The sequence below is a fragment of the Girardinichthys multiradiatus genome, chromosome 13 (assembly GCF_021462225.1).
Source record: "Girardinichthys multiradiatus isolate DD_20200921_A chromosome 13, DD_fGirMul_XY1, whole genome shotgun sequence".
Classification (NCBI taxonomy): domain Eukaryota; kingdom Metazoa; phylum Chordata; class Actinopteri; order Cyprinodontiformes; family Goodeidae; genus Girardinichthys; species Girardinichthys multiradiatus.
This window is the reverse complement of record NC_061806.1, coordinates 30398006-30542184: the sequence shown is the minus strand read 5'-3', so window position 1 is coordinate 30542184 and position 144179 is coordinate 30398006. Positions and strand designations below refer to the sequence as shown.

Below are 144179 nucleotides of genomic sequence, written 5' to 3'. Positions count from 1 at the left end.
AAGAAATCAGTGCGATTAGAATAAATCCTGATGTGGTGATTAAAAATAAACTAAGAAATCTGTTCAGTGATGCGAGGCGTCCAAACTGACCTGCAGGTTCACCCATTCTACCCAGAGGAACCAGTGACTTCATCTGAAACACAGAAAATACAGTTTCACAAACTGCCAAGTTTTAAACATGTTTTACTGCAATTTAAATGTAACTAAATATGAACAAATTAAACCTGAAAACAGACCCTACAGAGGTCAGATGTGTGATAAGTCTTTAACATGTAGATATATATAATGTTTCTAATAACATGAAATTCATATCAGAAGTCCACAGAAACTCAGATAATCCATTTATCCAAATAAATCAACACTTTTTTGAATTAATTATGTGCAATAAAGTGTAATAACACAGGGAATAAGTGCTGTTACACATGTAGAAAACAAGGTCCAACAATGCAGAAAGCAGCTGACCTCCGTCAGTATTTAGAAAGCAGCCCGGCCCGTATCACTGCCAGGTATTATCAGCTGGTTTAGTCCTAAATGATGACCTTTAAAGAGGTTCCTCATTACCAAGATATCACACACCAAAAACATTGCACGATGGGTAAAAGCAAAGAGCTTTCTCAGGATCTATTACTGACTGCACTGGTTACAGAACTTCTGAATGTTCCGGTTAGAAGTGGAGAGAACATCTTTTTACCATAAACTGGACAGAGCCAGACGGAGGAGTCAGACGAATTATCTGGAGTTATCCAAGAGTCAAGGATCACTCGCAGAGATCTTCAGGAAGACCTGGACTTACAGGTTTCAGATGAAAACAAGAAGTAACACACTCAACCACAAAGACTCCACTGCTGAAGAAAAAGTATGAGCACGTTTTTGACAGCAGGAACCTTCTCCAGGAACCAGGGTTCTGTTCAGGGTCATTATTTACCCCTCTGTGTTCCTACTGAATACATTAGAATAAAAGCTAATGAATTTACCCCAGAAAATGGTCCTGGTACTCCTGGAAGCCACTTCTTTGATTCACCAGGAGCTTTTGGATGGAGTTTTATAGAAGAAGAGACAAAACGTTTTGAACCAGTTGAATTGTTACAGCTTTTAAATTCAGTCAGATCCGTTTAAATTCATCAGCAGCTCATATTTTCTGTTTGTTATAGATGTTAAATCATTTATGCTATGGGTTGAAGGTGGGAACATGGTGATATGGGCCTGTTTCTCAGCTCATGGCACTGCAGGACTTCATGCAATTAAAGGAGGGATAAATGGAGACATTCTTGATACAAACCTGATGACAAGGTTTGATTTTTCTGGAAACAATGATCCCAAACCTGTTGGTTGGATCCACAGAAAGAAGATAAAGCTGCTGGAACGGCCCAGTCAATCATCTGAGATGAATCCAAATTTAACTTGGAACGGGAGATCAGAACGACTGCAAGGAGTCTCTAAAACCAAACCGTTTGAAGCAAACTGCTTTCAAGATTCAGACATTCAGGCTTTGAAGAAAGAACAAAAAACAACCTGAGCAACATGAGACCAGTTTCTCCTTACAGGAAACGCCTTGAAGCTGTCATTACCTACAGAGGATGTACTACTAATACATTTCAGTGAGTCCGATATTTATCCCCAACGTGATTCCGTTTTATTAAACATCATTTCATTTACGGACTAATTTCAGCTGATTTCTTTATATGTGTGAATTATTTGGGTCGTTGCTGATATCTGGTGTGAACTTCATGTCAATAAGATCGGAAATATATAATATTTATGGAGTAAACGTTGACATGTTTCATTTGAATCATTTCTGCAGTAAATACAAAATAAAACCATAAATAGCGTTTAGGTAGAACATCTCATGATGAATTTCTTTCTTAATATTTTAGAATTATTATTAAATCATTTATTGACTGTAAAGATATTTGCTAAATGATTAATAATATTTTTTCTCCTGTTTGGTAAAGTTCTACCGTGTCTAGAGGTGTCTGAGATCTACCTTGACCAGAACCTTCTCTGGTACTTTATCCGTCATCGGGGTGGATATGAACCCAGGCAGCACGCAGTTACAGCGAATCCCAAACCTGGACCCAGATAAAAACAGCTCAGTGTGTTCCTGTGTTCTGATCCTATTGTTTCTGCAGCATCGGTTTCCTCTGACCTGCTGAGCTCCTTCGCAGCGGTTCTGGTTAAACCTTCAACCCCAGCTTTAGATGCAGCGTAATTCCCCTGGCCGAGGTTTCCCACCTGCAAACATCAGGAAATCCGGTCTTAAATTGAAACTTGAAGATCAGAGGTCAGATTTTATGTCTAGTTTTGACTTGTTTTATTGTTTTGGTTTTTTTTTTTTGGTTTCCAGACACACGTCCTGCTGGTGTCTCACCTTTCCTACGATGCTGCCCAGAGTAATGATGGATCCTTTAGGAGCTCCACAGGCCACCAGAGCCTGAGCCACAGCCTGAGTGACCAGGAAAGAGCCCTGGATAGAAAAGAGACAAAAATCTATTTCTCCTGATCACTTGAATTCAGTATAAATAAACTAATCAATAAATATTAAAAGTCTTTGCAGAAGTTTTATCTCATTTTTATTTTGTTTAAATGAAAATTACAGATATCTGGATCACTGCGGGCAAACATCCACAGAAAACAAACTTTCCTTCACTGTCTTGTTTTTAAAATCATCCAAACATGTTTATGTGTTCCAGCTTCTTTACTGTTTAGGATCTGCTACCTTCAGGTTGACCTGGATGACTCTGTCGAACTGGTCCTCCTCCATGTTGAGCAGGAAGTCGTCCTGCGTGATGCCTGCAGTGTTCACACACACTGAGGGAGGCTGAAAGTAATGAGTCTGCAGAGGGAGAGATGGATGACTGAAGGAAAGAGAGGAAAACGTGGAAACATTCCCTGCAGGATCCCAGGACCCGGCACTACGAAGCAGGATCAACATATCCAGGTTTTCTTTGAGAGATCTGGCTTAATTAACCCCGACTCTGAGGACTGGGACTTGAGTGGTCCTACGAAGCTCATAATCAGGTCAGCGAGTCAATCCAGGGTCAGTGACTCTAGTTTGGGCTATAAAACATTTCCATGGAGGACATTTTCTCTGCCCAGTCTCTTTTTCTTATTGTTGATTCATGAACTCTGACCTTATCTGAGGCAGGTGAGGCCTCCAGAACTTTAGATGTTATTCTGGGTTTCCTTTGTGACCTCCTGCATGTGTTTTCAATGCATTCCTGGGGTAATTTTGGTAGGCCAGCGTCACCCAGGAAGGTTTACCACAGTTCCATGTTTTCTGCATTTGCAGATTTTTAAAAATTGCTTTGAACGCCTTTCTAGACCGATAGATGACTTAGTTTTTCATTTGTTCTTCAATTTCTTCAGATGGAAGCATGATGTGATGCTTCTTGCCTACTTCATGTTGTCAGACAGGTTTATGTAAATCTGAAAAGAAGAAGCAGGCCTGGATGTGTCCTGGAAAATCAAAGTCGGACTCAGCTTTCCAAAGCAAAGGTAATTCATAATCTATTAAGGGCAGCAGTTAATATTCACATAGTTATTATTTTCCTTAATAAATGAAATCATTGTTTGAAACCTGCTTTTTGTATTTACTCAGATTATCTTTGTTAAAATTTGCTTGATGTACTGAAAGATTTAAGTGCAACAAAAAAGGAAACCCATAAGAAATCTTTTAGAGGGCAAAACAAACAGCAATGTTCATACGGATCAGCTGAGACAAAGATTTTCTGCTGAACGTAAGAAATAACGGTTTAACTCAGTGAGAAGAAACGTTCAGGCTCTGCCATCCTGTTCATTTTATCAGGTTATTGATTGCTTGAGAGGCGGTGCTTTCATGGTCTGCTCTGGAGCAGGTTAGGTTTTCAGCAGAAGTTACCACGGTAACAGACCCAAGAAGTGAAGCGGCTTAATGATACAGAGAATCTCAAACTGAATGTGAAGAAGTAGAAGAAATAAGCCACTGATCCCACTTCATACTGCAGCTGTTCCTTTCACCTGAATACTGGTCAAAAGCTTCGTCACGCTGTCCTTCGACGACACGTCCACCACAGCCGCCATGTGATTCTGACCTCTGAGGTCACTCTGGAGACTTCCCATCGTCTCATTGGCTGAATCCTCGCTGAGGTCGGCGACCACCACTGAGGCGCCTTCAGAGGCCAAGCGTTGAGACACGGCGCGTCCGATCCCGCTGCCTCCACCTGGGAACAGAGGAGCAGAAAGTCAGGGAGGAAAGTGAGACAAACAGAAGGATATAAAACAGAATCATTCACATTTATGTCATTTTTCTACACTGTTGTACTTCAGGGTTAGACCTGCTTTTATATCTGAATCTGTTTGCAGCATCAGATTCAACTGGTTTTTCTTTTTCAGACACACAATAAACTGAGTTATAATTCAAGCGCCCTTTGAAATATTAAAGTATTCTAATCCAGATAATTTTCACAGGAGATCCAACAAGAGTCTAAGAGACAAACTAAATGTCTGCATTTTCTGCAAACTAGAAGAGAAACGTAAAGATGCAAAGGACACAAAATGATGCTTAATTTACTTCAGCGCTGATAAATTTACTTTATCAATTAGACAACTCTGATTTATTTGTACAAAAACAAGCAATCAGTGCTTAAATGCATTAAAATATCTACAGGTTTCCAATCTCAAATTGTAAAGAACAGCTTAAAGTTTATCTACTTCAAAAGAACATCTATGGACAAGTACAGCCAATGCGATGCAACTTTTGAATAATAAAATAATAATCAAATGAAATCGTTACCTGTTAAATAAAACCACAGAAGGTGTCTAATGGGTTTCTAGTGAGGAGGAAATGTCTGACTTCTCCAAACTTTCATCGGGTGAGTTCAAAGCTCACGTTTCGTTTTAGCTAATGATAAAATGCAAAAATAAGCGCAACATTTAAAAAATAAACGTAAAATAACCCTGTATATGTTTAACTATCCAGTATAAGGGCTGAATTGTTGTGTATACTAACCAGTGACCAGGGTCAACCTTGATATGAGCCTTACGGTGGCCGCCATGACAGTTTTCTGTTGCTGTAATCTTCTGTTTGTCCGCTAGAGGGCAACCACTGCTTCTCTATCAGGTTTTGATTACTTTATTGAATATTTGATTATTGATTATTTATTTTGCATTTTAGTAAAAGTTGTTATAATAGTAAGCAACTACACTGCTCAAAAAAATAAAGGGAACACTCAAATAACACATCCTAGATCTGAATGAATTAAATATTCTCAGTGTTCAACTCACCGACTACTTATCATCTTCAGTGCCCTCAGTGTAACTAAACTCATGGTTTTAAGTTGTATTTGTTATTCCTTTATTGCTATTCTTTTTGTTTAACCTTATTAAAAAAATATTTTCACATTTTGAGGAAGTTGGTTGCATAGCTGAGGAGAACTACACTGCTCAAAAAATAAAGGTAACACTCAAATAACACATCCTAGATCTGAATGAATGAACTATTGTCATTGAATACTTTGTTCTGTACAAAGTTGAATGTGCTGACAACAGAATCAGACAAAAATCATCAATGGAAATCAAATTTATTAACCAACGGAGGCCTGGAGTCATACACAAAATGAAAGTGGAAAAACACACTACAGGCTGATCCAACTTTGATGTAATGTCCTTAAAACAAGTCAAAATGAGGCTCAGTATTGTGTGTGACCTCCATGTGTCTGTATGACCTCCCTACAACACCTGGACATGTTCCTGATGAGACGGTGGATGATCTCCTGAGGGATCTCCTCCCAGACCTGGACTAAAGCATCCACCAACTCCTGGACAGTCTGTGGTGCAACGTGACGTTGGTGGATGGAGCGAGACATGATGTCCCAGATGTGCTCAATCAGATTCAGGTCTGGGGAACGGGCGGGCCAGTCCATAGCTTTAATGTCTTCATCTTGCAGGAACTGCTGACACACTCCAGCCACATGAGGTCTAGCATTGTCCTGCATTAGGAGGAACCCAGGGCCAACCACACCAGCATATGGTCTCACAAGGGGTCTGAGGATCTCATCTCGGTACCTAATGACAGTCAGGCTACCTCTGGCGAGCACATGGAGGGACATACGGCCCTCCAAAGAAATGCCACCCCATACCATTACTGACCCACTGCCAAACCGGTCATGTTGAAGGATGTTGCAGGCAGCAGATATCTCTCCACGGTGTCTCCAGACTCTGTCACATCTGTCACATGTGCTCAGTTTGAACCTGCTTTCATCTGTGAAGAACACAGGGCGCCAGTGGCGAATTTACCAATCCTAGTGTTCTCTGGCAAATGCCAAGCGTCCTGCACGGTGTTGGGCTGTGAGCACAACCCCCATTTGTGGACGTCAGGCCCTCATACCATCCTCATGGAGTCGGTTTCTAACCGTTTGTGCAGCCACATGCACATTTGTGGCCTGCTGGAGGTCATGTTGCAGGGCTCTGGTAGTGCTCCTCCTGTTCCTCCTTGCACAAAGGCGGAGGTGGTGGTCCTGCTGCTGGGTTGTTGCCCTCCAACGGCCTCCTCCACGTCTCCTGGTGTACTGGCCTGTCTCCTCGTAGCGCCTCCAGGCTCTGGACACTACGCTGACAGACACAGCAAACCTTCTTGCCACAGCTCACATTGATGTGCCATCCTGGATGAGCTACACTACCTGAGCCACTTGTGTGGGTTGTAGAGTCCGTCTCATGCTACCACGAGTGTGAAAGCACCACCAACATTCAAAAGTGACCAAAACATCAGCCAGAAAGCATCAGTACTGAGAAGTGGTCTGTGGTCCCCACCTGCAGAACCACTCCTTTATTGAGTGTCTTGCTAATCGTCAAAGATTTCCCCCTGTTGTCTTTTCCATTTGAACAACATCATGTGAAATTGATTGTCAATCAGTGTTGCTTCCTAAGTGGACAGTTTGATTTCACAGAAGTTTGATTCACTTGGAGTTATATTGTGTTTAAGTGTTCCCTTTATTTTTGTCAGCAGTGTATTTTAAACACAAGCAGGAATTCATTTTCACATCCAGAAGGTTGTCTAAAATCTCTCTTATTGATGCTTATGCTGTGTTTAGATTCGCTAATTAAAACTATTTTAACGGTATCCGTGCTGCTCCTCTTTGTCCTTGCAAATAAAAAACTCAAGTTCCAGAACTCAACAAAGAATGTAAATGAAAGCACACTGCAATTTAAATGTAAAGATTAATTAATTAGTAATGGTTGAGTCATATTTTCCCATTTGTCTGCTAGATGGTGTGAAAGCTGCCTGAATATGATTTAATCTAAAACATGTTAACCTTATTTATCAGACACAAAAAAAGAGCTGAATCACATCTTAGAATAAAATACAAAAGTAAAACTTCATGTTTTTACTGAATTTGAATTTATTTTCTGTTAAAAAAAAACATCCAGACAGTGAAAGGATTATTTATGTTCAGATGAAACTAATACAGGCATTCATCTAGTTTTCTATCTTGCAACAGCAATCAAAATAAAAATCAGACCATAAAGGAAAACCAAACTTGTTCTAACTTGGGACACTACTTCAATCTGAAACCAAATAAAACCAAAATGCACTCAATTTTTGTTACTGCCAACATAAATCTTCACATTAAAACCTTCCATCTTCCAGTAAACAAGATCAAACTTTTAGACCCAAGACATTTTTTTCAAAGACCAAAACTGTTTCTCTCTTAATAACAAACCTTTTAAAGATCAAATCAATGTTTGTATCTGAAATGTTTTATAAGTGAAGGAACAAAAAAAGGATCCAGAAGTTATTTGGGGACAGGTGAGTGGACAAGACACGTCCTCACAATTTATTAGCAGATTGGTCACGAAGAATTAAAAAAAAAACTTAAAAAAAGCAACATGTTTACAGGGAAGTTGTAATACATGGAGAAAACAAACACGCAGCCAACATGGGAACAGAAATACTGAAACTATGACACGTTTCTGTACAGCGATTAACAGGAGGACACAGAGATGCAGTGAGGCTCCTCTGGATTACATGCGGTCTGTTTTCTACTGAACCAACGTGCTTCTGGGAGCAGAGCCGTGCAGCATCTGCATCAAAACTAGGAGGAACTTCACAAGGATGCATTTGTGGCGCTGGATCTCACACACACACACACACACGATACATTCATTCAAACTAACTCGACTCCCCTATGACTCAAAACAAAACGTCTGTACAGCCAGTTCAATCGTTTCCCAGAATGAGGGAATAAATAAGCTCCATAAAAGGCTTCTTTATAAAAGAAAATATATATTTATACAACTGTACATGTGATCTATACAGCATAAAGACAGGGAGCATGGTAAGAAGGGAAAAAATCCAGAACACACACAGATTCTGGCTCTAGCACCCTTATCCCTCCAATATATGCATCAATCTTTATTAGCAGGAGACGGAGCTTCCAGTCGCTCCACCCGAAAACAGCAGGACGCTCCAATCGTCCGCCTCTTCCTCACATTCATCTGCTGCGATGTGTTCAGGGCTGCTGGGTCGAACCGGGCGCAGGGAGAGCCCACCTCTCTCTGGACCAGGTGTGCCGTCTCATCCGATCTGTCCTCCACAACATTTCAGTCCGTTCAGGGGAGGAGAACACCAGGGCTCCTTCACGAGACCCTTTTTATTTGGGAGCAGTCCGAGTGACTCTGATTCAGCCAGATTCTGAGTCGCTTGTGTCGGAGGACGATGAAGAGGAGGACGATGAAGAGGAGTCTGAGGAGGAGCTGCTGGCGCTGAGACGTGACGGCTGGGCGTGGACGTCTGATGCAGGTTTATCATCTGGAGGAAAAACATTCATATCAAATTAAACTCTTGGAGAGGAATTTGATTTGGTGAAAGTCAGTTCTAAGGTCGTCCGGTTCTTAAATGTTCCTATTGTTACCCAACACACGGCACCGGTTCAGAACCAGAACGGAAGACTTACTTTTGGTCTTAGACGGCTTCTTCCCAGAGTTGAGCTGACCGCTGACGTCCATCAGCCGTCTCTCCAGCTCCATCTGTTTCTCCATCGCCAGCTCCTCCCGGGTCTTACCAGCGCTGTTCTTTTTACTCGCTGCTGAGAAACATGAATCACAGGAACATATTAGAGTCCCAATAATGAAAAAACTATAGATGATTTTGTCCAGGATCAGTAGGAGGCTACCTGCGTTTTACTAATTAAAATGGAGACATAAAACATCTGATGAGAAACCAGGACCATGTCAGGAGCTCTACTCACCATACGGCTTACGAGGCTTCTTCCTCAGACACGTCATGACGTATCTCTCCAGCTCCCTCAGAGTCGAGGGTTTCAGCGTCTCGAAGTCGATCTCGATCTCCTCGGGGTTCGTGTCTCTCAGCGACGGCTCTCTGGACTGGATGATGTAAACGACGCGGCCCAGCTTCTCGCCTGGCAGCTTGTTGATGTCCAGGCTCAGCTGGCGCTTCTCATCGTACGACATGGGCACCGTGTCCTCCTCTTCATCAGAGTCAAAATGACTGACTAGAGGGTCGTGCATCGGCTGGGTCACATTAATCATCATGTTGCCCTTTTTGGATCTGATGGAACAGAAGGACAGATGGAGGTTTGTAAAAACAATGACGAGGCATTCAGTTTATTCTCTGTCCAGTAGGTGGCAGTACTCACTTGCTCTTGTTGTTTCTCTTGCTTTGTGTCTTCTTAGCTGGTATGACAGGACAGCTGATCCCCTTGTTGCTCTTTGTTTTTGAAGACTTGGATAATTTGGGGGTCTTGGGCGGCTTCACAGCGAGGATCTCCTCCTCTATCCGCCGATGTTTCTCCATTTTCTTCTTCTTTTTCTTGTCTTTCTTTTCTTTCTTCTTCTTGGGTTTGACGATGGGACCCTGGGAGAGAGCCGTGAGCTGCTCATGTACAGCTTTCAGCTAAAAAAAAAAAAGGAAACAATAATTCATCAGCACCTGGACTGAGTTAAAGCTTGAAACAATTTACAAATTTATAATTTAAAATCTGGAGAGATTTAACTAAGACCTAAACTTTAATTTAAAACGAACCTGCTCCTGCAGCTCTGCCAGCCGGTTCGCCCTCTCCTCCTCAGAGTCGGAGCTCAGGCTGCTGTCGCTCTCTTCGCTGTCGCTGCTGAACTCGCTCTCAGATGACGAAGAAGAGGAGGAAGAGGAAGACGATGAGGAGGTGGGAGGTGCTGGAGGCTCATCGGGCATCTTAGCAAAGCAGAACTCAAACACATCCTGGAAGACAGAATAAAAATGGTTCGTTTTCTCTCCATCTTTTCCAGACAAACATTTTTTGCTCCGGGCTTTCAGCACCGTTTGGACTTCTAGCTCTCAGTGTTTAAATGAGGGAATTATGTCTTATTACAATGAGCCTTTTCGGCTCTGAGTGGATCACGTTCTGTTTTTGCTGCAAAACAAATCTACCTACAGGTAAAAGCAGATGTTAACATCTGTTAAACAAAGAGTTTCAATGAATGAACTTCCTGATGAAGTCTGATTACCTGGAGTTTTCTGGCCATTGCGACCACATCATGATCAGGAGGGTTGTACTTGTAGCAGTTGGAGAACATCAGTCGGACATCAGCAGAGAACTGCTGGGCGTCTCGGTACTCTCTGCTGTCCATCTTCCTCTGCAGAAATACAGACGGGTTTAAGTTGACTTCCTGTTTCAACCATTGATGAAAGAATTTAAAACAGCTGTTGATTGCTGCAGCCAGCTGTGGGGGGTTCCTTCTGTACCTTGATGGTGCTCAGGTCCATGGGCTGCTTGATGATGTCGTGGTAGTCATGGAGACCCAGTGACGTGGCATCGACGGGCTTGTAGAACGGCCAGGCGTACGCTGCGTGCTTCTTGGACAGCAGTTCTTTCAGGACGCCGCTGCAGTAGCGCAGCTGTGGGGTCAGCTTGCTGCGACGCACCGGCGTTGGCAGGATGGAGTCTGGCAGGTCTTTCTTTGGAGGTTTGATGGGCCGTCCGCTCACTCCTCTCCTGCTCCCTCCCGTTCCTTTGTTTCCCATCATCATTCCTCCGTGACCCATGTCCATACTCATCACCATGCCCTGACCAAGGCCGAGTCCTTGGTTCATTACCAGACCAGAGCTGTGGTCCATCCCTAGAGAGGTCAGCATCAGGGGGGAGTCCAGGCCGCCTCCCATCCCCAGGCCGATCCCACTGACGCCCATGGTGCTCATGATGGGCATGGCCATCGTGGTTGGAGTGGTCGTGTCTGCTTTCCTCTTCACACCTTTTTTCTGTGGTGGAAGAGAAGATCGCGACAGTGTGGGTCAGAGCTTCACCCTCGGACTCGAGTCGGTTTAGTGAAGCTTGTGACTACACACAGTAAACACACAAAGATAAAGCAAGCGTTACCTTTGCAGTGGGCTGTGTGTGGGGCATGCTCGTGATAGTGGGGATGCTGTGTTCAGGAGGAAAGGTAAGGCTCTTGGATAAAATAGTCTGAGGGGGGGTGGACAGAATGGAGTCTGGTGTTTCTGGAGTGGGAGGAGAGTAGACAGACTGGGAGACAGCTGGAACTTGATGGGCTGTTGTCACTCCTCCTGGAACTGGAAGATAAAGGAAACCAGGTCATTAGAGCTCATGCAGACCTTTAAAACCAGTATTTATTTAGGTATGCAGGCCATCCTCACCTGGATTGTTTCTGCCCTTTTTGGAAGGTTTGGCAGATTTGTTTCGTGGTGGTGGAGGCGCCAGCTCGATCTCATCTTGGGGCATCTGAGCCACTTTCTGCAGGAAAGCTTTCTCCAGAGACTGGGCCATCAGCACGATGTCGTCTGTTGGCTGCAAAACAGGGAAAAAACGTCAAATGTGCCACGATGTAGAAAAACTGTGCAAAGCCAGTTGATACGGTTTCTAAAATGTCAGAACAGCCAAAATTGTTATTAAGTAATAAAAAATATTAACAACAGAGTATTCAGACATTTTATTTCTGCATCATGGTCAGCACTTAGAGAACATTTGTCTGCATGGTTCTCATTTGTTTTATGAATGCAAGTCCTGTGAAGTACTTGTATAGTAATAATTGTAAGTTTATAGTACCTGCCTTTCTATGTGTGTGTTTTTCAAGTTCAATCCAGAAATTGGGTGGATGTGATGAATAACTAGACATAAATAAATCTGTGCTAAATAACAGTATTTCTAACTTTAATTTAGGGTTTCATTGCTTTAACTGGATAAGTGTTTTATCTGAGAAATCTTTCTCCACATGTTCTTGTAGCTCCATATTTCAAACATGAAACATCACAGGAGACTTGCTGACCTTGTTGTAAATGTAGCAGTTTGTAAACATGGTGTTGAAGTCCTGCATGCACTCGCTGGCGCTGCGGTAGTAATTATTCTCCAGCCTCTTCTTGATGCTGCCCATGTCCATTGGATTCTTTATGATCTTGTGATAATCCTGAGAATGACAGAAAAATAAACATTTTTAAATTAAAGCTTGCAAGTTTAAAAACTATATAGATTTGGGGACTTTTTGTTGCATATAGCAGTGAAATTACAGTTGTACTCACAGGCAGGCTGAGCTTGACTGCATCCACGGGTTCATGAAAAGGCCAGGCGAAGTGGTGCCTCCATAAAGACTTCAGTACGACTTTCTGCAGGAACTGAAGTTGGTTTGTCACCCTCCCCTGTCTGCTGGGGTCTTTCACCAGGGGCTGTGGGGGTCCTGAAGGGGTCAACTGGCTGATCGGGGGCATCCCAGGACTCTCAAAGCCTTCGTAGAGCTGTGATGGTTTTCGGATACGTTTCCCAGCTGCACCACTACTGTGATCCATCGTCACTCCAGTAAAACCAGGGTCAAGCCCAGAATGAATGCTGGAAAGAGGAACCAAGAGCCGGTGAAAAATAAAAATACCAGAAGCAAAAACAGAATCTCCAAACCAACCTTTAAATACTGTAATCTTGAGACATTATCAAACCACAGTATTAAATGTTCTCCCTTATAGTATCCTGTGTGCTTTAAATCCTACACAGAAGTTCTGGTTGCTCCACTCCACCCTCAGATCAGACCACCACCCCTTTACAGAACATGAAGTAGCCATCCATCAGTCTGATGGGGAACAGAAAAGTGCTAAATCAACCAAGCAGCACTAAGCTAGCAGTCATGAAGGCCACTTCCTCATCTACACCCAGTTCCTCATCAATACAAACTCCACCCCCTCACTTCTGTAAAGGAGTGGGTGTGGTTATTTCTCTACAGCAGTTAGGATTTCACAGCAATATATGCTAACAAGTTACTTTGAGTGTTTATTGCCCGGTTTAGCAGTGAGCCAAGAAGTTGCTTCTAATAAATGTGATGTGAAAGTTCACCCCGTTACCTGATGAACCTCCTTCAAGCCTCAAATGGTTGTTTAAAACATAACTTAGAAATGTGAGAACATCTGCAGAATCAGCACATAAAGCTTGCTACACTTACATTATCACTTCTACTGTATCCAGCACATCAAAACTGAAATTAAAAGCTGACCTCTGCAGTCAGAAATCATGGATAGTATAGCTTTTCCTCTTCACCTTGATTGAACCATATTTTCAGATGTCACTTCTTTTCTAATGACTGTAACCTGTATTAATCTACTTTGCATTCGACTCCTGTGCAGTCGACACTCGAACCCCATTAGCTTTGGTCATCTGCTGACTCATAAGTGCATTGTTATTTTACCATATGGAAAACATAACATATTTTCCTTCAAGGAGGCGTTTGTTTACATCCTGAGCAAAACCGGGGCGTAATTAAGATTCACCGGGGCACATCAGTTCTTGTTTGTCTCTTAAAAAAAGAAACTATACAGGAGCTTCCAAAAACATCTTTATCCATTTAGGGAAATATGGAGATCTCAAATAAACTTCTGGAAACTCATTTGACAGTTCGTGTACTTTATTAATAAAAAGGCAAAAGAATCATTTACACAAAAAGAAACGTTACTGAAAAAATGTTCAGATTAAAAATGTTAAGCTGTTCAAAAACACTGAAAACTGTATTAAAAACAAAAATGATGGGGTTACAGAATAAAATGACAGTTTAAATAAGAACGGAGCTACTTAATATGAGACACTGAGCTCTGTAACCAGGCAACGGACAGAAACACGAACCAGCCACAAGACCCAGGACCTATTTTGATCATTCTCACCACGCCTGGTATACTAAGGTTGAACAATTACACCACAGTTGGCATTATTTAGGTCAAGCAGTACACTCCGGCACCATCATCACAACAATGCGACCACATGGCTACCACAACAAACCGGTAAACCCTACAGATTGTTTAGATGTAGCAGCGCATCAAATGACAAATACAGTGCGAATCGGTTTAGCTACGGATTAACCAGGCAGCATATGATACGTCAAATAAAGACGTATTCGGCAGCTCTCTTGCTTTAGAACATCATACATATGGCCCTTATTATAAGCGTATTTGACCTCCCTCGGCTGTCTGTGAAGCTAATGCTAGCTATGCTAACACCAGCTGCTGAGCTGCGGGAGAGAGCGGCCAACGGCAGAGAAGACACGAAGATGGCGCCGTTGTAGTCGCAGCTTTTTTTAACAAAAAAAAAATATATATTCCAGTATAGTTTAATGTTTTAATATTCGTTTGAAAGAATTAACCAACTCTTTCCGGTGCTTTGTCCAGTGTCCGACTCTCACCCCCGAGCGTTTAACAGTACACACGGGAAGCCAGTAAAGATATAAAAAGGGAGGAAAAAAATCTGTTAACATGTTCCTTTTGGTAGCAAGATGAGAGTCAGTTCTACCGATAGATACCTGTCAAAGTGCGGGTTAACAGCCATAGCCATCAGGATGGATCCGGATTCTGTTTTGGGGAACACTCAAAAGCAGGATCCGTCTCGGCTCGTCAGTTTCCTTCACTGCCCGCCACGACGAAATCCCTGCGAACCGCTTCGTTGAAATGGCGACAATGTGACTACACCCGGTGCTTTATAGACCAACCATTTACCTCATTGGATAAACCTTCTCTTTGTTTCTCCGCCCACTTACTCCTTATTCGCTGCTCACGATGTCTGTCAGAATAGCCACATCCTCTGGCTGTTGGAGATCAGCAGAGACGTTTAAGGCCAACCTGTTCGCATGTTCGGCCTGCCCTTCAAATGTATTGCCCAACACGATTGGTCAAGCCCTTACTGTTTTGTGGATGTGTCGTCTGTGACTGGCCCGCGAACACTATTTTTCACAAAAAAAAGACAGCAACGGAGCCCTCCCTGTTCTTTATCATGTTGTATTACGTCAACGTGATCATAACGACGACGGGGATTGGTTAAAACGGCCGTAACGCGGGCTTGTAGTCTGAACACTTAACAATCCTATTGGTTCGTCGGCACAGTCACGAGTACCGCCTGAATAGAGCCTCTCCCTCATGAACTCATCAGTTTCTTCTAGAACATGTAGGCGAGCGCCATCTTTGAGAAGTGGAACAATAAGTATTTTATGATAGTACGTACTAGACATGCGGTTAATCATAAAGAAATATACACAAAACAACTCGTTTTTTGTTTAACAACAGGATCAGTTCAGATATTCATTAAGCGGGATCGCATAAGTCAAGACTTTTGAAAATGCCATAAAACAAGGCCTCCATGTGGCCTAGATACATCACAAGCACTGGTGCAATGACAACTTAACCTCAGTTGGGATTCAGCTGATGATATTGCTTTTGGGCAAAGCAAATCATTATTTAAACTACAACAATTCTACCCTGACAAGGTCAGAACAGCAACAATCCACATGGTGACAACCGTTTTTCAGACTGGCCCCAGCCTAAAGTAAATCCAACTAACCAGAACTAAAACATTTAAACAACTAGCTCAGTCTAAATGTGTCAATAGAAGCAGAAACCTTGTATCTGAACTCAGATTTTCTGTGCCCAGCAATACTGAAATTTACAAATAGGGCAAAAAATAGCTTCGAACTTGGGGGAAAAAACGCGGTTCTACCACGGAAAAATAAATCTCTATTCAAACATCTACACAGCTTAAATAAAAACTAATTTAAAGCACAAGACATTACCTAACCATTCGCGCCCATCCCCCATACCAAGGTTACAGAGTCCCTACAATGTCACTTAAATAACCGACAGAAAGATCCCTTTCAATTAATCCAGTAATAAACATTACTACAGCTTTGATACTTTGTCAGGATTAAAAACAAAACTAGCAGTCCCGGAAATGAAAGTTATATAATCAAAAATTTCAAAAAGTATATTCAAAAGTCTTTAGTTAAAAGCAAACACATATGTGGACTGGTAAATCCCAAAAAAGAGCGAAACCTTGCTTCCAACAATCTTCTTTGTCTTCCACTTGGATACTTTTTAACCAGCACATTTCCCCTCAAACATGTCCGCCTTCTTCCCTGAATCCCCGGGCAGGGTGGGGGAGGGGAGTCATGTGATGAAACGATCCAAAGCCTCACACTTTATCAAACCTGAACACGTGGCATTTCATCAAAACCGCAAAAACGTATCCACGGCCCGGTCTGCTCCACCAGAGCAATACTTCTACATCCATATCCCGCGGTATTTCGATAGTATTTTTATCAGATTTAAAAGGTAAAGTTGGCAAAACATCCGAACAATGAACGTACTTTTCCGTTGGACTTGGCTCGCTCTGATTGGTCAGGTTTGATCATGTGACAACTACTATTTTTATTTTTTCTGTTTTTCAGCTTTTGTTTCTCTCTAAATAAAATAATACACCATCCAGTGTATTCAAGCTATTTAGACAGTATAGCCAATATTTATAGACTGTATAAAAGTGTTAGGAATTATTTTTCCAGATTAATACTGCTGTTAAACTGTCTTTTGTAATATGCAACACTACGCATGCGTTTATTCAGAAGAGGAAAACTGCAAGGGAATAATGACGAATGACAGTGAGGTGGGATTCACCTTCAGGGCATTTGGGTCTATTTCACATTTAAAAAAGAATTGTGCAAATGTATTTATGTTTTAGTTCAATTAGTTAAGAACCTGATGCTTTTAATAAAATATTCCTGCCTATATTTCATTTTCTTTATGCAACATGCTTCACGAATGGGATTGCATTCTTCAGTAATTGCTCTCAAAGGGTTGTCTATAACTAAAAGAGATAATTACACCTTATGTGAATAAATGCTTCAGTAACGCAAAGGGGAAAAAAAACAGATAAGAACAAATCACACATCGATCTACAGATTAATTATACCTAAACGTGCTCTTGTTTCAGTATCATTTTATGTGATTTGGCTAATTACACATGTATTTGCACAGTTTTGGGGAATAACAGGAAAATCTGAAACATTGCCCCCATCCATCCTTCCATCCATCTATCCATCCATCCATCCATCCACCCGTTCATGTTTTTCGCTTTTCATGGTCAGGTCTCAGAGGGCAACAGGTCCAACAGGACGTTTTTAGTATATATCCTTTGCAACACTCTCCAAGGGGTATTCTTAGATGTTCCCAGGCCTGAAGGAAATTGTAGTACCTCCAGTGGTTTTTGGTGAAAACTCCCTGAAAAATCTCCAGACGGAAGCATCCAAGAGGTACCCTAATTACATTTCTATGCCCCATTAAGCAGCTCATTAAAATTGGCAGCTAAATTACTTATTTATCCCGCTCACATTGTTTACAGAAATGTGTGAAGAATAAAAAAAATACATTCTTACAAAAATAAATAATAATCTTAAAAAATCCATTGTTAATTATTAGTGAGACCATTGGGGGTGTTTTATGATGTACAGTTAAGCCCAAAATAATTCATAGTCCTGGAAGATTTAGATTTAAAATCTTTTGTATTCATTTAAGAAGTTTGTTTCTGATTGAAAATGACAAAAAGATATTTCAAAAGATGATCGATAAAAAGTAAAACAAGGTCAGTTTTGGGAAAAAAATGGGATTTCAAAATTATTTACACCCTTCTCAGTCATCAATGGAAAAATCTTTATCAGCATTACAACCATTAAACCCTTCTTCTTCTGCTCACCAGTTTTTTACATGTTTCCGGGTATTTTGACCTTTTTTTTTTGTTGTTGTTGGAATTCCCCCTTTTGCCATCACCCTAATGTTTTGCTCCTTCAACAGATTCTCTATTAGATTTAATCCAGGACTCTGGATCGGCAACTTTAATCTAACTACCAGTCAGAAGAAACATGTTGACAAAATTGAAATTCTTTATTGAAGTACTCAGGCCACCGATAGTAATATTTCTGAGCTTAACTGTAGTTATCATATCAAGGTTTTGTCTTCATTCCACATGTGTGTGGCCAAATTGAAGGCCAGGAGTATCAGTGAACTGTATTATGTCTTTAAGGTAAGTGTATTCTCTCCATACTCCAGGTCACGGAAAGGAAACTGTTTAGTTTTATTGTTGATTGCTGACTAAAGTACAGTCAGTTTGCTCCAGGCTTGTTATTCTAGGATATCTGGGTGGCTTATTCTGAAAGTGAAACAGGTTATGCCTAAAAACGAAAGAACTTCACTTCTAGAAGTGATGTCAGTTGTTCCTGAGAAAATAACAATAGATTTTGTATGTTACACAGAAGAATTAATGAAGTAAAGCTTTGAATATGGCTGCACGGTGGTGTAGTTGGTAGCACTTGCAGCAAGAAGGTCCTGGGTTCGATTCCCATCCAGGGGTCTTTCTGCATGGAGTTTGCATGCTCTCCCCATGCATGTGTGGGTACTCTGGCTTCCTCCCAAAGACATGCCTGTTAGGTTAATTGGTCTCTCTAAATTGCCCTTAGGTGTATGAATGAGTGTGTGCTTGGTTGTTTGTGTGTTGCCCTGCGATGGACTGGCGACCTGTCCAGGGTGTACCCTGCCTCTTGCCCATAGACTGCTGGAGAGAGGCACCACCTTCCCCACAACGCACTATGGAATAAGTGATAGAAAAACTTTGAATATCTCAAATGTTAGAGTTTTTCTACAAGGAAGGACTGCATACATGTACGTGTATCACAGTTCTACACAAGATAATTCATTCTGAAAAGGCTTTGTGTACTTTCCTAATTTAAAGTTTTATCTCACAAGCAGATTACTTCTAAATCCATTTTTTACTGTGATTCTGACTTGTAAGAATAGATTTTTTCTAATAAATCATAGGTATTATAAATGCAATATATGTTAAGAGTTTGGTTCAGTTAAAACAAAATGTTTGCCTCAAAGTTCCTGTATTTTACGGAGAGCGTGTGTAACAGCAACCGGCAGCTTGTTGGCATACTAAGAAGCAGCCATGCAGGCAGATGAAGCAGATGAAGGGAGGAGCTGCAGGATTACATCAGAAACTGCCTCCTCTGACTCATCAGTTTTACTCTCTCTCTGCTGCTTTCTTCTCTACACCACCAACTCTCTCTCCCTCTCTGTGTTTTTCTCACCGTCTGGATGCATCATCACCAGATCACATGATGACAATCAGTCCAGGAAAGGTTGGCAGGGAAACTTTCTCCTTCACAAAGCCTGAGTCATATGTTTACATATCACAGTAAAATAACTCATTAATGAATCCAGCATCATAGACTCTGTAATGCTGTTTACTTTATATTGCCTTTTGTCACAATCAGACTACAAGGAAATAGATACATAGTTAATCTATGTGATTGTGGTTATCTAATATAGGGATTCTTCAGTGTTTTCAGTTTCTTTCATTACGGTTGTGCAAGTCTTCCCTATAGCAACAACAGCTCCTTTGATAGCGCTGTAAGCAGCAGCGTATGGACAAAGAAGGACTGTGTATCTGAGGTCTCCCATTCATCACTGTGTTTGGTTGTTTCTTCAGGGTCATTCTGTCTGAAAACTGTCTCTTCAGCCCATACTTTACACCACCTGAACTTAAAGCCAGCAGTGCTACTATGCTACTTAATGAACTATTTTAACTTTTATTTTTTCATGTTGCAAACAAATCAACAAAGACTTTTCTCTGGTTACAGTCCCAACATGTATTTCTGTCAGACCTTCTGTGTCTGGACAAAAGGGAGTTCTGGATGATGTCCTTTCATCATTTGCAATAATTCAAATTATAACAATACCTGATGCCAGTTATAATGAAAAACACAGGGTATATTTTAATTTTCTTTCCTTTAAACAATAGCAATTGAACAGGTTCATCAAAATAAAATGAAAACGTTTTCCTCCAAAGGTTGTGGATAACACTGCTGCAGCACATGTAGGTAACTTTCACACAAAGGCTGCTGCTGCTTAATTATGCAGAAATGCTCAATGAGTTGTAAAAGTGTGAACATCAGTGAGGACACTTCATTGAACTGGAACTAAAAGATGGAACTGAAACTAAGAGTTGTTTGATTTCCATCTAAATAAGAATACACTTTCTCTCTTAGAAAGTTACTGGGGCAGAGTTAAAGAAAGTGAAGTGACCAGAGTTTTATAAATGTGAGGTTTATTTAAAAATATAGCAGGAGTTATTTTAAATTTGTTTTTGACACCATCTGTGAGCTTCACAAAGCTGACCAGTAAAAACTGAGTGCTGTCACAGATAGAATCAAGAAGATGATCCCTGGCGAGAAATGTGATTAAGATTTACATGCTTTCTAATCCTATAATAGTAAGTCTGTCCTGGAGCATATGTCTCTGACGGCTGTATCTATCTATGGTGTTGTTTACTATTTGGGATACTTTTTGGATTTTATTTGATAAATTAATGTAAAGTAGCACAGAATCATGAAGCAGACAGAAAATGATGCACGATTTTTTTCAGTTTTTGCAAATATAAATTTGCAAATAAAAGTTTGTATACCTGCCTTTACTTTGATGCCCCTTAATAAAATCAAGAGCAAGAAATTATCTTCAGATGTCATCATATCGGTAAATGATCTCTGTGCAAATGCAAGTGTTCTGTGAAGGCCTCAGATGTTTGTTAGAAAACATTTGTTCATCCTCAGCAAGTGAGACATCATTGGAAATAACTGTAGAACCTGATCTGTGTTTGGACTGTTTTGATCCTGTGGAGCTTCCTAAGTTATCAGAAATATTCGCTTCATCTAAACCTTCAACTTGTATATTAGACCCAATCCCAACTAAATTATTTAAGGAAGTGTTCCCTCTGATTACCAGCCCCATTTTAAATATGATTAATTTCTCCTTAGTAAATGGATATGTACCACAAGCTTTTAAGGTAGCTGTAATCAAACCTTTACTTAAAAAACCTTCACTTGATCAGGATGATCTTTCGTTTTTATCTAAAATTCTTGAGAAAATAGCTACTATTCAAATGTGTGAGCATTTACACAGCAATGACCTGTTTGAAGAGTTTCAGTCAGGCTTCAGAGCTCATCGTAGCACTGAAACAGCTCTGCTGAAAGTCACTAATGATATATTCAGATAATGGACTTGTGTCTGTTCTGGTCCTGTTAGATCTCAGTGCTGCATTTGATACAGTCGACCATAATATTCTCTTAGAAAGGCTGGAATATGCTGTAGGGATCAGGGGAACAGCGCTAGGCTGGTTTAAATCTTATCTGTCTGACAGATTCCAGTTTGTTCATGTAAATGATAAATCATCTTTAAACTCCAGGGTTAATTGTGGAGTACCACAGGGTTCAGTATTTGGGGCAATTCTCTTTACTATATATATGCTTCCAATAGGTAAAATTATCAGCCCTCATGACAATACATTTCCACTGTTATGCTGATGATACTCAGCTATATTTATCTATTTATTTAGACTAAAAGGCATGTCTTGAAGGCATAACATCTTGGAAGACTTTATATTTTCTGCTTCTAAGTATAAAAACTAGTCCATGCATTTGTTTCTTCAAGGCTGGACTATTGTAATTCTTTACTATCAGGATGTCCACAAAATGCAGTTAAAAGCCTTCAGCTGATTCAAAATGCTGCAGCAAGAGTTCTGATGAAAATTAAAAAGAGAGATCATATTTCTCCTATTTTAGCTTCCCTTCATTGGCTCCCTGTTAAATCCAGAATAGAATTTAAAATTCTCCTCCTCACATATAAAGCCCTTAATGATCTAGCTCCATCATACATCAGAGATCTGATTGTTCCATATATTCCTAACAGAGCACTTTGTTCTCAGACTGCAGGTTTACTGGTGGTTCCTAGAGTCTCTAGAAGTAGAATGGGAGGCAGATCCTTTAGTAGACACCCTGTCTACTTTTAAGGCTAGGCTTAAAACTTTCCTTTTTGATAAAGCTTATAGTTAGAGTGGCCTAGTTTATCAGGGAGGGAGCCTTCCTCCCTCCCTGTTGGTTGGAGTAAGGGGGAGTCAGGTTTAGCCTAAACCGGCTGAGTTATGGTTGAGGTCCAAACACACCCTCCATTTCTGCTGTCTGACAGAGAGAGGTATCCCAATCCTTGTGGTTTTTAGTATAACAATGGCCATCAGTGGGACCCTTTGTGGGGTTCCTTGAGACGACATTGTTGTAAATAAGCGCCGTTTAACTAAATAATCTGAACTGAAACTATCTGTGTTGTTATGCTGCTATAGGCTTAGGCTGTGTGAGTGAGCGGCCATCTGCCACGAGGGGGTTGAGAAAACAGAGCAGAGACACAAAAAGAACAAAGAAGCACTGATCCAGGAGTACTTTCTAAGGGAAGGAAAAGTAAATGTTAATGGATGTAGCTCCTTTAGTCATTTCACCTAGAAAGAAAGAACAGATAAACTCTAAGCCAGTTTTCAAGGTTAGAGTCTGAAAGAGAGCACATAGAGTTAGTCACAGTAAAAGCTCAGTCAATTGCAACGTCTAGGAGAGAGAAAGGGTTAAACACTGAAAGACAGGGCCATGTGGATCATCGGTAGAGGGTGACCATTAAGTTGTTGCCAGCAGAAGCTCGGACGATGCCCCTCTCCAGAAAGGTAGAATGGGAGGCAGATCCTTTAGTTATCAGGCTCCTCTCCTGTGGAACCAGCTCCCAGTTTTAGTCCGTGAGGCAGACACCCTGTCTACTTTTAAGGCTAGGCTTAAAACTTTCCTTTTTGATAAAGCTTATAGTTAGAGTGGCTTAGGTTATCCTGAGCTATCTCTATAGTTATGCTGCTGGAGGACATAATGACCATTTTCTTTTTCACTCTGTTACATTCCCAAACTACTCTCCAATTTAGTGTTATTTACTGTTATTTCAGCTTTTAGCTTTGTTTTTTTTCCCTCTTCCTAGAAGCTCCACCTGGGCTGGTTCTGTGTTTAGCTGTGACACCTTCTTGGAGGGTGACATCTGCCAAGCTGCTGCTGCCAACAGCTTAATCCTCACCTTCTACAGATGATACACTTGGCCCTGTCTTTAAGTGTTTAACCCTGTCTCTCTCCTAGACATAGCAAATGATTGAGCTTCTATTGTGACTAACTCTATGTGCTTTCTTTCATCCTCTAGACTTGGAAAATGGCTTTTTAAGTTCATCTGCTTAGCTGTCTTTCTCTCCTAGATGAAGACACTAAAGGAGCTACAACCAATAATGTTTTACTTTTCTTTCCCATAGAAAGGACTCCTGAATCAGTGCTTCTGTGTTCTTTTGTGTCTTTGCTCTGTTCTCTCAAACCCCCAGTCGGTCGTGGCAGATGGCCGCTCACATCAAGCCTGGTTCTGGTTCTGCTGGAGGTTTCTTCCTGTTAAAAGGGAGTTTTTCCTCTCCACTGTCACTACATGCATGCTCAGTATGAGGGATTGCTACAAAGACAATGCAAGTTACTCTCCACTGTCTCTACATGCTCATCCAGGAGGAGTGAATGCTACAAGTCTCTGACTCGATGCAATCTGCTGGGTTTCCTTAGATAGAGAAACGTTTTAACCAATTTGAATAATAAACTGATTTTGACTGAAAGTTAGGATCAATTGGGATGTATGTACCTGACCTGGAATCTGTATGATTCGATTGAATTGACTTCTTAAAGTGCCTTGAGACAACATTTGTTACAAATTGGCGCTATGTAAATATACTGAATTGAGCAAAATAACGACCAAGGAAAACAGCAGACAGGTCAGGGAGAAAGCTGTGGAGACATTTAAAGCAGGTTAGGTTTTAAAACAATGTCCCGAGTTTTTATTATCTCACAGAGAACTGTTCAATCCATCATATGAAAATAGATTATGAACCATAACCCATCAAGACTTCCACATAAACTGAGAAGCACAGAAGGAGAGCATTAATCAGAGAAGCAACCAAAAAATCCATGGTAACTTAGGAGGAGCTGCAGTGAACCACAGCTCAGGGTTAAAACCTGTTGTACAACTATTAGTTGTACACTCCACAATTCTGGCCTTTATGGAAGAGCATTATAAAAAAAGCCACTTTTCAAAGAAAGCTAAAGGACGTTTAAAGCTACCATATAATTATACAAGCCATATGGGGGGCACTGCAAACATGTTGAAGAAGGGGACCTGGTCATATGACAACAAAATGTTACCTTTATGACTGCATGTAAAATGCTACGTGAGGGAGAAAACTAACACTGTCCTTCAGTCTAATTACACCCTCAGTGAAACATGGTGGTGGCAGAATTATGCTGTGGGGATGCTTTTCTTCAGCAAGAACAGGGAGGCTGGTCAAACTTCATGGAAAGATTGATGGAGCAAAATACAGGAAAATCCTGGAACAAAACCTATAAGAGGCTGGAAAAGGTTTGAGACTGGGGAGGAGGTCCACCTTCCAGCAGGAACATGACCGTAAACACACAGCCAGGACTACAGTGGAGGGGTTTAGATTAGGGTCGCAACCTTTATATCTTTGCCTTCTGTTCTACTAAATATAACTCATTTTGTGCCGCTAATGTTACACGACATTTTGAAAAAGGACAACTTGTAATTTTTTATTAAAAAATGTGTTTTCACTTTTAAAGCAACACGATTTTATTTGTATTTTTAGGTTTTAAAATAAACATAAACAAAATAAGTTTGCAAAAAGAGGATGAAAACATTTTCTTCTATGTGATTTTGATATCTGTGGAAAAGCAAACAGTTTTCAACCCAATAGGAAAAAAACAATGTAATTGGCATATATATATATATACAGGCTGTTGTTTAAATTAAATGCAATTATTCCATTAAAAAAGAAAAAATGCAAAAAAATTCATTTGTTCTTATATATACAGTACAGACCAAAGGTTTGGACACACCTTCTCATTCAAAGAGTTTTCTTTATTTTCATGATTATGAATATTGTAGCTTCACACTGAAGGCATCAAAACTATGAATTAACACATGTGGAATTATACACTGAACAAAAAAGTGTGAAACAACTGAAAATATGTCTTATATTCCAGGTTCTTCAAAGTAGCCACCTTTTGCTTTGATTACTGCTCCGCACACTCTTGGTATTCTGTTGATGAGCTTCAAGAGGTAGTCTCCTGAAATGGTTTTCCAACAGTCTTGAAGGAGTTCCCAGAGATGCTTAGCACTTGTTGGCCCTTTTGCCTTCACTCTGCGGTCCAGCTCACCCCAAACCATCTCGATTGGGTTCAGGTCCGGTGACTGTGGAGGCCAGGTCATCTGGCGCAGCACCCCATCACTCTCCTTCTTGGTCAAATAGCCCTAACACAGCCTGGAGGTGTGTTTGGGGTCATTGTCCTGTTGAAAAATAAATTATGGTCCAACTAAACGCAAACCGGATGGAATAGCACGCCGTTGCAAGATGCTGTGGTAGCCATGCTGGTTCAGTATGCCTTCAATTTTGAATAAATCCCCAACAGTGTCACCAGCAAAGCACTCCCACACCATCACACCTCCTCCTCCATGCTTCACGGTGGGAACCAGGCATGTAGAGTCCATCCGTTCACCTCTTCTGCGCCGCACAAAGACACGGTGGTTGGAACCAAAGATCTCAAACTTGGACTCATCAGACCAAAGCACAGATTTCCACTGGTCTAATGTCCATTCCTTGTGTTCTTTAGACCAAACAAGTCTCTTCTGCTTGTTGCCTGTCCTCAGCAGTGGTTTCTTAGCAGCTATTTTACAATGAAGGCCTGATTCACACAGTCTCCTCTTAACAGTTGTTCTAGAGATGTGTCTGCTGCTAGAACTCTGTGTGGCATTGACTTGTTCTCTAATCTGAGCTGCTGTTAACCTGCGATTTCTGAGGCTGGTGACTCGGATGAATTTATAGTCCGCAGCAGAGGTGACTCTTGGTCTTCCTTTCCTGGGGCGGTCCTCATGTGAGCCAGTTTCTTTGTAGCACTTGATGGTTTTTGCGACTGCACTTGGAGACACTTTCAAAGTTTTCCCAATTGTTCGGACTGACTGACCTTAATTTCTTAAAGTAATGATGGCCACTAGTTTTTCTTTACTTAGCTGCTTTTTTCTTGCCATAATACAAATTCTAACAGTCTATTCAGTAGGACTATCAGCTGTGTACTGTATCCACCTCCTGCACAACACAACTGATGGTCCCAATCCCATTTATAAGGCATGAAATCCCACTTATTAAACCTGACAGGGCACACCTGTGAAGTGAAAACCATTTCAGGTGACTACCTCTTGAAGCTCATCAACAGAATGTCAAGAGTGTGTGTAGCAATAATCAAAGCAAAAGGTAGCTACTTTGAAGAACCTAGAATATAAGACATATTTTCAGTTGTTTCACACTTTTTTGTTCAGTATATAATTCCACATGTGTTAATTCATAGTTTTGATGCCTTCAGTGTGAAGCTACAATATTCATAATCATGAAAATAAAGAAAACTCTTTGAATGAGAAGGTGTGTCCAAACCTTTGGTCTGTACTGTATGTTTAAAAACTTTAGTTATCAATTTTAGCCAAAGTGTGGAAGGTCCATAGAGCGACCCCTGGTTTAGATCAAAGCATATATATGTGCTAGAATGGCCCAATCACAGTCCAGACCTAAATCCAATTAAGAATCTGTGGCAAGACAAAAACTGTCAATTAGATGCTTTCCATCCAATCTGGCTGAGATTAACTATTTTGCAAAGAAGAATGGCCGAAAACCACAATCTTTAGATGCATAAAGTTGGTAGAAACATACCCCAAAAGACTTGCAGGTGCAATTACAGCCAACGTTGTTTCTAAAAATATAAATGCATAGCTAGATTTTCTTATTTTTATCTTTAAAAATGTCTGAAATCAAATTTATTTTATTTTTTTGCATTTATCATTTTTTATCAAATTTACCATTTTCTTTGAACGCCTAATTGTACCACTTTGTGTTGTTCTAACAAATAAAATCCAGATAAAATACAATGAAGTTAGAGGTTATAAGCTGAAAAATCATGGAAAATTTCAAACAAGAAGGAAAACGTACTGATCAATGCATAAATGTATGTAAAACATTATTAATGCAGATTCAAGTGTAACAAACTTTGTTTCATCTTCCAGTAAAATTTGAAAAATGAAACATAAATACAGTTAATTTACTTTCTGTTACCTTTTATTTGCTTTCATTTTTTGTATCAGTCTGTGATGCTGATCATGTACATTATCTGCTACTTCACTTGAACATTTACCTAAATGCACTTCATGTCTTCAAATCTAAAATCAATACACCTCTTAGATTTTATTATTATCATCATCGTTTATTTAGTCAGGTGATTGAGGAGTTTTCTATTATATAACGAATTCAGACAAAGATATAGTCAACAGTTACAATTGTATATGGTTTATTTTGGAGAACTCATGATTCGGTTCCTGAATATATCTGAGAAGATATTCGATCATCTTCCAGCTTTGGCTTCACATTGTCCATTTGAGCTTTTAAGGTTTAACTTGATCTGCATTAGCACTAATCAAACAAATCTGAAAATCACATAATGTGCGTAAAATATCTTTTTGTCTTGACTCTACCTCTACCTTGCAAAACAAGCTACCGATTTGATTAGTATAAGTCAGTGTAAAACATATTTTTAAACTTAATTCTGGAATTAAACTATTTTCTAGATGATTTTGTGGCCTGTCTTTACTCATGATACTTATGTATAACGATTAAAGGTTTTATTTTGTCTCATTTTGATTAATGACAATGCTAAGGAAAAAACATTTACTAGAAGGATATACTCCGAGTGTAGCACTAAGTTAGATGAGCAATCCATGGCGCCATCTATTGACCACATTGGGTCAATGCGTTTCAATGCGTTGACAAACGTTGTGTTACACCGCCATCTTGTGGCGTCTGATGCAAATGACAGAACAATGCAGCAAACTAATCTTGCTGTGAAAATCTGTAGCACATCTAAGTAAATAAATAATGGCCTACAGTTTGAGAATAACTATTTTCACTCTTCCTATCTACCGATCTCTGGTGAGTCAGATTATCTGTTGTGAGATAAAGATAAAGGGTTTCACCAGTTAAGTTGAAAATGATTATCGCCAGTTATCATTGAGTGACCCTAAACTGAATTACGTTTATAGAACCTAATTGCTGCATTTTTCAAATACAAAGCAGGTTTGTTTTAATTGTACCATTCATTAACAATGTAATTCAATGTGTCTATTTAATGTGAACATTATATTAGAAGATGAGAGATATAAATTTGGCATTAAAATGTATGCATTACAATGCAGGAAAAACATAGGAACGTATAGATTTAAAGCAGTTGACTAAAATAATCTTATGTCATTATGGGAAAGCTGCAGTCCTATCTCAGGGTGTACAGTTTGTTCAGTTCCCCGTTCGCTTTTGTTTCTTTAATTTTCAGGTGTAACTTGTTTCCTGGTTTATTTTGACAGTAGATTACTTTTTATGTTTTCATTTTTTACTTCCTGTTACAGTGTTCAACTCACCGACCACTTATCATCTTCAGTGCCCTCAGTGTAACTAAACTCATGGTTTTAAGTTGTATTTGTTATTCCTTTATTGCTATTCTTTCTGTTTAACCTTATTAAAAAATTATTTTCACATGTGCGAATTTGAGTTTTGCTCAAAAAATAAAGGGAACATTCAAATAACACATCCTAGATCTGAATGAATGAAATATTCTCATTGAATACTTTGTTCTGTACAAAGTTGAATGTGCTGACAACAAAATCAGACAAAAATCATCAATGGAAATCAAATTTATTAACCAATTGAGGCCTGGATTTGGAGTCACACACAAAATTAAAGTGGAAAAACACACTAGAGGCTGATCCAACTTTGATGTAATGTCCTTAAAACAAGTCAAAATGAGGTTCAGTATTGTGTGTGGCCTCCACGTGTCTGTATGACCTCCCTACAACGCCTGGACATCCTCCTGATGAGACGGTGGATGGTCTCCTGAGGGATCTCCTCCCAGACCTGGACTAAAGCATCCGCCAACTCCTGGACAGTCTGTGGTGCAACGTGACGTTGGTGGATGGAGCGAGACATGATGTCCCAGATGTGCTCAATCAGATTCAGGTCTGGGGAACGGGCGGGCCAGTCCATAGCTTTAATGTCTTCATCTTGCAGGAACTGCTGACACACTCCAGCCACATGAGGTCTAGCCTGGTCCTGCATTAGGAGGAACCCAGGGCCAACCGCACCAGCATATGGTCTCACAAGGGGTCTGAGGATCTCATCTCGGTACCTAATGGCAGTCAGGCTACCTCTGGCGAGCGCATGGAAAGAAATACCACCCCACACCATTACTGACCCATTGCCAAACCGGTCATGCTAAAGGATGTTGCAGGCAGCAGATCGCTCTCCACGGTGTCTCCAGACTCTGTCACGTCTGTTACATGTACTCAGTGTGAACCTGGTTTCATCTGTGAAGAGCACCAGTGGCGACTTTGCCAATCCTGGTGTTCTCTGGCAAATGCCAAGCGTCCTGCACGGTGTTGGGCTGTGACCACAACCCCCATTTGTGGACGTCGGGCCCTCATACCATCCTCATGGAGTCGGTTTCTAATCATTTCTGCAGACACATGCACATTTGTGGCCTGCTGGAGGTCATTTTGCAGGGCTCTGGCAGTGCTCCTCCTGTTCCTCCTTGCACAAAGGCGGAGGTAGTGGTCCTGCTGCTGGGTTGTTGCCCTCCTACGGCCTCCTCCACGTCTCCTGATGTACTGGCCTGTCTCCTGGTAGCGCCTCCAGGCTCTGGACACTACGCTGACAGACACAGCAAACCTTCTTGCCACAGCTCGAATTGATGTGCCATCCTGGATGAGCTGCACTACCTGAGCCACTTGTATGGGTTGTAGAGTCCGTCTCATGCTACCACGAGTGTGAAAGCACCACCAACATTCAAAATGACCAAAACATCAGCCAGAAAGCATAGGTACTGAGATGTGGTCTGTGGTCCCCACCTGCAGAACCACTCCTTTATTGTGAGTGTCTTGCTAATTGCCAAAGATTTCCCCCTGTTGTCTATTCCATTTGTACAACATCATGTGAAATTAATTGTCAATCAGTGGACAGTTTGATTTCACAGAAGTTTGATTTACTTGGAGTTATATTGTGTTGTTTAAGTCTTCCCTTTATTTTTTTGAGCAGTGTATAACCAAAATGCTACCTGTCTGTTTAGTTCTGGTCTTGGTAAACCTGAGATTAAGAAGATTCAAACTTGAAATGTAACAGTGCAGTGATTCCAGGACTGTTGGGATATGGCCCCTTTGCCTGATGTTGCTCAGGATTTAGGAAGCAGCGTTTTAAGTGAACTGCAGCTGCTAGGTGGATTTTTATGTTATTCTTTTCTTTTGTTACTCACTCTTGTAAATATGTTATTATAATAACATGATTTGCTAAAACCAAGGATTCTCTCATCCAAATAATATGCATGTTACATTAATCAGCCTCTCCAACCACAAATGAAAATGGATGAAAATAAAAGTATGCACCAGTTTTCCATGTCCTGTTTTCACAGGACGTGAATACCCATAAGCTAAAAGTGCTCTGTGATGAAAAAGTATTTGCACCTTCACCAATTGTTTCAGTTTTTTTTTTTTTTTTTTTTGTCTCACTTAAATATTTTTTTATGTCAAACCACTTACACAAAAATAACTCACATTATTATAAGATGCAGTTTTCAATTAATATATTTCATTTACAGTTACAAACTGATCAAATAAACCTGGTTCCATGTAAAAAAGTATTTGCTCCACTTATTAAATCAAGAAATAACTGTGATTAACCACATTTTTTGGCATGCTGTGTTCATCTCACATTGACCAAAAATCTCTTGATGATCTCTAAAACCTCTCCTGTGACTTACTGACTTTTTTGCACTCTGTGAAATTTGGAGTAAAGCTAATGTAGCTTTGTAGGGACTGTGGTGGTCTGTGGCTGCTTTGCTACTTCAGCAAGTGGACGACTTATTGTAATAGATGGAACCATAAATTCTGCTCTTCATCTAAAATCCTGAAGGAGAAAATCAGTTTTTGAACCTGACCACAAACAGACTTGGTTTAAGCAGCAGGACAATAATCTAAATCATATCAGCAAGTCCACCTCTAAGTAGCAGAACAATACAACCACAATTCCCATCAAGTTCGGGTGCTGTGTAAAACAAATCCTGTTCGACCCACAGTGTGAGCATTTGTTTCACACCTGCCTAAGATTTTTGCACAGTAGTGTATATGCAACTGAATCCACCACAAGAACAGAATATAAAATGTTCAAACACATTTTTGTTTTTCTTTTTGCAAATGTTCCCTCATTTTGAATTTGATGCTTGCAACATGTTCCAACAAAGCTGGAACAGGAGCATGTTTACCACTGTGTTACATCACCTCTCCTTTTAACAACACTCAATAAGGGTTTGGGAACTGAGGACTAATGGCTGGAGATTTCTTTGTTGCCAGTAGTTCGTTTACTTTGATCTGATCTGTTGATGAGTTTGTAAACTTTGTCCGATGGTTCAGTGTCTTTTCATACAGAGAAAACTCAAAGCAAACCAAAACCTGTCACTACAAACCAGGTAAGAATGTTCAGTCTGTTTATCGGTCAGACGTGTCCGGCCGGGAGAACCAGATGTAAATACAGGAAGCAGATACTGTGCTCTGAGCTAATAGAAAACATAGAGAATTTAATAATATTATTACTGTACTTCTCGGTACTGCTTCAGGCTAAATTATCTGAGAAGTACACTGAATGGAGGGAGGGGGGACATTCGTCTTACATAAGAGCAAGTAATGTTATGTCAGAGAGATAACCGATCCGAGCGTCCCAGGCCTGCATAGTAGATACCCGCACTTTAAGTACGACAACCAGTGACCTTTCTAAAACAGGAATGTCTCTAAAATGGTGTAGCCATTCTTTTGCTGATGGAATATCTGGGGAAAATCATGAGTATATTATGATCTTTTTAGCGGCAGTTAATCCTGCAAATATAACTTTCTGCTGTGCCATGCTGGTGTTGCCACTAAGACTAGAATCATCATTGAACAGGAGTAGGGGTGGATGCAAAGGAATGGAGGATCCTAAAATACATTCCAGGCATTCATGCACCATGGAGCAGAGGCCAGACACAGAGGGACATTCTCAAAAAATATGAAGATATGAAGATATGTGCTGTACTGAATTATTTTGAAAATATGTCTTAAAAGTTACATATGGCTTTATGCATTACAAAAAAGACAGATGGCCTTGGTGTATTAGTTTGTTTGCTCTAATTCATCACACACGGCCTTCCTGCAGCAGGATGGGTTCCAAGATGGCTACCATGTGGGAGTTTCTCTGCTGAGGTCTTACAAAAATAAATCCTAAACTGGTTCAAAATATGAAACATGTCCTCCACTTTGACTGATCCTGTTTTACAAGAAACCCTGAGATATATAAATGAAGGAGAATGCAGAAGACCAGAGCAAGTTCGCTTGAAGTTTCATAAGGAAATGTTTTCATGTCACACGACTGTTCCTGCATTTGAGTGAGTTTATTCCTATGCCAGTAACTCCCAGCAAGTCTCCAACCGGGAAAAAGTCTGTGTATGAAACAGAGAGCAGTTTTTCACAGCAATACATCTCCACTCTCTCTACACAAAAAAAAAAAAACAATGGATTGACTCTGTTGAGAAGTTGGTCAGAGAGAACTCAAAGAAAATAGATGAAAAACAGTGGACTTTGCATGCAGCAAGATTAAGGACAAGAAGATCAAGTGTGTGAGGATTTGTTTGAAGGAGGAGAGCCAGCGAGGTGGAAACTTACACAAGAAATAGAACCTGAAAGTATAAGGAGTTCCTGAGGAAGCCAATGAAAATATAAGGGAAACATGGTGGAGTTGTGTTTCCCCTCCAGATAGTCAGGCAGCTGCTGATGCTGTGGACCTCGCTCTCTGTTTGGGCCAGCAGATGCAGAACACTTCTTAACTAAAATCTGTCATAAGAGCGTCGCACTGAGTTCATACCAGGAAGCCTTTTGGAAACCTGCAAGAAACCATCCAAATTTATACAGAAACAAATTCAGCTTTGCTGAAGACCTGCTGAAGAGCTGCTGAAGATCTGCTGAAGAGCTGTCACAGCAGGTAAGGGAGGCCGTGACCAGCGGTCATGAAGGCCCAGGCTGAGGGTAAGGCTGCAACCTTCATTGGAGCATGCGGCTTCATCGATGGACAGCAACTCATTTGAAACTGTAAAATCCAATAAAAAATACTTTATTAATCCCAAAGAGAAATTAAATGTTGTTGTAGCTCATTATGAAGGTTTCTTCAAAGAGCCGTTGTAGATGCTGATGGCTGTGGGCAAGAAGGATCTTCTGTAGCGGTCTGTCTTACAGCAGATCTGAAGAAGCCTCTGACACTCAGTTGCTGTACAACAGTCTCATGAAGAGGATGCTTAAAGTTCTCCATAACATTCTTCATTTTATGAAGAATCCTTCTTTGTACAATGATCTCCAGAGGTTCCAGAGGAGTCCCCAAAACAGGACCAGCCTTTTTTATCAGCTTGTTGAGCTTTTTAAGTCCCTGGCTCAGATGCTGCTTCCCCAACAGATGATGGCAGAAGAGATCACACTCTCCACAACAGACTTATAGAAGATATGCAGCATCTTGCTGGAAACCACTGAAGGACCTAAGTTTCCTCAAGACGTACAGTTAGTTAGTGTTAATCCAGGTTCCACAGACTCAAGTCTAGATTTAACAAGCATTCCTCAGTTATACATTTAAAAATTTCCAGGTTAAAATATTTATTTGTTTGTTGTTACTTTCTGAAAAAGGTTCAATTTATTAATGTGTATTAGAGCCATATTTTATTTTCACTTTTTTTGTTGGAGTATTAATTTCTATAGTTTCATTAAATGCCAGAAGTCTAAGAAATATTATCCAATATAAGGCTGTATTTATTGCTGATGCCTGCCCACAGCCATCAGCATCTACAACGGCTCTTTGAAGAAACCTTCATAATATGAGCTATAACAACATTTAATTTCCCTTTGGGATTAATAAAGTATTTTTGAATTGAATTGAATTTCTGTTTCAAAAGCAGCTAAATATTAACTTTTGTTTTTGTCAGGAATCTCAGTCGATCCCAGAGGATGTTAACTTTTGGAGAACTCAGGAGGGCAATGATTTATTGTTTTTGGACAGTTCAGAGCATTCTGTAGGTGTTTTAATGTTAAAAAATACTTGACATTTTGCTCACACATATATATAAAGTTAATTTTATTTGTCATGTAATCAGGTCTAATAAAACTACATATTATTGTTGATTTCTATGGCTATAACTCACATAGAAGAAACTATTTGCTGATATTAAGTGTTAATTAATTATCCAGACTCTTATATTTTAATTGGAGGAGACTTTACTATCACCATAAATCCTATGATGCATAGATGGCCACCTACCTGCAGCACTAGAAACACATTCCTTAAACTTTTCATAGATTTGATTTAAAAGAGATGTTGGGGGGTAAATTTCTAGATTTGATCTTTCACCTGGAGCAAAAAGAACATTTCAAGACTGTTAGACTATTGGTTGGTTTCTAAAAAATATTAAAAAGGATATAGTTACAGTTAACATTCTTCTTCGTCTATTTTTTATGTCTGAACAGAGAATATTATTGGAAGTTAAATACCTCTTTACTGAAATTCAATCGGCAAAGTATTAAAGTAAATTTGGTTGTAACCTGGTTAAACTTAGAAAACCTGAGGAACATTTCTTTTTACTCATAGCTTTTTCCAGAATCTCTAACAGAAAATCATAAAAAAGAGCGAAATAATCTACAAGAAGAAAGTTTGGATAACATGAGGAAGACAAAAGTAGAAGGTCTAGGAAACAGTGGTTGGAGAAAGGAGAGCAGAATCCCTCTGAGTTTCTTAAGTTAGAAAAATATTGTGCAAAACTGAATACGACTGATGGCCTGAAAATTATATTTCATTTCTCGTACTCGTCGTCTTCCGCTTATCCGGAACCGGGTCGCGGGGGCAGCAGACTCAGCAGAGACACCCAGACGTCCTTCTCCCCAGACACCTCCTCCAACTCCTCCGGGGGCTGGAAGAGCTGGTCTCTCCAGCGTGTCCTGGGCCGTCCCCTGGGCCTCCTCCCGGTGGGACGTGCCTGGAACACCTCCCGAGGAAGGCGTCCAGGAGGCACCTCAACTGGCTCCTCTCGATGTGGAGGAGCAGCAGCTCTACTCCGAGCCCCTCCCGGATGGCCGAGCTCCTCACCCTATCTCCAAGGGAGTGCCCGGCCACCCTACGGAGGAAGCTCATTTCAGCCGCTTGTATCTGGGATCTCGTTCTTTCGGTCATGACCCAAAGTTCATGGCCATAGGTAAGGGTAGGAACGTAGACTTCGCTTTTCAGCTCAGCTCTCTCTTTACCACAACAGACCGGCACAGCGCCCCCATTACTGTGGCAGCTGCACCGATCCATCTGTCGATCTCCCGTTCCATTCTTCCCTCACTCGTGAACAAGACCCCGAGATACTTGAGCTCCTCCACTTGAGGCAGGAACTCCCCTCCAACCTGAAGAGGACAAGCCACCCATTTCCGGTCAAGAACCAAGGCCTCAGACTTGGAGGAGCTTATCTTCATCCCAGCCGCTTCACACTCAGCTGCGAACCGCCACAGCGCATGCTGTAGGTCTTGGCTAGAGGGGGCCAGCAGGACCACGTCATCTGCAAAAAGAAGAGACGAAATCCACTGGTCCCCAAACCAGATCCCCTCCGGCCAGGACAAAAACCACACTGCTTCTACGGAAGCCGAGGTTCGACTATCGGCCGGACTCTCCTCTCCAATACCCTGGCGTAGGCCTTACCAGGGCATTGTAGTTGGAACACACCCTCCGGTCCCCTTCTGATGAAGGGGGACCACCACCCTCCTGAGGCGCCGGACGGTCTGCCAGAATCGCTTCGAGGCCAACCGGTAGTCCTTCTCCATGGCCTCACCGAACTCCTCCCAGGCCCGAGTTTTTGCCTCTGCCACAGCCCGGGCCGCAGCACGCTTGGCCTCACGGTACCCGTCAGCCGCCTCAGGAGTCCCACAAGCCAACAACAGCCGATAGGACTCCTTCTTCAGCTTGACAGCATCCCTTACTGCCGGTGTCCACCACCGGGTTCTGGGATTGCCGCCGCGACAGGCACCGCAGACTTTAAGGCCGCAGCTACGGGCAACAGCATCGACAATAGATGCGGAGAACATGGTCCACTCGGACTCTATGTCTCCAACATCCCCCGGAATCTGGTCGAAGCTCTCCCGGAGGTGGGAGTTGAATACATCCCTGGTCGAGGGCTCCACCAGACGTTCCCAGCAGACCCTCACTATGCGCTTGGGCCTGCCGAGTCTGTCCGGCTTTCTCCTCCTCCAGCGGATCCAACTCACCACCAGGTGGTGATCAGTGGACAGCTCAGCCCCTCTCTTCACCCGAGCGTCCAAAACATGCGGCCAAAGGTCTGATGATACGACAACAAAGTCGATCATCGACCTCCTGCCTAGGGTGTCCTGGTGCCAAGTGCACTGATGGACACGCTTTTGTTTGAACGTGGTGTTCATTATGAACAATCCGGGACTAGAACAGGAGTCCAATAACAAAGCACCACTCAGATTCAGATTGCGGAGGCCATTCCTCCCGATCACGCCTCTCCAGGTGTCACTGTCGTTTCCCACGTGGGAGTTGAAGTCCCCCAGCAGAATAATGGAGTCCCTGGGAGAGGCACTATCCAGCACCCCTGACAGGGACGCCAAGAAGGCTGGGTACTCTGCACTACCACTCGGCCCATAGGACCTATCATCAACCCGAAGGAGCAGAGATGCGACCCTCTCATTCCAGAGCCCACGCTGTGCGTGGATTTGAGCCCGACTATTTCTAGTCGATATCTCTCGACCTCCCGCACAAGCTCAGGCTCCTTCCCCCCCAGCAAGGTGACATTCCACGTCCCTAGAGCCAGCCTAAGCATCCGGGGATCGGGTCGCTGAGGTCTCCACCTTTGTCCGCCACCCAATCCTCTTTGCACCGGTCCCTCACGGTTCCCCCTGCAGGTGGTGGGCCTACTGGGGGATGGCCTCGCGTCTCTCGTTTGGGCTTGGCCCGGCCGGGTCCCGCAAGGAGCAACCCGGCCACCAGGCGCTCTCCGGCAAGTCCCGACCCCAGGCCTGGCTCCAGGGTGGGACCCCGGCTCCGCCGTACCGGGCGACATCACGTGCCTCGATATATTAGTCCTCATTTTCTTCATTTCTGTTAAACCTATTTTAAAAACCTTTATACGTCAAAACTCTGTAAAAGTGATGCTCTGGCTTTTCTAAACTCTACAAAACGTTCCCAAACCTGAGCAGGAAGGAGGATTTATGTGATGCTTTGTTAACATTTAAAGAAACTAGACTATAAATCCCAGCTGAAAAATATTAAATCATATGGCTTCCTTTTAATTACAGCTGTTTAATGAATTCATATCAGTTTGTACCCTGGAGTATGACTCAGGATTGATTTTTCTAATTCCCAAACCTGAATAAAGGTAGCTTTTAATTGACAACTGTCCTATTTGTTTAATGAATAATGATCACTAAATGTTAACCCTTGTCTTTGCACAGAGGATCAAACTTTCGAAGAATAAGAGTAATGTGGCTTTTTACATATGTACAGTAACTGGTCTTGGATCTGTTGGATTACTCATGCCTAATGGCAGATAATGGAAAAATACTGTTTCTAGATTTTTAAAGCCTTTCACACAACTGATCATTAGTTTTACACCATTCACTTAAAAGGCTTGGCTTTAGACTTTTTTTGCTATTAGAATATTATATAATAACTTAAACATGGTTCATCAGCCAGATTTGATGCTGATGATCCACCAGACAAGGCTGTCTAGTTTCACCATGTTTTCTTTTGTTGCTCAGCTGCTTTGTTCCCCTTTAAAATCAAGCAACTTACAAGAATTTCTATCAACAGGGCATAATAATGTTTTTTAAAAGGGATCTCACTGATTTCTTCTGCTTATCCTTTGTTAGAATCATTCTCTGAAGCTTCTTAATCTTAATCTTAAAAGTGTGAATTATTATGATTATTAATAGTGTAATACTGATTCTATGTCAAATATCCCTGTGGAAAACTCAGTTACTTATTTAGGCATTAATATTGAACATAATAAATCAGCAATGTTTCAATAACTTCAATCCCATGAGAGAAACAATTTTAAAAGATTAAATGTATGTCTTCTATGCAATCTGTCATTAAAAGAAAGAATTTCCTTTTTGAATGTCAACCTAGTGTTTATGAAACTAGACATAACAATCTGTAAGACTTCTTTCTGAAAGATGCTGTCGTGATGAATGATTTCTGTAAACGTGGACTGAATTATGTTGATTTTTCCACAATAAATGACACTATCAACATCATTTAGATAAAGACTTATAGATTCCTACCTCCTTGTGGAATTTTATTTGACATTATGTATTTTTCTTGGTAGGTGGCCTTGATATTCTCTGGTTCTGCAATTACTAAATTAACAAAAGTCACGTAAAATCATCATCTTTTCATAAACAGATGTTACTGGGTAATTTATGAACATAACTTTAGCTGACATAAACATTTCTTATGGGTTAACAGCTATATTCTTTATAACAAATCTATTTAGTTCAGAGTTTGTCTGATAACAGTCTCACAGTGAGCCAACTATTTAACCAAGAACGACATATTTTTGTTTACCTATGCAGTATTTTCACACAGCTATAAATTTCCGGTTTCTCCTGAAGAATTCAGTTGTCTTTGTTGCTATTCGGAACCAGTTTCTTCAAGATTGGACCTGTTCACCCGTTTCTCAATCATACTGGTCTGCCTTTATGGAAAACATCAGCTGGGAAAAAGTCTGGCCATTACCATAACAGTGCTATTTAACCAACAAAGTAAAGGAAGTTCCTTTAAAATACTTCATAGGTTTTGTCCAACCAACCACTACCTTCAGCGACCAAAAGGTGATGTAAAATTTAAAGTTTTGTGAAACCGATTGGTAAACAGTTGTTCATTTATTCTGGTACTGATCATTCTTTAAAACATCTCTGGAGTAAACGTTCACATTTTCAGAGTTCTGCAAGCATCAGCCAAATTTCACTGACTTACTTTTGTATATAAAGTATTATGTTTTTTCAACAATGGACAGCAAGACTAAAAAAAACCTTAAAAACATGTAATCTTTTTAAACATTTTAATTGACTTCTTTAATCTCATGTGTTAGAATGATTTGAAACCCGGAGTCATTTAGTGTTTATAGTATACTGTATCTTTTTCATTTATTTTCCATGGTTCTGTGTTTTTCTTAACTTGGTGTGAGTCATGCTCTGTTTTGTTGAAGCACCCTGAGTTGTTTAGTCCATTTAAAACAAACTCTGGTTAGTGTCCCTCCTTGGTGCAGTTTGCGTAGATGTGAACACAGCAATGGCACCAGGGTGCGGACCAAAACAACCGTACAGAGACTGTTTGGAGGTGGTCTTGGTACTGTTCCAAATGAACTCTGGAGCGGTTCGTTTATGGCAGAGATCAACCTTTGGATGCAGCCCTGCTACAAACACACCTTAATTAAAAGGCTGAATTACCTCCTTGGCATGTCAGCAAGTTTTGCAGAGGTCTGGTTATTAACCATTTATTTGATCCAGGTTTGTTGGAGCAGGGATGCATTTCTATTTAGAGTTTAAAAAGCCCAGGGGCCTCAAAGTCACTTGCTGTTTGAACCCGAGTTTGGGCCCTTCTTGCTGAGAAAAGGCCGTCCAGCCCATGATTCAACCACTATAAAGTAGTTAAGGAAGAACTAACACATTGTGATAAACCAAGTTGGCCAGATTGTCCCAGGACTGCTATTATTTGTTATAAGTTATTTGTAAGATGTTTGAAGCCACTTTATTGCTAGCAGTGTTCTTGGTTAGAATTGGCAGTAAGGCCACAATCTTGTTGTTGAAAAATGCTTAATTTTGGAGCTGCGTGTGGTGTAGCAGTAGAGGCTATAGGTGTTAACGCAGTCGTCTTGGGTTCAATTCCTGACCTTGAGACCTTTGCTGCATGTCTTTTCCCCTTCACTTTCTGACCATTTCCTGTCTGATATCTGTCAATAAAGACCACTAGTCCTAATAAAAATCATTTCATTTTATGTCGCCACAGTACCCATGATAGGCCTCACATTTAGTTTGAAAACTGGAAAATAGATTTATCAGAAAAAATAAGTTTGTATCATTTTTGTGCATTCCATCGTTTTACTTCCTGCAAAACATGATTCTCTCCTTTCTCTTTTTCTGAAACAGAGATGGCTTCTTTCTTGACCTTTTAGTCACAAGTCTTCACCTCAACTTCCCAGGTCAGTAGAGATGTACAGTCTAGAGGGTGACACGAGAGTGGATTTTCTCTCCTGTCCCATCCCACTCCCACAGAAAAATGTCTTGTCCCATCCCACTCCTGGTAAATTGACTCCCACTCCCATCCCGCTCCCATTTAGAACGACTCCCACTCCTGTTTCACTCCCATTTTTGTTTTCATTTAGTCTTTTGGCAATTTCTTTGTTTGAAGGACCAGTTAGGTCCCTGTTTTTAGTTGTAGTAAAGGCCAGTTAAAGTAAAAAGAATAATAATGAAGAAATAATAAAATATCAAACAAGGAAACAGACCATGCCTATCTTAGCTGAAAAAACAAAATGTACATAGTTGTATTTTACTCATTTATTAAGTGATTGTTTCCTTTGAACAGTGACATTACTTTTATGTTTCAAGTTGCTGAAACGAAAGAAAAATGCACCTAGCAAGAGAACTGTACTTGTTGAACAAAAGTGCAAAAGGGCATTACCTTCATAATTTAGAAACTGTACCTCAATGGTTCACAACCCTGGTCCTCAGGGACCCCTTCCCTGCAAGTTTTAGATGTGTGTCTGCTTCAGAACACCTGATTCAAATTCTGACATGACCTCCTATACAGGCATCAAGAATGGAGGGTCAAACTGGACAAAATTAATACAATAAAATCATCATTAAATAAATAAATGTTGTGAATGTCCCATAAGTGAAGTAAATGTAACATGAAAGAAATGTAACATTAAATGTGCCATTAAATTAAAGGTACCATTTATTTATTTAACACATCATTAGAAACAATAAATGTACCTTTATATCATGAAATGGACTATTATGCAATTAAATGTGCCACTGAATAATTAAGTATAATTTTAAAGACGACATGACGTAATTAGTGGTACACTTAATATTTAATGATGTATTAAATAAATTGTACATTTAATGGTACATTCAATTTTTTTCTATTTCACAACATATTTATTTAATATCTTCCCTTGATGAAGCCTTTCTATACGGAGCCCGCGAGGGGACAAGGGGGGATTTTTTCTCTTTTGCGTTCCCACGCAATACTTTTTGCGTTCTCATGCAATAGTCTTTGCGTTATCTCACAATACTTTGTGGGATAGTTTCCAAACCAGATAACTGCAAAAATGAAACCAACACTACACCCGTTTTGAGATTTATTGAGTTTTATTTTGAAATATTTCAAAATATTATTTTTAAATAAAATGATCTTCAATCAGACTTAAAGACAGTTTTTATCCACAAGCTGTCAAACTACTGAACTCTGGACAATAATACTGCATGAAACCACATCTGTGACACTTTATTTCCTTATTGCTGCTGCATGATGTGTACTTTGTTTTGTACGCCATTAGTGTTTTTGTTTTTATAGTGATTTGAACGGTTATTCTTATCCTAAGCATTTAATCGCATTGTTGACTGTATGTTAACCTGCATATGACAAATAATCCATATCAATGACATATCAGTGCTGTTTGTTTTATGAGCAGTTTGTCAAATGTGCTGCTGTTCCAAAATGCCGAACGCAAAAAAATAAATAAAATCCCTCATGTCCCTTCTCGGGCTCCGTACCTTTCCCTTCTACTGTGGCAAAGGCTCTTAAATCTTTAGCGCACATGGAGCAGTTTTGTCGGTCAGATGAGACTTGACACATGATGGTATTTTTGGTTTGACAAATGAAGAGATGCAGAGTTGATTTAATCCAGAATCTGTCTTAAAAGTGTCCCTTAATCACTGGTGAACTTAATTACAACTAAACCCGTTTTACAAGCAGCAGACTGTGTGTTAAAACCGCTACATTCAACTCTCCTGAAGTTCGGTAATATTTGCGACTTTCCTGTCAACTCTATGAGTTTAATAGATACGTCTTTACTTCTGACTTTACGTTACAAATCCAATTTTACCACGTCCAGTTCTCCACCTGCGTTTGTTCCCTCCATTCTGAATCGAGCAGAAGCACTGTTGGCTTGTGGGTCGTGTAGTTCGTTTGACTCGCATTATAGTTTAGGCTTCTTGGAAAAAAACTACACAATGGCGGCGTCGATCCAAGTTTTTTTTTTTTTTAAGTTTATAACAAAGTCTCAGTTTTACATTTCCAAAGACAATTGATCCTAGTTTATTTTCCCTCCTATTGGTTAGCTCCCGTTCATTTTTAACCTGTACCGTCCCAATCACGTGATCTTTACTGATGCTGTCTCCCGTCCCGCGGGATTCCCATGGAAATCCCGTGACCCGTGGGACTCCCGAAAAAATGTCAGCCCCTCCAGAATGAGGTGGTTCTGCCCCGAGGTTCCTTCCCGGAAAACCTCTAGAGGGAGCCATCCAGATCAGATGCCTGAAACACCTCAGCGGGCTCCAACCTGAGGTGATCTTCACCCTGTCTTAACCTGAGCACAACCAAAATCATAAACATGTGTTTTTGCTAAAACATAAGATAATAAAGCTCGTTCCAGGTAAATAAAATATACATAATATTGTAGGAATAATTTAGCTTGTCATCCCAAAGTCTGAAAACAGTTTGTGAAACACATTTGATTAAATGCCCAAATTGTTTGCCATCTTCTGGTGTTGGAGACGTTTCTCAGAGATTTTGGTCCATGTTGACCTGATAGTCTCACCTGCTGCTGCAGCAAATTTGTTTAATGCAAATCTGTTCCACTGCATCCCAAAGGTGTTGTATTAGATTGAGATCTGGAAACTGTGAAGGACATTAGAGCACAGTGAATCATTGTCATGTTCAGGGAACCAGTCTGAGATGATCTAAACATTGTGACATGGTGCATTGTCCTGAAGGAAACATAAGATGGGTCATAATGGACATCGGCAAAGTCTGTATAAAGTTATGTACAAACAAGCAACATTTTTATGGGATCTTTGGGGTAATGCAAAGTTTTTTCCTATTATTTTTAATGGTTTATCATATTTTCATTTAGGGCAGGTAGAAGTAAGATACACTCTAAGATACATTCAGTTAACCAAACGTGTGTATTATTGCAACAGTGGGAGAAAATTAGACTATTTGGAAAAACCTACAATTTCAAAACACAAAAAACTCAACAGAACAGCCTTAAAATTGTCAACTGTCAAATTAAGGTCTTCCTTCTTTAAAGTCATAGCTGTCTTTTTGTGTTGGATTTGAGATTTTTGAGTTACAGCAGCCAGAATCTGAGAATCACATCAATTCCCTTAGAATCCAGTTTGTTTAACACAAAAACTGCAATAAAAACAAGATTCACACTAGTTCTGATTGCATCTTTTCAGTTATCATTTGATCCCACTTGGGGGCACTCGAGATCTATCATTCAGATTTTTAGCTGAAGGAAAAAAACTGCACTCAGCTGCTGATTTGCAATGTTTAGTAGCAATTTACAGGAAATCATGTGGCTAGATTCTTGTAAAAATGCCAGACATAACCGTTTGGATTGCTGTTAGTCTTGATTATCCATCTGCGTGTTTGCCTCAATCCTCCACCCCCTATTATCTTAATTATAGAGACATTCTTGGTCTCTGAACTGTGTGAATCTGTCTATTTATAAACCGGTGTAGTGATCCGGCAGTGAGAGACAGCTTTTATCTGCTTTAGTCTCATAATCCTGCCTGTTTTTATTCACCATAAGGACAACAACCTTCTGTATTTTAAACCCTCTGCGGAAATATTCAAATCTGATAAAGAGCTGCCTTTCAGGTTACAGAAGCACAAATTTACATGTTGACTGAGAGTTCAGAAAGACTGGACATTTATTTGTATATCATTGTTTATTCACATGGTGCAGATGAGGAGAATTTTATCAAGAAACATACAATCCACTGAGGCCTTACATAAACTGTGTCGAATGCAGAACAGAGAAATTCAACACAGCTTTGATGCAATGTTTCAGTTTCAGTGGGTTTGGGTGTGCAGAATGTGGCCTTGTGGTTTCACATATTGATGACACCTATGGGCTCTTGGATGATTTGGGTTTCCTATTCTCCTACACAAACCCTGTGATCTTCATAAGATTGAGAACACAGTTACATATCAGCACAACCAGAACCCACTTCTAGAGGAGATCCACGGCTCAATATCCGTGTTGGTTCTCTCACTAGGTGTCAGTCAAGAGCAGCGTTTTCAGCCTGCTCTGAACCTGCTGAGAATCCCCTAACTTTCATCTGCCAGCCTGCCTAACTTACTGTTTCCAAGAAATCACATGACCTCGGTAAATAAACTCAGCCAGAGCAGGCGCTGTAACTCCACCAGAAACACAGAGCAGGGTTGGTGTTTTTTACTGGCGGATGATTATTTTCTGTTTTGCCACCTTTGTTCTTTGTCAGAGACGTCCCACAGTTTGTCATGACCCAAATATTTGACTGGAGGCTTTTTATTAGCACCAAATGAGGAAACATTAAACCAACTGTAATCTATTGACTTGTGCTGCTGTAAATCTGGTTGTTATCACACTCTCCAGGGGACTTTAGGGGATTCACATAGAGACTGTGGGAGTTTACCTCTCAATAAAGTTATATAAAAGGCGGCTAAATGGGCCTAATATTGCTCCAGGCAAAGTATTATCACATGGTTTACCAGAATCAAAGATTATCTATCTGAACTTTAGCAGGGCTTTGTTCCACACGTCCCTTTTATTCTACAAACCTCATGGTTCAATCATCAGTCAAATAAAAGTAGCTGAGGTGTAGAAATCGTGCTACATTGGTGTCGTTTCTATTGTGCTGCATCGGTTCCTTTATTACTTTCGATTTAGACATCCACATAGAAGCAGGTATCATGTTACACAGAAGCTAATTTATGAAGTGACGGTCAGGCTTCTTCTTTTCTAAAGATTACACAGCAGAATGCAGAGATCCTCGCTGATGCTTCTTCTATTAAAATGGAAAATTTATAAGGAAGTGAAAATACAACCTAAACCAGAGGTCTAGATGGAGCTAGGTTGTATTGTTCTGCCACACTGAACTCTTCAACCCTTTAAAATCCTGTATGTATAAATATTAATACATACTGTCCCTCTTTGTAGCAATTTGTAATATCAGACAAAAATACAGTCAATTTTAAATGATTGTTTCTCTTTTGAATGGGAAAAAGGCTAACCAAACAGAGCTGGCCCTTTGTGTAAAAGTAACCCCCCCCCCCTCCCAACCCCTTTTGTTAAATCATGAACTAACTGTGATTAGCTACATTATTTTAAATACCTGGCTTCAGTTTCACAACCTACACCCTGGCCTGACTTGTACTATCAAAAAACTTAAATAGAGCCTTTTTGACAACATGAAGTGGACTAAAAGACCTCAAAAAGCAACAAATCATGAATCAACCATTCATTATCTATGCCTGTTTATCCTTGCAGGGCTGTGGGGAGCTGGTGCCTTTCCCCAGCTGTAATTGGACGAAAAGTAGTGTCCACAGGGCAACACACACATGCACACACAATTACACCTAATGGCAGTTTGTGACCAATTAACCTGACACTCATGTTTTTGGACTGAAGGAGGAAGCCAGAGTACCCAGAGAGAACCCTCACATGCACAGGGAGAATATGCTAACTCCATGCAGAAAGACCCTAGGACAGGATTCGAACCCAGGACACTCTTGTTGCAAGGTAACAGTGCTTAAGCTTCTTGTACAGAATTAACATTAACAAATTCATACACTATATTGCCAAAAGTATTTGTCTGTCTACTTTTACATGTACATGAACTTTGATGACATCCTATTCTTAATGTATAAAGTCCAATGTGTTGATGGACCCACTGATGCCAGCAAAAGGTTTATGAGTGTGTTTATAGTTAGAGGAGAAAACCAGAACTCCAGCCTCTGGTCTAATACATCCCAAAGGTGTTGAAGAAGGTTGAGGTCAGGACTCTGTGGAGGCCAGTCAAGTTTCTCCACACCTGCAGCCATGGAAGTGATTGGAGCACCAGAATTCACTGATCTGGTGGTGTGACCCAAGACTTTTGGAAATATAGTGTATATGGGAAAGTTCAAGGTCTAGTAGTAAAAGCACAAGTTACTCAGTAACGCAATTTTTACAGATTGTGTGAAAAAAGTTATGAAGCATTTTACATTATTTACCCACAGGGGCTGATGTTGCTCTTCCAAAAACAAATAGGGAACTTTGAGAAAATAGCTGTTTTAGAGCCTTGATGTTCCTCTTGTTACCTTTCAAAAGGTCACACCAGTGACCCAGGCTTGAAATGAATGTTACTTCTCTTTTCATGTCAATTAAAAACACAGATCCTGTACAAGAAAAAAGTCAGAGTTTACTGGGCGCACACATTCAGATAGTTCAGGTAGATCACATCATAGACTTTCAGTATAGGATAAGTTTGATTGAGGATTTTCCTTCAGAGTTCAGGTTTTAGCTGGTTCTAAAGTAAATATGTAAGTAAATAAATAATTGAATAACTGGTTAACTGTAGGTTCCTGTTGGTCACAGCAAGCTGCTTCTAAACAGAGTTCATTTACCAGCCAGTCATCATATCCGCCTGCTTTTGGTAAAGAAAAGGAAACTTTTCAAGTTTAGAAATATGAAGTGCGACACATAAGCAGTTTAGAAACATCACCGGTAGGGGTCTGTCATGGAGTGACATTTTTGGACTTTATGGTTTCTTTTGCTAGTCCTTAGATCTTAGGTTGTTGTGCTACCTCCAGTTCTCAGTTTCCTTTAGTTAATGTTTATTCTTGATTCTGTTTTATCTTGGTCTGTAGTTTTTGTTTAGGTCTGTTTCACTGTTTTGTTAATCAGTCCCTTTCCTCATGTTCTTAGTCTTATTAGGTTCACCTGCTCCCTCTGTCTCCCTGCGTCCATGTCACACCTGTTCCCTGTTTCTTTGATTACCTGCCTTTTGTTCTCCTCTCTGTGCTCTGTGTATATTAGTTGTTCTGTTTGCTTAGTTCCTCGCTGGTTCGTTCTGTTACTACCCCGTTCCCTACCATGTCTATGCTTTGTTTTGCTTCGTTTGGAGACTATGCTACGTTTTTGCTACGTTTTTGCCTTAAGTGAGCTGCAGAGTTCATTCCTCCCCCGACAGGGTCCTGATTGACCTGCGCTGCTTCATTAGAGCTCAGGTTGTCATATTTTAACTAATTTTGTTTCTCTGTCACCAAGATCCAGAATATTCCCGTATCAAACGTCACTGATAAAAAAAATCACCTAAAAGTCAAAATCTAAAACATTGTGGTGTCAGTCACAAGACTTGGGTTGTGCCTGTGGTTTGGCTCAGTTCGGCAGACAGAGATTACACAACAATTTGAAAATAGAAAGCGAAAGAAAAAACAAGTCAGGACTTTCCAGCCTGGCTGTGGTGCAGTGGTATGGTGCAGAACTGGTTGGGCGAAAACCCGTAAACGCAGAGATATTCAGAGGCACACGGCATGTTTAATTTTTAAACAGATGGTGCACAATGAGAATGCAAATACATATTAGTCTTATTATTAAACTAAGAGAATCAGAGTAAAAATCAATCAAACGTGTCTTTTATTGTTTCATTGTTATTGTCAGTCTGTTCAGTGTTGTCCATTTTGTGTTTGAAATGTGAATCTCTCAGCCGTGATAAGATGGCGGCTGTTAACTCCCGCATTTTTCATCCACAAGTGGCATCGTGTTGCTGTTGGGAAGCTGCCAACATTAAAGCTGAGTCAGTGTGCCTGAAGGAAGCCCAGCAACTCCAAACAGCCATGTTTTAACTTGTAACAGCGTCTTTATTTAGCCGGATCACACGTTTTAATAATTTATCCAGAGGAGGTTAGGCACAGAAGAATAAAAACAACATTTATACCTTACAAGAGAGCCTAATGCTTCCTTTATTGGTAAGATAATGCAATAAACTAAGAAAAGTAAGAAAAATGTTCTGGCAAAACATAACAGCATTATAAAGCATTATAACAATCCAGCTTCAACAACATAAATATTAAGTTAATCGGTAAATCTTAAATGCCTTTAGCTAGAAGCATGTGTCTGAGTTGTTGTCTGTCCAGGTTGTACCCTGCTCTTCTGTCCAATGACCACCAGAGATAGGCATCACACCTGACCCTACACCGATGGATGGATGGATGGATGGATGGGTCGTAACATTGCTCTAAAAAATTAAAAGTTAAGATAAAGAAAAATGTTTACATTTAATTGTACAGGAAATAGTGCAGAAAATTATTTTTTTGCACTATTTCTGGTTATGTGTCCATTACACAGTAGGTGCAGTTTGCATGCAAATGTATTATCTCTGAGATGTTTTAGTCTCCATTTTGTGGTTCTGCAGACTTCATAACAAAATGGCGGCAAATGTTTTGCTCGATCTCAGTCGATAGAGGGAGTTGGTGTTTTGATATCACCACTGCAGGTGTTGCTGTTAATGGCACATACCAACATGCACCTTTCCAAGCTGCCTCATGCATCAATAAAAAGAAAAACAAGTCGGGGACTTTCCAGGTCAGCTCAGACTATAAAGCCCAACCCACAGATTCAACATTCTGATGCACAAAATTACTTTCGCTTTCATGTGTCGTAATAAAATGCTGCAAGATAGCTTAAAAAGACAATTACCATAAGCTGATTACAAAACTAGAACCATAACTGTGTTGAAACTAAGAAAACTAGCCAACTACATCTTATATTTGGAGGTGTTATTGTTGATTGGCTATGTCATCACTATCGGCCATCTTGTGTCTAATATGCGAAACCCAGCCTAAGATGGCGACTGCTAGGCGTGGTAACTTTGTGTTGTCTCTTTGTTGGAACCCACAGGTGGCACAGAGCTGCTGATGGGAAGCTGCAAAGATTGAAGATGAGACATTGAGGTTAAAGGAAGCCCTGCTCACCCAAAATGCCATATTCTGCTCTAAGAAATACTTTACCTTTTGCAGGATTTCAACAAATTTTATAATTCATCCAGATGAGTTTAGAAACACTAAAATAACGTGTAATTAATGTTATCAGAAAGTTATCAGGAATGGGTATCCAAGTTTATGGGAAGGTATTTCTGGCTCCATGTATTGACATAATGAAGCTTTTTGTTTGTTTGCCACAGATATAAACAGAACTTAATTATGTAAGGGAGATAATAATCAATTTGTTATGAAGGAGCAGCTTCTTGGCCAACTGCTGAGGAGTCAGGAAGACGTCTAAATGACCTTGTGAGGGCAAACAGAATGCAATATGGTTGGAGATGGAGGCCGGACAGCAAAGTTGTTAGTTGAGCGGGGAGCAAAGCTCTTCTGAATGAAACAACATCTCTGTTTGTTCCTGCTGATGTCTTCTTCTGGGTAACAGGATGAATTGTTTACAGCTGCAGATGGGTTATACACACACAAGTAAAAGATTACTATGTTTTTGATCGACTCCATATCAAGGTTTGACAACATGGGGTCAAATATCACCAAATCTGAGCTTGATCTTCAAGAGAGGCCGGCAGGGTTTTAGCATAATCACGATGGACATCGCTGTTCATGACAAAAACCATAAGGAAACTCACTAACACACAAGCTTCAATGATTAAACAAAACAAAACAAAAACAATGGTGATAATCAGCTCCTCTCCATGTCAGCTCCAACTAAACAGCCCAACCCATAAATACTGCATTCTGATCCAAACCAGCCAATCTATTTTCATTTTCCCTTGTGTTAAAATAATACATCCAGACAACTTAAAAATACAAACAATATACAATTATAGTAGAAAAAAATGTCTTGGATTTCAGGTGTTGTTCCTATCAAAAGATAATAAAATTATTTGTTTTAAACAAGTTCTAAAACTATTTAAATCCAACTTCAAGTGTACAAAAACACAGCAGATTTCACACCGTCTAAAACTATGTTTTACATAAATAACTAGGTTCCTGTAGCCATTCCAACACCTTGATTATTTTTATAATGATTTGCTGCTGTGTTTGAGATCCTTGTCCTGTTGACGACCCAGTGTGGTCCACGCTACAGCTGTCAAACAAATTGGGCCTTTTTGGCTTTGAGGTTTGACTCTAGAAAACCTTGGAATACAAAGGAGGTGATGCTAATGCAATGATTGTAAGGGGAAAAAAGCAAACAAGCCCAAATCATCACCCCTTCACCACCATGCTTGATTGTTGGTATGAGGTGTTTGTTCGGATATTCTGTTAAATTCTCTCTAAACATGACACTGTGCATTATGGCCAAAATCATTACCAAAAGATGTTTCAGAAGTATTATAGTTTATTCTGATGCAATTTTGCAAACTTACATCCTCCTGCATTATTCTTTTTACAGGAAAGAAGCTCTTCCCTTTTACTTCCAAACAAGGTGTCTTGTCTAACTTACCTGTTTTCTTTTTTAACTGATTCTTCTAACATTTAACATGATATCTGAAGCCTGAGTGTGAATTGAGTCTGAGTGTGCTAACACAAACCTGTAAACCCCAGAGCTGTCATAACTCCTGCTTTTATGAAGCTCTTTACTTGAAAAATAATTAGTTAATCGGTGCATTTTATCACCAGGACCTGGAAACTAATTTCCCTCTTAAATCATTTGGAAGAAGCAAGGGTGTACTTAGTTTTTTCCGACATAAACTTTCAATTTAGGTTTCAACCTTATTGGCAAATAACAATGTGAAAGCTGATGGATTTGTTTTTGGGACATCTGAGTGAACACTTGGTAAAGATCATTTTATGGTCCTGAAATGTGAAATCCTAGAATTAAAATAGGTTGACTCTCTGTTACTTTGAGTTTTTTTCTATTTTGTGGTTGAAATTTGAAACCGTCAGCTTAAGATGGCGGCTATTAGGCAGGTTTCCTGAGTGCCTTTTCTACCTGCAGGTGGCAGAGACTGCTAATGGGAAGCAGCCAAGAAAAACAATGAGTCACTGTGCCTGAAAGAAATCCTGCTTATCAAGACCTCTGCATTTTAAACTCAGAGGAATTACTTTTCTTTAGATGACTTGGGACATTTTATACATTTATACCGGGTCGCTTAAAGACTGTAAAATAAAGACAACCTTTTAACCTCACAGGAGATCCCGGTTCTTGCGATATGACTTAAAACATTTTTCAAAGCACCATAAAGCAAGAGAAAAGTGGGGGAGGGGAATATATAATTATGTTCAAAACAAAAGGATTAAATGTAAAACATTAATCTGTCATTTGATATACGTAACTGTACAGAGATTAAAACCTAAAGTTGTTCTCTTTTTTTTTTCTTTACCATGTCCTGTCCGGCAGAGTATCACTCAGAATTGTTGTCTGAGTGCCAAGAAATTGCCCAACAGATTTACTTTCACAGGCAGAGCATCACAGCTAATGCTTTAAAGCTCTGCTTGATATTTATAAAAGAAAATTTATTATAAACTTCTTTGGGAATATTTCAATTGTTACGGACACGGAGACTGAAATGAAAAGGAAAAAAGAAGCTTGAAAAAGAGAGAGATGGGGCAAAAGGGAAAAAGGGGAGAAAAGGAGGAAACAGTGGAGGAGAGAAAGTAGGATGAAGAGAATACAAGATTACACCCTGCTTGCTTATACACCTGCAGTTGTTTTTTTTGTTTTTTTTTTAACAAAATAGTACACTTAATTATGAATGTAAAATGTACTTAGTGAGAGGTGCAGCCCAATATAGAACATCTGTGTATCTGTTAACACCTGAAGCTTAACACCTGTGAGTCTGAGTGTGGACGCGCTTTTGTATACAAGGTTTCTCCACAAAAATATGCAATAGCGAGTGTGAGGACCCACAGACCTGCTCCATGGTCCCTGGATGGACACTGAGGAGAACCGAGCCACAGACATCCAAAGGCCCCCCAAAGCACAGGAACCCCAGGAGAACCACCGCCGGGACTACCGCAACCCCCCCAGAGAAGGGCAGTGGAGAGTCCCAGGGGAACCACCCAGCAGTGACAGTGCAGAAGCCCCAGGGAGCCGCAGCAACAAGCCCATAGGCCCCGCCGGCAGCCGTCCATGCCCAAGCAGATCAAGCCATGGACCCAGAGGCCCAAGACCCCGGGACACACCACCCCCCAAGCAGAGGCCCGACAGAGCCCAGGGGGCCAGGCCCCAGCAAGCAGCCACCGGGAGTGAGCCAGCACACACCAAAGCACCCAGCCCCGGACACCGAGAACCACAAGTACACCAGCGGGCAGAGACTCCAACCACCGGCAGGTAGTGTGGCGGGGAGGAAATAGGCCCCCCATATTACTATAATATGGGGGGCCTAAGCTGATCCAGGAGAGGGAGCAGTCCAAGACCCAACCTGTCACAAAAAAAAAAAAACAGGCACACACAGTCACAATCACCCACTCCCACCCTCATGCATACAAATAAAATCACTCGCACCCAACGTAAAGACAAACAACAATGGACGTCATACACTCACTCACACTCCCCATGCATACTCTATACTCCCAGGTCCAGGGACCGGTACCCCCTAGGGGCAACCATCCCCCGGACCCAGAAAGTGGTTCCCTTCCCTCCTGGGGCAGAGACAGGCAGACAGCGCCGGCACCGCCAAGACCCGGGTGAGAGAGAAAAAATCCCCCCATGTCCCCTCGCGGGCTCCGTATAGAAAGGCTTCATCAAGGGAAGATATTAAATATGTTGTGAAATAGAAAAAAATGTAATGTACCATTAAATGTACAATTTATTTAATACATCATTAAATATTAAGTGTACCACTAATTATGTCATGTCGTCTTTAAAATTATACTTAATTATTCAGTGGCACATTTAATTGCATAATAGTCCATTTCATGATATAATGGTACATTTATTGTTTCTAATGATGTGTTAAATAAATAAATGGTTCCTTTAATTTAATGGCACATTTAATGTTACATTTCTTTCATGTTACATTTACTTCACTTATGGGACATTCACAACATTTATTTATTTAATGATGATTTTATTGTTTTAATTTTGTCCAGTTTGACCCTCCATTATTGATGCCTGTATAGGAGGTCATGTCAGAATTTAAATCAGGTGTTCTGGAGCAGACACACATCTAAAACTTGCAGGGAAGGGATCCCTGAGGACCAGGGCTGTGAACCATTGAGGTACAGTTTCTAAATTATGAAGGTAATGCCCTTTTGCACTTTTGTTCACCAAGTACAGTTCTCTTGCTAGGTGCATTTTTCTTTCGATTCAGCAATTTGAAACATAAAAGTAATATCATTGTTCAAAGGAAACAATCACTTAATAAATGAGTAAAATACAACTATATACATTTTGTTTATTCAGCTAAGATAGGCATGGTCTGTTTCCTTGTTTGATATTTTATTATTTCTTCATTATTATTCTTTTTACTTTAACTGGCCTTTACTACAACTAAAAACAGGGACCTAACTGGTCCTTCAAACAAAGAAATTGCCAAAAGACTAAATGAAGAAAACAAAAATGGGAGTGGCACAGGAGTGGTAGTCGTTCTAAATGGGAGCGTAATGGGAGTGGGAGTCAATTTACCAGGAGTGGGATGAGACAGGATTTGTTTCGTTATGCTGGCCTGGGATTGGGATGGGACAAGACATTTTTCTGTGGGAGCGGGATTGGACAGGAGAGAAAATCCACTCCCGTGTCACCCTCTAATAGCAACAAGACGTTTTCTTTTCCAATAGTGGCCCCAGACGCAACAGGCTAAGGCAATGGCAATGATTCCATAGGATGCCGAAGATTCTGACTGAGGACAGGGGGGGGGCCACACGCCGGCGAACCATTTGCCCTGAAAAACCCCCTCGGCGTTCGTGGGACTGGGCACTTGAAGGGTGGAGAGGTTGAGGGCGGGTAGAAAAGCCAGAGAAAAAAGGGGATGGGAGGACATAAGGAACTCTGGTGGCCAACAGAGCCACAAGTGAAATAGGTGGTGGCTTGGGTAAGTATGATTAATATTTTTGCGTCAAGGACAGACCAATCTAGACAGATGCCCATTTGGGGGAGAATAGAAGCAGCTTTGGAGGAAAAATGTTTGTGATAGTGGAAGAATAGGTGGCCATATTTGAGATGAAAGCTGTTATAATGGATAGATAAATATCTAATTCTACTCTACGCTCCGAATAAACTAAACATATAATATCAGAAGATACTAAAAGCTGTGACAAACTCACCAAAAGATAAATGTTTGGCAAGGCGGGGATCTGAAGATTTATAAACGCCAATAAAGTCTTCTGAAGAAGCCATGCGGTGATCAACGTTTGGAGATGGAAGGATGAGTGAGACCAAATTGACGAGCTGACCCTGGAGAATCTTGGAGCAGAGTCTGGGTGAAATGTTAGCATGCACAGGTGTATATGCTTTGCCTGAATGTGAAAGAGAGTGAAAACGGGAATGCTTGAAAGGCACATGAATGTAAAAGGAAAAAAAAAGTAGTGGTGGAATGGAGAAATACATCTTACCTAGAGACAAACCTGGCAGGGCATTAGTGAGGGTCTCTTTTCCAATGGTTATAATCAGTCTGACAGAGAGAGGTATCCTGATCCTTGTGGTTTTTAGTATAGCAATGGCCATCAGTGGGCTCTAGATGGATAAACTTTATCAATTTATTATTTTACTTAGTTCCCCTACACACGGCCCGTTCTGGGGTGGCCGGGCTCTGGCACTCGGTGGTTTGGTCTGGCCTCCCCGGCGGCCCCGCGCCGTTCCGGACCCTTTGTGGGCTGCCTTGAGATGACATTTTTGTAAATAAGTGCTATATAAATAAATAAACTGAAACTATCTCTGTAGTTATGCTGCTATGGCCTAACCTTCTTTCTCCTAGATATAGCAATTGACTGAGCTTTTACTCTGACTAATTATATCTGCTCTCTTTCAGACTTTCACCTTGAAAACTGGTTCAGAGTTTATCTGTTCTTTCTTTCTAGATGAAACGACTAAAGGAGCTTCATCCACTAACATTTACTTTTCCTTCTCATAGAAAGGACTCCTGGATCAGTGCTTCTTTCTTCTCTTTGTGTCTCTGCACTGTTTTCTCTAACCCCCAGTCGGTCGTGGCAGATTGCCGCTCACACAGAGCCTGGTTCTGCTGGAGGTTTCTTCCTGTTATAAGGGAGTTTTTCCTCTCCGCTGTCGCTACATGCATGCTCAGTATGAGGGATTGCTGCAAAGTCAACGCCAGTGACTGTCCACTGTCTCTACATGCTCATCCAGGAGGAGTGAATGCTGCAAGTCACTGACTCGATGCAATCTGCTGCGTTTCCTTAGATAGAAAAAACTTTTTATCCAATTTGAATAAATAACTGAATCTGACTGCACTGTTCAATGATTAGGATTAATTGGAATGTATGTACCTGACTGTTGTGAAGTGCCTTGAGACAACATCTGTTGTGAATTGGCGCTATATGAATAAAATGAATTGAATTGAATTGAATGCAGGTGGGAAGGGCTGGGGAGCAGCCTGAGCATCTGGTAGAGCGCATCTGGTAGAGCAGTGGGAGATGGAACTGCTGACGTGGCAGAGTTGGCAGTAAAATCCTGGAGATGGTGGGTAAGTGAAGTTATAGAATGTTGGAGAGAGTCCATGGATGCGATGAATGATGCTGGAATGACTTGGTTCGACGAAGACGAAGAAGCTTGGGCTGTAGAAGGATCTGTGGGAGGAGAAACAGGAGCAGAAGACGGGCCAGGAGCGGGGGTAGAAACTGGTGTTGAAGCAGGGTGACCTCGACGATGTTTGGCTGGAGGATTAGCTGATTTCTTGAGGCGTTTCCCAGAGGAGGTGGAGGGTGGAGGAGGTGGAGCTCGGCAAGTTGAGCTAGGTGAGGAGGTTGCAGGTCCGAACCCGGAGATAGGCCCCTTGCTCTGAGTTGAGATGTGGGAGAAGGGTTGCTATGGCAGGAGGCTAGGCGAGCACTCCTGCGGTTAGCAAAAGAAGCAAATCGTTAGCAAATCGTCAGACTCGTAGTCCGTGAGTAAAGGTCTTTAAAGCGGAGACTTGGAGGGTGATTGGCTGAAGAGGAAATGCTGACTCGATGCTGATTGATTGGAGCGGGAACGCATGATGGAGTCATTGGACGGAGCAGAGGAGGGGGTGAGTGTTCCAGATTTAATTTTTGTCAAAACTCCATTAAATAAAAAATTACAAAATAACAAATCCAAGAAGAAACAAACACTTTCAATTAATTATTTGTTTTCAAAACATATTGCTTCTTGATCAATAAACTTTTATTTATAGATCACTTTTCATACAGTCAAGTCTGAAACATACAGTACAGACCAAAAGTTTGGACACACCTTCTCATTCAAAGAGTTTTCTTTATTTTCATGACAATGAATATTGTAGCTTCACACTGAAGGCATCAAAACTATGAATGAACACATGTGGAATTATATACTGAACAAAAAAAGTGTGAAACAACTGAAAATATGTCTTATATTCTAGGTTCTTAAAGTAGCCACCTTTTGCTTTGATAACTGCTCCACACACTCTTGGCATTCTGTTGATGAGCTTCAAGAGGTAGTCACCTGAAATGGTTTTCACTTCACAGGTGTGCCCTCTCAGGTTTAATAAGTGGGATTTCAAGCCTTATAAATGGGGTTGGGACCATCAGTTGTGTAGTGCAGGAGGTGGATACAGTACACAGCTGATAGTCCTACTGAATAGACTGTTAGAATTTGTATTATGGCAAGAAAAAAGCAGCTAAGTAAAGAAAAACGATTGGCCATCATTACTTTAAGAAATGAAGGTCAGTCAGTCCGAACAATTGGGAAAACTTTGAAAGTGTCCCCAAGTGCAGTCGCAAAAACCATCAAGCACTACAAAGAAACTGGCTCACATGAGGACCGCCCCAGGAAAGGAAGATCAAGAGTCACCTTTGCTGCGGACGATAAGTTCATCCGAGTCACCAGCCTCAGAAATCGCAGGTAAACAGCAGCTCAGATTAGAGAACAGGTCAATGCCACACAGAGTTCTAGCAGCAGACACATCTCTAGAACAACTGTTAAGAGGAGACTGTGTAAATCAGGCCTTCATTGTAAAATAGCTGCTAGGAAACCACTGCTGAGGACAAGCAACAAGCAGAAGAGACTTGTTTGGGCTAAAGAACACAAGGAATGGACATTAGACCAGTGGAAATCTGTGCTTTGGTCTGATGAATCCAAGTTTGAGATCTTTGGTTCCAACCACCATGTTTTTGTGTGGCGCAGAAGAGGTGAATGGATGGACTCTACAGGTCCTTCTCAAAAAATTAGCATATTGTGATAAAGTTCATTATTTTCCATAATGTCATGATGAAAATTTAACATTCATATATTTTAGATTCATTGCACACTAACTGAAATATTTCAGGTCTTTTATTGTCTTAATACGGATGATTGTGGCATACAGCTCATGAAAACCCAAAATTCCTATCTCACAAAATTAGCATATTTCATCCGACCAATAAAAGAAAAGTGTTTTTAATACAAAAAACGTCAACCTTCAAATAATCATGTACAGTTATGCACTCAATACTTGGTCGGGAATCCTTTGGCAGAAATGACTGCTTCAATGCGGCGTGGCATGGAGGCAATCAGCCTGTGGCACTGCTGAGGTCTTATGGAGGCCCAGGATGCTTCGATAGCGGCCTTTAGCTCATCCAGAGTGTTGGGTCTTGAGTCTCTCAACGTTCTCTTCACAATATCCCACAGATTTTCTATGGGGTTCAGGTCAGGAGAGTTGGCAGGCCAATTGAGCACAGTGATACCATGGTCAGTAAACCATTTACCAGTGGTTTTGGCACTGTGAGCAGGTGCCAGGTCGTGCTGAAAAATGAAATCTTCATCTCCATAAAGCTTTTCAGCAGATGGAAGCATGAAGTGCTCCAAAATCTCCTGATAGCTAGCTGCATTGACCCTGCCCTTGATAAAACACAGTTTACCAACACCAGCAGCTGACACGGCACCCCAGACCATCACTGACTGTGGGTACTTGACAATGGACTTCTGGCATTTTGGGATTTCCTTCTCCCCAGTCTTCCTCCAGACTCTGGCACCTTGATTTCCAAATGACATGCAGAATTTGCTTTCATCCGAAAAAAGTACTTTGGACCACTGAGCAACAGTCCAGTGCTGCTTCTCTGTAGCCGCTGTTTCTGGTTCAAAAGTGGCTTGACCTGGGGAATGCGGCACCTGTAGCCCATTTCCTGCACACGCTTGTGCACGGTGGCTCTGGATGTTTCTACTCCAGACTCAGTCCACTGCTTCCGCAGGTCCTCCAAGGTCTGGAATCGGCCCTTCTCCACAATCTTCCTCAGGGTCCGGTCACCTCTTCTCGTTGTGCAGCGTTTTCTGCCACACGTTTTCCTTCCCACAGACTTCCCACTGAGGTGCCTTGATACAGCACTCTGGGAACAGCCTATACGTTCAGAAATTTCTTTCTGTGTCGTACCCTCTTGCTTGAGGGTGTCAATAGTGGCCTTCTGGACAGCAGTCAGGTCGGCAGTCTTACCCATGATTGGGGTTTTGAGTGATGAACCAGGCTGGGAGTTTTAAAGGCCTCAGGAATCTTTTGCAGGTGTTTAGAGTTAACTCGTTGATTCAGATGATTAGGTTCATAGCTCGTTTAGAGACCCTTTTAATGATATGCTAATTTTGTGAGATAGGAATTTTGGGTTTTCATGAGCTGTATGCCAAAATCATCCGTATTAAGACAATAAAAGACCTGAAATATTTCAGTTAGTGTGCAATGAATCTAAAATATATGAATGTTAAATTTTCATCATGACATTATGGAAAATAATGAACTTTATCACAATATGCTAATATTTTGAGAAGGACCTGTACATGCCTGGTTCCCACCATGAAGCATGGAGGAGGAGGTCTGATGGTGTGGGGGTACTTTGCTGGTGACACTGTTGGGGATTTATTCAAAATTGAAGGCATACTGAACCAGCATGGCTACCACAGCATCTTACAGCGGCATGTTATTCCATCCGGTTTTTGTTTAGCTGGACCATCATTTATTTTTCAACAGGACAATGACCCCAAACACACCTCCAGGCTGTGTAAGGGCTATTTGACCAAGAAGGAGAGTGATGGGGTGCTGCGCCAGATGACCTGGCCTCCACAGTCACCGGACCTGAACCCAATCGAGATGGTTTGGGGTGAGCTGGACCGCAGAGTGAAGGTAAAAGGGCCAACAAGTGCTAAGCATCTCTGGGAACTTCTTCAAGACTGTTGGAAATATATATATATATATATATATATATATATATATATATATATATATATATATATATATATATATATATTAATACATATATTAAGGCTAGGCTTTTTTTAAGCTTAGCCTTAAAAAAAGGAAAGTTTTAAGGCTAGGCTTAAAACTTTCCTTTTTGATAAAGCTTATAGTTAGAGTGGCTTAGGTTATCCTGAGCTATCTCTGTAGTTATGCTGCTATAGGCTTAGGCTGCTGGAGGACATAATGACCACTTTCACCCTCTTCGCTACATTCTCACACTACTCTCCAATTTTGCATTATTTGCTGTTATTTCAGCTTTTAACTTTGTTCTCTCTCTTTTATCTTCCTAGAAGCTACACCTGGCCTGACTCTGTATCTACCTGTGACACCTTTCTGGAGAGGGGCATCGTCCGAGCTTCTGCTGGTAACAACTTAATGGTCACCCTCTACCGATGATCCACATGGCCCTGTCTTTCAGTGTTTAACCCTTTCTCTCTCCTAGACGTTGCAATTGACTGAGCTTTTACTGTGACTAACTCTATGTGCTCTCTTTCAGACTCTAACCTTGAAAACTGGCTTAGAGTTTATCTGTTCTTTCTTTCTAGGTGAAATGACTAAAGGAGCTACATCCATTAACATTTACTTTTCCTTCCCTTAGAAAGTACTCCTGGATCAGTGCTTCTTTGTTCTTTTTGTGTCTCTGCTCTGTTTTCTCAACCCCCTCGGGCAGATGGCCGCTCACTCACACAGCCTAAGCCTATAGCAGCATAACAACACAGATAGTTTCAGTTCAGATTATTTAGTTAAACGGCGCTTATTTACAACAATGTCGTCTCAAGGAACCCCACAAAGGGTCCCACTGATGGCCATTGTTATATTAAAAACCACAAGGATTGGGATACCTCTCTCTGTCAGACAGCAGAAATGGAGGGTGTGTTTGGACCTCAACCATAACTCAGCCGGTTTAGGCTAAACCTGACTCCCCCTTACTCCAACCAACAGGGAGGGAGGAAGGCTCCCTCCCTGATAAACTAGGCCACTCTAACTATAAGCTTTATCAAAAAGGAAAGTTTTAAGCCTAGCCTTAAAAGTAGACAGGGTGTCTACTAAAGGATCTGCCTCCCATTCTACTTCTAGAGATTCTAGGAACCACCAGTAAACCTGCAGTCTGAGAACAAAGAGCTCTGTTAGGAACATATGGAACAATCAGATCTCTGATGTATGATGGAGCTAGATCATTAAGGGCTTTATATGTGAGGAGGAGAATTTTAAATTCTATTCTGGATTTAACAGGGAGCCAATGAAGGGAAGCTAAAGTAGGAGAAATATGATCTCTCTTTTTAATTTTCATCAGATCTCTTGCTGCAGCATTTTGAATCAGCTGAAGGCTTTTAACTGCACTTTGTGAACATCCTGATAGTAAGGAATTACAATAGTCCAGCCTTGAAGTAACAAATGCATGGACTAGTTTTTCAGCATCACTCCTGGACAGGATATTTCTAATTTTGGCAATGTTCCAGAGGTGAAAGAAGGAAATCCTAGAAACCTCTTTAATATAGGATTTAAATGACATGTCCTGGTCAAAAATAACACCAAGGTTTTTTACTTTATTATCGGAGGTCAATTTAATGCCATCCAGGTTAAGTGATTGACTAAGCAGTTTCTTTTTTAAAGACTCCGGTCCAAAGACGACAACTTCTGTCTTGTCTGAATGTAGAAGCAAAAAATTTAAAGTCATTCAAGTTTTTATATCTTTAAGACCTGCTTGTAGTCTATCTAACTGGTTGGGCTCATCAGGATTCATGGGTAAGTAAAGCTGAGTGTCATCAGTGTAACAGTGAAAATTTATCCTATGCTGCCTGATAATTTGACCTATTGGAAGCATATATATAGTAAAGAGAATTGGCCCAATATGTATATATATATATACATATTTGGATATATATTAGAACTGTGCTGTAGTGAAATCATTTAACATTTACAGTGAATTGCCCTCCAAATGGCCCAGCAGGCTCAAATAAGTGAAAATTAATTAATTAAAATAAATTATAAGGTTGTGTATGAACAAATCTCCCTTTAACATAAACTGTGTGTTTGTCTGGTGCATTTTTAGTTAAAATGTGGTTGTTTTCTGTTTAATGAAATAACTTAAGGTGAGTGGAGTAGCCAGAAATAGTTCTCAAGAGCAGCATTACTTTAAAATAATATTACTCAAGATAAAGTAAAAAGTATGGTGCAGTAAAACTATTCCTAGAAGTATGCGCCTCTGCCCTTGAGACACGTGACCCTGGTCTCCATTTTATGGTAGCACCTTTATTGTAATAAGACGACCTCAACTGTTTTCAAAGCTGAGCTCAAACTCAGTGGATAGAGGGAGATCATGTTTTGACTTAACCAATAAAGGCATTGCTGCTTATTAAGCAAATCAGGCAGCTTTCCTCATACTTGTTTGATAACCAGGGACTTTCCAGGTCAGATTGGACTATAAAACCCAACCCCCAAACAATAAGGTTCACCATCAAAACTTATTTCGTTTTTATATGCCGCATTAAAAAATAGTCAGGTAGCTTATAACTAGAAATGCAGTAAACAGAACAGATTCTAGTGAATACAAAAGCTATAAGATCTGAACAATTATCACTATGTTTATCAAAAAACTATTAATCGTATTCATAAATTTAAGTGAGGTATTTTTGTTCTTATGACCTATGAGGTCTTTAAAATTTTTTTAAAATCAGTTTTTACTAATTTGTTAAATAAATTCGAAAAAGATTATCCATAGCTTATGTTCCACATCATTCAATGGTCATAATTGAGCAGAAAATGGAATTGGCAAAATATTTACATATTTCACAATCAAAAAATAAGGAACAGACTTTTCACAAAAATGTCTGTTCCTTATTTTTTGTTTGTGAAATTTCACAAAAATGCAGAAGCGTATTTTAGCTGCTGATTAATCTTTTATTTGAGATGTACTAACCACAAAGCCATCTTTGGCTGATCTGATTATAAATGAAGATTTATAGCAACAACATTGACCTGTTGTCAATAATTTCCCAGGAGAGGAATCGAAAATGATATCATCAAGATAAATCCGACAGAATATATTCATTTTGTGATTACATCAACATCAACAATCTTTAAAATAAATAAAAGTACAAGAGTTGAAAACATTTTCAATGTCTATATAAAACTAAATGTCTGATGTACAAAATTATCTATCACACTTTAGGCTACAGTTTCAGTACACATCATTTTCAGTAGTTCACTGTGGTGAGTTTGCCTCGTCAAACAGCTCATTTCTCAGTTTATGGTAGCTCCCCTGCAACTCCATCAGCTCCTGGTGAGTCCCCTTTTCCTCGACTTTACCTCCTCTAACCACAACAATCTGATCTGCCTTCTCGATGGTCTTCAGTCTGTGAGCAATCACCAGGAGGGTCTGGTTGGGACAGCTTGCCAGGGCCTGAAGAACCTGCACAGTCAATGACATGTTATTATTAAAAGTACCTATATTTTGTCAATGTTTAGCCAGAACATCTCAGAAAAAGCCCTTCATGTGTTTTTTTATTATTATTATCATATACCATGATAGATAGAAAAGAAAATAGAAAATAAACACAGTTTCATCATATGTAAATAGCTAGGCAATAAAATATATTTGCAAAACATATGATCAATAAATAAAAAACAGGGGAAAACTTTAATTTGATTGATGACTGCAGCGCTTTAAACGGATAATATAAAATGCGATGTATTTAAAAATAAGCAGTATAAACAAGTTGATATGCATACCCCAATTCGAAAATCTGTTTAAATATAAATGCATTGGGATTATATGAAAGGCTGTGGGACACCGACTGACCACAGTGAGAGCTAATATTCATACATGGAGAAAACAATGTTGAACCTTCCCTGGAGTGGCTGGCCAACCAAAATTACTCTAAGAGCACAGTGACTCATCCAGGAGATCACAAAAGAACTCACATGCTAAGCTAAGAGTTCATAATGATACTGGGCAAAATGTCATCCATGAGAGAGTTCAAATGAGAAAACAACTACTGAACAAAAAAATAACACAAGGACCCATCTCACACTTGCTAAATAAATTCCCAAAAGTCTTGGGTATCATGATGATTTTAACAATCAATCATGGTAGTGTGATGTCTGGGGCAGCTTTGCTTCTTCAGAGCCCGAATGACTTGCCTTAATTGATAGAACCATGAATTCTGCTCGCTAGCAAAAAATCCTGATGGTGATGTTCAGCCATCAGTATGGGTCTTTAAGCATAAGCACTCTTAGGTATGCTTTTCCACTAGAGCCATGTTGGTAGGGTTGGCTTTTTTCAATAATTGAAATAATTATTGGAAAACGTAACTTGGTATTTATTCAGGGCATCTTTGTCTGACACTAAAATCTGTTTAATCATCTGAAACATTTTAGTGAGACAAAAAAGTAAAAACAGAAGAAATCTGTATCTTGAATTCTGTGTTAGTTCTCAATGTATTTTTTGGAGGAACCAAAACTGGAACATGAAATTAATCATCTCCTGTTCCTCATCTTTTTTGCAGCCTGCTGCAGCATGCTGTTAACATGGTTGCATCTACTATAAACAAAAGTAAATGTTCAGGCTTTCCCTAAATCACACCATACCTTGTTTTCATTCTCAGCATCCAGAGAGCTGGTTATTTCATCCAGAATGATGATTTTTGGCTCTCTGGCCAGAGCTCGAGCAATGCCGATCCGCTGCCTCTCACTCTTGGATAACTGGCCGCCACTCTCCCCCACCTCTGTCAAATTAAAAACAAGACAAAATAAAAACGGAGAGTCTCAGAGACAACATGAAAAACTTAACAGATGCAGAAAAAAATATCACAGACCCTTAAATTACTCCGTGAAAATTGTTTACATTTTGTTTACAGGAAATCTACACAGAACAAATGCTTATATGAATGTCAAATCTAAAATCCAGTCTTTATTAACCAGTATCTTTTCTAGTTTTATTAATCAAACCATCCCCAAATATAAAAGCAGATCTTTGTGTTTGCACTCAGCCATGTGCAAAAAAAGGAAACACAGGATGAGCAATGAAGTCAGACCGGTTTACCAGACCGGTTTACCTGTGTCGTAGCCTTTCTCCAGTTGTTTAATAAAATCATGGGCGTTGGCTTTGCGTGCTGCTTCCTCAATCTTCTCCATTGAGCAGTCAGTGAGTCCGTAGGTGATGTTATCTCTGATGGATCCAGAGAAGAGAACAGGCTCCTGGCTCACCACTGCAATCTGTTAGATGCATTTTTAGACTTTCTAATTAACACTGTTTACATATACATGTAAAATCCTAAAGGTTTATTTATTTCATTTATATGAATTTTAAATAATTTTAAAAAGAAAAAAGGGAGAGCTCTTATCAGGGAATAGCACAAACAGAAAAAACATTTTTAAATACCTTGTTGTGGAAGAAATGATGGTCGTAGGATTTCAGCGGTTCATAATCCAGTAAAATTTCTCCTTCTTGAGGCTCATATAATCGCTGTAGGAGACTCACACAGGTGCTTTTTCCTTCTCCAGATGGACCCACAAGAGCTGTCACCTGACCTGGTTTCAACTCCAAGCTGAAGTCCTGAAACAACACAGAGACCATGAGCATTACTTAGTAAAACTGCAATATTTGAAATTATAAACATACAAGTTCCTTTATCAGCTGTATTAATCTAGCCACATGATTTCCTTACACGTATCCTAAACCTAAACATCATAATATTTTCTCACCTGCAGCACAGTTTTGTCAGGGTTTGAAGGATAGGCGAAGTTCACACCACAGTAGCTGATACGTCCTTCCAGCTGATCCGGTGTGAGTTTTCCATCTGTGCTAATCTGAGGTTTTCGGTCTATATACTCAAACACTTTCCCAGCAGCCATCACTGAGTTCAGCATGTCACCAAATATATATGTGAGTGTCTGGAAGATAACAATTTCTGTGTTAGAGAGGTGTGCGACAATCCATAGCAGTAGTGTGAGATGTGCTTCGAAGTGGTCTTTTGAATCCCCCATAATTCTTCAAGTGGGTCATCCAGTCTTGTCCTGAGAGCTTAGGGAAATAGTATGGTGGGACTGGTTGCCTTGTAGTGTTGGAGGCAGATTTGCTCTACAAAAGCATTGGTTGTATCTGATTCAGACAGCAGATTGGACAGGCCACAATAATTATAAAGAAACAAAGGGGCAAAGAACAAAATGGCCTGGGGTAATCAGAGAAACAACAGCAACAGCCACGACAAACAAAACAGAAGAAATTACAATAAGCAGAATAATGTTACATCTCAATGCAGACAATTATAATCATGACAAAATAACAAGAGATAAATAAAAGGTGTGTCTTGCAACTATAGCCTAAACAGTGGTAAATATTACAGAAAAATGTCTTAGCTACTGTAGGTGCTCCTTGTGTGTGCAATGTAACTGTCATCATCCAATGCTCTGACTACTCTGAGGGTACTTTGGCCTTACAGTGTGTGAATAGTGCATGTGCATATTAAACGCAAACTGTATTCTTGTATTATTGTCTGAGTGTATTGACACATCAAACTTGTGGATGAAATCAGTATTAGTTTTTACCACAAATTACCACAAATGTTTCCAATCAAAAATTTCAGTTAGCTGCGCAATTGAAAACCCACCCGGATGCTGTTCCCAAGGTCTGACTGGTAGATGATGAAGGAAACCAGGTTTCCAGTGGTCATCTGTCCCATCTGGATGAAGAGTCTGCCATAATATAAAATGAATACCTGCATTCCCAAACCTGTCAACTAGAAGCAAACATCAAAAGACTGTTAAATTAGATGACATTACATTCACTTATAGTCTGTACACTTTTCTAAAACTTTAAAAATCCACACACAAATTTCTTACCCTGCGTCCAAGCAGATAAATTGCCCTCACAGTGTCCCGTCGAATCTTTAGGGAGTGTATTTCCAGTAATCTTTTATTGTATCGATTAGCTTCATGCTTTTCTGTGTTGAAACTTCGCACCACACGAATACCAAACACAACTTCATTAGCAGAGTCATTTGTTCGAGCCATCGAGTCCTGCATTGCCTGAAACAACCTCTGAGGAAAGAGTAAAAGGCAGAAAAAGAGAAATTTTCTTTAGTTTACCAGGATTTAAATAAACTGATTTGGGTTAGATAAAACAAAACCATACCAAATATACAGTATGTTGATATAATGTTGTATTTAGAAATTATGTATTTCATCCAACTTTTACTCTTGATTTGTAAAGTATGTGCGTTGTCTGTTGCCTGTGCAGACACATACAAATCACAGTTGAGTGCACAATGGTAGAGACTCTAGCAGTTCCTGCTTTCCCTTGGGCTGGCATGACTGCCAGTTCAGTAGTTCAATATTTGTCTGCTGAATATTGTTGGAGGTCTCAATATCAAGGTGTTTCTCAGCAGACCCTTTGCACTGATTTTCTGTGGAGTTGAGTTTTTATTGAGACTTCTGATGATTAATAAGTGGTTGGAAATAAACATGTGCTACCACATCTGTGAACTTCATCGACAACTTTAATATTTTTTGGGAAAAAAGACAACTCTTCAAGCAAGATGGTTTCTGTTTGAACAAGCCAGGAGCCAGACGTCTCACATCTAATCTCATCTATTCAGTAAATAATCCGCCAGCAGCTTCGACCTTCAGCAGAGAACATGGAGTATCAACAACAATGATAATGCTGCCTCCAACAGCTCCAGCAGAAACAACCGGCCAGTTGGCTGAGAAAGAGAGGTCATCACAAAAGGTCTCCCCGTCAAAATCCACAGGAGAGGTGGACCCCCAGTTATGCCCCCCTCGCCCAAAACCCAGACCCAGACCGACAACCCCGGTAAACCCCCCTCACCCCAGACCCCGACCCAGACCGCACAGAACTCTCCCATCTCCCCACTGAGCCCGCTTTTTGCTTTACTGGATTCTGATAACATGAAAGGAGCTCTTAAAATCGGGACCCAAATGGCTCTGACATCTTCTCCATTCAACACCCCCTGTGGCCGAGGCCCTGCTACTAAACCAACATCTTCCAAATGCCGTAGACCTCCACCACCTCCTAATCTATCTCTTCCTAATCAGGACCTTAAAATCACTTCTCTGTGATACAGTCTGGGCCCCAGTTGTAACTCTATCAGAAATGAGCATGTCCAGGAAAAACTTGGGTCCCTAATAGGAGCTAGTTGTAAAATCTCTGTGCTTACATGACAGAAAGAACAAAGCCAAAAGGATAAGAGACAATAATAAAAAATCAACGAAAGCCATAAACTTGTCAGGTACAACCAGACACAGAGTTAATATCAGCAACTAAGTCATATAAACTGGCTTTATTGAACATTAGATCTCTGTCAGGAAAATCATTTTTAATCATTGATTTCATTACTGACCACAATCTTGATGTTATGTTTTTTACAGAAACATGTTTACATGAATTTAATGAAGCTCCCATTCTGATAGAGTCGACGCCTCCAAACTACAATTTTCTTTGTGAGAGCAAACAGCAAAGAAAAGGTGGAGGGGTGGCTACTTTGTTTAAAGATTTATTAGAGTGTAGAAAAGTATTTCTGGGCAAATTTGACTCTTTGAATATTTGGCTCTCCAGGTAAAGAGCCCGGTCCGAACCATGTTCTTGAATATTTACAGGCCTCCTAAGTCCAAAACAAACTTTATCAATGATTTTAATGAGCTTTTATCTGTGATATGTGTTGATTATGACTGTTTAATTATTGTTGGAGACTTCAACATTCACATGGACAATCCTGAAGACAGAAGTACAATAGATTTATGTGACACTCTTAGACATTTTGGTTTGACTCAACATGTTAAACAGCAAACGCACAAACAGGGACATATTTTGGACTTGATCATCACTAAGGGTCTAAACATTTCCAAGGTGTCTGTAACTGATGTTGCCCTATCTGACCACTTTTCTGTTATTTTTGAAAGCATCATCTGCAATGACTCAGTTTGCCAAAGCGATATTATAAGAAAATGCATCTTTAAGGACGGTGCTGCTGAAACCTTTAACCAGATTTACTTTTCTACCTCCACTTTGTCCTGTAACACTGTAGATGAGCTGGTAGATAACTTTCATTGTAAAATCTCAGACATCATTGATTCAATTGCTCCAACTAAAGTGAAAGTCGTTTTTGGGAAGAAAATGTCTCCGTGGAGAAGTGCTACACTAGTCAGAAAAAAAGGAGTGTCGAAAAGCTGAATGCAGGTGGAGAAACACTGGACTCCAGGCTCACTATATTATCTATAAAGAGAGACTATACAGATATAACCTACAACTGAAAAATGCAAGGGAATCTTTCTTTTCTGAAATCATCAGCAAAAACATTAACAATGCTGGTGCATTATTTGCCACGGTCGACAGGTTAACAAACCCTCCTGTAACTGTAGCATCTGAACTCCTCTCTACCAGGGCCTGCAATGAATTTGCTAACTTCTTTACTGAAAAAACCCAAAAGATCAGAGGGGCAGTCAGCACATCCACATCAACTCCAGTACCAATGTTGTCTCCAACTAGAACTGATTTTGACAAAATCTCCCAATTTCACCAAATAAACTACAACAACTTAGAAGAAATCGTACAGCAACTAAGCTCTTCTTCCTGCTGTCTTGATGTTTTACCCACAGCTTTCCTTAAGAAAGCTTTGCCTGTAATAACATCTGATTTAACACAAATAATAAACACATCCCTTTTGCCAGGTGTTTTCTCCCAGGCCCTGAAAACAGCAATTATCAAACCTCTATTGAAAAAGAACAACTTGGACAAGCTGCTACTACAGAACTATAGGCCTATATCAAACCTCCCCTTCATCAGTAAGATTATTGAAAAAGTTGTGTTCCAGCAGTTAAACAACTTCCTAACAACGACCAACTGCTTCGATGTCTTCCAGTCAGACTTCCTGCTCACCACAGTACAGAGACCGCTCTTGTCATGGTGTTCAATGACATCCGTATAAATGCAGACTGTGGAAGAACCACAGTGCTGGTTTTATTGGACCTTAGTGCAGCATTCAACACTGTTGATCACTCCATTTTATTAGAGCGCCTGGAAAACTGGGTCGGCCTTTCTGGTACACCACTCAATTGGCTTAAATCCTACTTGAAGGACAGGGACTTTTTGTTGTCAGTAGGTAACTTTATATCAGAGACCACAACAATCACATGTGGCGTTCCCCAAGGGTCCATCTTAGGGCCCCTCCTATTCAATATCTACATGCTTCCCCTAACTCAGACTTTAATAAACAACAACGTAAGTTATTATAACTATGCAGACGACACACAGCTATACGTTACGATGTCACCAGGTGACCTTGAACCCATTCAAGCGCTGGGTAAATGCTTAGAAGAAATCAATGCTTGGATGGGCCTAAATTTTAGCTGAATCAAAACAAAACTGAAGTAATAATCTTAGGACCAAAGGAAGAGCGTTTAGAAGTTCACACAGCTTCAGTTAATACAGTGAGAAACCACTGTAGCTCAGAGAATAGAGCTTAAAATACTTCTGTTAGTCTATAAATCACTGAATGGCTTAGCACCAAAATACATTACAGACTTGTTGTCAGTGTATCAACCACCCAGACCTCTCAGGTCTTCTGGCTCAAATCTACTCTGCGTACCCAGAACCAGAACCAACCATGGAGAAGCACCTTTTAGTTCTTATGCTCCACTAATCTGGAATAAACTCACAGAAAACAGTAAAAGTGCTGAAACTCTAAGTTGTTTTAAATCAAGATTAAAAACGTATTTGTTTAGAGTGACCTTTGAATGTGTTATCTAAATATTATTAGTTAAGTTTTCAGTCTAATTTTTCCTTTTGTTTTCTTATCCATCATTCTATTGTTTTTATGTTTTTATTACCTCTGTTGTTTGATTTTCTGTATCATTGCAATGTTTTTCCTTATGTACAGCGCCTTGAGTGCCTTGTTGCTGAAAAGCGCTTTTTAAATAAACTAGACTTGACTTGACTTGAGAGCATATTCAATTGTAGAATCTTGAAAGAAATAGTTTGACTCTCCAGAATCAGAAACCACCTAAACCGAACAAAGTCACTACATCAATAGACAGTAAACGTTTGGTTTGGAGTAATTTGGTAGCCTTTCTTGTTAGTGAATTCTAAATTTCTTAGACGTTTATAGAGGCATAATGTATTCATGGATCCCACTATTAGGTTTACTAACTTTATGCCTTAAAATGGTCAGTGTCTGTTATTGCATATGGAAAACAAGAAACTTTGTGAATATTCTTTGCAATACCAGTATTTGTCCATGCTGATGAGCAAATAAATGTGCCAAACAGGTTAACAAAAGTTATTTCTTTCAAGGTTAATAAATGCATGCTGTTAACATGATTGCAAACATCTATGAATATGGATCATAGATTTCTCTCTATGTTATGGAACTTGTAGATAAAAGAAAATAAGATGAATAAGGATTTTCTGTCCCAACACGATTCATGCCGCTGATGGGTTTAGATTAAAAGTAATGCTTTAATTTGACAAACATGTTACTTCTGACTGGAAATACGATGAACCTATTGGGGTGGTTCAGCCAGAGCCTGCACATGAATCTGAAAGAGAATTTGTAGAGGGAGGTAAAGATTAGGGTGACAAGAAGGAGGCTTTTTAACTTCATAAACTTGGCTATAACTGCAACAGCTAAATCAATCATCAAAAATACCAAACATACCATAAAAACAAAAGCCTGTTAGGACTTATTAGAAGCACTTGACTAATATAATCCTAATTAGGACTTTTACATTGATTATTGAAAAGGATATAAATAATTTTTAACATGCCATTTATATCAATAATGACACCCCTTGTGCATTGTCTTATTAAGCATTGGGACTTTCCTGTTTCGTTTATAATTAGGGACAAAATGTTTGGTTGGAAAAATTTTTTTATTGTAATCTGCCAGCTGTGTGAGATTTTGTGCTTAAATGCTTCTGTCTAATGTCCATCATAAGACTGGTTAGTTAATAGATACAAACAGGGTTAGACAAAGAAGTCAACCACAAACAGTAAATGCCCTAGGCTGGGAGTGGAACCCAGGTCAGCTGAGTTGAGGACACAACAACCCATTAAGATCGGTACTGAAAAATGTTCCCTTGGATTTTGGTACTCTATACTCGTCTAAATTTGGTGGTTAGTGTTTTTGTCCTGTTAGTCTTAAGAACAGATGCTTGTTCGGAAGCTCCAAAGTGAGCAACTCAATGCAGTCTGCTGAGTTTCATTAGAAAACTTTTTATCAGATTGCATAATAAACTGAACTTGAATGCATTGTTTTATAACTAGGATATAATTGGAATGTATGTAATGTAGTTTTGTCTGTATACATATTTGGACTGAATTTAGAGCCCTGATCTCAACATCATTGAGTTTGTCTGGGATTACATGAAGACACAGAAGGATGTGAGAATTCCTACATCCACAGAAGATCTGTGGTTAGTTCTCCAAGATGTTTGAAAGAACCTACCAGCCGAGTTCCTTCAAAAACTGTGTGCAAGTTTACCTAGAAGAATTGATGCTGTTTTGCAGGCAAAGGGTGGTACATATATATACATATATCCTGATATCCTGATTTGATTTAGATTTCTCTTTTGTTCATTCACTGCATTTTGGTGATTAATGATAATAATTAACACTTCCATTTTTGAAAGCATTTCTTGTTTACAGCATTTTTCACACCTGCCTATAGCTTGAAATATATATACAGGGATTGGACAATGAAACTGAAACACCTGGTTTTAGACCACAATAATTTATTAGTATGGTGTAGGACCTCCTTTTGCGGCCAATACAGCGTCAATTCGTCTTGGGAATGACATATACAAGTCCTGCACAGTGGTCAGAGGGATTTGAAGCCATTCTTCTTGCAGGATAGTGGCCAGGTCACTACGTGATACTGGTGGAGGAAAATGTTTCCTGACTCGCTCCTCCAAAACACCCCAAAGTGGCTCAATAATATTTAGATCTGGTAACTGTGCAGGCCATGGGAGATGTTCAACTTCACTTTCATGTTCATCAAACCAATCTTTCACCAGTCTTGCTGTGTGTATTGGTGCATTGTCATCCTGATACACGGCACCGCCTTCAGGATACAATGTTTGAACCATTGGATGCACATGGTCCTCAAGAATGGTTCGGTAGTCCTTGGCAGTGACGCGCCCATCTAGCACAAGTATTGGGCCAAGGGAATGCCATGATATGGCAGCCCAAACCATCACTGATCCACCCCCATGCTTCACTCTGGGCATGCAACAGTCTGGGTGGTACGCTTCTTTGGGGCCTCTCCACACCGTAACTCTCCCGGATGTGGGGAAAACAGTAAAGGTGGACTCATCAGAGAACAATACATGTTTCACATTGTCCACAGCCCAAGATTTGCGCTCCTTGCACCATTGAAACCGACGTTTGGCATTGGCATGAGTGACCAAAGGTTTGGCTATAGCAGCCCGGCCGTGTATATTGACCCTGTGGAGCTCCAGACGGACAGTTCTGGTGGAAACAGGAGAGTTGAGGTGCACATTTAATTCTGCTGTGATTTGGGCAGCGGTGGTTTTATGTTTTTTGTATACAATCCGGGTTAGTACCCGAACATCCCTTTCAGACAGCTTCCTCTTGCATCCACAGTTAATCCTGTTGGATGTGGTTCGTCCTTCTTGGTGGTATGCTGACATTACCCTGGATACCGTGGCTCTTGATACATCACAAAGACTTGCTGTCTTGGTCACAGATGCGTCAGCAAGACGTGCACCAACAATTTGTCCTCTTTTCAACTCTGGTATGTCACCCATAATGTTGTGTGCATTTCAATATTTTGAGCAAAACTGTGCTCTTACTCTGCTAATTGAACCTTCACACTCTGCTCTTACTGGTGCAATGTGCAATCAATGAAGACTGGCTACCAGGCTGGTCCAATTTAGCCATGAAACCTCCCACACTAAAATGACAGGTGTTTCTGTTTCATTGTCCAACCATATATATACACACTATATATATATATATATATATATATATATATATATATATATATATATATATATATACATATATATATATATATATATATATACAGTACAGACCAAAAGTTTGGACACACCTTCTCATTCAGAGTTGTCTTTATTTTCATGACTATGAATATTGTAGATTCACACTGAAGGCATCAAAACTATGAATTAACACATGTGGAATTATATACTGAACAAAAAAGTGTGAAACAACTGAAAATATGTCTTATATTCTAGGTTCTTCAAAGTAGCCACCTTTTGCTTTGATTACTGCTACGCACACTCTTGGTATTCTGTTGATGAGCTTCAAGAAGTAGTCACCTGAAATGGTTTTCCAACAGTCTTGAAGGAGTTCCCAGAGACGCATAGCACTTGTTGGCCCTTTTGCCTTCACTCTGCGGTCACTCTAAACCATCTCGATTGGGTTCAGGTCCGGTGACTGTGGAGGCCAGGTCATCTGGCGCAGCACCCCATCACTCTCCTTCTTGGTCAAATAGCCCTTACACAGCCTGGAGGTGTGTTTGGGGTCATTGTCCTGTTGAAAAATAAATGATGGTCCAACTAAACGCAAACCGGATGGAATAGCATGCCGCTGCAAGATGCTGTGGTAGCCATGCTGGTTCAGTATGCCTTCAATTTTGAATAAATCCCCAACTGTGCCACCAGCAAAGCACCCCCACACCATCACACCTCCTCCTCCATGCTTCAAGGTGGGAACCAGGCATGTAGAGTCCATTCGTTCACCTCTTCTGTGCCACACAAAGACACGGTGGTTGGAACCAAAGATCTCAAACTTGGACTCATCAGACCAAAGCACAGATTTCCACTGGTCTAATGTCCATTCCTTTTGTTCTTTAGCCCAAACAAGTCTCTTCTGCTTGTTGCCTGTGCTCAGCAGTGGTTTCCTAGCAGCTATTTTACCATGAAGGCCTGATTCACACAGTCTCCTCTTAACAGTTGTTCTAGAGATGTGTCTGCTGCTAGAACTCTGTGTGGCATTGACCTGTTCTCTAATCTGAGCTGCTGTTAACCTGCGATTTCTGAGGCTGGTGACTCGGATGAACTTATAGTCCGCAGCAGAGGTGACTCTTGGTCTTCCTTTCCTAGGGCGGTCCTCATGTGAGCCAGTTTCTTTGTAGTGCTTGATGGTTTTTGCGACTGCACTTGGGGACACTTTCAAAGTTTTCCCAATTGTTCAGACTGACTGACCTTCATTTCTTAAAGTAATGATGGCCACTCGTTTTTCTTTACTTAGCTTCTTTTTTCTTGCCATAATACAAATTCTAAGAGTTTATTCAGTAGGACTATCAGCTGTGTACTGTATCCACCTCCTGCACAACACAACTGATGGTCCCAACCCCATTTATAAGGCTTGAAATCCCACTTATTAAACCTGACAGAGCACACCTGTGAAGTGAAAACCATTTCAGGTGACTACCTCTTGAAGCTCATAAACAGAATGCCAAGAGTGTACGTAGCAGTAATCAAAGCAAAAGGTGGCTACTTTGAAGATCCTAGAATATAATACATATGTTCAGTTGTTTCACACTTTTTTGTTCAGTATATAATTCCACATGTGTTAATCCATAGTTTTGAGGCCTTCAGTGTGAAGCTACAATATTCATTGTCATGAAAATAAAGAAAACCTTTTGAATGAGAAGGTGTGTCCAAACTTTTGGTCTGTACTGTACAGGTCCTTCTCAAAATATTAGCATATTGTGATAAAGTTCATTATTTTCCATAATGTCATGATGAAAATTTAATATTCATATATTTTAGATTCATTGCACACTAACTGAAATATTTCAAGTCTTTTATTGTCTTAATACGGATGATTTTGGCATACAGCTCATGAAAACCCAAAATTCCTATCTCACAAAATTAGCATATCATTAAAAGGGTCTCTAAACAAGCTACGAACCTAATCATCTGAATCAACTAGTTAACTCTAAACACCTGCAAAAGATTCCTGAGGCCTTTAAAACGCCCAGCCTGGTTCATCACTCAAAACCCCAATCATGGGTAAGACTGCCGACCTGACTGCTGTCCAGAAGGCCACTATTGACACCCTCAAACAAGAAGGTAAGACACAGAAAGAAATTTCTGAACGAATAGGCTGTTCCCAGAGTGCTGTATCAAGGCACCTCAGTGGGAAGTCTGTGGAAGGAAAAAGTGTGGCAGAAAACGCTGCACAACGAGAAGAGGTGACCGGACCCTGAGGAAGATTGTGGAGAAGGGCCGATTCCAGACCTTGGGGGACCTGCGGAACCAGTGGACTGAGTCTGGAGTAGAAACATCCAGAGCCACCGTGCACAGGCGTGTGCAGGAAATGGGCTACAGGTGCCGCATTCCCCAGACCTGGGCTACAGAGAAGCAGCACTGGACTGTTGCTCAGTGGTCCAAAGTACTTTTTTCGGATGAAAGCAAATTCTGCATGTCATTCGGAAATCAAGGTGCCAGAGTCTGGAGGAAGACTGGGGAGAAGGAAATCCCAAAATGCCAGAAGTCCAGTGTCAAGTACCCACAGTCAGTGATGGTCTGGGGTGCCGTGTCAGCTGCTGGTGTTGGTCCACTGTGTTTTATCAAGGGCAGGGTCAATGCAGCTAGCTATCAGGAGATTTTGGAGCACTTCATGCTTCCATCTGCTGAAAAGCTTTATGGAGATGAAGATTTCATTTTTCAGCACGACCTGGCACCTGCTCACAGTGCCAAAACCACTGGTAAATGGTTTACTGACCATGGTATCACTGTGCTCAATTGGCCTGCCAACTCTCCTGACCTGAACCCCATAGAGAATCTGTGGGATATTGTGAAGAGAACGTTGAGAGACTCAAGACCCAACACTCTGGATGAGCTAAAGGCCGCTATCGAAGCATCCTGGGCCTCCATAAGACCTCAGCAGTGCCACAGGCTGATTGCCTCCATGCCACGCCGCATTGAAGCAGTCATTTCTGCAAAAGGATTCCCGACCAAGTATTGAGTGCATAACTGTACATGATTATTTGAAGGTTGACGTTTTTTGTATTAAAAACAATTTTCTTTTATTGGTCGGATGAAATATGCTAATTTTGTGAGATAGGAATTTTGGGTTTTCATGAGCTGTATGCCACAATCATCCGTATTAAGACAATAAAAGACCTGAAATATTTCAGTTAGTGTGCAATGAATCTAAAATATATGAATGTTAAATTTTCATCATTACATTATGGAAAATAATGAACTTTATCACAATATGCTAATATTTTGAGAAGGACCTGTAAGTGGATTTGAATGTGTGTCTACCATTTTAAAGGGAGTATATAATCCAAAATCCACTGTTTTTAGCCCTTAAATACATTTTATTGTGTACTTGGAGTTTCAAGGAGTCTCCAGGTGTTGCGGAGATATCCTTATTTCTCGGTCCTTTCAGTTTTCTCTATCATCTGTTATGTTTTTCCAACTGTTACGTCACAGTATTTGCTGCAGGACAGCTAAATAAGGTCATGGACCTCCGGCTAACCAATTTCATGTATGCGCCATTTTTGCTTCTCACTTTGATTTTGTAATCCAAACCCAAGTATGCCAATACTTCAAGTGGGTAAGTCCAAATGTTTGGTTGTTGGGTGTATTAACTCACACAATTCATTACACTGTTCCAACAATGGCCAAACAGGGTGGAGTGGAATGCTCTTTGACCTGGAGGGGGGCGGGGTGTGAAGTGCCTCAGTAACATTTAAAGAGACCACACCAAAACGAGTTGCTCTAAGTCACCTCAGATTAGGGGTACAAGAGGAGCCCGTACAGCTACAATAACAAGGAATTCAGACCAAAGCATTGCAGTTCCACTTTATAGAGACCACAACTGAATAATTTAAGTGTCAAAGGGAAGTTTTTAAAAGCATGAAATGTCCCCTTTAATACATCATCCCCTTTTGTTACCTGATAGCGAGTGTCATACAAGTTCTGTATGAGACCAGTTATAGGTGTTTCCATCAGCACAATAAATGTGAGCTTCCATGACAGACTCATCATCAGGGAGATCATGCCCATCGTCTTGATAAATGTTCTCAGCAGCACGTTAACATTCAGACATACTGTTCTTCCAGTCAGAGTGGTGTCTTTAGACAACCTGGATGTGATTTCACCTGCATAGATAAAAAATATAGCTCTCACTCATCCTGTTATTGTGCCCTTTTTATTTTATTCCATGTGTTACAATAACTTAGTTCAATACAGCATTACCTGTCTTTACGGTTTCAAAGAATCCAATCTCCTGTTTGGTCAAAGCACCAAACAGCTTCACTTTGATTCTGCATGTAAAAGAACTGATGGCACAAAGTAAGATACCCCCTCTGCAACCAGCACTCACAGAGCTACAAAGTAAAAGAAAAAAAATTATTTTATACAGGTACATGCAAGTGGATGTACAGTGGGGAGAACAAATATATGATACATTGGTGATTTAGCAGGTTTTTCCACTTGCAAAGCATGTAGAAGTTTTAAATTTTTATCATAGGAACTCTTCAACTGTGAGTGATGGAATCTAAAACAAAAATCCAGAAAATCACATTGTGTGATTTTGCATGACATAAGTATTTGATACATCAGAAAAACAAAACTTAATATTTGGTACAGAAACCTTTGTTTGCAATTACAGATATCAGATGTTTCCTGTAGTTCGTGAGATGGTTTGCATACACTGCAGCAGTGATTTAAAAATCTTCTCCAGATCCTTTAGGTTTCAGAGCTGTGGCTGGGAAATACGAACTTTCAGCTTCCTCTAAAGATTTTTGATTGGGTTCATGTCTGGAGACTGCCTAGGCCACTCTAGGACCTTGAGATGTTTCTTACGGAGCCACTCTGTGCGCTGCAGGACTTTAATCCATGGCGGTGTAGTGTGTTACTAATGGTCTTCTTTGAGACTGTGGTCCCAGCTCTCTTCAGGTCATTGACTAGGTCCTGCTGTGTAATTCTTGGCTGATCCCTCACTTTCCTCATGATCATTGATGCCCCACGAGGTGAGATCTTGCATGGAGGCCCAGAACGAGGGAAATTGACCATCATCTTGAACTTCTTCCATTTTCTTATAATTGTGCCAGCAGTTGTTGCCTTCTCACCAAGCTTCTTGGCTATTTTCCTGTAGCCCATTCCAGCTTTGTGCAGGTCTACTATTTTATCCCTGATGTCCTTACACAGCCCTCTGGTCTTAGCCATTGTGCAGAGGTTGGAGTTTGTTTGATATTGTGTGTGGACAGGTGTCTTTTATGCAGATAACGAGTTTAAACAGGTGCAGTTAATACAGGTAATGAGTGGAGAACAGGAGGGCCTCTTAAAGAAGATCTAACAAGCCTTTTAGAGCCAGAATTCTTAATGGTTAAAAATCACACAATGTGATTTTCTGGATTTTTGTTTTAGATTCTGTCACTCACAGTTGAAGACTACCTATAATAAAAATTAAAGACTTCTACATGCTTTCCAAGTGCAAAAATCTGCAAAATCAGCGGTGTTTCAAATACTTGTTCTCCCCACTGTAAATGGAAGATCAACATTGCTTCATACCTTCCAACAGAGTACAGGCCCATGAAGAAGAGAGCTGTGAGGAATTCAGTTTGTTGGTAATGACTTCCAAGGATGTCAATGACCCTGCCTGTGTAGAATGGGATAAACATCTCACCTGAAATAAAAACAAAATGCAGCAAAACATAATCAGTTTATCATGATCATATATAAAAAATAAAATGAAAACTCAACATTATCTTATTTGTTCCTAACTGATAAACAGGTTTTTTTTTTTGCATAATTGTGTTAAAATCCTATCAATCATCTTGGTTTTACTTACACATAACTGCTAATGAGAGGAACACAAAGCCTCCGAACAGCTTGGGATAGTCCGGCTTGTACAGGTGGAGAACCCTCATGACCAGAACTCTGGACTTCTGTTTCTGCTCCTTATTCTCGGCCTTTTCATCGCTGTCAGGGATGATGATCTCCCAGAACAGCGCAGCTCCCAGCGACGCTCCGGCGAACATCAGCCAGCAGCAAATATCCGCCACCGGTCCACATTGGCTCTCCTCCCGGTAAAGAGCCCTGGTTCCGGTCTCCAACACCGCTGGAAGCAGACTGTAGGCCGTTATGAACCGGATCAGCAGCGGACTCAGGTCTCCCAGGAACACCAAAGTTAAACCAGTTACTGCTGACCATCGTAGAGCTGCAGAAAGCCACAGATGCGCAAAATGCCCCAAAACGCTGTGAATTACAACTAATCCTGATGCGTAAAATAAAGACAGATCAACACAAACTGCTACAATCAAAGCGACGACTTTGTGAATTGTTGTTACGGCTTTTTCTGCCATGTTTCAGCTGCAGTCGTCCTCATATGACCTGATCTGCTCTAACTAAAGCGTTTTAGTTTTTACTTTCAGTTTCATTTTCTGGTAAGTTTAGGGGTTTCCCTTAAATGCAGTGAAGGGCTAATGTGATGGCGGACATAATCACTTTCATAGCGGCAAATACATATTTGCTATTGTTCAAACATATTCCCCTAAGCAAAAGTAAATATACAAACCTGGGGGGAGTGAGATTATAAATCAGTTGAAAAGAAACAGAGTTAGCAATTCAGTCTATTTAATTCAGTCCGGTTCACAATAAATGTCCCAATGGCACTCCACAAGTCAAAGATCTCCAATTTACACAAATATATAGTTAATTCAGTTCATTCCAATTCAATCATAGAAACAGATTCAATTATATACATTCCAATTACATCATAGTGTAGTCAGGTTCAGCCTGAAATGCCAATTGGTAAAACGTTTTCTATCAAGATAATCCAGCCGACTGCATGGTGTCCTTTTGCAGCAATGACTCCTCATGTAGCGACTTAACAGGTAGAAACCTCCAGCAGAACCTGGCTTAGTGTAAATAGCCATCTGCCATGACCGACTGGAGGTTTCAGAAGACAGAGCAGACACACAAAAACACAGAAGCACTGATCCAGGAGTACTTTCTGTGCTAAAGAAAAAATACTTCATGGCAATTTTAAACATAAACCACATGTTTGTGACTTCTGTATAGTATATTCAAAGAATTGTGACATAATTTGATACTTGAGTTTTCAACATGCTTAAGATGTTGGCCTTACCAAATAAAAATAAATTACATACATATACTATAATATACTTGATAATAAGTTGCCCGTTTTTCTAATCACAAGAATAAGGTGATTGCCTATTTTAAAGATCACCCCATATCTAATTTCATATTGAATGAATTAATGATGACTTTCCAACTTGATCAATATTTATTAACATAAAAAATACTTAGAAATGTCATTTTTTATAAGTATTTTATTATAAGGATATAGTACAATTCAAAGCATAGAGTTGTGTCTGAAAATTGTATGATGAATAAAACTATTGTATCACTGATCAAAAAAGGTGGGTAAGTCATTTCCCAGAATGACTTTCTCCTCTGTGCAGTGTTCATCAATAGAAACCAAGTAGGCCACACCACCGCTGGAGCCATCACGGTTCATGGCCAAAGAGAGTGCTGGAGTCAGAGAAAAAGAAAATTGGAAGAGAAATAGAAAATGGAAGTTAAAAACTTTAAAATATAGGCTTTAAGAATAAAAAAACATATTGATAACCCATAAATCAATTAATTCTGATGTTGCAATCACTCCCATGGCTACTCCGAGTAGAAAACTGGAACACCCAAGAAAGTTGGAATAACAAGCCGGAAAGTCAGGGCAACACAACCATACCCGACTTCTGCATTCAAGATGGTTGCTACTCGCATTCATTGTAGTAAAACCTTCTCATTGTGACTGTTTTAGCAGTTCTTTATTATTTATGCAACATTTAGTCATTCGTACACGTACTCCTTTTCAGTGTTTATACCACAAGATGTTTCAACAGTGCTTGTGTGCTTGTGTCGTTGTTATAAGACTGCTGTTACAGTTGCTGGAAATACGAACGATAACAAGCAGGAAACTCCAACATCCCAGTTCTGACTTTAAAGTTCATGTAATGTAAAAGTAGACAAATATGTTTGGCAATATAGTATATCTGGTTATGTAGTCTAATAACAAAACATAATTTATATACAAATTATATGTACATATAAAAAAAACCTTACTGTTAACAACAAATTGCTGGCAATCCTCCTTGCTCATTCCTTTGCGATACTCAGCATCAACAAATCCATAAACATAGGAGCTGCCTGAGCCGCCAATAGCAAAAGGCTGTCTGGTCAGAAGCCCATTCAGGGTTGCAAAAACCTACAGGTCAAAGTAAAAATACACACAAGGCTAAACTTTGTTATTCAACGTAAACATCTTTAACAAGTATGTTGACAAAGTAATTACTATTATAAATTAATTAAGTACTGTTATTAACCTTGATGTTAACTAAGAAAATGACAGTTATTATGGTAAATATGAACATATTTTTAAACTTGAAGTGTGATTTATTCCCTCCCTGCTCTAGCAAACATCTTCATTTTACCAACCTGTCCCCCTGCTCTTCTATCCCAGCCCGCTACAATGAGATGTGCTGACAGCTCTTCCTTGTACTTGTATGAGATGTTCCTCACAAGATTGGCCGCCGATCGAACCTTCGGATCCTCACCTATTTCCATACTAACAAGAGATATATTAAGTTTGGGAAATAGAATATTATTATGCTTAAAAATGTTTAGTGTAGCGGTATAGATGCTCAGAAAGCTGACTTTTACATATACACTAATACTCACATGTTTTCTGACTGTTTAAGACTGTGCCAAAAGACATCCATCATAACATTACACTCAGCTACAATTATCATTTATTTCACAGAGGATGCTCCTGTGATTGTTAAAATGCTTATAGATATGAAGTTGTTATGATAAACCTTTGCATGCGAAATTACACCATCCAAAGTAATAATCTTTCTCTGTTAGTTATAAACCTCAGTAAGCTTTTCAAATTAAGTGAACCTTTTTTTCCCTGTTAAAAATAAACCAGTTTATAACCGAGATACTGAGTGAGACCTCTGCTTTGGAAGACTCTTCTGTGAGATGTAAACAAAAGGTTTAGAGCATAGTATAATCTTTTTCTCTGAATGGCTATTTTAGGCTACATGCCACACTTAGCAAATCTACCCTGGATGCACCATTCTGTGTACTCTATGGCTGATTCAGAAGGAAAAAGAGAGCCGTGAAGAGACAATGATAGGCTGACTCTAAGACAAATATAGAACCAAACCTAAGAAGAGGATGTAATGAAATAATTTAAATTGCTTTTGTCCTTCTGAGGTGACGACCAAGTCTGAACTGACAGTGGCTTCCACTTTCCTTTCTGCCCCCTCCTGTTGGTCATTCCCAAGGCATTTACAAGCTAAAGGGGAAATGTGCCTGAACAAAAGGTGTTTCGTTTCTCTTCCTGTCACTGCAGCCTCTGCTGGTTCAGCAAACACTTTGTTGCAGAGGAGCCGAGAAAGTCTGCAGGAAAGTCAGGTTGATTCTCACCTCTGCTCTTCCAAGAGGGATGCCAGGCCACATGAGGTTTTTGCCAAACTGATATAAGGAAGTGTTGACCTTTGTCTCATTGGATTTGGTCTCGGATCTGCTCAGTAACACGTCTGATACTGAAAGACCTGTCTCCCTTTTAAGGCTAAATTAATAAAGCTGATTGAATGGTTATCATTGCTCTCTTTCTTCAACAAGGACTAAATCAAATTAATCAATAGTTTTCCACTTGGTCAAAATTTATAAAGCTCTTCCAGCAAACTGGTTACAATTCGGTTCATAAGTCCAATAGAGAAAACCACCAACACATTCAGAGGCCAGAGCCTGGAGAGAGACCACTGACCAGTTGGAGGGTGACTTTCCCGGCTAAAAGGTTGTGTTAAAATATTTTCTGTTGGCAGTGCCAGAGACAATAAAGCTGAAATTGCACCTGCAGTGGTCAAAATTTGGTTCCCAGAGAACCAAAATATCAGAGCAACTAAGGCCCCATAACATTAGTTTTATCAAGATTGTTCAGGTATGCAAGAGCTTAAAGGCCAGTGGTGGCTCTCTTGGAGTCCCTCCTCTTTCCTTCCTAAATGTCCATCAGACTTAAGTCAGGCATTTAAGATTCAAATTATGCAGTAAAGCCTTGAGTTAACATTTCAGAGAGAGGGATTTGGTCAAGTAAAATCTTTGATTAGCTTATGATAGAATGAATGTTCATTAATGTTTGGAGCTAAAATTTAAATGTTTCCAATTTATTTAGTTATACCAGTACACATCTTAGATGATGCACTAGTCCCTGGGAGCACCAAGTACAAAGACCGGCAGACAGATGGTCCAAGATATATTAAAAGTAAATTTGTAAAAACAGAAAAGAAAAAGGCTTCATTAACAGTATACATTTGCAAAACTCGTGCTTTTCTTTCCTGCTTTATTGCTACTAAATGTGGCCTCACCTGTGGACATCCAGCTGGTAGTTTACCATCTCAGCGATGGTCTGAGCATCTGCTGCAGATCCTGACAGAGCACAGTAGATCTTATCATGAAGTGGAGACAGTTTATTCATCACCCTGTTCACCACTGATGCCCTGGTTGTAGGGACAGAGGGATCATGGAATTTTGGGAACAGAATCAGTAAAGCAAATATTTTAGATCATTTGAAGAAGGTTAGGCGCGTCACACTGGTTTATGTATCAGTCACATACCCTGCAGATACTCGTGAATCAGATCCCAGCACGACCCCACCATTAAACTCTATGGCAATTATAGTTGTCTACAAAAAAAGAATCACAAATATATTTTCAATACAGGAATATGAAGCTGTGCACATTAACAACGCCAGAAAGTTTCTCTATCATATTAAAAGTAATTTACTTACTCCTGTTTTCACCTCCTCGGACAACCATTGCGGCTCTGCTTCTCCCAACATGGCAGACTGCTTTAAACGACGACAGCTAAGGAAAAACTGACAGGATCTGAAAACGAAGCGACGCGCAGGGAACAGCTCCGGTTTGAAAAGGTGCACTTGTTAAAGAAAATGCTCATAAAGCTTAAATACGCCAGCGCTTATGGAAGTCTTTGGTGTATCAAGTTAGCTTTAGACTCAAATATCAGACTCCATTTTTTTCCTGTTGTGAACCGAAATCGAAAGTTAAACTCTTCCTCCTCCGCAGTATGCAATAACTGCTCAGCCTGATCACAAAGCTTAAATTCTGTAAAACTTATTGGTTCAATATTTTTGTCCCTCATACCAGAAAGTGAAATTCATATATTATATATTATATTACACATAGAGTGAAATATTTTAAGCTTTTATTTCTTATAATTTTTTTGTTTATTCTGTGACTCAGAAAATTCGAATTTAGCAGTCATAGAAAGTTGAGTGGAAGAAAAAAGTGTGGTACAAAAATGTGCGCGTCAACAGGGACTGCATCTTTGAGAGAATTGTTAAGTAAAATCCAATACAGAATATGGCGAAGCATCACAGGGAGTGGACTGAGGCTGGAGTTAGCGCATCAAGAACCACCACACACAGACAAATCTAATACATTGGATACAAATTTCACATTCCTCATGTGAAGCCATTCCTGAACCAGAGACGTCAGAAGTCTTACCTTAGCTAAGGAGAAAAAACTGAACTGTTGCTCAGTAGTCTAAAGTCCTCTTTTCAGATTAAAATGTGCAATTTTTTTGTTAATCAAGGTCACAGTATGTGTAGGAAGAGTGGAGAGTCCCAGAATCCACATTGCTTGAAGTTCCTTTGGGAGGTTTTCAAACTCTGTGATGATTTGGGTTGCCATGTCATCTGCTGGTTCTGGTCCACTGAAGCTCACAATCAACCTAGCTATCTACCAGGACATTTTAGAACACATCATGCTTCCTTCTGCTGAAAAGCTTTATGGAGATGCTGATTTTATTTTTCTGCAGGACTTGGTACCTGCCCACACTAGGAAAAAATGGTGAACTTTTTCACAATATTCTAATTTTTGAGCTGTATAAAACCTTGTGGTAATAAGTGATGAACACTTTACATGTCACCAGTCAACAGCTGCTACCAAACATGTTATTTCAGAAGTGTATTTGAAGATGTTTTAAAGAACAAAGAAGCCAAAACCAAGAAAGAACAATGAGGTTATGATTTTTTTTTATTTTTCCAAAAATTATTAAAATAACAGAATACAGCAGTTAAATTCTGGTGATAATCCTGTAATTCTTAAGTTTTAAGGTGAGAGACAGAAAATCAGTCATTCATCATGGAATCTTGGCAGCTTGTTTCCAGGTACAACTACATGCTCCACCCCTTTTTTTGTTATCACCACCAGGTGAGCAACACCTCCGCTGACGTTGTCCCTGCCCATTGCCAGAGCAAGAGCTGTGGACAAAGAGATAAAATAAGAGGAAGAAAATCAGTAGAAAGAGGGAAAATTATCAACAGAGATTTTGACAATTACATGGCACCAATTCGCAGAATGTAATGACAACTGAGTTATCTTAATAAGAGTTATCTTAACCTAGTTTTTAAAGTTAGACACATAAATCAGTTTATTTAACTGTACCATTGGTGGCAAACTGTAGACATTCCTCTCTGGTCATGTTGGGTTTGTATTTAGCATCAACGTAGCCATAGATGAAGGTACTTCCTGAGCCGCCAATGGTAACAGGCTGACTGATTAGCATCCCACCCAGAGACACAACATACACCTGGAGAGGGAAGGAGAACTTCAGCAATGCAGTTTTAGTGCCTTGCAAACATATGAATTACTCTTGTACTTTTTTGTTCTGTGTCATGTTACAGTCACAAACTTCAATATGATTTAGTAAGGTTTATGGGATAAACCAAAACAAAGCAGTGTATAAAAAGTGGAACTAAAATGATACATAGTTTTAATTTTTTAACGAATAAAAAAGTATGGCATGCATTTGTATTCTGCATCCCTGAGTTAATACTAAACAGAAAAATAGCCCAAGCTCAGTCAGGTTGGATGGATAGCTCATTGATGCGAACATCAATTTTTTTTGTTATCCTTTGATCTAAATGATCCAATAAAAGTGGTATATTTAAGGTCCTTATCCCACTGGAAGGTGAACATCCACCCCAGCCTTAATTTTTTTTGTTACATTTTGGTCTCATTTGATCAGTGCATCTTTTTTTACATGTTTCTTTGCCCTTCCATGGCTTTCTTCTGGGTACTCCTCTATAAAGCCCAGATAATTAGAGCCCACAACTAATAATTGTCGTGTCAATAGATTCTTCCAGCTGAGCTGTGAATCTCTGCAGCTTCTCCAGAGTTACCCTAGGCCTTTTGGATAACTTTCACAAATGTGAAGGCAGTAATTAACTTTCCTCCCTGCTCAAGCTCTCTCCACCATGTCTGCTCCCATCATTGTCTTCCAACTCCCCCTAGACTGTGTATCTTCTTTTCGTATCTCCAGTAATAAACAAACCATGGACCGGATACCAGTCCACTCGTTGCCCGGTGGTTGGGGACCACTGCTCTTGCAAACCACTGAGGCCCTTACACAATTACAGCCTAAAATTATTTATACTCCTTGCAGATTTAGATGTAAAATGATCTTACATTCAACCAAAAGGTTTATTTCTGATAGGATATGAGACAGGCATTGCTATAAACATACTAAAATAATACAACGGAGATGATTTATTTTTTCCTCTTTACATTTTATTCATCATTGTCGATACAGCAATCAAACGCTTCTTATAATTGCTGAGCTGCTTTTTGCTTTTATCTTTGGTGATGAGTACCAACCCTTCACCCACCACCCATAATCTTTAGCTCCCTCCATAGATTCTCTGTAATACTCAGGTCTAGGCTCTGGCTGGGCAACACCAACATGTTAAGATGATGTCTAGTCAGACAAAACATCTTAAAAAATACTTTAAAGCTAAATCTGTCAGGGCTTACTTTTGGGGTTAATCATATACTGACATTAAACTACACAGAGATGACTCTGTTACTACTCAAGTGATTTCTGAAGGTGGTTAGCGGTGCTGGATTCCATATAGGTTAGTCAGAGTAAAAAGATTGCACGCCACAATTTTTCAGATTTTGTTTGTATGATTTTTCTTCTACTTCAAAGCCGTACACTGCACTATTGTGTGCCAGCCTAACACATAGATCCCAAATTCAATCCAATTGAGTTTATTTATATGGCACCAATTCACAACACATGTCGTCTCAAGGCACTTTACAGTCAATTCAATCAAATCATATAGATTTCAACTCGGGTACATACATTCCAATTTATCCTAACTATCAGTCAGATTTAGTTTATTATTCAAAATTTTTAAAAGGTTTTTCTATCTAAGGAAACCCAGCAGATTGCATTGATTCAGTGACTTGCAGCATTCACTCCTCCTGGATGAGCGTGTAGAGACAGTTGCTTGCATTGTGCCGCTGACTATACAGCAACAACACAACCACAAACACTGAAGTTTGTGGTTGTAACAAGACAAAATGTAGAAAGTTGAAGTACCATATAAAAGCACCATATAGGCGTGAGGCTTTCTCTGTTATAGGCAACCAACCTGTGGTCCTTTCTTCATGTCCCATCCTGCTGTGATGAAACCAGCCTGCAGCTCATCTTTGTTTTTGTAACACAGTTCTTTTAGCACTGATGCTGCTGCCATCACCAGAGGAGGACTCTCCATCTGTACACTATCATACATCATGAAAGCAAGAAATGTTATTTTGAATAATACATGTTTAATAATATTCAGCTTAACGTTTTTTTTTATTGCAAATGTGCTAGAGCCAGGACGAGCCATCCAGAAAAAAGCCAATCTTGATTTTTTTTGTAGGAACACAGTGTAAAACAAGCAAGATAAAAAAAAAAAACGCTAGTCAAGTTATAAGATAAATCATGATGTACATGTGTATTTTTATACCTGTGAAATGACAGGTGGGTCTTTGCAGCTTTGGTGACAGCCTGAGCATCTGCAAGTGAACCAGCCATGCAGCAGAAGATCTGGTCATGAACTTGAATCACCTTGTTGATGGTCTTAGAAGATACATATTCCCTAAACAAAGCCACAGTGCAGAAAGAGTTTTATTTAATATATTGTGAGTTGGTATTTCATTTGGGCAGTCATACACCTTTCTGAATAAAATCTTTGACATACTCCCGAAGATGATTACTTCATCCTCAGCAAGTGAGACATCATTGGAAATAACTGTAGAACCTGATCTGTGTTTGGACTGCTTTGATCCTGTGGAGCTTCCTAAGTTATCAGAAATATTAGCTTCATCTAAACCTTCAACTTGTATGTTAGACCCAATCCCAACCAAATTATTTAAGGAAGTGTTCCCTCTGATTACCAGCCCCATTTTAGATATGATTAATCTATCTTTAGTAAATGGATATGTACCACCGGCTTTTAAGTTAGCTGTAATTAAACCTTTACTTAAGAAACCTTCGCTTGATCGAGATGACTTGAAAAATTACAGACCTATATCCAATCTTCCATTCTTATCTAAAATTCTTGAGAAAATAGTTGTTAATCAAATGTGTGAGCATTTACACAGCAATGACCTGTTTGAAGAGTTTCAGTCAGGTTTCAGAGCTCATCATAGCACTGAAACATCTCTGCTGAAAGTCACTAATGATATTCTTATGGCCTCAGATAATGGACTTGTGTCTGTACTGGTTCTGTTAGATCTTAGTGCTGCATTTGATACAGTCGACCATAATATTCTCTTAGAAAAGCTGGAATATGCTGTAGGGATCAGGGGAACAGCTGGTTTAAATCTTATCTGTCTGACAGATTCCAGTTTGTTCATGTAAATAATAAATCATCTTTAAACTCCAGGGTTTGAAGATGATTAGGATAATTCTTTTTTTTTTTTTTTTTTACCATGTCCTGTCCAGCAGAGTAGTGCTCAGAATTGTTGTCTGAGTGCCAAGAAATTGCCCAACAGATTTACTTTCACAGGCAGAGCATCACAGCTAAAGCTTTAAAGCTCTGCTTAATATTTATAAAAGAAACTTTATTATAAACGTCTTTGGGAATATTTCAATTGTTACGGACACGGAGACTGAAATGAAAAGGAAAAAAAAGCTCAAAAAAGAGAGATACATGGGACAAAAGGGAAAAAGGGGAGAAAAGGAGAAAAGAAAGAAGGATGAAGAGAATACAAGATTACACCCTGCTTGCTTATACACCTACAGCTGTTTTTTTTCTTTTTTCTTTTTTTTAACAAAATAGTACACGGTAATTATCAATGTAACATGTATTTAGTGAGAGGTGCAGCCCAAAATAGAACATCTGTGTATCTGTCAACACTTGAAGCTTAACACCTGTGAGTTTAAGTGTGGACGCACTTTTGTATACAAGGTTTCTCCACAAAAATATGCAATAGCGAGTGTGAGGACTCACAGACCTGCCCCATGGTCCCTGGATGGACACTGAGGAGATCCGAGCCACAGACATCTAAAGGCCCCCCAAAGCACAGGAACCCCAGGAGAACCACCGCCAGGACTACCGCAACCCCCCCAGAGAAGAGCAGTGGAGAGTCCCAGGGGAACCACCCAGCAGCGACAGTGCAGATTATTCTAAATGAAAAAACTAAAAAGCCCAATCAAGTGTCTGCTATTGTGTATTGACACCATATATATTTTAAAGTGAATTACAATTTAAAATCTTTCACATTTAATCCACTAATTAAGAGGGGGGACATATAAAACATGGTTACATTAATCTGACACTCAGTTTCTCCACAAATTACATGATAGACTGGGAAATAATAACTTAGTGCTTTCAGTAACCAAGGGCTGTGCAGAAGCAATGTTTGTTGACTTTTTAGATACATTTATTTTTTCTTTCCAACATTATCTTTATCGGTTTCCAATAATATACAGGACACAAGTGTGCTCTCACATCACAAGGAAAAGTCCAGGGTAGTTCAATTATTGTCCAGCATTCAACTTGTCTTTCCTTGCAAACCAGCTCGTTATGAGATATTTTAGAGCAGCACGTATTACATACAGAATATATGAGAAAAGAAAAATAATGCCCTCAACCCCAAACCCCCCTGAGAAGAAACAACAATTACAACAATAACAGTTTCTCTATTTTCCAGGATTTAGCCCAAATTATTTTAGTATTGTACGTGGTTCAGAAAATACAAACTCAAAGGTATAATTCAAAGTAAAGTAGTCAAGTATACAAATCCAGAAGATTATCTCAGGACACTGCAGGGGACCAGCCGCAACTATAATTCACCGCCGACAACCCTCATATCCATGTTTTCTATATATTCCATAAAAGGACCCCAAATATTTTGAAATAACGATAGTTTCCCTTTTATAATGAAAGTAATCTTTTCCATTGGTAATGTTGTGGATATTTCATTAATCCAGTTAATGAATTTTGGTTTACTGGTACTCTTCCATGAGAGTGCTATGACACTTTTTGCAAGTAGTAAACATAAATCCATGGCAGTAATAACCTTCCTGGACATATGATGTCTGTCAGAGTATAAACCTAGAATGAACAATTTAGGGTCAAAAACTAGTTTTATACCTAGTATGGTCTCTAGAGCTTGTTTAATCTCTCACCAGAATTGTTGAACCTTCTTACATTTCCAGATACAATGGAAGAATGTTCCCTTCTCCTCTCCACATCTGATACACAGGTCTGGGATGGCACCGTTGTACTTATTAAGCTTTTCTGGCATCACATATGTTCTCATTAACCAATTATATTGCAGTACTTTGAGGTGTGTATTGATAGTTTGTGTTTGTGCTTCAGCACACGCCTTCTCCCAGTCCTCTGAAGGCAAGTTCTCCTGTATATCCTCCCTCTAGGCATTGAGCTTCCATAAAGAGCACTCAGAGGATCCCTCCACTAGCATGTTATATAGTTTAGAAATAATTTATTTTCCAAAGGAATCATTCTTAATTTCAATTTCCAAGGTGGACAGCAGAGGGATGGATTCACATTGATTTTGAGATGATCTAATAAAATTTCTCACCTGTAGATATTTAAAATAATGTTTACTTGGAATATCATACCTGGCCTTCAACTATTCAAATGACATCAAAACCCCATCCTCTGATTCCACAAGACCTTCTATTGTCTTTAAACCTTTTTCAGTCCATATCCTAAAGCCAGGGTCTGCCCTGTCCAGAGGGAAAGACTGATTACCCCATATTGGACTGAAGCGTGATACGGAGGAGGAGTCACCTAAATATTTCTTAACCTGATACCAAACCAAGATCATATTTCTGACTATAGTGTTTTTTGTCTTTTTTTTCAGCATTCTGATTTTTGCTGAGTAAATGTACTGGGGTAAAGGGAGAGGTACAGAACAAATTTCAATATTCACCCAAGGCAAGAGGCATTATCTGTAAAATAATGCATCATAGTCCTCAATTGAGCTGCCCAATAGTACCAAAGTGGATTGGGGCACCTAAGGCCTCCTCTATCATATGGTAGGTACAGAAGTGTTAAACGAAGCCTTGGTCGTCTATTATTCCACAGAAAGCGTATGAAAAGGTTTTTTAGGGCCGAAAATAAGTTGGCAGGCGGTGGCAATGGGATGTTCTGAAACAAATACAGAAGTTTGGGCATTATATTGGATTTAAGGACATTGATTTGTGCTATAAGTGACAAGGGCAGGTAGTTCCATCTATCCAGAGAGGCAGCAATTGAATCCATCATGGGGTTATAGTTAACTGCAACAATGTCATTTATACGTGGTACTATCCTAATCCCCAAATATGTAAAACAGTCTACCTTTTTGAATTGGAAAGGTTTCCCGACACTGTTTCTTTCCTCTGTATTAAGTAACATTAACGAAGACTTATCTTTATTTACTTTATATCCTGATATTCTTCCAAATGTGTTTATTGATTCTAACAAGGCTGGAATAGAGTCTCTCAGTTTTCCCAAAAAAAGAATGACATCATCAGCAAACAAAGCAATTATATGTTCCTGTTGGCCTATTGTCAAACCAGTTATGTTTTTATGAGACCGCACCGCAATGGCAAACGGTTCTATTGCTAGAATAAATAATAAAGGGGACAGTCTACAACTTGTCTACAACCTCGTTTAATTTTAAATGATTTAGATAGAACTCCATTTGTTACTATTTCATCATTACTATTTCTGCCTACTGCTCTGGAATATTTGGACATTCTGGTCAAAGGTGCGCTCACCTTTGTTCACGCGGTGAAACGCCGGAAGAGAGGGAAACGGGCTGGGGTGCTGGTACGTCTTCGCCAGCGTGGACTACAAACACCGTTACCTGGAATATTTCTCTCTAACGTGCGCTCACTTCCCAACAAAATGGAGGAACTACAACTGTTGTTGGGGAAAAACAGGGACTTTTATTCATCGGCAGTTTTGTGCTTCACGGAGACGTGGCTGTGTGGATTAATACCGGACTCTGCGCTGCAGCTGGCAGGATTCCAGCTCTACAGAGCGGACAGAGACACGGAACTCTCCGGCAAAGCGAAAGGTGGAGGAATCTGTTTTTACCTCAACAGTGGTTGGTGCAACGACGTGACAGTGATTCAGCAGCACTGTTCTCCAGACCTGGAAGCCTTCATCTTAAACTGTAAGCCTTTCTATTCCCCCCGTGAGTTCGCTTCGTTCATCCTGGTCGGTGTTTACATCCCGCCGCAAGCTAACGTGCAGGTCGCACAGCGCATGCTCGCCGACCAGATACTGAGTGTGGAGCGGACCAACCCGGACTCCTTAGTTATCGTCGTTGGCGACTTTAACAAAGGTAATCTGACCCACGAACTCCCCAAATATAGACAGTTTATAAAATGTCCGACCAGAGAGGACAACATTCTGGATCACTGTTACACCACCATCAGAGACGCTTATCACGCCGTCCCACGTGCTGCACTGGGCCAATCCGACCACATCATGGTCCACCTGATTCCTGCATACAGGCAGAAACTAAAGCTCTGCAAACCTGTTGTGAGGACGACAAGGAAGTGGAGCAGTGAGGCTGTGGAGAATCTCCAGGCGTGTTTAGGCTGTACAGACTGGGATGTGTTCAGGACTACTACCAACAGTCTGGACGAGTACACAGAGGCTGTGACTTCCTACATCAGCTTCTGTGAGGACAGCTGTGTACCATCATGCAGCAGGGTGAGTTACAACAACGACAAACCCTGGTTCACAGCTAAACTCAGAAGGTTAAGACTGGATAAGGAAAAGGCCTTCAGGAGTGGGGACAAAGACATATACAGAGAGGCAAAGTACAAGTTTGGCAAGGCAGTGAAAGAGGCCAAACGACTGTACTCTGAGAAGCTCCAAAACCAGTTCTCAGCCAACGACTCTGCGTCTGTCTGGAAAGGGCTCAAGCAAATCACCAACTACAAGCCGAAAGCCCCCCACTCCATCAACGACCGACGCCTCGCCAACGACCTGAACGAGTTCTACTGCCGCTTTGAAAGACAAAGGGACAGTCCTGCAACCATCTCCCACGACGCCCCCCAACAGCTGCAGCCACAATCCACCACCCCCATCTCTCCAACCTCAAGAGGGGCCTTGGCACCTCCAACCCCCACCCTGAAGTTCCCCCCCACCAGCCCCCTACCCATGCCGAGGACGGCTCTTTCCATCCAGGAGAGGGACGTCAACAAACTCTTCAGGAGACAGAACCCCCGGAAAGCTGCTGGTCCGGATTCTGTCTCACCAGCCAGCCTGAAGCACTGCGCTGATCAGCTGTCTCCAGTCTTCACAGACATTTTTAACACCTCACTGGAGACATGTCATGTGCCAGCCTGCTTCAAGTCCTCCACCATCGTCCCTGTTCCCAAGAAGCCAAGGACCACAGGGCTTAATGACTTCAGACCCGTCGCCCTGACCTCTGTGGTGATGAAGTCCTTTGAGCGCCTTGTGCTCTCACACCTAAAAGACATCACCGACCCCCTCCTGGACCCCCTGCAGTTTGCCTACAGAGCCAACAGGTCTGTAGATGATGCAGTCAACCTAGCCCTTCACTTCATCCTCCAGCACCTGGACTCCACAGGAACCTACGCCAGGATCCTGTTTGTGGATTTCAGCTCTGCCTTCAACACCATCGTCCCAGTTCTGCTACAGGAGAAGCTCTCCCAGCTGAGTGTGCCCGACTCCACCTGCAGGTGGATCACTGACTTCCTGTCTGACAGGAAGCAGCGCGTGAGGCTGGGGAAGCACGTCTCTGACTCCCTGACCATCAGCACCGGTTCCCCCCAAGGCTGTGTTCTCTCTCCTCTGCTCTTCTCCCTGTACACCAACAGCTGCACCTCCAGTCACCAGTCTGTCAAGCTTCTGAAGTTTGCGGACGACACCACCCTGATCGGACTCATCTCTGATGGTGATGAGTCTGCGTACAGATGGGAGGTGGACCATCTGTTGGACTGGTGCAGCCAGAACAACCTTGAGCTCAACGCTCTAAAGACAGTGGAGATGGTTGTGGACTACAGGCAGAACCCAGCCCCACCTGCCCCCATCACCCTCTGTGACTCCACAATTGACACTGTGGAATCTTTCCGCTTCCTGGGAACCATCATCTCCCAGGATCTCAAGTGGGAGCCAAACATCAGCTCCCTCATCAAGAAAGCCCAGCAGAGGATGTTCTTCCTGCGGCAGCTGAAGAAATTCAACCTGCCAAAGACTATGATGGTGCACTTCTACACAGCCATCATTGAGTCCATCCTCACCTCCTCCATCACCATCTGGTACGCCGCTGCTACAGCCAAGGATAAGGGCAGGCTGCAGCGTGTCATTCGGTCTGCTGAGAAGGTGATTGGCTGCAGTCTACTGTCGCTCCAGGAACTGTACACCTCCAGGACCCTGAAGCGGGCAGGGAAGATTCTGGCTGATCCCTCCCACCCCGGTCACAGACTCTTTGAGACTCTCCCCTCTGGCAGGAGGCTGCGGTCCATCCGGACCAAAACCTCACGCCACAAGAACAGTTTTTTCCCATCTGCCACCAGCCTGGTTAACAAAGCCCGGAAACCACCCTGACACTGTCCCTTTCCCCCACACCCCCCCTTTTTTTGCTGACAGGACACTTGTAACTTGTAACTCTATGCGTTACATTAACGCTCAGCTTGGACTCCTGCTTTACTTGCACTGCTTTACTTGCACAATGATCACCTGCACTGTTGTATTGCTCTTGCATCATATACTGCTCTATATTTACTCTCACTCACTTAAAACTGTGCACATATATTTATATTATATTGTAGATATGTTTATACTGTTTAATTTGTACTGTATTGCACCGACTACGCCAAAACAAATTCCTTGTATGTCCAAAAACGTACTTGGCAATAAAGCTTTTCTGATTCTGATTCTGATTCTGATTCTGATAAGGCTCATTGTATAAATGTTTAACCCATCAACAGAAATTGTCCCCACAGCCAAATCTTTTCAATATCTCAAATAAGTAGGGCCATTCAACTCTACCAAAGGCCTTTTCGGTATCCAATAATAGCAAAGCAGTATCTGTTTTCTCTTCTATATTATGAATGATATCCAGCACTCGTCTCACATTATGAAATCCCTGTCTTCCTACAATAAACCCGTTTTAGTCACAAGTAATTATTTCGGGCAATATCCTCTCCAATCTTCGAGCCAAAATTTTACAAAGAATCTTTAAATCGACATCGAAAAGACTTATTGGCCTTAGATTTTCACATTTGTTGCACGGTTTGCCAGGTTTGGGCAGTAAAGTAATCAGGACTCCTCTTAGTGAGGCAGGAAGAATTTCCTTTTCAAATGAGTCTAAATACATGTCAAAAAGGGCGGTTAACAGTTTAGCTTTAAATTTCTTATAAAATTCTGTCGGCAGCCCATCTGGGCCTGGGGTTTTACCTGTTTTCAAGAGATCTATTGCTATAGATATTTCCTCTTTAGTTATGGCTGCACTGAGATCTGTACTCATTAATTCTGAGATATTGGTCATTTGGAGGGTTTCTAAGAAAACATTTTGCTCTTGTTCCTGATGCGTTATGTCTGAGCTATATAATTTTTCAAAAAAGACCTTAAAAATTTCATTGATTTCTAATGGGTCGGTAGTAGTCTGTCCCTCATTATTTTCGACTGAAGTAATATTTTTCTAATTTTGTAATTGTCGGAGTCGCCAGGCTAATAATTCCCCAGACTTTTCTTCTTGATCATAGAACGACTGCTTAAGCCGCAAAAGTTGTGATGCAGCTTTTGAGGCAGAAAGTTTATTATACTGTGTTCTTAGTATCAGAAGTTTTTTATAAGTGGTTGGGCATAGCGTTTGATAGTAATCCCTCTCAAGCAGCTCAATCTCTGCTGCCAACTCTTTTGTTTTTTGATGAGTTTGTTTTGCCTTATAACTCGTAAAACTAATTATTTGACCCCTTATATATGCCTTAAAGGCTTCCCACCTTGAAGAGGGTGGTGTTTCATCTGTATTGATTTCAAAATAGATAACAATTTGCTTATCTACGAAAGATACAAATTCTGGGTCTATGAGCCATTTTTGTTTAAATCTTCACCTAGGAGGGTCTCTCCTTAGTCTTAAATCCTCATAGATAAGTGAATTTGGTGCATGGTCAGAAATTAAGATGCTATCATATTGACAGTCTCTTATTTTTTGTCTCAAAATGGCAGAAATTAAAAAGTAATTGATACGTGAATATGATTTGTGTGTATTTGAATAACACGAGTATTCCAAACTCTTGGGATTCATGTCCCTCCAAATATCCATCAAGTTAAGTTCCTTCATAAAGTGTTGGATTGTTTGTCAACTTTTAGAATGAGAGTTGTCTGTACTTGAGCTTCTGTCCAATTCTGGGTTCATTGTGCAGTTAAAATCTCCTGCTATAATATAGCTGCCAGACAAAGAAGAGATTGTAAGAAAGAGATTTTGAAAAAACTTTGGGACATCAACATTTGGGGCGTAAATATTTATCAGATTTATTTTTTCTGCGATAAGTGTGGCCTGTAGAATAATGTATCTCCCTGCTCTGTCTTTAATAATCCTTGTCACATGGAATGGTATAGATTTATGAATCAAAATTATAACCCCTCTCGCTTGGGAAGTAAAGGGTGCTGAATATATGCTGCCCTGCCACCTCCTGCCAATCTTTGCCTCCTGATCAGACAACAGGTGAGTTTCTTGAAATAACACGATAACAGAGTGCATAGATTTCACCCTAGTCATTATTTGTTTAACTTTTTTCAGTTTCCGTAATCCCCTGCAGTTCCAAGAAGAAACTGTAATTCTTAACCCACCAGACATATTATGTAACACTTAAAGGGCTTCCTAGTATTTTCAAATTGTTTAAAGACAAAGAAACCAAGAACATCTGGATGTTAAAAGCTACATCCATACTAATAATGAACACTGAACAGTATACCCCTTTGGAACTCTGTTGCCCATCCTCCTCCCCCTTTAATACTCTGGTACCCATCTAACAGCTGGAGGCTGTTCCACACGAAGTGAGGATCAACCGACTGTGCCTAAATATTTTCCCCTCTTACCCCACCCCACTACATAAGAAACGTGTTACTGAGTGCGTTCAAAAAAAGATAAGAAATCGGTAAATGAAAGTAGGCTATTGGCTATGAGCCTCTAGGATAGCAAACATAAAATATAATATGCTAATTTTTAATTCTTATTTTACTTAGTTTTAGGTACCGTAATTGTCCATCCCTGTTAATACGTTGCGATGTAAAGATGTCGTCATTGTCTCACCCAAGTCCACTTTCTGCTTTCAGAGTCCTTACAAAGTTCTCTGCTTCAGCTGGTTGGTTAAAGATGCGAGACTGACCGTTGTGTGTCACTAGCAGTTGAGCAGGAGGAATCATGCCGTATCGTATCCCCATGGCACGGAGTTGTTGTCTCACGCCATCAAACTCTTTCTGTTTTTTGTGCACACCGGCTGCGAGGTCTTCATAAAATCTCACCAGATGGTTCTTAAATAGGATTTGTCCCTTCATCCTGGCGGCTCTTGTCACAGTTGCTTTATCCTTGTAGTTTAAGAACTTCATAATAAGAGTCCTTGATGCAGCGGTGTTTGATGTGGTTTTCTGGCCAAGCCGGTGTGCTCTCTCCAGTGTCAAAGTGGTGCAGGCGTCCTCTCCCTCCGCACCCTCGGGAAGGTTAACCAGTCTCAGGTTAGAGAGTCGCGATCTGGCCTCCAAGTCCAACATTTTCCTTTCGAGCTCTTTATTTTTATTTTTGAGGACCTGGACCCTAGCTTGTGGACTGGTGATGTTATCCTCTGCTACAGATAACCGCACTTCCGCCTCACCAACCCGCTCGGCGCACTTGTTAACATCTTTTTTTACTTTTTCTATTGCTGACAGAATACCATCCAATCTGGAGGAGAAATCTGATTTCAAATTTGCAATTGCAGCCAGTATTGCCTCTGAACCACCTTCAACCTTCTTATTCTTCTCATTCCATTCGCAGTTTTCCTCCTCCATTGACTCGCATGTTGTGGTATTAGCCTCGCTGTTTTCAAAGCTAGCTTCAGAGCTCACCTTAGAAGTGAAGTCAGATAACCTCGACTGAGTTGGTTTGCTGGAGTTTTTGCTGGGCTTCCTTTGCGAGAGAGGCATCACAGCTGTTTTCAACATGTTCAGTGTCACTTGTAATGAGTATTTTCAGGATTTTACAGAAAGGTAGCGGAGCCGAGGCAAGCACTTCCTCTCACCAAGCCGCCATTACCGGAACCCCTAGATACAATTTATTTGAGAAAAAATTATGGTTTACATGAAAATAATATGAGTTGTAGTTTGGGAACTTCACAATTTATTACCAAAGAAGAAGATTGAGTTTGGGTTCTGTTTCCCCAGGCAAATGAACGTCTCAATGGTAAGACATTTGGGCCTGGCCTTGCCCCTGACCCTAAGCTAAACACATTAACTGCATCAGTCATTATATATTTTTCAATGTATATGTTATATTTTCAAGTGGTTTTGATAACAATTTAAGTTATACCTTATAAAGTCGTAGTGGCAAGTTTGCTGATTTTCCTTGCTATTTTTTCATAATTCAGAAGTTTAATAAAATTAGTTTAGATCAGCTTTCCCAAAGTCCAGATCCTGGTTTGAATCTGGACCAAATAACAAGAGCTATTAAATAGACATATAAATATGTGGACTATCATAGAATCTTGTAATCTGTGAATTGCAATTGAATTGTAATCTGTGAATTCAGACTTTTCACCAATTGTGAATTACCTGAACAATTTTCATGTATTTTTCACAGCAGCTCATTTGGGGGTGCTATTATAAGACGCTGTCCTATATGAGTTACAGGGATGGCAGCGAGCTATCCAGCATGCTTTACCTGAGCAATATACTTTTTTTTATATCTGAGAGACACTGGAAGATCATCCAGTGTCTCTTTGCAGCTATTGCTACAACAATTTTAACTTGGTATCATATCTCTACAACACAATCCTTCTGCAATCCTCTATTACACCTTACATTTCATTGTGGTTAAGTCATTGATACTACCTCCCGAAGTGGCTCATGGCGTAATATTTGTGCGTTGACTTTAACACTCATTCACTGTCAGGGCCTTTCAGTCAATTGTGAGGTATAAAGAACTAGTAGTTTACGGAAGGACAGGATAATATGGATGGGGATACGCATAGTTACAACATTCAAAGCAAAACACTTAGTTTATGAAACAGGAGAATCCTTTCTCTAAGTCTCGTACAAACACAGTTAACGTTATGCAAGCCTGTCGTTTCTACAGACTTCTCCCTCGGCAAAAGGAAATTAATTTCCTGAAGACTTTCTCTCACTGTATATGCTGAATCAGTTGTTTGGGAATAAAGGATGAAGTTACGAGTTTTAGGTGATGTTTTTTAGAGCATGGCAGTGTTGTAAAACCCACTTAACCCTGTGCTTAAGTAGAATTTCTAGGGCAGCAAAAAAACAAATTACTGATGTGAAAAAGTTTTTTTTTTACACAGGACTGTTTTTTTTTACTTTGTTATGAACTACGTTAATCACAAAATTAATGGAAAATAACAGGTAGATGTCTAAAAATGTTGCAAAACAAAACAAAAAATCAAACCTATATATTTCTCTATTGAACTGTTTTTATACATTAACTCAGTGATTACATAGCTTTTACTTTTAAAGAAATTAAAAGTAAAGAAAATAATTTCAGAAAGTGAAACATATATTCATTATAGTGTAGATGAAACATTGCAAGCCTTTATTTATTGAAATTTTTATGTTTATGGCTTACAGATATTGAAAACCGAACTGCAAAACCCAATTCGTGTTTAAAGAAATTTGAATATTGTAAAAAAGTTAAATATTGGAAACTCATGGTGTTACACCCTAATCAGCTAATTATCTTAAAGCAATTAAAAATGTATCCTAAAGATCTGAATGGCCTCTCAGTATGGGCCAGTCGGCTAAACAATCATGAGGTAAACTGCAGGCTGGACAGATGTCCAGAAGACAGTTAGCGACACCCTCCACAAGGAAGGAAAGCCACAAAAGGTCTTTGCTGAAGAAGATGTTGGTCACAGATACCTCTTTTCCACCAACACGGTTTGGAGCCCGTTTCGGTTCTCGAACGTGATTTTGAACCAGTGACACGTGTTTCCACCAACGACAATAGGTTCCAAAGCCCAAAGTCTGGTTCAACTCGGGCGCCGCAGAATAATTGGTTCTTCTGCGTGAACCTACCAAGCTTTCCCCCCCATGCACTGTGTAACGCCCACTGTTGATGATTCATGCTTAGTTTACAAAACTTGTGGTGCTCAACAAAACAACAAAGTTCAAAGGCACGCGAATTGAACCAGTTCAAGAATGAGAGTTCTTTCAGTGAAAAAATATTAAGAGTTCTGTATCCAAGCATATTCATAGAAAGTTGAGTGGAGATAAGAAGTGTGGTTGGAAAAGGAGCACCAGCAACACACGGCAGCCTTGAGAGGATTGTCAAACAAAATTTGTTCAAGAATTTGGGGGAGCTTCACAAGGAGTGGATTGAGGCTCTGGTTAACACATCAAGATTTGCTACGCATAGACGAATCCTACACATGGGGTACAAAATGCATCCTTTGTGCCAAGCCACTACCGAATCAGAGGCAGCATCAGAAGTGCCTTACCTGGGCTGAGGAGAAACCGAACTACAGAACTATACTGTTGCTCCGTGGTTCAAAGTCTTCTTTTCAGATAAATGTTTGTGTTTCATATGGAAAACAAGGTTTGTCTGTAGGAAAAGTGGAGAGGGAAAGAATTCATGTTGCTTGAAATCTAGTTTCCACAATTAGTGATGGTTTGGGGTGCTGGTTCTGGTCCACCGTGTTCTCTGAAGTCCACAGTCATTGCAGCCATTTACCAGGGCATTTTAGGGTATTTCATGCTTCCTTCTACTGACAAGCTATATGCAGATGCTGATTTAATTTTCCAGCAGGACTTGACACCTGTCTACACTGCCAAACGTACCACAAGCTGGTTCAATGACCATGGTGTTCCTGTTCTTGATTGGCCAGCAAGCTCTCCTGACCGAAACCCCAGAGAATATCCTTAGAGTATTGTCAAAAGGAAGATGAGAGGCACCAAACCCAACAATAAAGATGACCTGAAGGCTATCAAAGTAACCTGGGCTTCCATTACCTCGCAGCTGAACCACAGGCTTATACCTCCATGCCACAAGGTGATATATATATATATATATATATATATATATATACATATATATATATATATATATATATATATATATATATATATATATATATATATATATATATATATATATACATATATATTTATGCTTCGATCCCATACACTTTTAAATTACAGCTTTATAATGAAAGTATACATTAATCACTAATATTTTTAGATAACACTTTTTTGGCTATTACTCGTATTGCTTAACATTTTACATGTTCTCTTAGGCGTTCTGCTTAAGCAAACCATCAGAATGCAATTTCTTGTTAATGCTACTGCTTGTGCACCAGCCTGGCGTCACAGTTTCAAGACACTAACGCATCATAGTAAAATCAGAACTGTACTCCAATGGATATGTATACAACCCTTTAATTTTGTATTCTGAAAATGAAATGCAAAAGATTTGACACAGCCCAAATTAATTAATAAAATTATAGAAATGCACAGAGCCAGGCAATTTTCAATGTTTTGAAAAGTTCACTATCTAGTTATCTAGTGATTTTTTTTACCACCGACTTTTTATCTTTACCAAGAATATAGATGTCTGTGGTATTAGTTTGTAAATTCATCAACTCACAACATCCTCACCCTCCAATTGAAGCTCTGGAATCTGATCCAATCACAACCCCTCCATCAAAGACGGCAGCCAGGATGGTGGTCTAAGAAAGAGAAAGTAATTATTGCTACGTTTTCAGACGCGTATTATACAGGTCCTTCTCAAAATATTAGCATATTGTGATAAAGTTCATTATTTTCCATAATGTAATGATGAAAATTTACCATTCATATATTTTAGATTCCTTGCACACTAACTGAAATATTTCAGGTCTTTTATTGTCTTAATATGGATGATTTTGGCATACAGCTCATGAAAACCCAAAATTTCTATCTCACAAAATTAGCATATTTCATCCGACCAATAAAAGAAAAGTGTTTTTAATACAAAAAACGTCAACCTTCAAATAATCATGTACATTTATGCACTCAATACTTGGTCGGGAATCCTTTTGCAGAAATGACTGCTTCAATGCGGCGTGGCATGGAGGCAATCAGCCTGTGGCACTGCTGAGGTCTTATGGAGGCCCAGGATGCTTCGATAGCGGCCTTTAGCTCATCCAGAGTGTTGGGTCTTGAGTCTCTCAACGTTCTCTTCACAATATCCCACAGATTCTCTATGGGGTTCAGGTCAGGAGAGTTGGCAGGCCAATTGAGCACAGTGATACCATGGTCAGTAAACCATTTACCAGTGGTTTTGGCACTGTGAGCAGGTGCCAGGTCGTGCTGAAAAATGAAATCTTCATCTCCATAAAGCTTTTCAGCAGATGGAAGCATGAAGTGCTCCAAAATCTCCTGATAGCTAGCTGCATTGACCCTGCCCTTGATAAAACACAGTGGACCAACACCAGCAGCTGACACGGTACCCCAGACCATCACTGACTGTGGGTACTTGACACTGGACTTCTGGCATTTTGGCATTTCCTTCTCCCCAGTCTTCCTCCAGACTCTGGCACCTTGATTTCCGAATGACATGCAGAATTTGCTTTCATCCGAAAAAAGTACTTTGGACCACTGAGCAACAGTCCAGTGCTGCTTCTCTGTAGCCCAGGTCAGGCGCTTCTGCCGCTGTTTCTGGTTCAAAAGTGGCTTGACCTGGGGAATGCGGCACCTGTAGCCCATTTCCTGCAAACGCCTGTGCACGGTGGCTCTGGATGTTTCTACTCCAGACTCAGTCCACTGCTTCCGCAGGTCCCCCAAGGTCTGGAATCGGCCCTTCTCCAGAATCTTCCTCAGGGTCCGATCACCTCTTCTCGTTGTGCAGCGTTTTCTGCCACACTTTTTCCTTCCCACAGACTTCCCACTGAGGTGCCTTGATACAGCACTCTGGGAACAGCCTATTCGTTCAGAAATTTCTTTCTGTGTCTTACCTTCTTGCTTGAGGGTGTCAATAGTGGCCTTCTGGACAGCAGTCAGGTCGGCAGTCTTACCCATGATTGGGGTTTTGAGTGATGAACCAGGCTGGGAGTTTTAAAGGCCTCAGGAATCTTTTGCAGGTGTTTAGAGTTAACTCGTTGATTCAGATGATTAGGTTCATAGTTCGTTTAGAGACCCTTTTAATGATATGCTAATTTTGTGAGATAGGAATTTTGGGTTTTCATGAGCTGTATGCCACAATCATCCGTATTTAGACAATAAAAGACCTGAAATATTTCAGTTAGTGTGCAATGAATCTAAAATATATGAATGTTAAATTTTCATCATGACATTATGGAAAATAATTAACTTTATCACAATATGCTAATATTTTGAGAAGGACCTGTATACTAATCTACTCATTCTTTAAGACTGGAAGAAGCAATGAATTCTGGGGGTTTGAGTTCTAAGAGTAGTGTTTTATAAAGGTATAAAAACAAAAATGCAAGCCTTTTAGGGGAATACTAGAAACACATTCTTTGAAACTGACGAATTAGACATTATTTGATTGTACTAGCTAGAGGTTCTCTATTCGCTTCGAACTGTTTCTGGTAACTACCTGGTTAAGCCATTTCACATTTTCCCATAATCGGTATTCATCATTTTTATGCGGTAAAAACCTGAACAGGTTAAATGTAATTATGAAATTAATCAAGTCAAGCCTAACTTACTCACCCCTGTGCTGACTCCTTTGACTTGTGAGTCCGAGTAGTGTTTCTCCATGTTCTTTGTAAAACCGAAAGAAAGGAAGGAGATGTGACGCTTAAAACAGCGACCTCAGGCGCACCGAGACGCGCAGAGAAGCCGCAGTAACAGCAACAATGGCGCTGTCAACTGTCCTCGAAACTCCTGGAGTTGGCTTTAATTTTGACAACGCGGCGAGGTAAGAGCTTATATTTACAGCACACGGGTTAAATAGTGCTTTTGGAAAACATTAGCAGAAACTGTCAGTTAAAGCATGTTTTTACTTGGATCAAAACCGAAAGTAACTTATTCCCGTTTTGGTTACCTGATTTATCAAATGAACACTATGAAGGTGTGATCACGGTTAATAATAATATTTATCTACAACAATCTGATCAATTGACATTTCCTACCTGTTAACCCCACACCCACTCTGCATCTCCTTTTTTCCAGAAATGCTGCGTTAGAGGGTCTTTTTGAAGGAGGACAGACACCAAAACCTCTGAAAACTGGAACCACCATAGCAGGAGTGGTGTTCAAGGTGAGGATCTTGTTTAAGAAAGTCGTGTTTTATATCAATATAAACGACAAGCAACAACTCAACAGTTAAGACAACAAATTTATTATTATTATTAAACTTCTCAAAGCACTGCATAGATTTTATTTCAGCTAGATGCTGAGTTTCTAATGCACCAGGTGTGAATCCAAGTCCTCAGTTTCATTGATAACAATGCCAGTCTGCAAATAGTACTTTATGAATGTTACATTCATTACATCCAGTTTATTGGATGAATGTTGCTAATATATATATATATGTGTGTGCATATATATAAAATAACATTGGACACTCAGATTTGATAAAAATTTGATATAATAATAAAGAATGTAGGTGATATGCTGCCATGTGTGTTGCTTTGTATAGGATGGAGTTGTCCTGGGAGCCGACACAAGAGCCACATCCAGTGAAGTGGTGGCGGACAAGATGTGCGCCAAGATCCATTACATTTCTCCAAATATATAGTAAGTTTTATGAGTTTGTATTTGTTTGTTTTTTTAACATTACTGTTTTGCTTTTTACATTTTTTGGTGTACACCACAGTTCACTGTTATTTGACCGTGTTTACTAAATTTTAGAAGATATTCAACCAAAGGTCTTCTATGAATGTAGGACTCATGGTGGTCACATCAAAGCTGGAAACTAGAAAAACTATAGGGTGTTTGTGATAGTACATCAGGTAACGTCCGCTCTGGAGGACGTACAGACCAGCGGTACAATTACATTGCTGCTGGGAAGATGCCACAAAGGCTTTTTTTAATGGAAAATTAAGGTCCTGATCTGTTTTAAACTCTGGAAATCAGACACGAGATGAGAAGAAACATTTCATCATGTACTGGTCACCATCACAAATTAGGATGAGTAAACAAGAATTATCAAGATGAAAATTGTCTGTTTGTAATAAAATGGCAGAGGAAGAACAAAAGTGTTTACTTTATTTAATACCACACCATGTCCTTGTGTGCTCATATAAATCAATGTCAGTTTATTCTGTTACTGTGCTTGGGCTGTGCTGCCTAAGTCCTAGAATAAATCCCAAATGTGAAACATAAACTTGAAAATCATGTCTTAGCCTGTGCACATACATTTGCAAAAAAAACATACAGTAAGTCATTCCTAACCTTTTAGTCAAGCTCGGAACTTGAATTTAGGCTTCTTGCGCTGTGATTAACCGACAAGTTGTGGGTTTTCACATAAAAGCGAGTGCTCAGTTGTGCGTGTTGACAAAATGATCTTTTTTTTTTTTCCTGTTAATTATAGCCTTGTTTCCCTTTGACTATGCCACTGACACATTTCATACAAAACTAAATGTAAACTTGTGTGCTTCACTGACAACAAGTAGTTCCCTATGTCCATATATCAAATGTTCAGTAACCTAAAAGATCTCATAATTTGCATTACATTTACTCTCTGGCATCTGGTATGTGTAGTCCATTGATTAAATTTTCAAATGTCTTTGAACACCACTCTGCCTTTCTTTAATAACTTGCTTTCTCTAGTCTTGGTGTATGTGTCGCCATTGCACTGCTTGCTGTTTATCTTCCAAGATGGCTGGTGGATATAATTTTAGTAACATCATTGCGTACACCCTATAACTGGAATGAATGTAAATCTTCCTTAATAGATAAAACAATCTGAGCTATTCGTGTGTTTGAAAAAGAAATTATGATCCAGATTGATCACTTATCCCTGTTTGATTTCTGTTTAGTTGTTGTGGAGCAGGAACAGCAGCAGACACAGAGAAAACCACAGATCTTCTGTCATCCAACCTCACTATCTTCTCACTGAACAGTGGGAGAAACCCTCGTGTTGTCATGGCTGTAAACATACTCCAGGATATGTTGTACAGGTCTGTGTTGTGGACACATGTTGGCATGCCTCTGAATGTATTTATGTGTTAACCATTTGATAAACATTTAACATTAAGTAAAACTTTTGTGACTATGAACTGCTCCTGCTTGGTTTATGGTCAGTCTTTGCCTCAAGTGGTGGACATTTAAGGTCTTATTTAAGTGAAGGTAAGATGGAGTGGGAAATGAACTGATGGATTTTGGCCTCTTTTGCAGTAATCCAGGCATGGCTTCATGAGCTAATTCCTAATAAAATTAGGGAGAAATGACAAAAATAAAGAATCTACATTCTAACTCTTACCTATTGCCATGAGATATGGATAATGACCAAAAGTAAGATCCCAGGTATAAGTGGCTGAAATGAGTTTTCTCTGCAGGGTGACTGAGCTTAACCTTAGAGATGGGGAGAGGAGTTCTGTTCATTGATATATGTTGCTGGACTAGACATCGCCTTTTAGCCGCTATAGATAGTGACGTGTCCATGCATTGCGTCATGTCAAAAACACCATGCTGTTCTGATGCGGGATGAGCATACATCTGTCACAGAAATTTCAGATTTTTATGAGATTATCAGAAAATTATCAGATTTTTCTAAAATATGGCTCAAATTAAAGCTACGAAAATTGCAGATGTTTGTGTGATACATAGAAAAATGTACTCTCACTAAACATAAATCTATAAGCAGTGTGGGAACTGCACATTATAGTGTTGACAGGTGTACCTACTGGGCTACAAAGATCGCAATGCTGTCAATTGATTAACAGCTCAAGCTGCATTGTTGTCATTATTGTTTTACAGTTTGGTTTCTGTCCTTGATGCTGAAATTTCTAAACTGATATATATAAGGGAGGGTTCATGTGACTCCTGTCACCACGTCCCAGAGGCGGACTGGCCTTCGGGACATCTCCAGGTGGCCTGGCAGCTGGCTTGGTCCACTCAGCTAATGCTGAGGGGTGGGACCAAAGGCCTGGTTCGGGTTGTGATTGATTTAAAAAAAAATAAACAATTCATGCAGTCCGTGCAGTTCACTTGGGTGTCTGCCTCGCTAAAACTCCCAGACTGAAGACAGACATCCTTGACCCCTCCTTTGTTTTTCTGAGGCTGTCTGTCTGTCACAGTACCACAGAGAAGGCCAAAGAGGAAAGGACGAGCAAAGAGGGAGAAGATTAAAAAATAAGGAAGCACTGGCTGGCAATGCAGCAAAGTGCTATAAATTTATACTGCACTATCTAGCAGAACTAGCTTAATGAGGAGGTTGGTTCCACTTTGAGGAACCTAAAGGGAACAAAACAAACTTAATAAAACAAATGGTACAGTACGTTTTTACAAAAGATATTGCAAATTTTAGAATATATAAAGAATCAGGTTTGTGTACTTCAAAGTCTGCTTCTGCAGGAGCCCTGACTCAATGCACAGCAATAGCAGGTGTATCATGCAGTAGTTACGTGATATCCAATCCAGTAATATATATTACTGGATTGGATATCAGGACATTATGGCAGATCCAGTACCTGCTGGAGGAACTACAATTCTTTCTTTCTAGCATGGTAGCATTGGGGGGGATCCCTCGGAATAAGCTGGATAGGGTTCCTTGGGAGAGAGATGTCTGCACTCCAATTTTGGTTAAGCAGAATACCATAGATTGATGGAAGGTGACTGTAATATCTATTTAAATACTGTTTTCTTAGGTATGTTTGGTCTCATTTGTTCAGGTATCATGGTCAGATTGGTGCCAATTTGATTCTGGGAGGAGTGGATTGTACTGGGAACCACTTGTACACTGTGGGTCCATATGGAGATGTAGATAAGGTGCCTTACCTTGCAATGGGTAGGTGATATAAATCATATTTAAACTTATACGTAATGTAAACCTGCCATCTTCTCTTTTATCTCCATATGGTAAAGTTATTGTGATGCTCTTTTCATTTTTTAATTTGTGTTTTTACACAAAACTATCTCAGTAGATCTATTTTAGTTTCCATTATTTTGTGTTTTTACAGGATCAGGTGATCTGGCTGCTCTTGGGATTTTAGAAGATGGGTACAAACATGATCTAGAGGTAAAACACTTGAATGTGTTTCTTCACACAAAACAAAAATTTTTTTTCAGTTATTTGTTCTCTTCCAAGGAATGCTTTCCCCTGTAACTTTCCAGTTCTTGCAATAAAAAACAAAACATTTAATCAAAGTGGTTTATACCACTGTATATCCCAGTGCTTAGTCTGCTTGTTTGCTCCTTTCTCTAATTTCTTTCTTCTCTCTCTCAGTTGGAGAAAGCAAAGGAGTTGGTGCGAGCTGCCATCCATGCAGGTATCATGAGTGACCTCGGCTCAGGCAACAACATCGACATCTGTGTCATCACCAGACAAGGAGTGGACTACATCAGACCGTACCAGGAGTCAGTGTACAAAGATGACAGGTAGGCTTGTATAAGTCTCTCTGCGTAACTCTCTGAATTGGCTTTAAAAAGAGCAGATTTGTTGTGAATTTCTAAATCTAAACATGTCTCTAAAATCACATTTTTTTTCAAGGAGACATTTGTTTTGCTGGTTTCTTGACAGTGTAATTTGAATTAGTATAAGCTGTCACTTTAATATACGAAGCAAAGGTTTTGAATCCCCATTTGGTTGTGTGTTTTTGGCTTAAAGTCTGTACTCTAACAGTTACTCCAAATCTAAATATAAGGAGTAATGATTGCTAATTAACTGAACAAAGCATATAATATATTGATTCATTTCAGATAGGGTGAAATATTTTAAGCATTTAATTCTTGCAATTTTGATGATTCTGGCTTACAGAGAATGAAAACCCAACAATTAACTTAAAAGATTATATAAGATCAATAAAACAAAGATATTTAAAAACACAAATGTCAGGCATTTGAAAAGTATGTTCATTTCTATTAACTCAATACTTGATTGGGACTCCTTTTACATGAATTACTGCATCAATGCAGCATGGCATGGAGATCAGCCTGTGGTTCTGCTGAGGTGTAATGGAAGCACAAGTTGCTCTGATAGCTGCCTTCAGGTCATGTGCATTGTTGGTTCTATTGTCTCTCATCTTCCTCTTGACAACACTCCATAGATTCTCTATGGGGTTCAAGTCAGAACAGTTTGCTGGCCAATCAAGAACAGGAACACCATGGTCATTGGATCAGCTTCTGGTACCTTTGGCAGTGTGGGCTGGTACCAAGTCCAGCTGGAAAATGAAATCAGCATCTCCACAAATCCTGTTAGCAGAAGGAAGCATTAAGTGTTCTAAAACCTCTAGATGGCTGCTTTGACAGTGGACTTCAGAAAACCCAGTGGACCTAACCAGCAGATGACATGGCACCCCAAACCATCACTGACTGTGGAAACTTAAAACTGGATTTCAAGCAACGTGAATTCTGGACCTCTCAACTCTTCAGGCTCTGGAGCCTTGATTTCTAAATTTAAAAGCAAACTTTATTTTAATCTGAAAAGAGAACTCTAGACCACTGAGCAGCAGACCAGTTCTGTTTCTCCTCAGCCCAGGTAAGACGCTTGTAGCCCATGTGTAGGATTCATCTGTGTGTGGTGGCTCTAGATGCGCCGACCCCAGTCTTAGTCCACTCCTTGTGAAATTCCCCCAAATTCTTGAATAGATTTTGCTTGACAATCTTCTGAAGACTGCAGTTCTCCTGTTGCACCTTTTCCTACTATGTTTCCTTCCTCTCAACTTTCTGTTAAAGTACTTGAGCACAGGTTTCTGTGAACAACTTCTCTATCAATGACCTTTTGTGGATTACCCTCCTTGCAGAGATTGTCAATTATTGTCTTCTAGATATCTCTCAAGTCTGCTATCTTCTCCATGATTGTGTAGCCTATGGACCCAGATGGAGACCATTAGAGGTTCGGGAAATATTTGCAAGTGTTTAGAGTTAATTAGCTGATTAGTATGTGACACAAGTTTCCAATATTTAACTTTACAATATTCTCATATTCTGAGACATTGAATTTCGGGTTTTCTTTACCTGTAAGCCATAATCATTAAAAAACAAAGGCTTGGAATATATTACTCAATGTGTGATTGTTCTATATGTGAGTTTTACTTTCTGAAATAAGTCATAAAAAATATTAACTTTTTCACAAAATGTTTTTTTACATGTATCTGTAGTGGGACCTGCTTCACTAATACTATTTTAAAATGTGTCTTATAATACATTGTAAGCAACAGAAATAGTTTCACATCAAACTAATGAAGGAACATTTTCTGAAATATTCTGTTGAAAATAGATGTTGAAGAGCAATCAGTGCTTTCTCAAACATGATACAAAAAAAACAAGTGTTTATTAAAAGGCTGAACTTTTATCATATCACTTACATAAATTTTGGTTTTGTGAGAAATGTTTAGCACATTTCAGCTTCATAGTACAGTATAAATGAAAGTTTCCATATATTATATTCAAAATTATTTTAAATCTGACCCTTTCTTACTCTTACTTTTCTAGGAAAATGAAATATAAGTATCGTCCAGGAACGACGGCGGTTCTGACAGAGAAAGTTGTTCCCTTAAAGCTGGAGGTCGTTCAAGAGACGGTGCAGAAGATGGAGACCGCATGATTTTCATTAAATAATAATATAATACTTGAAAGCCATTTTCTACATCTTTCAAAAACATAAGAGAATTTGGATATTAAACTATGTTAAGCATTCCATAAAAACACAATCATTATGTTTTGTGGCATAATTCAGACATTGTAATACTGTGGGTATTTGAATATGACAAGATTATTAAATACTCAGATTAAAATTTCATTTATATTGTCATGTTTCTGTTGTTACTACTTTTTTTTTTCATCGTTGTCTTTTACCATTGGCAGCACCTATACAGCTTTCTCCTATATTAGTCCACTCAAACAAAAAAAGTGCTGCATTGTTAAATAAACTAATTTAAATTGCATTAACTTGACCATGTAGCTAAGAGTGCCGCGTCCTTAAAACCTGATTTCAGCATTTCCGCCTAGAGACTGATGATGGCGAAACAGTATCGTTCTATTGGTTTAAAAGGTGTTAACGCAAAATTTATTATTAAAACTTTACATTAAGCTGAATGGCTGTTTATTTTTGTCTTTTTATGAAAAAACAGGAATGTGAATATTTTAATATTTATGTTAACCTTTTACGGTACTGAAAATAAAGATCCATAAAGTTCACAGATTTCTTTCACTTTCGGATTCTTTGTCACGTATGAGGAAACTGTCCACGGAGCTGTAAACTGCCGTCGTTGTTTCAGGAAATATTAAAACCTGTAACAACACAAAGTTATATTAGATTCTGATTTCTGATAGAAAACATTATGGCTCTTGTTGAAGTGAGCGGTTTAAAACCCTTTTCTGAACCCACTGGGCAGTTTTTCGGAACCAGACAGACGCATCTAGTCGACCGACCCAATCATTACAGTTTTGGAACATTGATTCAAGAATTTGCTGTTCCTGTGGGAGAAGAGGTGAGGATCATTTTACCTTGATTTAGAAACAAAAAGCACCAAATGTTATCATGTGAAGCACCGAGGCGTGACGTGTCGACTTGTTTTACGCGTCTCTTGTGTTGTGGATGCTTAGTTTATCTTATTAAATCATAAAGGTGATTAAAAGTGGCCACCTGAGCTACAAGATTACTACAAATATTATTACTCTAATTTCACCCGAATAGAGCCCAGTAACACATTGATCATCCTCCATGTTTCTTGTTGGCTTCATTGCAGCCTTCAGGTTTTCTGAAGTCCTGCAACAAGGATGGAGGGGTTTGTATTGACATGAACCACGGAACGACCACCCTGGCCTTCAAGTTCAGACATGGGGTCATCGTTGCTGTGGACTCCAGAGCTTCAGCTGGACGCTACCTGGGTAAATATGGGCCGAGAAGACGGGGTGTGCAGAAACGAAAGAAAAGAGAAGGTGGTCAGTGTGAACAAGGAGTTAAAGAGCAAAATCTAGTTAAAAACCAAGAGTTAAATATTAGTTTTACTGTTTCTCCTTTAGGCACCAGCCCCCTGCGATCCTGTAATGATAAGTGGGGAAAAAAAGGAATGGATGGATGGGTTTCTCCTCTTTACCCAAGAACATTGCCTCATTTTTAGCCTACAATGAAATTGTGTCAATTTATTATTAAAACTAACAAAACCAGTTCTTTAACCACAATGCACCCTTCTCCAGCCTAAATATTGTAACTAAATTGTTACAAAATGTTATGTTTAGACCTTATGTTTACTTTTGTGCACCCATCCATTTTTTCTCTTTTAAGATCAGGTCCCAGGGCAACAGGTACAGGAAGGAAACCCAGATATCCTCAAAACTGTGGCCAGTACATTACTGTAAATACTATAAAGGTCTTGAAAAACTAAGATAGAAAGAATTGCAACATTGATGTAACTGAATCTTAGATCAAAACAACTTTAATTGTGACTGTAGTGTATTTAGTAAACGATGTGATGTATTAAAATACAGAACCTTTCAGTCTGTGAATAATAACAGTTATTTATTGCTGCTGTAAAAATTCACAACTTTAGATTTGTACAACACAAAAAAATTGCCTTCCCCGTGTAAGTATTGAGGATTGCTTTTGTGTAATAAATAAAACAGGAAAGTTTAATCATTATTCATATTGTGGAAAAAACAAGGATGGAATGTAAATTGGTTGGTCATATTTTAATTTATAAAAACTATGGTTTAAAGAGCTTCGATTTGTGATATCATGAGATATTAGAATCAAACATTACAGAAAAGAAAATTAGCCCACTGACAAAATCCAACATCTCTGCAGGCGCACAGTGGACCTCATTCTGATGCTTTTCATCCATCTGGTTACATTATAAAAACCAGGACAAAGTGTTTGAAGCCTGCAGTGTTTTTCTTATTTGGTTTGATTGATTGCATTTTAATTAAGAGTCACAGAGTGCTTTCAGTGCAGACACAAACTAAACATACATTTATACAATCTAAACTTATCAGCTGCCCCTTTAGAGGTATGAGAACTTTATTTTCATACTCTGTGTTTTGTTGTACAAGACAATGAGCACATTTCTGATGAAAAGGCATCAGAATAGAAATGTTCATCCCTATTCCATTACATTTCTTCTGCAGTTAGATGTGGTGTCTGAGTGTGTTTTATGCTCAGGTGTAGGAGAGGAATGTGATTCAGAAAACAGCTAAAGTGAAGCAATTATAAAAGGCTGCGGTGTACTTCTAATTAGTTTCAATGACTCTCAACAGCCGTGGAACACTGGACCAGCTCTATACCCTCTACAGGGTACTCGAGGGTTCATGGGAGTTTGCCCAACCGGTTCACATGTGTTTTGTGGACCTGGAGAAGGCATTCGACTGTGTCCCTCGTGATGCCCTGTGGGGGGTGCTCCAGGAGTATGGAATCGGGGGCCCTTTATTAGGGGCCATCCGGTCCCTGTACGAGCGGAGCAGGAGTTTGGTCCGCATTGCCGGCACTAAGTCGGACCTGTTCCCAGTGCATGTTGGACTCCGGCAGGGCTGCCCTTTGTTGCCGGTCCTGTTCATAACTTTTATGGACAGGATTTCTAGACGCAGCCAAGGGCCGGAGGGGGTCTGGTTTGGGGACCAGTGGATTTCGTCTCTTCTTTTTGCAGATGACGTGGTCCTGCTGGCCCCCTCTAGCCAAGACCTACAGCATGCGCTGTGGCGGTTCGCAGCCGAGTGTGAAGCGGCTGGGATGAGGATCAGCTCCTCCAAGTCCGAGGCCATGGTACTCGACCGGAAAAGGGTGGCTTGTCCTCTTCAGGTTGGAGGGGAGTTCCTGCTCCAAGTGGAGGAGTTTAAGTATCTCGGGGTCTTGTTCACGTGTGAGGGAAGAATGGAGCGGGAGATCGACAGACGGATTGGTGCGGCTGCCACAATAATGGGGGCGCTGTGCCGGTCCATTGTGGTGAAGAGAGAGCTGAGCCGAAAAGCAAAGCTCTCAATTTACTGGTCGGTCTACGTTCCTACCCTCACCTATGGCCATGAACTTTGGGTCATGACCGAAAGAACGAGATCACGGATACAAGCGGCTGAAATGAGCTTCCTCCGTAGGGTGGCCGGGCACTCCCTTAGAGATAGGGTGAGGAGCTCGGCCATCCGGGAGGAGCTCGGAGTAGAGCCGCTGCTCCTCCACATCGAGAGGAGCCAGTTGAGGTGGCTCGGGCATCTATACCGGATGCCTCCTGGACGCCTTCCTCGGGAGGTGTTCCAGGCACGTCCCACCGGGAGGAGGCCCAGGGGACTGCCCAGGACACGCTGGAGGGACTATGTCTCTCGGCTGGCCTGGGAACGCCTTGGGCTCCCCCTGGAGGAGCTAGAGGAGGTGTCTGGGGAGAGGGACGTCTGGGTGTCTCTGCTGAGTCTGCTGCCCCCGCGACCCGGTCCTGGATAAGCGGAAGACGACGAACAAACGAACAACTCTCAATGTAAAATTTGACTCAGTGTAGTAAACATACAGAAAAGTTCCTATCTAACTTACCTTGAAATGCTGGTAAAATGTTTTTAGACCCTTTGTGGCAGAGTAATCTCCTTCTATAAGCCATTTTCCAAAAATTATCTTTAGCCACCCGCTAAAACAACTGTTATAGCCACAAAGTACATTTGGCTAAATAAACCTGAACAAATTCATAGATGCCATCAATCCAGCTATCCACCACAGTCATAATGTCAGTGGTGTAGTTAATAAAAGTCAAATTGCACTTTGATGCTAATCTGCTGGTTTGTTTATGTAGATGACTTTCTGACTAACAAGGATTTTTATAATTTCCACACCTGTCAGCATTAAACTGTTATAGGTGAACTGGAACGTGTGAAACAGGATTTTAACCTACGTCTGACTTGTTTTTGATTGAGTTGGGATGAAAGCAAAGTGTCATATATTAAGCATTAGTAACTTACATTTGATGAATCTAGGTATACCCATAAAACAATGTTTGTACACTGGGACATTACTGGTATTCAAAACTGTTAAACTTCAGTAAGAGCTAACAGAAAACAGCAGTATTATACTGGTTATGTGATCATGGTACATTACCACACATTGGGGCAGACTGCTACTTTCTGTGTTCAGGATAAACCAAAAGAATCAATGAAGGCAAAGCATGTTTATACATATCAGTGTTTCACTCATTAGTGATTAAGCAAACAGTTCATTAGTGAGACGGATTGAAAGCTGTCCTGATTTAAAGGAATCAACTGTTTCTGCACATCTCAGGTTTTCAGGAAGGTTGTTTCAGAACTGAGGAGCATTGAAAGTTAATGCGTTGAATAACCTGGTCATACAGTATATTCAGGTGGTCAGCTGACCTCATTCTTTGGGCACATAACGGAGCTGAACCTGGACCTGACCAACTTTAGCAGGAATTTCTACAGGAAATCTTTTTAAGAAGACAGATATTAAGCTGACTTAGTAACACAATTTAAGTTGTTGTTGTAAGGCTCCTAAGTCTATTAGTAGAAGGAAACTTACAGCACAGAGTGGATGAGTGAGAACCTACACCAGTGTATTGTAAAGACAAATTATGATAGATTTACTGGAAAAGGTTTACAACAATGAATATCAATCTATTTTAAAATAGCTTACACATTCTCCAAATAGCCATGATGGAATAAAATAACATATGCAATAAATAAAAATTCAGAAATTAGTTTCATGTAGAAATTTGCAGAAAGCAACGTAGTGCTGAGAAGTGTAACTGAAACAATTGCTTAATACACCAAAGTAGAGTTCCTAATGCCACTACAATCCCTGTATTGAGCTATAAAATACAAAATTTCTAACCAATTACCAAATTATTACAGTAGTCTATGTTGGGTTATTTGGTCACACTGTGTAACAATAACATATTTTAATATGTTGTCTAGGTAACAAAAAGCTTTCTTTTTTCTACATTTCTCTGCTTGCAGCATCCAACGATGTCAACAAGGTGATAGAGATCAATCCATATCTGCTGGGGACCATGTCAGGTAGTGCTGCAGACTGTCAGTACTGGGAGAGACTCCTCGCCAAAGAATGCAGGTCTGTTCAGCTCTGTTCAGCAGTGTCTTTCTTTTTTTTTTTTACAACAAATCGCCACAATCTGTCATTTCTTTTGATTTTTCTTTATAACACATGCTCATTTTTTATTGTTTTTACATGCCTTCTTTTATTGCACTAGTGTCCAAAGACATATATTTTTTTGATAACTCTACTCCTATAACAACACTCAGAAACCTTTCGTATAAATGAAATGGAAAAGGGAGATTTTGTGTTATACAGCTAAATACGTCCAAGCACAAAAACTGTCTTACTGTTACGCAGATTTTACTGACAAACATTGGCCTTTTGATACTTGTTACTCATATATCAGTGATGATTTAAGTCCCTGTAGGCTAGTCAAAACCTCATCAATATGCAGCAGCACATATGCATGAGAACATGAAAAAACATGCATTGAAACACGGATCAGCTATTTTATTAGTGTCGGTTAAAATAACACCTTGTAATGATTTGTTTAAACAGCTTGAGATACATTACCGTAAAAACATTTTTGCCCCTCTAAAGATTTCTGGTTTTTCTTTGTCATCACTGCTTCAGACATGTTTTAGATCACTAAAACACATTTTAATATCTGACAAAAATAACCAGAGTAAACTCAAAATGCAGTTTTCAAATGATTATTTCATTTATTATGGTAAAAAGCTATCCAAACCAACCTGGCCTTATGTGAAAAAGGAATGGTCCATTGTAAAGTCATGAAGTAACTGAGTTACATTTTTTTTTTTAAGGCTGTGGTAGTTTCACTTGCCATACTGATTACTGCCAGATGTTGTGATTATGAATCTGAGAATATTATTTAATATTTTAATATTTTATCAAATAATATTTCGGTCTGTTAAGGGTTGTCCTGTGAATACCAGCCCAGTAAGGCGATGGTATTAGGACAAAATAGAAAGGTGTGAGACAAGCTCTGACATTATTGAACAGCATAAACTCTCCACATATATGGAATGAATTCACACAAGTTCTTAAAATACAAGAATTTATTAACAAAAATAAGTCAACTCAAAGTCAAACATATTTCAATCAACAAACTCTTTACTATGCTAAAACAATCCAACTAAACTACCAAGCAGAATTAAAGAATAAGGAAGACTAATAGGCTATGTACAATATAAACAAGTTGATTAAAGATGATTGAAACCATAACCAAAAGAGTGTTGCAACATTACCATGCAATGTTTATGTCTGAGAACCAAGGATTATCTTGAAGAATCTGGAAATGAAGTTAAGTTAGTCTTGGAACTAACTTAGGAAATAATCAGCAAACGTTTAGACAACCATTCACAATGCAAGATCAGATAAAATATTATTTTAATAAAATAATGTTTTAAATAATAATCTGCTGAATAAAACCAACCTTCTGGATGACTAATTCTCAACGATGTCTAATTAGCTGCTTTTATTTATTGAAATAATATTTGAAGAAATATTATTAAGGAAATATTTTGGAAAGAGCCAAATCTTTCTGGAGAAATGGGGCTTAATGGTGTTTACTTAGTTATAAAATTTATTAAATGATGTTTAGGAACTATTATTCACTAGCTTGAAAACCAACAACCTTTCTGTTGAATACTCTTTAGTAGCAAGCACGTGTTCTTACCGGTTAGCAGTTAAGCTAACAAAGAAGCTGCTAGCTTTGCACCAGAAGCAAACACATACCTTTAAAATACCAGGGTTAATAAAAGGGTTAAAATGCATGAGCGCAGACGGCGTGTTATGATCAATCTTTTGTGTTTAAATAAATCTTTAAATAAAGTTTGACTTAACTTAAAAACACACAAACACACAACACAAATGGCACGTGTGCTGCAGATAGCCTGCTAGCACTAAGATAGCCGAGTTTCACACAAACTTCATAAAATGAAAACGTTTAGATCATTTCATTCTAAATCTGTCTCTGCCCAAAACACCTAACCTCATGAACCGTGGTGAGGAAACATTGTCCAAGGGGCGAAGCTTGGAGAAACATCCACAGTCAACAAGCAGTTAGCTTTCAGCTAACCTTGGGGGTTGAAGGTGCGTTCGCTCTGTGAACAAAAGGGTTAGCTCCGGAGCTGTAGCTGGGCGGCTCGTTCTGTCCGTCAACCAGCTGTTCATTACCGTAAACATGGCGGTGCGGGCCGTTGCCCTTCCTTCAGACTCGGCTTGTAGAAACAGCTTCTCTACTGGGGGTTTCTCTGCGACACAGTTTTGCTTCTGTGGGGCTTCGGAGAGAAAAGGTAAGCAACTCTTACACCTTAATTTCCCCGTTCGTGAATGAAATAACCGGGTACACAAACAGTGCTCCACTCATACTTATCTTGTGCATATGATCGATGATCGTATGACACTCTTGGATCCAGTTTGAAGAGTTTATGTCTGTTTGCCAGCAAAGAGACATCAGCGCGCTTTGTTCCCCTCCTATCCCGATGGTCACCGGTGTGGAAGAGAAAGACTTGTGGGAAGGTGGGGTTTTATGTGGGCAGTGGCATCATGGGAAGTCCTCTGTTACCCCCCTTCCCCCTTCTGAAGTTGTGCTGAAAGTCTGTTAAATACAATTTATTTGAAAGTTCCAGAAAAGTATGTACCAGAGTTTAATGTTGAAATTCATGGCTGTGGGTCCCAACACAGACTTTGCTCTCAGTGAAGATTTTCATTATAAATAATTGGGGGAACATTTTTTTTTAAATATATACACATGTGACTTTACAAGAGAAGATAATGTGAGATCAGTCCAAGTATGCATGGTGTTGTTCTAAAACTCTGACTGTTAAATGTTCATCAGAGAAACAGCCTGGGGGAAGAAACTGTCTCTGTGGCTGCTGGTTTTAGCAGACAGGTGGTCTGTAGCGCCACCTGAAGTTAAAGGTCTAAACAGTTTGTGTCCAGAGTGTGTGGGGTCGACAGATTTTAACTGCTCTTTTCCTGACCTTAGGCCTGTACAAGTCCTGGATGGAGGGAAGCTCAGCCCTTTCAATGATTCTCTCTGTAGACCTCATTGTTCATTGCAGTCTGGACCTGTCCTGTTTTGTGGACACTGAGATGGATGAAGACAGGACAGACTAAATTATGGCAGAGTAGAAGATGACCAGCAGCTCTTGTAGAAGGTTGTACTTCTTAAGTTGCCTCAGGAAGTCCAGTCTCTGCTGGGCCTTCTTCTGAAAATTGTCTATGTATGAGGACCAGCTCAGGTCTCGAGAAATGGTGGCTCCTAGAAACTGGAAGTGATCAGCAGCAGATACAGTGTTGTTGAGGATGCAGACATCCAAAAGAAATAATAATAACAGATGAGAAACAAAGTTATTAATATCTATCAGTCTGGACAAGATTACTTAGCTAAGCAAACAAGGCTTTGGGACTTCATTGGACCATAGTGAGAGTCATTATCTTTAAATGGAGATAACACAGTGGTGAACCTTCCCAGGAGTGGCCTGGCTTACCAAAATTGTTTAAAAAGCACATCAACAACTTATCTAGGTTGCCACAGAAGAACCCACAATATCTAAAGACCTGAACATCTGCATCTACACCTCATTTGCCTCAGTTAAGGTCAGTGTTTATGCCTCAGCAATAAAAAAGAGACTGAGCAAAATGTTGGGACAGTTCCTAGGATAGAACCACTGCTGACCCAAAAGAACCAAACGTCCCTTGCCAAAAAACATCATGATGATCTCCAAGACTTTGGGAAACTATTTTGTGGACTGATGAGACAGAAGTGAATTTATTTTAGGATGTCTGTGTCCTGTTACATCTAATGCAAAACGTAACACAGGGTTTCAGGAAAAAAACATTGTACTGGCAGTCAAAAATGGTGGTGGTAGTGTTATGGTCTGGGGCTGCTTTGCTGCTTTATTAAAAATACAAAAAGATATATAGACATATAGAGACATATGTATTACATAAAACAATTTAATAATGTAACAATTTCATATTTTATTTATTTTTGGGTTTTGTGTCATTGTAAAGGGCAAAACATGGTCGCACGTACTTGGATGTCCCCTCGACATGTAAGCGCAAAGTAAAATTTTTACATACGCATATGCGGTGCCACAAAATAAACTGCTCGGCAAGAAAAGTCTATGCATCAAACTTGTTTTATATGTGACACGCTACTCCAAGTAACCCTTTGCGAGTACGCGCAGCATCACGGCCACTCTCTGCCTCGCACTGTCAAGTGTATTTTTCTTCTTCATCCCTATTGTGGTTTAATGGCTTTTAACACCACCTTCTTTTCTTTTTGTTTTTCCAAAGCTACATGGCAAATTAGTTCTGCCTTCCCGTCCGAAGACACTATGGCAGCAAGTGTGGAAAGCGAAAGAATTTGGCACCAGAATTATAGAAAATTGGTACACTCGACAATGAAGCCATGAACAGTTTGCGCGGAGTCCGCGCTGCTCACAGTACGCCCTACTATGTTCTGCCTTTTAGCTTTCTTCAGCAGGAAGATCATCTAGAGACTTTTCAAAACAAGTATACTAAAAAATTCGAAATTTGGAGCAGATTGGGGTAAGGGAGAACATGAAGGGAGAGAAAAATTAGTATCAATCATGTCTTGAAAAGGTAAATAGGAATACATTTTCTTCCAGCTCCAGAATGTCATGGGATGGAATCTCAGATTATGTTGTCCCAGGCACAATCAAGGCTGTCAGCTGGACAATACCAAGCAAGTGAAGTGAAGGAAGAAAACACATAGTTGTGTCAAAATTCAGGGGCTGCATCCTTCGAAGGACCGGCCTACGTGGGTTGGGTTTTTCGATGGCCAAGAAAACTGAGAAAGTCAGAAATGATGGTTTAGCCTTCACCAGCGGTTCCTGCCCTTAGCTCAGCTTAACTTCTGTTGCCTACCAACCGTGACAGCGTGAAGCACAGAGCTGTGAAGCAGTAAAAATGGAGCCTGAAGGTTAACTCCACTGTCTCCACAGTAAATAACTGCACATGGTTTTTAGTTACACCTTTTCATAATCCTGATGGCTTATAATCCCGTTTCATTTAAAATGTTCTTTTTTTATCTTTTAAATTTATTCTTGTTTATTAATTAGCCTTTTAAAATTTAAAACGTCAGTCAGTTATTTTCTATACAGCTTCTTCCATAGTGGGTCGTGGGGGAGCTGGTGCCTATCTCCAGCAGTCTATGGGCGGGAGGCGGGGTACAACCTGGACAGGTCGCCAGTCCATCGCAGGGCAACACACAAACAACCACACACACACTCATTCACACTCCTAATGGCAATTTAGAAAGACCAGTTAACCTAATAGGCATGTCTTTGGACCATGGGAGGAAGCCGGAGTACCCGGAGAGAACCTACGCATGCACCATGTAGAAAGACCAACAGTGTACTGTTACTGTAAATAAAATGCATTAATGACAAACACCATTCGTTTAATTTATTAGTAAAACGTTTAACAACTTAAACATCAATATATTACCTTTCATTACAAAGTTTGAATCAATTTATTTGTAGAACATAATAATAATAAACTAGAAAATTTGTGGAGAAATGTTCATGGGGCCTGCCTTTTGGTGGGTGCTTTTCAGACCAGAGCCAAAGGTTCTGTGGCTGAGGTAGTTCCAGTGTGCATCAGGATAGAGGGTAGAAGGCAAAGATATTCACCTAGACCTGTGCTTGTTTCACCTGTCACATAAGAACAATTTTTATTTTGTAGAGTATGTCTTGGTCCATTTTAGAAGGTCCTGTATAAGGTCCATTAGTAATATGGAATATACTTCATCTTCTAAAATAATTGTGTATGCTATTATCAGGTTAAAAAATAAATAGTAACTTTGGAAGATGGAGGCTTTTATTTTGAAAGTTTCAGTAAGCCTTATTTTAAAATACCAACAAAGTCTTATTTCAAACACTGGTTGAGTCCCAGAGTTAGTGTTAAATCCATTGCTGCATGATCTGTTGAGTCAAATATGAAGGCTTTCATTTTCCAGAGCAAGTTTAGGGCTTATTTTGAAAGTCCAGCATTTGTCCTTTCATGTGTGGGTTAGTTCCATTAGTTATACAGAATCTGCTTCCTATGCTAAATTGCCAGTGTACTATTTTATCAGCCCTAAGTGTAGATAGTAACTAGAGAAAATCTAAGCTTTTATTTTGTAGAGTATTTTTAGGTCTTAATTTGAAAGTCCAGGATGGTTGTCTTTTAATGACTGGTTTAGTTCCATTAGTAATATACAACGAACATTCTATGTGATGTACTGTGTAATAAATTAGCTTTTTCTTTAAGATGAAAGCGCTAACGTCGGACCACAGTGGAGCATTGTATTATCGCCATGTAACCCCTAAACTCAGCACAGTAAATACATTCACCTTTATGACAGCGCATATCTATATTAACTTAATAATATCAATTTAAAACAATGTCAGTTTTGCTTACTTTTCCACTTACAATTTCCCCTGATCGTGGTCCTTCTCCTTCTTCTTCTTCTTCTTCTTCTATGATGTGGTACAGTACCGCTGCCACCAACTGGGTTCCATTTGTGTTATAGCATAACCTCCGTTGTGGCTTTTGTTGTTGTGTTACGGCGTTTGGATTTTGATGTAGTGTAACTCTAAGAGGCTTCTATTTTTTAGAGTAAATCTAAACTTTATTTTGAAAGTCCTTATGACTGAAACTGTGGAGCTCTTTTGTAGACACACTAGGAACACCTCATATATTCTACATCTGACAAGTATTTGATAATGGCTCTGAATTTAAATGGCACTTGGTACACTTAGATTGAAATTATGAATGATAAATCCTGTTTTTGGCCTTCTCCTTCCTCAGCAGAGGCAGTGTTCTGTTGCTATGGTGATAAGCCCCTCCTCTAGCAGCACAAGTGTGTCTGTGGGTACAGTAGGTCCCAATTCAGGGGCTGGATCCTTCGAAGGACCCGGTCTACGTGGGCTGAGTCCTTCGTCGACCGCTAAAACCACGGAGGCCGGAAGGTAGCAGGTGCGAATTGGAACGGTCTAGCCTGAGGCAAGCCGGCAGTTTCTACGGCGGGAGCGGAAAACTCCGAACACGTTGGAGCACGTTTGAAATTAAGCAATGTCTTGATAAATCAAGCAGATATTTCACGTCTACACAGTTATATTCCCGCACTAAAAATATTGTAGAAGTTTATTTGTGTCATAGAAAGTGTAATTTTTCGCAATTTAATCACAGCTCTTGCCACTGTGGTCCGCCATGGCTGCCCCTGCTTGACCAATACGCTTCGACCCACATTGAATCATGGGAAGTGATGGACCGCGAAGGATACTCACAACCGATCCTTCAAATCAGGCAAAAGGATGACACATTTGTCTGCCGCATTTGAAGGAGTCTCGGAATGATTCATGAATTGGGACAGCCTTCGTCGCCATGCTGTGACGTAATCAGCCTACAAATACGGCCTTCGTAGGATGCTGCCCCTGACTTGGGCCATACCCTGTGTGTGTGTGAATGAACAAGTGCACTTGATTGTCTTCCCCTGAGTCAGCATACCTTAGAGTCCCAAAAGGGATCCAAACAATCGGGCGCTGTACAAAAACCACACACGGTTTTTAAAAAGAAATTTAACTGTGGTTGACACCTGTCCCTAGTCCCGGATCGCGGAGATTTTCATAGCTCTAAATCATTTACAGTAAAAGAGAGGGTGATATGATGGAAATAAATGGTGTCACTCATGGATTCCTGCCCAAACTGTCACTCAAAATATATGAGACAGGGATTCAGAACTCTTTGACTCCTGGCAATCAGGAAGGGTTAATGGAAAACCATGTGACCTAATCACAAATACATTGTGTTAAAGCAGAGGCCCAGTCCTAAAAACTGTCCGAAAATGGTGAGTGTAGAGCGTGGATTTTGGCTAATTATGTCGCCATGGTAACTCAAAGCGGCAATAAAAGTTACGGCACACATCTCGAAACCGAGTCACCTGTTTCAATATATATAATTGTGTGGGTGCAGCTTATGGTTCGAGCCGAATTAATGTAGAAAGAAAAATAATAAATAAAGAGTCCAGTTGTGGAGCGTAATAGGTGCCTCCATGCAATGTATGGAATGCCATTGCTATGGCAGGCCCCAATAAACCAAGCATTACCCATTAGATATAGTCTGACTGAATTATATCTGTGTTTGACTTCCAGCCATTAGGGAAACCCAGCGGGAGTTTAAAATCATGTGCCAGGAGTCAGGCATCCTCCCCGGTATAGCGAGCCTCGACTCCTAGTCAGCCTACAGCTGGCGAGACGAGCAGGCTGCTAACGCAGCGGGAGCAGACATCTCTGAACACTTCAGAGCACTTTTGCAATTAAGCAATATCTTGATGAACCAAGCAATTATTACAGTTTTAGACAGCAACATTATCGCCTAAAAACATTGTAAAATGTATTATGTTTCATAGTAAGTGCAGTTTGTCCAACTTTATTCACAGCTTTTCTCTCTACCCCGCCATTGCTATTTCCATCTGATCAAGCCACTTTGACCCGTAATGAATCATGGGATAGGGTTGGCCACGAAAAATACACCAAACCCCATCCTTTTGTCCATTTGTCGGCCACATTTGGAGGAGTCTTTGAATTTGGACAACCTCGTCGCCTCGCGACATAATTGGCCTACAAATGGGGCCTTAAAAGGATGCAGCCCCTGAGCATAGAAACAGCAACAGTGAACGAAAACACACACAAAAGAATTACAAGACTAAATTTAACATAAGAGAGTTATCTAAATGTAGAAACATTGAAAATAAATAAGAAGCTATAAATAAAGGAATTAACTGAAATGACTGGGGCCTAAACAACAATATTGAACAGAAACCATTTTCAACACTGGTTTTGATGTGAAACCTTTAACCGTGTTTAACATGGCTCATTTGTCAATTTATTAGATTTTTGATTACCAACCATATTTTCTTTTCTGATTTCCTGCAGGCTGTACAGACTGAGGAACAACCACCGGATCTCCGTAGCTGCTGCTTCTAAGCTTTTATGTAACATGATGCTGGGTTACAAAGGCATGGGTCTTTCTGTGGGGAGCATGGTCTGTGGATGGGACAGAGAGGTGAGCTTTGGTGTTCATAGCTTTCATACTCATCAGAGCTTCAATGTCAGACTTTCACATTTACAATAAACAAAAACTGTGTTGTTTTTTTCAACCTTAGATTCCTTATTATGGCTTTCTGTTTTGTCGTTTGATTTTAAAAAACATTTATGTTTAAAGGTACAATGTGGTGAGATTTTAAACATTCTTTCTAACTGTAAACATATTTTTATAGGGACACCAAAAGGACACCATGAAATGAAGATAAATTTATAGACTTAAGAAATGTTGTGAACAAATGTATAACTCCAGTAAATAAAGTGTAAAAATAAGCCTTTAGGTGCTGTTGCCCTTTATTCCTTAAACAGAAATATAGTAGTATAGTTATATGGATAACGGGCTTAAATACGTTTCCAGGAATTGAATAAAAAATAGAAATCCAGCAGCAAAACAACATTTAAAAGCCATCAGAAAGCCCACAGCCTTCTTAATACCCCTTGAATTTGGTTATGACCTCATTGCGGCTACAAATTTCAGTGTATTTTAATGAGATACCAAGTGATAGACCAACACAAAATAATGCATATCTGTTAAGTGAGTGGAATATAATCCTCTCATGAAGTAATGATTTAAAGCAGTGTTAGGTTATAAAACAGTATCCGTCACTTTAAAAATCTCACAGAACCATGTCCAGTCAATAATCTGAAAATGAAAAAAGTATGATTGAACTGTTAACTATCCACCTAAATGTACAGGCAAGTACAGCATTAATTAGATATGTCAGGGTAACTCTGGAAGAGGTGCAACGATTTATGGCACAAGTAGACTTAAGACTTTGTTAACAGCATGACTATTAGATTTTGACTCTCTAAATGTCTTTTCAGAAAACCAGAATGTTTTATTTACTACTTACCACAAGACATGGGAAGGTGGACATAGCAAACAGAAGGAGGAGGTCAGATGGGATCAGAGTTACACTTTTAGCCTAGATGCAAAATTTTATTGTGGCCAAAAGGTAATGCTGCAAATCACTCTGAATACACACCCAAAAGTGAAACATGAGTGGCAGCATGCTGTGGGGATGCTTTTATTCAGCAGCAACTGGCGGCTGGTCAAAGTTGGTGGAAAGATCGATTGAGCTAAACAGAGGACAATCCTAGAAGAAAGGATTGGAGCTGAGATAGTAGTGATGTGTTGTTCACAAATGAATCTGCTCTGAGAGCTGGCTCTTTGAATTGAACGAAGGGAGTGTTTGGGAAGGAGCCGTCCTTTCCCATGCTACCCCTCTCCCTTTCCTTCTAAAGGCCCTTTCAGACATGACGCAGCGGTCCCACCACTGTGCTTAAAACCCTCAGGTCACCAACTCAGTTGGTGACCTGAGGGTTTCGTGCACCCGCAGCCCCTTTTTCCTTGCTGCTCTTTTTCTCCTAAGCAGGGCTAGTGCTAGCACTTGCTTCTTAGCATTGGACAGATACATATTTGGTTGACAACAAAACAATTGAATAGTCCCGGCAATCCAGCCAACGCAGCACCTCGCGGCGAACAGCCTGCATGGCGAACAGCCCGTCCAGCATTTACACTGCCTTCGCAGGGCGGCATGCGCACAGCCATCCGGCATAATTTGGCCTGATTCTATTTTTTCTGAATGCCTGAGCCAAAGTCAATCACAGATCATCCTACATTTTCTTAAAGACCTTGCTATATTAAAAAATATACACGTATATGCTGTTAAATTAATCATTTACACCCATAATATAAACATACGGATTTTATTCTGAAACCTTTGCTTCGAAGCAGTATTGACTGTTGTTTCACCTCCGTCTTTTTACAGAATGAATTGTTTTGGTCTGACCTCTGCATTTATTAATTCAATTCAATTCAGTTTTATTTATATAGCGCCAATTCACAACACATGTTCTCTCAAGGCACTTCACAACAGTCAGGTACATACATTCCAATTAATCCTAACAATTGAACAGTGCAGTCAGAGTTAGCTTTTTAGTCAAATTGGATAAAAAGTTTTTCTATCTAAGGAAACCCAGCAAATTGCATCCAGTCAGTGACTTGCAGCATTCCCTACTCCCAGATGAGCATGTAGAGACAGTGGACAGTCACTGGCGTTGACTTTGCAGCAATCCCTCATACTGAGCATGCATGTAGCGACAGTGGAGAGGAAAAACTCCCTTTTAACAGGAAGAAACCTCCAGCAGAACCAGGCTCAGTGTGAGCGGCAATCTGCCACGACCGACTGGGGGTTTGAGAGAACAGAGCAGAGACACAAAGAGAACACAGAAGCACTGATCCAGAAGTACTTTCTATGGGAAGGAAAAGTAAATGTTAATGGATGTAGCTCCTTTAGTCGTTTCATCTAGAAAGAAAGAACAGATAAACTCTGAGCCAGTTTTCAAGGTTAGAGTCTGAAAGAGAGCACATATAATTAGTTACAGTAAAAGCTCAGTCAATTTCCAATTGTCTAGGAGAGAGAAAGGGTTAAACACTAAAAGACAGGGCTATGTGGATCATCGGTAGAGGGTGAGCATTAAGTTGTTGCCAGCAGAAGCTCGGGCGATTCCCCTCTCCAGAAAGGTGTCACAGGCAGACACAGAGCCAGGCCAGGTGTAGCTTCTAGGAAGAGAAAAGAGAGAACAAAGTTAAAAGCTGCAATAACAGCAAACAATGCAAAATTGGAGAGTAGTGTGAGAATGTAGCAAAGAGGGTGAAAGTGGTCGTTATGTCCTCCAGCAGCCTAAGCCTATAGCAGCATAACTACACAGATAGTTTAAGTTCAGATTATTTAGTTAAACGGCGCTTATTTACAACAATGTCGTCTCAAGGCACCTCACAAAGGGTCCCACTGATGGTCATTGTTATACTAAAAACCACAATGATTGGGATACCTCTCTCTTTCAGATTGACCATAACCATTGGAAAAGAGAAGGGGTCATACAGGTAGCAGAAATGGAGGGTGTGTTTGCACCTCAACCATAACTGAGCCAGTTTAGGCTAAACCTGACTCCCCCTTACTCCATCCAACAGGGAGGGAAGAAGACTGGGTTTTATCGCGCAAACTCGCATTTCCTACACATGCTCTGGGCTTTGCGTTGCAGCGAGCGCATTCAATGTAAATCAGTCGGCGAAGGGTGGGGTGGGGCGGAGCGCAGCGCAGCGCAGCGCAGCGGAGATGAATGCTGTGTAAATCCGGGGTTTGTGGTTAAATCAGGGCTGAAGATTTTTAGGTTTTTGTATTTCCTACATTTCTGGTGACAAATACTACTGCATTTCACACATTTTCCGCCATGGCATCATCAGATGAAGAGGAAGAGCTAATTTGCCTTGTAGCCTTGGAAAAACAAAAAGAAAAGAAGTGGGTATATAAGGCAATTAAACCACTAGGGACACAGAAGGTGTCCTTAGGATTGCGTCTGCTTTTTGCGGATGATGTGGTCTTATTGGCTTCTTCAGCTCGTGATCTACAGCTCTCACTGGAGCAGTTCACAGCAGTGGCGATTGCTCTAAGACTGCAAGGGAAGCTCAGCTTCCCCTAAAATGTCAAAAAATAAGTGATCAAATATATACTGTTGTGTGTACATGTCATTGACTAAATATACGCTACAACGTGCTCAACTTTTGTTCAGAATCAGCTTCTTATCACTGGTAACGACACGGCTTTCCTCTCACTCATTCCTGCAGCTTCACAGGGCTTTAAACAGTGAGTTCAATAGCGAAGCAAAGAGCGATTTGTCTCGCCAATCGGACACTCAGCGTCTCTGGGGGTCTATGGGGCAGTGGGCTGACCTCGGCTGGCCTGGACGCTCACCTTCTGCATGATGATTGGATGATCTGTCTGAGGCTGAAACCCTTTTTTATTGACAGCGAAATGAGCGAATCAGCAATCTTGAAATTGAGCTTCCCCTCTTTGAAAGACTAGCATCCGCCACTAGTTCACAGCTAAGTGTGAAGCGGCTGGGATGAGAATCAGTGCCTCCAAGTCCTAGGCCATGGTCTTGAGCCAGAAAAGGATAGAGTGCCTTCTCCGGGTTGGGGTAGAGGTCCTGCCTCAAGTAGAGGAGTTCAAGTATCTTTGGGTCTTGTTCATGAATGAGGGAAAAATGGAGCGGGAGATCAATAGACGGATCGATGCTGCGTCAGCAGAGATGCGGGCGCTGTACCGGTGTGTCGTGGTGAAGAGAGAGCTGAGTCAAAAAGCGAAGGTCTTGATTTACAGGTCTATCTAGATTCCTACCCTCATCTATGGTCATGAGCTTTGGGTTGTGACCAAAAGAACGAGATCACGGATACAAGCGGCCAAAATTAGTTTCCTCAGCAGGGTGTCTGGACTCTCCCTTAGAGATTGGGTGAGAAGCTTGGTCATCCAGGAAGGACTCAGAGTAGAGCCGCTGCTTCTCCATGTCGAGAGGAGCCAGTTGAGGTGGGTCGGGCATCTGGTTAGGATGCCTCCCTGGTGAGGTGTTTCGGGCACATCCCACCAGGAGTAGGTCCAGAGGAAGACCCAGGACACGCTGGAGGGACTGTGTTTCTCGGCTGGCCGAGGAAGGCCATGGGATTCCCCTGGACGAGCTGGCCCAAGTGGCTGGGGAGAGGAAAGTCTGGGTCTCTCTGCTTAGGCTGTTGCCCCCGCGACCTGACAACAGATAAGCAGAAGACGATGGATGGATGGATGGATGGATGGATGGATGGATGGATGGGACAGTGAAGGGGAATACACCTGTCAATGCTGCAGGTTTAGTTCCACTTTAAATACAGCGCACTCCACCTGCGTGTATCTCAGAAAGCTGACATGGTGTCCTGTTTCTTTTCTTTCAGCCTTCAGGCATGGTTTATGATTTTTTAATAGTAAAATTTTACTTTGGTTTGACCCGCTCCAGCCATTGTGCTCGTCAATATTATTGTAGTTGCTCTTGAAGTTTATTAACTTTTCCCTGGACTGTCTATATAAAAACCTTTACATTTCTCCTGGTCCCATGGCCAATCAGTGAACATCAACCTGTTCACATCACATGTAATCTCGACTCATCCCCGGTCGGTCCTGCTCAGGAGCAGTAACCAAAAAAGTAGGTACCGGGTACGGTAAAACCATAGTGGAAACGCTCGCAAAGGGGGCCAGGTGGGTCCAGTGGAAAAGAGACATATGTGGGAGCCTCCAGTGTGTCGTGTCATCTCTGTCGCTGCTAAGCAGAGGGGGGAGCAGCGGCAGTTTCACACACAGCAGACGAACAAGAGAGCAGTAGGGAGGAAGAGGCGAGAGAGAAAGAGAGCCACAAGGAGAAACAACACAAACGCAAATTTATTTTTTGTACCACAATGTAGTGTGATTAAATAATGGCAATTTTATATAATAAACATATACAAATAGAAAAAAATTTAAACTTTTTTTACATTAGTACTTCATTTTGCGTATAACTTTACTTTTTTATGGTTGATAAATTATTTTAAGCAACAACAAAAAAAAAAATAAAAAAATCAGAAGAGCCAAAAGAGCCAGTTGTCCAAAAAGAGCCGTAAGTTCCCTCACTATGAGATGGATGTTCACCTTCCAGCAGGAAAACAGCCTTTAACACACTGCCAGAGCTACAATAGAATTATTAGATGAAAGCATATCCATGTGTTAAAATGGCCCAGTCAATACTTGAAAATGTATGTTCCCAGGCCTTTTTTAACCAATTGGACTGAGCTTGAGCTGTTTTGCAAAGAAAAATAAGCAAAGATTTATGTCTGCAGAGCTGTTTGAGTCTTATGGCAGAAGATTTGCTGCTGGAATTGCTGCTAAAAGTTCTTCTACAATGTATTGTCTTCAGGGGGCTTAAGACAAATTCATGCCACACGTTTTAGATTTTTTTTTGTAAGTTCTTAAAAAAGTTGTATAATTTTGTTCCACTTTACAGTGATTCTGTGAATTGTAATGGTCTATCACAACAAATACCAATAAAATACATTGAAGTGAATGGTTGTAGCATAAAAACCACAGAAAAGCTCTACGCTCAGTAAATACTAAACTCTCTTGCTATTGACCACACATGCCAAAAAATACAGCAAACTCTGACCACTGAAAATCAGTTAAATTAATCAAAGTAACAGTGCTGTATTTCAGAAAACATATAAACTTCATATCAATACGGAGGTTTCAGAAGGTGTTAAAATACAGTTCTTTGGCATATTTCTGATACAAGAACATTTAAATTAAAATAACTTATAACATCTCAGCTGATGGCATTTGAAATGTTAAAAATCAGTGTAATTTATGTTAAACCTGTGTTTGAAAATGAATTAGAGATTATGACTGCATCATACAGAAACCGAAGTTATACAGATCAGTCAATAAGTGTCTTCTGCAGGGCCCTGGTCTGTACTATGTGGATGACAATGGGACTCGTCTGTCTGGTCGGATGTTCTCCACTGGTTGTGGAAATGGTTATGCCTACGGAGTGGTGGACAGCGGCTACAGGGAAGACATGACGGTCGAGGAGGCGTATGAACTCGGCTGTCGGGGCATCGCTCATGCTACTCACAGAGATGCTTACTCTGGTGGAGTCGTAAACAGTGAGTATATTTCCACACTTTGGTTTAACTGTACTGATAATGTTTCCCTGTTTTTTTTCTGTGTTGTTTCTTCCTCAACACTTTAAAATATGTTTTTTCAGTAGTTCAGTCAGTCTTTTTTGGGGCCTACAGGACTAGTCAACGATTCTGGAGGAGTTTCAAGTTATTATTTGGGTTCTATTTTATGTGTTTTTATTTATTGATTCAGTAATTTTATTGACAACTGTTGAATGGATTTACACAAACATTGTCTTCATCAGGATTAATTTTTAAGAAATGTTTATGGTAATTATCATCATTTTCATGAATATGAGGTGTTTATATTGGATTTCCACATCTGCCAGAAATATGAGAACAGTAGACCACACTAACATTTTTATTTGTTGTTGTTTGTAAGTACTTAAAAATAATTACTAACTTCTTGCAGTTGTGTTTACATGTATTATGTATTCATTTGTAATTTTCATGTGTTTGTGCAGTGTACCACATGCAGGAGGACGGTTGGATTAAAGTGTGTAAAGAGGACGTCTCACAGCTGATCCATCGTTACAAAGAGGGAATGTTCTGAGTTAAACACCTAGAGCCCATCTTAACTTCAGCACTGTGTTTGATATACAACTAAAATAAATAGTATTTATCTAACCATATTGTAAAATGATAATATGGGAACAGTGTTGCTCAAATTAAACATTTTGCAATCTTACATTGGTAGGTAAAAATATTTCGTGAAATCCCTAAATGATGGTACAAATAAACACGATTCTAAATCAAAACTCTTTCTGTGTGCTTTCATATGTCTAAGACAAGTAATTTACAGTAAAATATGCATAAAATTTTCTTCTTGAAAAAAATAATCTTTCACTTATGAAAATGTTTGACAAAGATTTGGAAATAGGGTTTTAACCCTCAAACACCGTTTAACTTTTGTCAATTCATATGACGATTTCATCACAATTTAGCAGAAAGCTAGCATTGCAGTCACTGAAGCCAAACTGTGTGGTGAAGTCAGACAATTTTATATGGGTTTTATAGGTATTTCTTTCTGAGGCAGGTTGCTGTGTATCAAATAGTTTTAGGATTATGAAAACATTTGTTCTCAGGATTACAATTTTAACACTTCTGTTGGAAACAACCATAGGCTGGTCCTGACTTTCTCCATTTTGTTGATTAGGTGATATTTTACTTTAGAAAGCTGAAGCACACATTGATAGTTTGTCCGGTCGTCTGAACATCTGAAGTGCTCCATTATTGTAGGGAAATATTTCTCCTTTGTTCACATTGTCGTGAATCTCTTCTCCATTTTTCAGTTCAATTCAGTTTACATAGTGCCAATTCACAACATGTTGTCTTAAGGCACTTTACAAAGTCAATGCATTTGAATCATACAGATTTCAAGTCAGGGACATACATTCCAATTAATTCTAACTATCAAACTCTGCAGTCAAATTCAATGTATTATTCAAATTGGTTAAAAAGTTTTTCTGTCTAAGGAAACCCAGCAGATTGCATTGAGTCAATGACTTGTAGCATTCACTCCTCCTGGATGACCATGTAGCGACTGGACAGTCACTAGCGTTGACTTTTCAGCAATCCCTCATACTGAGCATGCATGTAGTGACAGCGGAGAGGAAAAAAGTCCCTTTTAACAGGAAGAAACCTCCAGCAGAACCAGGCTCAGTGTGAACAACCGTCTGCCACAACCGACTGGGGGTGTAAGAGAACACACAGAAGCACTGATCCAGTAGAACTTTCAATGGGAAAGAAAAGTAAAACATAAATGGTAGTAGCTCATTTAGTGGCGTCTTCTAGGAAAGTAAGACAGCTAAGCAGATGAACTCTGGGTCAGTTTACAAGTCAAGAGGATGAAAGAAAGCACATACAGTTATTCACAGTTGAAGCTTAGCCAGTAGCTATGTCTAGGAGAGACACAGTTAAACACTGAAAGACAGCGCCAAGTGGATCATCTGTAGAAGGTGAGCATTATGATTCTGGATTTAACAAGGAGCTAATGAAGGGAAGCTTAAATAGGAGAAATATGATCTCCCTTTTTAATTTTCATCAGAACTCTTGCTGCAGCATTCTGAATCAGCTGAAGGCTTTTAACTGCATTTTGTGGACATCCTGATAGTAAAGAATTACAATAGTCCAGCCTTGAAGTAAAAAATGCATGGACTAGTTTTTCAGCGTCACTCCTGGATGGGATATTTCTAATTTTGGCAATGTTCCGGAGGTGAAAGAAGGAAATCCTAGAAACCTGTTTAATATGGGATTTAAATTACATGTCCTGGTCAAAAGTAACACCAAGGTTTTTACTTTATTATCGGAGGTCAATTTAATGCCATCCAGGTTAAGTGATTGACTAAGCAGTTTCTTTTTTAAAGACTCCGGTCCAAAGACGACAACTTCTGTCTTGTCTGAATTTAGAAGCAAAACATTTAAAGTCATCCAAGTTTTTATGTCTTCAAGGCATGCTTGTAGTCTATCTAACTGGTTGGGCTCATCAGGATTTATGGATAAGTAAGGCTGAGTATCATCAGCGTAACAGTGAACATTTATCCTATGCTGCCAGATAATTTGACCTTTTGGAAGCATATATATAGTAAAGAGAATTGGCCCAAGTACTGAACCTCCACAATTAACCCTGGAGTTTAAAGATGATTTATCATTTACATGAACAAACTGGAATCTGTCAGACAGATAAGATTTAAACCAGCCTAGCGCTGTTCCCCTGATCCCTACAGCATATTCCAGCCTTTCTAAGAGAATATTATGGTTGACTGTATCAAATGCAGCACTGAGATCTAACAGAACCAGAACAGACACAAGTCCATTATCTGAGGCCATAAGAATATCATTAGTGACTTTCACCAGAGCTGTTTCAGTGCTATGATGAGCTCTGGAGCCTGACTGGAACTCTTCATACAGGTCATTGCTGTGTAAATGCTCACACATTTGATTAGCAACTATTTTCTCAAGAATTTTAGATAAGAATGGAAGATCCTCTCTCCCCCAGAGAGGAGCAGAAACCCAGGGTAACCAACCAGCAGCTACAGTGCAGAAGCCCCAGGGAGCTGCAGCGATAAGCCCACAGGCCCCGCCGACAGCCGGCTACACCGGAGGAGATCCAGCCTTGGCACATACTAAAGCAGATAGCCCCGGACATCGAGAACCACCAATACACCAGCGGGCAGAGACACCAGCCACCGCCAGGGAGGAAATAGGCCCCACATTTGATGGGTGGCCTAAATGATCCAGGGGAGGGAGCCCCATAGGGTGGAAAAGCCCAAGGATTTGTTTTACCCGGGTAAAAGGAATCCCAGGGAATTCTGTACATTCTTTTTCCGTTGCCCAGAAAGGCCATGTACCATTTATTTAAATCAACCTAATGACGTATGGGGAAGTTGTGAGGATCTTAGTCAAATATGTATTTCTTATGTACAAGGAAAATTTAAAGTGCTCTGATAATTAATCCGTACGCCACTAAAATATTTTCTTACTGAAGTGTGGCAAAACAGTTTATAATTGATGCCTACATTAACTTTAAATGTGAAAATTTCCATGAAAAAGAAGTTCAGTTTTATTTTCTGGTACTTGCAATTATTCACCACATGCCTACAAATGCTGTATATTCACTTTCAGGAGCCACAAACAGATAACAAGCAGTGGGAAATCCCAGAGTTGTGAGCCAATATCAGGCAGTGGTTAGTGGGGAAGTCCTAGTCCAACTGCCAGGTTAGCTTAGTTTAGTTTAGCAGCCAGAACCGCTTGTAAACAGAACTCCACCGCTCCTAAAAGACAGAAAAAACATTTAAAAATAGGCTCATTCTTGATTAAATCCCTGCACAAATGAAGTTTTGAGATCTACTTTCTTCCTTAAAAAGATCTTAAAACTACCTTTTGTGACAAATTAATGATGAAAAAAAGATTATTAGGTATAGTTAGGGTCTGTACTAAGATTGTTGGTGCTGATTTGAGAGACCTTACTCTGGTCTTCAGAACAAGAGTGACTAAGAGGGCAACATCAGTTCTCAATGACCCTTTGTATCCTTTGCACACTGAGTTCAGGCTCCTACCGTCAAGAAGGAGGTTTAGATACGCCCATAGGCAAGATCCAACCAATACCTCAGGTCTTTTATTCCCTTTCGCTGTTTCTGATAGTTGTGGTGCTTGGAGCTCTGATATTATCCTGTAATGTTTCAAGGTCCTTTAATCTTTATACAGTAGTTTGGTAAATTAAACATTATGGAAAAGACAGAGCAAGAATCAGTTCTGAAACCGATTCCTAGGCACCACATTACAGCTATGCTTCACAGCAAAGGGATATAACTACCAGCATATAGCTAGCATGTCTAGCTGAATTAAGAGACGTTGTAGTAGTGTAGATGGACAACTAAACCGTATTGCTTTGTCCGAGCTACCCCACCCTGTTGGCGGTCAGACGTCTCGGATCTCCTCCAGTCCTTGGTCCCCAGAAGCAATCACACACTCTATCTACTCGTACTCGTCGTCTTCCGCTTTATCTGGGACCGGGTCGCGGGGGCAGCAGACTCAGCAGAGACGCCCAGACGTCCCTCTCCCCAGACACCTCCTCCAGCTCCTCCGGGGGGAACCCAAGGCGTTCCCAGGCCAGCTGAGAGACATAGTCCCTCTAGCAGGTCCTGGGTCGTCCCCTGGGCCTCCTCCCGGTGGGACGTGCCTAGAACACCTCCCGAGGAAGGCGTCCAGGAGGCATCTGGTATAGATGCCCGAGCCACCTCAACTGGCTCCTCTCAATGTGGAGGAGCAGCGGCTCTACTCCGAACCCCTCCCGGATGGCCGAGCTCCTCACCCTATCTCTAAGGGAGTGCCCGGCCACCCTACGGAGGAAGCTCATTTCAGCCGCTTGTATCCGGGATCTTGTTCTTTCGTTCATGACCCAAAGTTCATGGCCATAGGTGAGGGTAGGAACGTAGACTGACCGGTAAATCGAGAGCTTCGCTTTTCGGCTCAGCTCTCTCTTCACCACAATGGACCGACACAGCGCCCCCATTACTGCGGCAGCCGCACCAATCCGTCTGTCGATCTCCCGCTCCATTCTTCCCTCACTCGTGAACAAGACCCTGAGATACTTAAACTCCTCCACTCGGAGCAGGAACTCCCCTCCAACCTGAAGAGGACTCTATCTAAAGACTCTTAAATGAACGACTCTCAAACAGTTTCTAACTTTCAGCTCCTTTAATCTAAATTAGGCAGAGGAATGATTACAGAGATCAGCGCTGAGGCTCCCGTCTCAGACCGTTGCCATCTGTTGAGGATGACGAAGAGCCTTGATAGACGGTCACATGTAGTTTTATATCTGGCACTCCAATGCAATGGATGTTCCCTCCCTCAGTGATTATCAGCAGACTAAGTGTCACCATTGTGGTGTCTATCTGGTAGGTTGTGTAGTAGCGGGTGTCCATACTTAATCTAAGTGTGCCGTGGCATTCTAATCAGCCCAGTTATACCGGTTGCTCCACTATCAAACCCAGTGCCCCAGCCTCAGGTCATTTATGACAATCCTTGGGCCATTTATCCTTGTACTGTATGTCTATGAGCATTCTTATCCCATTCTAACAAAAGGGAAACATTAGAACTTATGCTTTATATCACTATGGTATAAATGGGAAAAACAGCTATTAATAATATTAATAAAGATTATTCCTAAATTTTTTTTTTTTTACAAATAACCTGAAAAGAGCATTGTGCAAAAGTATTCAGCCCCCCTGAGTCAATAATTTGTGGAACCACCTTTTGCTGCATGTCTTTTATGTTGTGTCTCTACCAGCTTTGCACATCTAGTGACTGAAATCTTTGCCCATTCTTCTTTGCAAAACAGCTCAAGCTCAGTCAGATTAGATGGAAACTGTTTGTGAACAGCAGTTTTCAGATCTTGCCACTGATTCTGGATTGGATTTAGCTCTGGACTTTGACTGGGCCATTCTAACACATGAATATGTTTTGTTTCAAACCATTCCATTGTAGCCCTAGCTTTATGTTTAGGGTCATAGGGAAGGTGAACCTCCGCCCCAGTCTCAAGTCTTTTGCAGACTCCAACCAGTGGCGCCCCCACAGATTTTTCACATGGGGCCATTACAAATCTTAGGGTGGCACACTAAAATCAAAACCAATGACTGACTTTGATCCTGTGATGCTGTAATATTAATAGGAATTACAAAAAAACTATCATAGACCATTTGCCTTTTGTTTTGTTTTTACAAATTTATATTTCAGATTGACAAGAAAAGAGCATTTAAAATTTTCCAGAACACTCTCCAGCATTTTAAGTTTCATTGGCCTACATGTAGAAGCCCTTGACATCAAAAAATCATGGAAGAGAGTCTCTGATGGGCCCAGATATTTATTTATCCAGGATAATCTTTGCATCTCCAGAACACTTTCCAGCACCGTGAAAACTACGAAATAAACATAAATAGATGCTCATTCAGTGTTTGATAAACAAGGTTCTAAACATAACTGAATGCATTAACTGTAAAGGTGATTTCTAAGATTAATGACCAGTTTACTATGGTGGTGATCGCAGTCCATGTACTGGTTAAATGCCTGCATGACCCCCCCGCAAGTCAATGATTAGGTCAGGTGATGCATACGGTTTCTTTAATAAACAGATTCAGGTACCAGGTATGGGTGTTTGTGGTTCTACAAAACAGAATACACAAATAAAACAGTCAGTCATTTTCTATACCGCTTCTTCCATAGTGGGTCGCAGGGAAGCTGGTGCCTATCTCCAGCAGTTTGTGGGCGGGAGGAGGGGTACACAGTTTGGCTTCTCAGACCAGAGCCAAAGGTTCTGTGGTTGAGGTACCCCCAGTGTGCATCAGGATCTAGGGTAGAAGGCAAAGATTTCCACCTAGACCTGTTTTTGCTTCACCTGTTGCATAAGTGTGAGATTGCATCCTAAGCGTAAGAACGATTTTATTTTGTAGAGTATGTTTTGGTCTTATTTAGAAGGTTCTGGGTTAGGTCCATTAGTAATATGTAATATACTTGGTCTTCTAAAATCATTGTGTATGCTATTACCGGTAGATTAAAAAATAAATAGTAACTGTGGAAGATGGAGGCTTTAATTTAGAAAGTTTCAGTAAGCCTTATTTTAAAATACCAACAAAGTCCTATTTCAAACACCGGTTGAGTTCCAGAGTGAGTGTTAAACCCATTGCTGCAATGATCTGTTGAGTCAAATATGAAGGCTTTCATTTTCTAGAGCAAGTTTAGGGCTTATTTTGAAAGTCCAGCATTTGTCCTTTCATGTGTGGGTTAGTTCCATTAGTTATACAGAATCTGCTTCCTATGCTAAATTGCCAGTGTATAATTTTATCAGCGTTAAATGTAGATAGTAACTATAGAAAATGAAAATGTAAGCTTTTATTTTTTAGAGTATTCTTAGGTCTTATTTTGAAAGTCCAGGATGGTTGTTTTTTTAAGGACTGGTTTAGTATACTTTGTGATGTACTGTGTAATATGTTAGCTCTTTCTTTAAGGTGAAGGAGCTAACGTCGGACCGCAGTGGAGCACCGTATTATCCCCATGCAACCCCTAAACTCAGCACAGTAAATGCATTCTCCTTTATGACAGCGCTTATCTACATTACCTAAATAATAACAATATCAAACAATATCAGTTTTACTTACTTTTCCACTTAAAATTTTCCCCAATCGTAGTCATTCACCCTTCTTCTTCTACGATGTGGTACAGTATCGGTGCCAACAACTGGCTTCCATTTTAGTTTGTTGTAGCATAACTTCTTTGTGGCTTTTGTTGTTGTGTTGCGGCATTTGGATTTTGTTGTCCCCTCTGGCCCACCGTAGTGTAACTCTTCAAGACTTTTTTAGAGGAAATCTAAACTTTATTTGGAAAGTCCTTATGGCTGAAACTGTGGAGTTCTGTTATAGACTGAGTAGGAACACCTCATATATTCTACATCTGACAAGTATAAAACAATGACTCTGATTTGGTATACTTAGATTGAAATTATGAATGATAAATCCTGTTTTTGGCTATTTGTTCTGTTCTATTTCGTATAGGCTTCGCCCTTTAAGGCAATCTCTAGTGGGTTTATCCCTTCGCGCGCAGCGCAGCACTGAAAACTTTAGTCCACGCCCACCTGCTGTGTGGGCCCCTCCCTGGTCCGTTTAAATTACGGTGAGACCGGACAAACGGCTCCCATTATTTCTTCAGCAACAGCTAAGAGCACTGATACTACAAGAACGATGGCTAGCGTCGGCACTATCCGCCTTTGCCCGGCTTGTAATACCGGCTACATTGGGCTACGACCGGCTTGCTATCTGCTAGGACTGCCTCGGTTCCGATCATGCGAACCTGGCCTTGACCCTGCAGTCCACCTGCCCTTCATGCAGGCGTCTTCCTCCGGAGGAGAAGCAACGGCGGCTAGCCATTTTCTCCCCGCTAGAAGGGGATTCCCTGTAGCGGACCAATGCTCCCAGGATGAGGCATTGGACATCTTTGATGCTGGGGGGGAATTGGACGATTCCGCCCCAGAGACAGCAACTGATATCTCCACTCCCTTCCTCCGGACGGAGGACGCAGAGGCAGGTGCCAAACCAGTCCAGGCTCAGGGCCTCCAGATGTCGGCGACCACCCCACTTCCGGCGATGGGCGCACTTGTTAGCGCGCTGCCGGACAACATCGGTAAAGTAGTTGAGGCTAAAGGTGTCCCTGTTCCCGCGCCTTTAGCCCAGCATCCGACTGATGACCTGGCGGGAAAATTTGCCCCAACTCATTTAACTCGCCGAGATCCGGTTTTGCCCCGTTTCCCTGTGGTAACTGCTTACCTGTCGGGAGCGGCGGCCGAGCCGCTTCAGCTAAAGGCCCAGGTCTCCACCTTCACATCCATCAGGAGGGTGGAGTCCCTGACGATCAAGGTTTTCCCCCAGTTTCTATGTTGGAGCCCAGTCTGTCGGCAGTTTTTGGGTTTAGGTCAGCCCAGCGCGTCGGACGACGGCCTGTGCCCCCCTCCCCCAGTGATCACGTCACGACCAGACTGACTGATTGCTCCCACCAATGTGCCGCTCAGGTCGCTGCGGCGACCAACAACACCGCCTTCCTGGCCTACGCCATCTCCAAGAAGGCTCGGGAGATGGAGCTGCCTCCGGAGGATGTGGAGGAATTCTGCAATCTCGCAGACACCATCCTCAACCTCTGTGCGGCGTCGGCTGTGTGCTCCTCCCGCATCGCTGCCTGGCAGATCTTTCTGCAGCGACAGATGTGGTTTCGGCTCTCCTCCTCCATCCCTGAGGATTTTAAGAGGGAGTTACTGGAGGGACCGATCAGTCCGAATGGGCTGTTCGGTCCTCATTTCCAGTCTGTGCTGGGCCAGATGCAGACCTCTCAAGAGGAACATGAGCGAGTCAAGAGACATGGGTCTCTTAGTGTCTCCGGCATCCGTTCCTCCCATACCACCGGCCGCTGTCGCGGCTCCCCGATGTCCTTTGCCCACCACACCTTCTACTCAGCCGCAGCAGCAACGCGGGAGGGGGGGTGGGGGGGGGGGGGGGGGGGTGGGGGGGGGGTGTTGTAAAACTACTGATTGTTTTGAAATAAAACAGAATTTTCTCTAAGAGCAAGTTTCCGTTTTATTCCGGCACAGCCAGATCGTACAATCTCTCTGTGCTTTCTTCACACACATCCTCCACTCCTAATGAGACGGCCCCTTTTAAACGGCCGTTTAAGAGGCCCCACGATCTCACAGTTTCAAAGCATGACTCCACGAGAGCATCCTATGCTGCTTCGGTAGAGCCACGCTCACTGTCTTCTCCCTCCTGTCCTCCTCAGCTGTCAGTGGGTGAGATCACAGAGGATGAACAACAGCAGCTCCTCACGAAGCGGTTCACCAGTGATGCCCCCGCTCAACACCGAGCTGCGAGCCTGGGTGAATATCCCCCTGGTGAGGCTGGTTTACAGCCCTTTTGATCCGAGCCCCCCATGGGTTCCCTCCGATCAGAATCCGAGTCGGGTAACGGCGGTAGGGGCTCTAGCCTGGCTCGTATCCATGAGCACCACGGCACCACAGATAAATGCGCGCCCGTTCTCGGAGCATCACTCAGAGTGGCGGCGCATATGTTACCTGGACAGGTGGAAGGACAGACTGATCAGCAGAGGTTATACGCTGCAGTTCCTGTCTCCGCCCCCACCATTCAGAGGGATTTTGGAGACAGTCCTGTCCTCCCCGGAGCAGAGCTCCGTTCTCATGTCAGAACTGCAGGAACTCCTGATAAAAAACGTCATTTCCAGGGTTCCTCGCGGAGAGGAAAACACGGGGTTTTATTCTCGATATTTTCTGGTTCCCAAGAAAACAGGAGGAATGAGACCGATTCTCGATCTGTCCCTGTTCAACAAAGCGATCATGGAGAGATGTTTCCACATGCTGACAGTCAGACAGGTGATGGAGAACGTTCACCAGAATGACTGGTTCACCTCCATAGATCTGAAGGATGCTTATTTTCACATCCCCATCATCCCGAAACACTGCAAATATCTGCGTTTAACTTATCAGGGGATCTCATATCAATACAACCGCCTGCCGTTCGGTTACTCTCTCGCCCCACGCACTTTCTCCAGATGTGTGGAGACGGCGATGCAGCCACTGCGCTCGGCAGGGATGAGAATCCTCTTTTATCTGGACGACCTGCTTTTGCTGGCTCGGTCCAGAGAGGAAGCAGCGGTACAGACAAAGAAGCTGGCCGCACATCTGACAGTTCTGGTTTTCAATAAACTGGCAAAAAAGTTCTGTTTTCCCATCCCGGATGATCGCTTATCTGGAGGTGGAGTTAAACTCAGCCACAATGGAGAACAGATGCGCTGTCAGCGCTTCTCCTCCATGTCAAACCCCACAGCGTAGTGACAGGTCTGTCACTTATGCGATTACTGGGAATGATGTCAGCAGCTCACGTGGTTGTTCTGCTGGGTCTGCTTCATATGAGACGTCTTCAGAGATGGTTCATCCGCCTGTGCATAGATCCTGTACGTCAGAAGAGGCGGATGATCTCAGTCCCCCCTTCAGTGGGACCCGACCTGGCCCACTGGGGAAATCCCCACATCCTGTCAGAGGGAGTTCTCCTCAGCAGACCAGCGTCACACGTCTCATTGTTCACAGACGCATCTCTGTCGGGATGGGGAGGAACGTGTCAGTCTCA

The 144179-nt window shown here is 40.6% G+C and overlaps 7 protein-coding genes across 8 annotated transcripts in view; 2 read left to right on the top strand and 5 right to left on the bottom strand.

The window, feature by feature from the left end:
• Positions 1-5063, bottom strand: part of hsd17b8 (hydroxysteroid (17-beta) dehydrogenase 8) — a 5558-nt gene extending 495 nt beyond the window's left edge. Inside the window, exons 1-7 of the mRNA XM_047383162.1 lie at positions 4988-5063; positions 3997-4199; positions 2717-2833; positions 2369-2464; positions 2147-2232; positions 1985-2069; positions 91-133 (exon numbers count right to left, since the gene is read on the bottom strand). Coding sequence (XP_047239118.1) covers positions 91-133; positions 1985-2069; positions 2147-2232; positions 2369-2464; positions 2717-2833; positions 3997-4199; positions 4988-5033 — 676 coding nt within the window. The 5' untranslated portion in view covers positions 5034-5063. The remainder of the gene's footprint in view (positions 1-90; positions 134-1984; positions 2070-2146; positions 2233-2368; positions 2465-2716; positions 2834-3996; positions 4200-4987) is intronic.
• A 2293-nt stretch (positions 5064-7356) lies between these two features.
• On the bottom strand, positions 7357-16611 carry brd2a (bromodomain containing 2a). Of its 2 annotated transcripts, none has more exons than XM_047383582.1 (12): positions 14755-16611; positions 12506-12809; positions 12256-12393; positions 11627-11777; positions 11349-11542; positions 10718-11230; positions 10480-10608; positions 10019-10213; positions 9633-9889; positions 9225-9544; positions 8931-9062; positions 7357-8785 (listed from the first exon to the last, which is right to left on the bottom strand). In XM_047383582.1, the coding sequence occupies exons 1-12, from the start codon at positions 14784-14786 to the stop codon at positions 8658-8660; spliced, it is 2493 nt and encodes an 830-aa protein (XP_047239538.1). In that variant the 5' UTR covers positions 14787-16611; the 3' UTR covers positions 7357-8657. The 2 variants fall into 2 exon arrangements, with proteins under 2 accessions (XP_047239538.1, XP_047239539.1); XM_047383583.1 differs by having other exon boundaries at positions 8931-9059.
• Positions 16612-62593: 45982 nt separating this feature from the next.
• tap2a (transporter associated with antigen processing, subunit type a) lies at positions 62594-80096 on the bottom strand. The gene is made up of 11 exons (XM_047384079.1): positions 79527-80096; positions 79247-79361; positions 77930-78060; positions 77627-77832; positions 66557-66754; positions 66325-66453; positions 65420-65608; positions 65097-65270; positions 64771-64930; positions 64304-64440; positions 62594-63125 (listed from the first exon to the last, which is right to left on the bottom strand). The coding sequence occupies exons 1-11, from the start codon at positions 80038-80040 to the stop codon at positions 62919-62921; spliced, it is 2160 nt and encodes a 719-aa protein (XP_047240035.1). The 5' UTR covers positions 80041-80096; the 3' UTR covers positions 62594-62918.
• Positions 80097-81012: 916 nt separating this feature from the next.
• Positions 81013-84829, bottom strand: psmb9a (proteasome 20S subunit beta 9a). The gene is made up of 6 exons (XM_047384127.1): positions 84552-84829; positions 84379-84446; positions 84130-84261; positions 82193-82322; positions 81821-81962; positions 81013-81232 (listed from the first exon to the last, which is right to left on the bottom strand). The coding sequence occupies exons 1-6, from the start codon at positions 84600-84602 to the stop codon at positions 81105-81107; spliced, it is 651 nt and encodes a 216-aa protein (XP_047240083.1). The 5' UTR covers positions 84603-84829; the 3' UTR covers positions 81013-81104.
• A 971-nt stretch (positions 84830-85800) lies between these two features.
• psmb12 (proteasome 20S subunit beta 12) lies at positions 85801-105035 on the bottom strand. The gene is made up of 6 exons (XM_047384220.1): positions 104976-105035; positions 102918-102988; positions 88581-88712; positions 88221-88350; positions 86230-86374; positions 85801-86045 (listed from the first exon to the last, which is right to left on the bottom strand). The coding sequence occupies exons 1-6, from the start codon at positions 105021-105023 to the stop codon at positions 85918-85920; spliced, it is 654 nt and encodes a 217-aa protein (XP_047240176.1). The 5' UTR covers positions 105024-105035; the 3' UTR covers positions 85801-85917.
• Positions 105036-105050: 15 nt separating this feature from the next.
• On the top strand, positions 105051-112170 carry psmb13a (proteasome 20S subunit beta 13a). Its single transcript, XM_047384219.1, has 8 exons — positions 105051-105183; positions 105438-105525; positions 105907-106004; positions 107249-107389; positions 109103-109218; positions 109391-109449; positions 109657-109808; positions 111864-112170. The coding sequence occupies exons 1-8, from the start codon at positions 105122-105124 to the stop codon at positions 111973-111975; spliced, it is 828 nt and encodes a 275-aa protein (XP_047240175.1). The 5' UTR covers positions 105051-105121; the 3' UTR covers positions 111976-112170.
• A 406-nt stretch (positions 112171-112576) lies between these two features.
• On the top strand, positions 112577-133760 carry psmb8a (proteasome 20S subunit beta 8A). The gene is made up of 6 exons (XM_047384218.1): positions 112577-112861; positions 113120-113261; positions 117309-117420; positions 126321-126450; positions 132783-132987; positions 133467-133760. The coding sequence occupies exons 1-6, from the start codon at positions 112712-112714 to the stop codon at positions 133553-133555; spliced, it is 828 nt and encodes a 275-aa protein (XP_047240174.1). The 5' UTR covers positions 112577-112711; the 3' UTR covers positions 133556-133760.
• Positions 133761-144179: the final 10419 nt, after the last annotated feature.

What these genes read in the sequence shown, in the direction of transcription:
- brd2a (XM_047383582.1), bottom strand. Translation starts at nt 14,786, where the DNA reads ATGGCTATGGCTGTTAACCCGCACTTTGACAG. An exon ending in CAATGGCCAGAAAACTCCAG is followed by an intron (nt 10,214 to 10,479) that starts GTAATCAGACTT and finishes TCTGTCTTCCAG; the next exon opens with GATGTGTTTGAGTTCTGCTT. An exon ending in GAAGCCTCGTAAGCCGTATG is followed by an intron (nt 9,063 to 9,224) that starts GTGAGTAGAGCT and finishes CATGTTTCTCAG; the next exon opens with CAGCGAGTAAAAAGAACAGC.
- psmb13a (XM_047384219.1), top strand. Translation starts at nt 105,122, where the DNA reads ATGGCGCTGTCAACTGTCCTCGAAACTCCTGGAGTTGGCTTTAATTTT. An exon ending in CTCCAGGATATGTTGTACAG is followed by an intron (nt 107,390 to 109,102) that starts GTCTGTGTTGTG and finishes TCATTTGTTCAG; the next exon opens with GTATCATGGTCAGATTGGTG. An exon ending in GGTGCCTTACCTTGCAATGG is followed by an intron (nt 109,219 to 109,390) that starts GTAGGTGATATA and finishes GTGTTTTTACAG; the next exon opens with GATCAGGTGATCTGGCTGCT.
- tap2a (XM_047384079.1), bottom strand. Translation starts at nt 80,040, where the DNA reads ATGGCAGAAAAAGCCGTAACAACAATTCACAAAGTCGTCGCTTTGATT. An exon ending in CTTTGAAACCGTAAAGACAG is followed by an intron (nt 77,833 to 77,929) that starts GTAATGCTGTAT and finishes TTATCTATGCAG; the next exon opens with GTGAAATCACATCCAGGTTG. An exon ending in TGTATGACACTCGCTATCAG is followed by an intron (nt 66,755 to 77,626) that starts GTAACAAAAGGG and finishes CTCTTTCCTCAG; the next exon opens with AGGTTGTTTCAGGCAATGCA.
- psmb9a (XM_047384127.1), bottom strand. Translation starts at nt 84,602, where the DNA reads ATGTTGGGAGAAGCAGAGCCGCAATGGTTGTCCGAGGAGGTGAAAACA. An exon ending in CCGAGGAGGTGAAAACAGGA is followed by an intron (nt 84,447 to 84,551) that starts GTAAGTAAATTA and finishes CTTTTTTTGTAG; the next exon opens with ACAACTATAATTGCCATAGA. An exon ending in ATAGAAGAGCAGGGGGACAG is followed by an intron (nt 81,963 to 82,192) that starts GTTGGTAAAATG and finishes TTTGACCTGTAG; the next exon opens with GTTTTTGCAACCCTGAATGG.
- psmb8a (XM_047384218.1), top strand. Translation starts at nt 112,712, where the DNA reads ATGGCTCTTGTTGAAGTGAGCGGTTTAAAACCCTTTTCTGAACCCACT. An exon ending in TCTGTGGATGGGACAGAGAG is followed by an intron (nt 126,451 to 132,782) that starts GTGAGCTTTGGT and finishes TGTCTTCTGCAG; the next exon opens with GGCCCTGGTCTGTACTATGT. An exon ending in CTCTGGTGGAGTCGTAAACA is followed by an intron (nt 132,988 to 133,466) that starts GTGAGTATATTT and finishes GTGTTTGTGCAG; the next exon opens with TGTACCACATGCAGGAGGAC.
- psmb12 (XM_047384220.1), bottom strand. Translation starts at nt 105,023, where the DNA reads ATGGAGAAACACTACTCGGACTCACAAGTCAAAGGAGTCAGCACAGGG. An exon ending in TCAAAGGAGTCAGCACAGGG is followed by an intron (nt 102,989 to 104,975) that starts GTGAGTAAGTTA and finishes TCTCTTTCTTAG; the next exon opens with ACCACCATCCTGGCTGCCGT. An exon ending in TCTACAGTTTGCCACCAATG is followed by an intron (nt 86,046 to 86,229) that starts GTACAGTTAAAT and finishes CTTTGTCCACAG; the next exon opens with CTCTTGCTCTGGCAATGGGC.